Genomic DNA, 144,179 nt, shown 5'->3' on the forward strand with positions numbered 1-144,179 from the left:
GACCAAGGTTTCATTTTGGGGCCATAGGGTCAAGTTTTCATAATGCATCCATAGTTTTGCATTTCTCGGCCTTTCTCAAAGCATCTAAGGTATATTTGTCTCTCATCCATGCCCTCCAGGACAAAAGAGCAAATAATTCGTGTCTTTCTGTATAACTAATAAAACAGGTCTACTGGATTTACAGCCACATATACAAATGAGAAACATTAGGATCAATACGGGGGTATTAAAATCGTCTGGATAATATGTTGTCTGAATGTTCAAATTATGGTCAAAAAGTACAACTATGAATTGAAGTATATGGACTAAATGGCTCCGATAATCTCACTTTGAACTGTATATTTTATCCATAATTAGGTAAATATTAACGTTTCTTTACATTTATTCCATTCATGCCTATGCTTGTTGGTGATTAACTTGTATCACCCGCAAAGTTAACATTAACAGTTGATGACAGATAATTTCGTCAGCTGGGACCACAGGGTCGTTGTCATCAAATCCTATGAGCTTTAACAGGATGCTCCATTATCTTGAGAGAACTCTATGCCAGTGCATTATATCATTATTTTGATTGCTTATACTTTTTTAACATTCGGAATTTAACATTTTGAACAAACCTTGTTGGCACGATTGAGCGAAAAACACTAAAGGCAGAGAAATTACATTAGATGGTATGAATGTTTGGCTGCATATATGGATTACATATTTAATTCTTATAGCATTAATATAATATCGGAAACTAAAACTTTATTTTTAAGTTTTGTTTATGAGAAAAAAATTGGGTATTTTTAACATTAATCTTACCATAATATTTTTTCCAGAGTTATTTTATCAAGGTTGTATGCTATTCATCCAGACATATTTTAACTTGGTTATTCTATACAAGAAAAAATAATGTTTAACTATTAAGATATATAGTTAGAATTGTTTTCACATTAGTTTAATTTTTCTTGCTCAGATTCAATTTAAGGCACAAGTGCCTTTTATCTCCCTACAAGAAAACTACACAACTTAACTTGAGATGATTTTTCTAACAACATGAAATTCATCCTTTGTAGACAGTTAAGTGTCAGCAAATCGAAATATATTATCGGATTTGCGTTGTTTGCACCTTTATAAAATTCATCGAATTCATTGTCTTAGAATTTTATAACTATATGACGATTCACTAAAGAAACTCCAATTTCAGACCTATAACAAAGATATATTTTCGAAAATGCCTTTTTCGTGTTCGCGTCAATTAACTGGAAGAAAAAATATTAAAATAAAATCTTATTAGTATTTGTCTATGGGAAGACATTAGCCTTTATTGGGACCAAAATCTTGTCACAATTGTGATTTCAATTATCGTTATCGGACCACAAATTAATTTATAGCAAGGTAAATGTTCTATTGGTGCAGGTATGATACAAATAGGGTACTAAATATTTTGAGATACAAACTTTGGTTTGTAAATGGATTTAATCTGTGTGTCCATTATTATTTTCATTAACTTCAATCAATATATAATAGTTCAAAACAACGCAATTGCTATTATTTTCATATACAGTATGCATTTTCCCAGTGGTACAAGGTCATGCCGATAAGTGTAAGCAAGGAGGTCAACCTGTTTAGCAGAAGGAGGAAAACAAAAATGTCCGAATAAATGGGTTTCAAAATCGAAGGAATGAAATGTACAGCAATCCAATGCACATATTACTTTTATTTGTTTAAAATATGAGCTTTAAGTTACATGGGTAATTAATCAGTAGTTCGAGCCCTATATTTTTGCAAATTAAGCAACCATGTTTTTAATACAGCAATAAGGTCAACCTGACTACTAAGAAGAAAGGGAACAAATAAATAATTGTTTCGCATATTGAAATACGTTTTCTTGCCAAGATTTTATTTCCGACATTACTCCAACATTATTACTAATAAAAAGAAATGCGTCTTTTCTTAGTCAGAACAAGCTTTCGACGGATATCTTGATATGAGATTATAATTGCTCTGGTTTGATAAATAAGTTCTCAACGCAATAGACATTTAATTATAAAGTTACTTAAAATAGTTAAGTATCAACATTAACAACTAACTTATCAGAAGTCTTTAGCATGAAACTCTCTGCTTAATCAAATAATTGATCTGTATAAAAAAAAAAAATTCCTAACTAATAGTAACATTATAACTCCATAAATAAGCACCCAGGAATATTATTTATATTATAAGATTATTTTCTTGATTTAAATTGTTGTGGTGGGTGAGTTAGTCTTAGTTTAATAAACTGTTTTCTTCCAAGTCAGTAAGAGCTTGAAGGCAAAGAACATCTTAATCATCGGTGAACCCTGTTTGCTTTAATTCCTTGACTACACAATAATTAGTATACAATCAGGCCACAGCCGGTTAGTAGCATGGGCTTAAGTCATGGCAATTGTATTAACACATATAAACTGGACGCGTTGTTTGCAAACTGCTTTTGTGTTAAATAGACTTCCTTCTTGTAGGTACCTCGTATCTAACTGGCATACCTACGCATGGATCGTTTACGTGTAAACAATATATACGGTTTGCTTGTATGAAGACGTTTGCCACATTTGTGAAGGACTCTGAACACCATGTATCAAACCATTATCTCGCTATCCGGCAAACGTTTGTAGGAATGTAATGTACCCGTACGTGTGTATGAGTACAGGTATGAATGCAAGTTGATAGCTAAATAGGTAAGTGGATAGTTATGTATGTGTACATGACTGCATGTCCTCTTCGACCACAAATGCATGAAACATTGTCGTGTGTAACTAGGTACGTGCATAGTTATATATATATATATATATATATATATATATATATATATATATATATATATATATATATATATATATGTGTGTGTGTGTGTGTGTGTGTGTGTCTGTGTCTGTGTCTGTGTGTCTCTCTGTGTGTCAAGTGTCCGATTTCCAATCCAAATTTAAATCTAATGTTTCATTTTAGAAACAACCTAAGTCAGTATCAAAGTATGCATGCATGTATATATGGTGTAAGATGTATGTGGATAGGAGACTAAAATAAGAGGTAGGGATCTCTTACCAAATTCAACAATTTACCAGTTTCAAAAATATATTGTAACGGCCGAGCTAGGTCCTGATAATACAATCTTGGAGTATCGCACCAGGGATGAGTATGCTTCTTATCAGCTGACTAAGGAGGGGAGAATGGAGTAAACTCGAACTCTTGATTTCTTTTCAACCATAACACAAGATTATTCATTTATTAAGAAACAGCGAATAAAGTCAGTTCATAACCATGCTAGTCTTGTTGTTTTTGTACTAAGCCAAAATACTGTCATTGTTTGAAGGTACAGTATGGTATATGATAATTTTCATGCGAGGTCAGGGTACACATTACCACTATACTATTAGTTCATTATACTATTTCTTCTGATGAATGAAAATTATATTAGAGTTACCATATGTGGATTTGGTTGCAATACAATTTACTACAGAAGACAACTATGACTTGATTGTAATACGTGAATATAAAATCTGCAAGGAAAATACTTGCTTGACTTTACACTTCAACTATAGCGTAATACTTATTTGAAGTGAATTGGTATAGATGGAAGTAAATTGGCTGTCAAGTCGGTGAGGAAAACAGTCACAATGACTTAGACAACTAATACATTATAAAATAGAAACATAACTTACATGTTTTAGATTGCTAGAATAATCAAGTATTGTTGAAATAAATTTAGAATGTCAAGTCGGTGAGGAAAGCACTCACAATGACTTAGACATCTAGTAAATTATAAAATAGACACATAACTTGTTTTATTGATTGCTAGAATAATCAAGTATTGTTGAGTTGAATTTAGAATGTCAAGTCGGTGAGGACATTCACAATGACTAAGACATTTTATTTCCTAAGAACTTTGTTGGACTTATACTTTAAGAAAAGAAGCTATATATTTGTAATGTATAGAAACTTCTCTGTATGTCATTAGCTTCATAAAACTAATTAAATAAATAAAATAAATAAAGAAATGAATAAAAGTATTAGTCTGTGAGGACAACACTCACTTCACCATATAAATGAATTTCAAAAATCAAATGATAAAACAATATCTAGTTTGCTTATTAGAATAAATTAGAAATGACTAGAATGTATATAATTTGGAAGAGAGAAAGGGATTAAAAATAAAAAAATAAAAAAATTACATAAATAAAAATTGATTTGTACTTAAATAAACTTCACAAAAATGTACTGTCCAAAATATTGCCTAAAGTTACATAACTCTATAATAAACCAAACAAAACAAAATAAAAATTAAAAAATAAAACTCACAATGACTGTGATGTACCTAGTTTGATGGCTGCTAGCTGACTGAACTCTCTCAAACAGCAAACAAAGCCTTATATACTCCTCACAAAACCCACAAAACCCACAACCAACAAAGACCACAAAACCCACAAAACCCACAACGCCCACAAAACCCACAACGCACACAAAACCCACAGTTCTAGCAAAACCCACAAAAGCCACAATTTTTGTTGGAATATTCAAACCAGCATGTCCTAGTATTGCATATGTATATTTAGTTAATTTTCACAATGATTATTTATAGAAATTACCAGCTGGATATTTTACATACTGCTACATTTCGATTAAATTGTCCTAAGATGAAAAAAGAGAAGAAAAAAAACAGTTTTGTATTTCGCGGCACATACCGTGTTGGTCTGTCACTCATAGCAATGGTTCTAAAACCGTATTATGCACTCTTACAATATTACCGAGGCAGACCGCATGACAGGGTAGTAAACATGTATATTTACCAAAGAAATAAAGAAGAGGAAAAACAAACTTAAATGCGATGACGTATACAAATGAAACATCAGGGACTATAAACACATTGAGTATGTACTGTAAAGTCTTAAGTGGTTAACTATAAATAGTCATTAATCGAATTATCAAGGATGCCAACCTCCGGCATGATACTCCCTAGTTTCGCTGTCACAAAAACATGTAGACTATACCAGCTAACTATTAATCAACAAGTAAACAAACAAAGGATCCTAGAAAATAGTTTTGTCAACTCATTTCAGCAATTCGCTACTAATGCACTGATTTATAATTTTGTTTTAAATCTAGACCGAATTGGGCGGCTTGTATGAATAGTGTTTACCGTATGCACGCATGCATACCTCACTCCCTAAATGCAGGTTATTACAATATTATTGAATCAACTTCTTGACTATAACGCGCGTAATGTACATACTAGACGAGACTGCATTATGTAGACGGTTTACATAGGATAGGACAGTGAAACAAATACTATACTTAACAGCAAGATAAACATTTTTATTTCCTAGTTGGGTGAGTAGAGGGATCTGGTGCATGCGTATAGCTGTTGTCGCTATCGATGCAAGATTGATTTAAACGCCTAAACGGAAAGGGTGAATCTACATAGACAAGTATATCGTGAACCAGAATGACTACAATCCTTCTATTTCACATCGTAATGTTTGCCTTTATTTATCAAGGACAAGGTAAGTTTACATATACATTTTAAGTCATAAATGACTCGATTCCATGTGCCTTCTATCATAATGCAGTACTGTGCTTAACCGCATCTAAGTCTTTACTGTATATAAACATTGTAATGGTATAATGGACGATAAGATCTGAACTGTAATATAGTCAAATGATGAAATTGAATTGGTTGATATTCCTTCATCGAATATTGTTACATGTTCAACTTTAAACAGAAATTAAGCCTCCGTTTGTTGGGAGCTGACTGCAGGTGATGAATATTTCTGTCATGCTGGTCAAGTGTGTGTGTGTGTGTGTGTGTGTGTGCGGGTGTGTGAGAGAGAGTGAGAGAAAAAATATTCAGACATATCACAACGATGTCTGCAGTGTGGCAGTTGATAGTGATGTCTAGCACTGGGGCGTTACGTCGCAGACATGTAGCATGATGTCCCACCCAGTCATATTTTACCCTGATACCGGGCCGACCAGTCCTAACTCTTAACGTCTTAATGATGAGAGCTTAGCGATGCAGCCGCTATTACCGTTTTTATAAGTCTTTAATATAGCTCAGTCGGGATTCGACCCCGTGATGTCCCGCATCTGGGAGGACTCTGTAACCTCTTGGGCCACAGGAGCGGCCGTCGTGCTCGCGTATCTGATTATATTACTTGCTGATGGTTGAATATCCTATTGTTCAATTCGTATTGATTTAACAATTATGTACATTCATTCATATTAGCAGGTACATCTTATGTCCATCTCCTTTAAATACATTCACACACTCGACAGCGGTAACTACGTTTGTCAGGCTGATCACACAAAAGCAGCTGACGTTATGACCATTGTAGGTAAAAGATACAGATTTACGAATGGACCAAACCAACAATGTTTAGCTTCAATAGATAATCTAGTGTGTATGAGTGGGGTATCCAGGACAGCTTTACTTTAAAAATCGAATTATTTGGGTAAATTTCACGGTTTCTGTTAATTGGAATTATCGATGACTCACATGTCAAACTTTGCTATTTTCATGTTTTAATGCCATCAAGTAATTCAAAACTCATGCTGCGTTATTGATTGTATAAATTTTCTCTTTTCGATTCTTACATTTCCATGTGCCTATTCCCTACTTCAACCCAGCCTTACTTTACACACAGGCAAATTTACAGAGTAAATCATAAATAATTGATTAATAAATGCTTGAACACAAAGATATATTTGTCAGTTTTTTGAAGTAGGTATTAAGCATAATTCTTTTAAGTTTTACGTGAATTCACACACTTTGTAATATCAGCTCATCCATCCATGTAAGAAGTGCAGACAAAGAGAAGTAAACTGATAATGCAACTAAGTCACTTACAAGATGCAGCCTCTTCTCTCAACAACATATACATATACGGGCATCGTCATACAGTGATGAACCGGAATATCCCTGTATTGGTATCACCAACAGTTACGTGTTGTAATATATTAGATCACAGGAAGTTGTATGCAATATACAGGAACAATTGCATGAATAAACACAAACTGTTAAAGAGTATTAAAGAAGGAAATGTTTCATTTTTATTTGTTTATTTATATTTTTGTAAGAATGAAAGAATTTGGAAAGAACCTAGTATGTCGAAAAATCCGAACTGCATGACATTTTTCATATTTGTCTGTATAATTCAGTTGAAGCCCAAAATGCAAGTATTGAAACAAATTATACAAACCTCAAAATCCGAATATTTACCAGCGCAATGACCGCTGTTATAGATCATAACTATACATACAATATGTCTAGTCTTCAAAATGATTAGAGTGTACGAAGAGTCGCCATTCTTCCTGCACAAAACTTAGACCACTTCACAGTATTACATGGGTTGTCTCAGTAGTTGCGAGACTAATAGTTAAGTAAATGTCATAGTTACATGTTTAGCTATCAGAATGCCCCATGCTGTCTAACAGGAATGTCATGTGTCATCATTGTCATGTTGCTGCGTATAAAATCAACGTGGTGCAGTCCTATAAAACCAAGCTGTTGCTAATTATTAATTTTCAAATATATTAAACAGCTGATAGTGTTTAGGTAAATTGTGTGTATTACTGTATTAATAGCTTATATGCATAACTATTGCGAATTAATGCCGGTAAAAGCTAATATTGAGCGTGATGTAGAATGTATGTGTTTGTATGATTAGGACTTTTAAGGTAGCTTTAACAATTTTTCAGTCATATCGCTACGATGTCTGCAGTGTGGCAGTTTATAATGATGTCTAACACTGGGGCATCATGCCGCAGAAATGTAGCATGATGTCCTACCCAGTCATATTATGCTGACACCAGGCCGAACAGTGCTAACAGTAACCTCTTAATGCTGAGCGCCTAGCGATATTGCTGTTAGCAACATTTTTGTAAGTCTTTGGTATGACTTGACCGGGGTTCGAACACACGACCTCCCACTTCCGAGGCGGACGCTCTAACCACTAGGCCACCGGAGCGGTCGTGGTGTAGAATGAGAGAATGGAGGTAAACGTGACTTCACCTCCAGATTACGTTCTCGACAAATGGCAAGGTTATCGACGAATCTATTATTTCGCAGATGCACGCACGATATTTCAGATTCGATGTCAGGTACGTGGGATATGAGGGGCAGTTCACGATTTTCTCGACTGACATATCTTTTATAACTATTTTGGTACATTTTGTCACAACAAACGCTGAAAGAAGACAAAATCTCAAATGAAACAAATAAGGCTCAAGGAGAAATTTTAGTTGTATAGCATACAGGTAAACGAAACACTAGCAAGGGCTAGTTGGGAGCGATATACACACATACTAAAGGATATAATAACTTTATGCTAAGGCAATAAATGCTTTGACCGAAATACTTTGGGGTAAAAGTGGATACAAATGTTCCTCTAGAGTAAATATACCTACCAACCTTTACAAAATAAAAAGCCTATATTCAGCACATTGATAAACTTGGTGTCAGAATCAAGGTCATCATAAAGGAATTTGCGATAGCATCCACATACCAATGTTTGTACCGTATCGCGGCTCTCATTGCTAAAGTATACAAATTAATGGCGGTGTGTGGTTTGAACCCCTACATCGGTACATAGTGGGATCGATCCCGTCAATACATGTACCGCCGTATATTGCCAGTGAACCAGATATTATATCATTGAGGCAATATACAGCTTAAACATGTAATCAACAGTCATTACTCCATGGGATCCATCTTCCAAAATATACCAACGACCCCAGGAGTTTCCATCATCAAACAGTCCTACTCTCATTAACCTCTTCCGATAATGCATTAAAAGTAAAGTTTTGGTCATGTAAGTGTAGAAGAATATGCATAGAATTTAATGAATAATTTTCATATATTTCAGTTAGAGTTGAATGCGTGTATCACATTTTGATATTTTAAAATTATTTCGAAAGAGAAGTTATTTCAGGGTTTGTGTCTTAATATCTGACAAAAGTGGCCCGTATGCTGTCTAGGTTCAGACGATCATGGGCCGACTGAATTGTTATTCATGGACACACCCCGATTCGACTTATCTAGTTTTGTTTAAAAGTTTTGAAAACATTTGTTCCATATTTTAATAATTCTTACAAAATCACTAAGGAGAAATTACCAACATATATTTACGTGGATTAAACATCGCAAGGGCAAGATGTGATCCACTGCAGCCCGAAATGTACAGGTCAAGACGTGCATGGAATTGTAGTGCTGACCTTCGGCTTAGAAAGTACATGCTTGTTTTGATTATACTGGTTAATCTCATCCATGTGTATGGATTTTAATTCAGTTTTACAAAATCTGCATTAATCTTAAACTTTTTTTATTTACACACAAACATACTCAACCGTATCCAGCTGTTATGAATCTTAGAAGTATTCACTTTTTGATTACTTTCATCTCTTTGTACCTACCGTATTTGTAAATGAACAAAATATACACTTAATGGATGTATTCAGAGTAAGTTATTACTTTGGTTATTACATCGTCAGTGGTATATGGCTTCCTAATTGCAGAAACTATATATTTGTCATGCTTAAAGTTACAGTTGCAGGTCAACCTTATCTTCAAAGCTTTGAATTAAAGTTTATTCAAGTTGCATTAAACATAATAAAAACAATGAAAACATTACACCGGTGAAACTAATTTTGCTAATATTCAATTAAAACAGTCTCAGAAAAAGTGTATGCTAGTCTCTGTGCCCAACTCAATTTTGATTTTGTCAGTATTTTGCAATCTGAAATTGATAATGCTCTTTGGCGTCCGGGACAAGGATGTGTAGAGGAAAAGGGTATATATTTGGGTAGTAATGATATAAATAGGTTTTATAACAGCCTTGATAATAAACTTGTGTACGGTTTGGAATAGGTTTATATTTGTATGGTTGAGTATTGCGACATGTTTCACGTGGGTATGTATTGTGAAACGTGTCCCCAGGAAAGAATTGCGTCAAAAAGTGGTACTATCGTCTAGAGATGTATACGAGTAGAGAAGTTAACAATTATTTATATTCATATCTTTATTACGTTTAGTATTTTATTTTCAGTCTATACAAGTATTTAATATTATGTTCAGATTTACTTTGAGATTAATTTTGTATTTAAGTTATGTATTGGAATTCTGAAGGGATCATATGATTGTTTGGACTAAATACTATTTTGGGGTTATTGTGAGTGAATTCTAAGACTGTTTGGAACAATGCCATTCGGATACATTAGAATGTTGGTATTTTAGCCCGTGTGAACTTAATTTTGTCAGCCAGGAGAGGAAATATATCCCTTATCCACTCGTAGAAAGCAAATTTTCTTTGCATTTTATGCTCTTAACATCTTGGCTACCAAGGTTTGCTGGATAATAGACAGAATTTGTAGATTGTTTATAAGATACCGCGCCATGCGGTGGTTTACCGTTTATGTTCCGTTTTATTTTGTGATTATTCACACATAACAAATAAACTGTTACATAATTCTGATTCCCGATTCAAATAAAATAACACATTGATAACACATTAATGCACGCCTTGTTGGATTTTAACTCAGCCACGTAAGCAGTGAAGATTAACTTCTAATTTTATTATTATCTTGGCATCGACCCAGCCGTTACATTATTTACTGTACTTCTCTCCAGAGAATTATCAAAACAGTGTTACTTGGAAAATCAAGTAATTAAATCCATGCATAGAAACTAAAATTATTTTTACCCGTAAGATAGACGCGTTGGCCCATTTTTTTAAAATCGATTTTATTATAGATTATAACAAATAAAATATATATACTATGTTTTACTATTTACTTAACAATCAGAACTAAGATCCACATTTTGAATAATTGTAATCAATAGTTCTGTTTAAATCTAATTTTGTGTGAAGAGACTTATTCATCTTGTGGTCCAATCTTCGTGTCCTTTTTATTACGTTTTCCCAAATACATTTCAGTCAGAATGGGCTGATCTTAATGTATGACTGTATTCAAAAAGAAAACCATGTACAACCTCAAGCGTGGTGCCGGCGACTTGGTGCTTAACCATTCTGACTAACAACGAAACGACCCGGAGCGTATACTCTTTGTATCCTTAATTTTTCTATAATCCATTTTAATTTGCAATAAATACAATGTCTACAAATTAAAGGTTCTGGCAGAGAAGATAGAATATTTACTAGGGGTTTTATAAGCGCTGTACATATTTTTTCATCATGGGTAAATATATATCAATGTCACCAACAAAATATTGAAGAGACTAAAAAGCAAGGATAAATTATCATCGCGTCGCGTAGCAAGACCAACCCTTCACAACCGAAGCAATGAGGTGCTCTTTACATCCCCGAATTTTTTTTATTTCAAATTTTTTAAATATTGTTTAGTACAATTTAGTCATAGGATTAGAAAGCACCAATACTCATACTTTATACAGAATAAGTTCTTAAGTTATGCAACACTGTTCTGTCTTTAGAAACAGTGACCGATAGAGTTGTCACCCTTAATGCCATATAATTGCTCACACAACCCACTAAATATCTCCTAAATGTAGGCTTTACAGCTAGAATTGATATTTTCAACTTGTATCGATATAAATTATAATTCAGTACATCCACGTAGTAATGAGTTTCAGATACAATTGTATCTGAGAAAGCTTTTAAGTACTTTATTCAGACAATAGTTAACACATGTGCCGCAAGTCACCTTGGCCTTTCGTTATTTATCAGGCCCGTTTCTAATAAATAAAACGTCTGGGTTTGATTGGATGTTTGTGATGGCAGCAGAACATTATACTTTGTATGGCATTTGCTTTCATCAAAATAGACTTCAAATGCCAACAGGACCTCTACATGATAGAATTAAAACTACTTAACAGGCTAATACTAATCTAAGTTGTTATGTAAACAGTAAATGAAACAGAAAAGGTGAATCAGGAAGATACTGGTCCCAATAATTTATTTCCTAAAGAGATGCTTGAAACTAACAAAAGAAAACTCGTAACTAAGGGCAAATTACTATCCAGTGCGAAGGAAGATCTGCAAATGAAATGCAACCTCTTCTTCGAGAGTTTAGTCGTTTATTTTCTTTATTATTCCCTAGAAGGTAGGCTTTATTTATTAAGTAGGGCATTTCGAAAACTTTCGTTTGAATATAACATACTGTTTTCAAACTAGCGTTTTATGTTATTGATGTTGTCATATTAGAATTGTTGTTGCATACTACGGCTGTAAAGAGTACCAAAAAGGTCATAAAACGTCTGTGATTAATAACATGCATTAACTAGGTACAGTTTGTAAGGGGTCTACACTACGATCGTACAAGTCCAGTTCCTTTCACAAACATTACTCAGTTGTGAAGAGATCTTAAATCCACCCTTGACCGACTGCCGGGGATGGAGCAATGTCTGCTAATTATGTAGACCATGGGTGAATCGACATCCACTCGGAACTGAGCAAGGCGTGGAGACCATTCGAATCGCAAGTTTAAATCTAGTGTCTTGAAACTAAACGTCAGTATTCGCTAAACCATCTTACGGGAATTACATAAGGAAGTTATAAGCTACTCTGACGTCATTCGAAATTGGCGGGAAACATTGTTATTCTGGGAATTACAAAGGAGCTTCGGAAAGGTCAGTGACTTTTTTACTCCATTGTAACAATCTATTGCGGCAAGTTAATTGTACTTTAATTATGTGCAGTATTAATACTTCATTACTAGAATCGTTAGTACGTAGATTTACCATTTGTAGGGTTTGATTCATTTGTAGTGTTTGATCTACATGCATATTTTGAGATATGAGCAATGTTGATGTAAAGAATGAATATTGTAATCGCTATTTGGTTAATTCGTAGTAACCTCGTGCATTTGTTCATGTGATATTTTAGATTTGCAAAATGTTGAATTGAATTATAACTTTGTATAATGTTTGCAGTGTGCAACATTAGTTAAAGGGGTGTTTGACTATTTGTGTATACTTTGTAGGAGTATAATATGTAAGGATATATCAGCGCATGGCTATGTTGATATCTATGCACTTTGTAGACGTGTAATGTACAGAAATGCGTCTGATTATGTGATATTGATCTATATAATAAGACTGAGAATCTAAATATACAGATGTGATGAAATATATTGATAAATGCATGATAAACAGTTGATACCGTGTATACCATATCAGAAAGTATGGGTATTTCGATGTGCACGAATGCGCGACCAAAGAAGGTAATGGCTTATATGATGATATATTGTGGTTTAGTGTGAGACTAGATAGCTAGAGGAATATACTACTGTCCTTGTGTGTGTTCGGACAGGAAGCTTTTAGGGACCGGAGGAGCTGTATGAGACAGAAAAGGGAAATAGCCTGGTGCAGTTGGTCCCGAGTCTATGGGAGATAATACAAGTAGAGAACGGAAGTAGATGAAGTGGTTGTTGGACTGAAGGTGTATTGGACACCAGTCATGAAATACTACAGATGAGTAGAAACACAGGGCAGGAGGAAAATCTATCACACTACGTCAGATGATGAAATATGCCGTCACTTGGTCGAGTGAACGACGAGTGATAGGGTTTTGAATATTGCATTTCGTTTGAGGAAGGATTATCTGTAATTGAATGGCATTACATTTGTTGTTTATTTGAATTTCACCTTTTGTGTATTCAGTAATTTAACTGTCGGCATCGCTGACTGGGGCCTCGGAGCTTTGCATCTCTTTCACTACTTCAATTTCTAACAAAAACGAGCCAGGGTGGGTCTTCTGTAATAATTAAAGATAATACTGGGAGCACCCCACCCCAACCTAAGGTAGTCTACGAGACCTTTACATACACGCTTAGAAAATACCAGATTGTTCAAAACGAATTCCATGCCCTCGAATGTGATGATGTGCCAACAGTCTTAATGTGTCGCAATAACAATATTTAGAACTCCTCTGAGTACATTCACAATAGTCGCAGAATAATAGTTTATTCCAAAACAGTTATATCAGCACTATGTAAATCCAGACAGTAATCCAAAGGAACATTTAGTATCACATATTTAAATGCAACATTACACATATTGCAGACTGATATTAAGACAAAAACACAGGAAATAATACATATAGCAATGATTTAATTGTCCATGTTATCGCCTTATATGTATATAGTCAACACTTCAATATTTGTATACTCCATACATGACCTATTTCAAATTAGTCTACCTTGTAACATAACCCACATAAATGGACCATCGAAACAAAAATCTACAGTCATGCACCAAGTTAAAAGTCACACTAATTATATCCATAACAGCTAGTTTGATAAAGAAACAGAAAGCCTTACGCAATAAAGCTTGCTTTGAAGTACTAGTCAAACATGCATGTGAGAATATAATAACATAATTATTGGAAGATGTCCTATGAATGACACAAACATATACAACATAAAGCAACAAATTGCTTACAGGTGAAAGCGCATCAGCAATCAGGACTTCTTTTCCCTCGAAGTGTCAAATTTTAATGTTATGCTACTGCAGCATCAAAGTACATTTCAACATCATCTGATTTTTCTTTTGAATTTTGTTAATGTAAGTAAGCGGGTTGTGATCACTGAATACAATGATATGAGAAGGAACTGACTTAACATACACTCTAAAGTGTGAAAAACCAATATCAAAGTCAAGAACTCCTCAATAGTGGACTAATTTCTCTCGAGCCTATTTAATGTTTTGAAGAAATAGCGCATTATATGCACCACACCATTTTTATATACTTGAATTAATAAGACATCAACCCTACGTCACTTGCATCAACATACATTTTAAATGACTGGCTGAAATCTTGAGCTGAAAGAATTGGTACACTTTTAGGCATGACCATTAATATATCCTAAGCATTTGTCAGACCAAAACAACGCGGTTCTCTTGCTCGACATTTTGTTCAGGAGTTCAGCAATTTAGGAGACAGTCAGGCAACATTTTCAATAATATCCAGCCATATACCAACATCACATCAGGTGCTTGTTACTGATAGACACTGGGAATTAAAAGATAGCCTTTACCTTAACTTCGACAGGTTTAACCTGTTAATGTCCCACAATATGTCCTAAAAGCGGAATACGAGCACGGCAAAACTCGCTTTTAATTAAATTATTGTCAAATTTGTGTGACTCCGTAGAACAAAATATTTCCGAATGGTTTCAAGGTAATTTTCACAGTGTGGCTGTATATAATAACATCATCGACGTACACTTCACTTCCATATATACCAGATGTTATCAAGTTCGGTAAATGCTGGAAATTTGATGCAGAATGTTTAATATCACCTGGTAACATTTTATATTAATTTAGTCCATTTTGAATTACAAATTCCGAGTTTTGTTCTCCTTTTCCATGCATGGAAGCTGCCAAAAGCCTTTCAAAAGGCCGAATATTTAGTGACATATCTTCTCTGTTTTGAATGTAGTCAATGCACTCATCATTTCATGATATTGGAAATGAATTTGTTTGGGTCACGCTGTTTACTTTTCTGTAGGTACGTACGGAAAGTATCATCATGTTTCGAAACAATAATACACAGTGAACATCAATTAATGTTACTTGGTTCAATAAGATCATTCTCCAAGAAATACTAAATTTCTTTTTTCAAATATTCCTGACTGAGAGAAATCATACAGTGCGACTGTTTTCTCACAGGAGTAGAGTCTACACATCATCATAATGCTTATTTCTTCCGGTCGGAATACCTGGAAAAAGGATTATATTCACATAACAGTTTTTCAATTCACTCTGCTCTTCTTTATGTAGACTTGAAGGTATCTGGTCGAGATGCTCTAATATTTCCGATTTCCTAAAACTGAGTAATCCACAATCGCCACAATCCGATTGGACGCCATCGTTGAAATCCTCATGGTGTGGAACAGGTACAACTAAATTGATTCAGAGGTTAACGGTGTTATCTCTATGAACATGTTTCTTTGTAATATTTTTCTAGCAGAGTTGTTCCTGTTTCCGCAACCCAGGAGTGTTCATATAACTTTAGTCACTTTCTTTCTTTGCTAAATTGCATATAAACCATAATACTTATACGAAAGAGGTCTTCATTTTCGACTGAGTAGATTGAAGATTTGTTCATGCTGCTACACAATCATTTGACATTTCGTCGAAATTAAGACATAATCAAGAAGATTAATCAAAATGATTTTTGTCTTAATAACAAGACTTTTGAATACTCCTCTGGAGACAAATGTCAAAGTACTAGTTATGTCACTCAGGAAAACGAAGCACTCCAGAATGTCCACTACATCGAAAGAAAATAACATCTGAGACAAAACTAAAGATATAGAAATATTACGAAAACTGATATTAATGTAAAAAAGACAATGGTCCTTAGAGTGTCCCAAGAGAAAGGAGAACCAGTAGAATTATCGTTGGGAAGCACAAACATAACAACAGGAACCCGCTCCAGCAAATAAATTAAAAGCAAAACATAAAAAGAAACTCAAGAAAAGCCCATGCGAGTGAAGACAGTAAAAGGGCTGAGTAACAAAGAAGAAGAAGCATGGACTTTTATGATTTGTTCTGAAATTTAATTGTGTTTGACATTCGCGAGAAAATATCAAAAAGAAGATGTATTTGTCTATTTTTCTCGATTAACGTTTAGTGTGGATAATGTATTCAAACGAACTGGCTGGCACACACACACAAACACACACACACATTATCATGAACTGCATTTTTTGTTTGATTTGGCAATCAGAAATAGTAATCTTTTCTTGAAAGGTCTTGAAATGGATAAAATGGACAATATTGGGGTTGGAATGAAAGCAACGGATGGACATGACGTCTTCCTCATGCTTTTTAGTGGTTTGAGTGATTTACGCTAATATATGCATCTCAATGATTGTGCATGTCGACTTTGTCACATAATGATTTTAAATCTTGGATTGTGAAGGTCTCTTTTTCTTAGGTTTTGCAATAGTCATTATTGTCAAGTGTAATAACTTTGCCAGAATTTCTTGCAATTGACTGATCATCTTGTATTTACTCTCTTTCATTTTTCCAGTATTCAAGAGTTTCATCTTCTCGTCTTGTTCTTTACGTTTTCCTCTTGTTGTATTTGAATAAATGTGTGTTTCTATTCTTTATGGAGTTGCAAAACGACCTGTAACTCCTCGTTTCGATTTTGTTCTGAAGTCATACTAGAATGGCAACGATGAAGAAGTAGGTGAATGTGCTACGACCTGAAAAATTTATTGAAAAGAAGACAAGGATCGAACAAAGCCAAATTGTAATCATCATCTTTTTGGAGAATAATCACACCAGCACCAGTTATCTTACTGTCTATCAGTCCTGGTATAAAAAGTATTCACTGCATGCGCACACCAATAAATCACCTCATTTCAGCCCTGTGTATTCGACTTGAGTACTTTAGCAATGGTATGCCACACGTCTACCGTACTCGGATAGGACGATAGAACGTAAACCTTGCCGGAATTATGTTAAAGAAGCGCTTTAGCCTATTGCCTCATATGTTGTCATGGCAAATATGTAGACTATCATCACGTGCAACTTGCTGCTTAGTCCAGAGTATTTCGTGTACGTGAAGTCAGCCTGAACCACTACCACGAGTACAGACATAGCTATCTCAAAGAGAAGAGTATGTAGTGAAAGGCAAGCGTGATTGGAGAGGGTCATAGTCTATGGATTGGGAGTAACATAAAACTTGCAGAGAGCATGGAAGTGGTGCCACATGAGCTAATCCTCTTTGATCAACTATTCCAAAGACCCTTTTCAGGGGTATTTCTCAATCACTGGCAATACATGTATTTTATATGTGTGTATGTCTATGTTTATGCCCAGAAACTGAAGCATAAGCCCTTTACCCCTCTTGTCTGATGGCGTGTTTGTAGGTATAGTGCAAATATGAACATTCCTACTCCGTTATGTGATTATGTGCGGCTAAGTACAATTCCTTTATATCCTATCCTTAGTTAGTGTGGCGTATTGGTCACAACAATATCGTGTTTAAAATTAAGTGCCGCGTGCTGGAGAATAGTTGTCTGAAACTTGGTCACTATACACGGCGTGTTTGATAGTAAATCTAGGGTATTGGATAGCAGATACGTGGATATTGTAAAGTAGATGCATATATTTTGGGTAGTATAGAAATGGATTTAAGTCGTAAGCCGATATAAAAATCGTTCGGACAATCGGTTATCTGATGATCGAATCTCGGTCAAAAAGTAAAATTGTGAATGGAAGTATATTGACTAAATGGATCTGATAATCTCCCTTTTTACTGTATATTTTATCAGCAATTAAGTAAATATCAACGTTTGATAATATTGATTCCACTCACGCCTATGCTGGTTGGTGATTAACTTTTATCACCCGTTAAGTTAACATTGACAGTTGGATGATTGATAATCTTGTCTACTTGGACCACAGAATGTCTGTCATCTGACCGTTATGCTATTGATTATCGTAAGAGTACTGTAAACTAAGATAGTATCAGACTAGCACTCACCTAGTCACGAAACGTTGTAAGAAACTCTCTCTCTCTCTCTCTCTCTCTCTCTCTCTCTCTGTGGGGATATATATATGCTAATGATATCGATTCTTACTTGAAGAAAACTAATTGCTCATAATGCCATCAAAATTTTAACTCAACGACATTATATTAGATTGGTTTTTTATTTTCATTACTCCAACTCTGTTTCACATTGCATAGTGATCGGCAAATTAATTTAATACATGTATAATGCAATAAGTAAAGCAATTGTGAGAAAACGAAATTTTCCTTTGTGAGACAAAGTAACAGATGTTATGTGACAAAATCCATGAAGAAGTATCATATCAGTGTTTCCCAGAGTCAGAGATGTGAGGGAGGAAAGGTACCGTTTTGTTAAAAGAACTTTAATCTTAAATAATATGTAAAAAGACTCTTGCTTCATGATAGATGAGTTGCTGCAATGATATTTGGAGCCCCGCAACAGCTTTCCGTATGCACATTCCTCGCACACGCAAGCTACATTCGGTACATGGAAGACAAAACTGTATTTTTACACTCACAAACTCAGTGTAAGTTGGTATCAATTTAATTAGAGACAATTGCCAAATTAGGCAATCTTAGCATGTGGTTGGGGATATATTATATCAAGATGTATCATACGTTTCTTCTTTGCAAGACATATCAAAGCAATTTGATTGGTATAATTGTGTTTTTATGTAGTCATCATCACACTAGCTGAAAACCATAACATCATTCGTTTACTTTGTTTACATTAGGAATTGAACATTTTGAACAAACCTTGTTGGTACAATTAAGCGAAACACTCAATGCTGAGAAACATAATTAGTTGGCATGCATGTCTGGCTGCATATATGGGCCTCTTATTTAATTCTTGCAGCATCAGTTTAGTATCTGCAACTAAAAGTTTCCTTGTATGTTTTGTTTATGAGAAAATATTAGGGTCATTGTTAAAATAGAATCTTACCATGATTGTAGATTTTTCTAACAATTCGAGATTCACCCTTTCTTGATAAGAAGACAATAAAGCTGCAATAACAGTCATAGGTCAGCAGTCAATGACAGTATTGGGGAAAATATTATCGAAATTTTGTTGTGTGCACCTTTGTAATATCCATTAAATTCATTGCCCAAAAGTGTATCAATTATATGGTGACGCATCAAAGAATACGTACACTCTAATTTCAAAACAAATAAGAAAGGCAGATATATTTTTGAAAATTCGTTTAGTACATTCTCCTCAATTAACCGGAATAAAAGAATAGATTTAAAATCGTATTAGATTTTGTTTATGAGAAGACATTAGTTTTTATTGGGAACAAAGTCTTGTCACGATTTTGATTCCAAATATCGGCATCGGACCACATAAGAAATGCATCTCCCTACACCTTGGATGGTAGCATCAACTTCAGTTGGGTAGCTAGATTTGTATATTTGGGTGTCATCAGCGTACAATTGGTGAGACAGTGCATGATGATCTATGACAGTTGAGAGCGGCTAAGCGTATCGATTGAAGAGAACATGTCCAAGAACAGACCTCTGTGGAACACCACAACATAGATTAACTGGGTTGGAGTGTTATTTCCATTTGCAGACAATTTGTGTCCTGTTGACCAAGTAGGACTTGAACCACATGAATGCCAAATACATGCTAGAGACGGTGAAGCAATATATCATTGTCTATTTGTCAAATGCTGCAAACAAATCAATGAGGGTGAGGACTGTAATTGTTTCGCTATCAAAAGCAGAGATAAACTCTTAGAAGGGTACTTTCAGTAATGTGGCAATGGAGATATGCAGATTGTACATTGCTAAAAAGAATATTTGAATTCAGATGAGATAAAGGCTGAGATAAAACAACCTTTTCTACGATTTTTGATATGAATGGGCGATTAGAAGCCAGGCGGTAGTTCTTTAAATCGTTATGGTCTAGTGTTGGTTTCTTCAGCATAGCCTTTACAATGCCAGTTTTTAAAAATGATGGGAATCACTGATGATCCCGTTGTGTTTGTTCCTTGACACACAAAAATCTTTCAATAATCAGGCCACCACTGGTTAATAGGAAGGGATTACGTCAAGGCAGTTGTACCAAAGCATAGAAATTAGACGTGTTGTTTGAGAACAGTTTTGCGTTAATAAAAACTCCTAGTAGTTATTGTTGTTTCTTATGAGGAGATAAAGCATAGACCTCTATATAAAATGCTATCATATATAGAACTACAATTCAGTAAAATGATATAAATATCCAAGCAAACACTTAAAGGTGAAATTCAGCATGTGAGGCACATATTTGTCTACATTATGTGCAATTAAAATTATGACATTAGCTATTTGATACACTAAAACCCCATCACACACACACTCCGCATTTGTTTGCATAGATACATGTATGCATGCAGTATGCAGATATCGTGGTAGCGAGTAGGAAGGTTAGGTATGTATATTGTTAAATGGTTGTGGCAATATTGCATATATGTATGCCTATCTGCATGAATTCTGAGAGCACTAAACAACCTATGGTTAAGTTAAAGATCTTTTATGATATATATATATATATATATATATATATATATATATATATATATATATATATATATATATATATATATATATATATATGCACATATACATATATACACATCTATATATATGTTCACTACACACACACACAGATATATATATATATATATATATATATATATATATATATATATATATATATATATATATATATATATATATATATATGTTCACTACAAATATTAATCAAGTTATTGATAATAGAACCAATCCAAGTCAGTATCGACGTAATCAAGCATTAAATATGATATAATATGTATGTGGATATGAGACATTAAGACATTAGCTATTTGATGCACTAAAATACCACTAAACTACACACACACACACACACACACACACATACATATTTATATAATCATACTAATTTGTATAGCACTATATTGTGTACGTTTGTTTTCATGCATAAATGTACGCGTAGATAGATCTATATATGCCGTATGGAAACAGAGTTGTAGGTAACAGGAAGAATTGAAGTTAGGTATGTATCTTAACACATTTCTGTGGCAATAATGAATATTCGCCTGCCTGTTTGCATTAATTCTGAGGCCGCCAAACATTCCATGGTTAAGTTAAAGATCTTATATGAATATATATATATATATATATATATATATATATATATATATATATATATATATATATATATATATATATATATATATATATATATATATATATATATATATATACACAGATGCGTGTGTATCAAGTGTCTGGTTTTCACTACAAATATTTAATCAAGTTATTCATAATATAAACAATCCAAGTCAATATCGACGTAAGCACGCATGCATGCATGATGTAAGATGTATGCGGATATGAAAATAATACGAGGTAAGGTTCGGTTACCAAATTCAGCTATTTTCCCGTTTGAAAAAGATAGTAGTAATTAAATGTCCTCATTCTACTCGACGAGTCTGCTTTGAAGCCTACAGACTGGTTGCAAAGGATAGAACAGTAAACCAAATAGTACACTTAATTCAAAGACAAATATTTGTTTTACTAGTTAGTAGCGGAGAGTGATCTAGTTCAGCTGTAATCGCTAAAGATAAAATGCATGAAAGGAAGGGGTGAAACTACATACATGACAAAGAATGACCCCAAAACTTTTATTTTATGTCGTAATTCCTGCCTTTATTGATCACGGAAAATGTAAGTGTACATATACTTCGTTAAGTCATAAACGCTCGATGGTATACACATTCTATTAGATGCAGTACTGTGCACGGGGTATTCCTAACATCGTGGCGTAGTCGAGGTAAGAAGCTACAGTACATAAACAAATATATTGTTTTATATTTTAAGATCAGATCTAAACTGTAATATAATCATATGAATGAAATGAATTTGTTAATTGTCCTTAATCATATATTGTTAAAGTTTCCAATCCAAACGGAAATTTCACTGGCGTTTTTCAGAAGTTCAGTGGAGGTGAGGACTAATTTTTCATGCTCGTCAAGTGTGTTTACAGTGTGGCGGTTTACAGCGATTGTCTGGCACAGCGCCATCATACCGCATACATGTACATCTCCCACCATTTATACTATCCTGACACTAGGCCGACCAGTCTTATCATTAACCTCTAAATGCTGCTCGCCTAACGAGGCAACTGACGGCATCGTTTTTATGTATTTCGTATGGCTCGGCCGGGGTTCGAAACAGCTACAGCTCACTTCCGAGGCAGACGTTCTAACCTCTTATGCCACTGGAGCGGTCATCATGCTCGACAAACTGATTACATTACTCGCTGATTTTTTAATATCTTTTTTGTTCAATGTGCATTAATTTTAAAATTTATGCATAGTTATTCATGTCAACACCATATAAATCGTATTGCTTACCATTTAATATATTCAAAATTGGGTAGCGGTAACTATGTTTGTCAGACTGACCAGCCTGGGATGATCACAAAAGAGACTGACGTAATGTCATTATAGACCAATGCACTAATATCCATTTGTTTTATTCATATTGAAATATTTTATGTACAAAGTTCAGATTTTCCGATAGATCAAGCACACAGCACATTGTATCATCAGCTTCAATAACAAATTTGGTGTGAAAGATTGGTGTATCCAGGAAAGCTTCATTTTAAAAATCGAATTATGTGTTTAAATTTCGCTAATTCTGTTCGTTTGCATTCTTGTGTAAACAAATATTATTCTCTGCTATTTTCATGTTTTAATGCCAACATTTAACTCAAAACCCATGTTACGTTCTTGATTGTTTAAAATTCCTCTTTTTGATTCTTCCAATAGGATGTTTATACCTATTCCCTACTTCAAACCAACCCCACCTTGTACACAGGCAAGTTCACAGAGGAAATTATAGATAAAAAATTACTAAATGCTTGAAATGAAAGATATAATTGTTTATTTTTTGGAGCTTGGCGTTAAACATTATTATTTTAAAGTCTACGTGAATCCACAATCTTTGTATCATCAGATCATTCATCCCTGTAATAAATGCAAACAAGGAGAATTATATTGATAAAGCAACATACAAGGTGTAGCCTACTCTCTCTCTCTCTCCCTCTCACTATTTATATATATATATATATATATATATATATATATATATATATATATATATATATATATATATATATATATATATATATATAACTGCCATCTCACCTCCTCTTCTGTGTGTTTGAGTCTCGGGATCTGTCATTGTCGGTACGTGGGAAAGCTTGACGGTAGCTTCCCGAGGTTCGATGTTTCTTCCCGGAATATTTCGGGGTTCTTCATCAACCACTTATACTGGCCATTGTGTATAGTCTATATATCGTGTGCTGAAAAATGTCATTAAACCCCATAATAACCATAACAAAAACAACAACATAAACCTATATGTGCATAGTCCTGCAATGATGACCAGGACTTGGAATGCGATATACAATGACAATTTGAATAAAGTAACAACTACTATACTAGAGTAAAGAGAGAAGTCAAAATGTTATGTTAAGTTATTTATTTATTTGAGTTTTTGTAAGAATGCAATAATTGGAAAAGAACCTAAGAATCCCTTGAATCCGAGTTCCATGTGATCGGTTGTTTTTCGATCTACATCCTCTATTTTATGCTTTTCAGTTTTGTCTTTTACATTCGGTTGAATATCATAATTACACCATTTAAACAAATTGTACAACCCTCAAATGTGTATATTTGGCAGCGTAATGACTTCTGTGAGAGATCATACATATACTTACAATATGTCTACTCTTCAAAATTATTAGAGTTTATGAAGACTCGTCATGGTTTCTGCTCAAACATTTAGGCCAGTTCAGAGTAATGCATGAGTTATCTCAGTATGTAGCGAGACTAAGAACACGCCATAATTATATATTTTGCAATCAGAATACCCCATGCGGTCTAACATGAATGCCACATGTCACCATTTTTATTTTGCTGACAACAAAAACGACTAGGTGTGGTCCTATAAAGTCTAGTTGTCTCTAATCATGAATTTGCAAATATATTAAAAAGCTGATTTGATTCATGTAAATTGTGTTTATTACTAAATAAATAGCTCTTGTTCATAATAATTGCAAATAAATACCGGTGATAGCTAATCTTGATGTACAATGAGATCATCGGCAAACGTGGTTGTAAAATTCTTCGTCTCATTTACGAACTTCACCTCCAGATTACGTTATCGACAAATGGTTAGGTTTATAACGAATCTAGAATTTCGCAGCATTACGGTATTTCAGGTCCCACATCGGTTAGGAGGCCATATCACATTAAGTTCAACCATTTCCTCGACTGGCACAGCTTTTATAAGTACGTTGGTTCTTTGTCCCACAATAGACATTAAACGAACCAAAAGTTCAAACGAAACAACGAATGCTCAAGGAGAAATTCTAGTTAGAAAGCATTTATATAAATAGAACCCATATCCTGGTCATTGGCAATATGCTGGTGTTCACGTATTTACTGGATCAATACCGCTATGTATGAATATATTGGATAACCATACACCGCTATTAATTTGTATACTCTCGGAAAGAGAACCGCTCCACGGTACAAGGAATAGTATCTGAACGCCATCGCAGATTTATTTATGGTGATCTTGATTCTGACATACGTTATGTACCACTTTTATCAAAGTACATTTACTGGCAAAGGATTTTTATTTTCTAACGGTATGTGGGTATGTTTGCTCAAGAGGAACATTTAGATCCAGTTTTATCCATAAGTATTTTGGTCACAAACATTGAGCATCTTACCATAACGTTTTTAAAACCTGGATTAGCTGTGTAAGTCGCTCCCAACCAGCCATATTTATATTATCATGCAATGGATTGAAGACATACTGTTCAATAATATAATCAGGTAATCATTACTGCATGGGATCATTTTTATAACATATACCAACGCCTCGAGAGTTTCAACCATCAAAGAGTAATATATGCATTCACCTGTTTCAACGATGTAGATTGAGCTAATATGGTTGCAAATAAGTGTACATTTTACGTCATGTAAGCGTTAAAGAATATGCATATAATCTAAGGAATAATTTTCGCATGTTTCAGTTAAAGTTTAATACGTGTATCACACTTTGATATTTGAAAATTATTCTGAAGGAGTATTTCTTTCAGGGATTTTGTCTATTAAGATCTAACAAAATGTGGCCCGTATCCTTTAATGTACAGACGATCACGGGTCTATTCAATTGTAATTCACGGACATACTCCGGTTCGACTTATCCAGCATTGTTTAAAGGTTTTGAAACTATAATTATTATGTATTTTAATAATTCATACATAATCACATTGGACGAATTACCAACATATATTTACGTACATTAAATATTACAAGGGCAAGATGTGATCCACTGCAGCCCGAAATGTACAGGTATAGACATGCATGGAATTGTAGTGTTGACCTTCGGAATAGAACGTACAAGTTTTGTCTTGAATAGACTGGCTAATCTAATCCATGTTTATGGCTCTTAATTCAGTTCCAAAGATCTGCATTAATCTTAAACTTTCTCGATCTTCACACAAACACACACTCGAATTTATCCAGCTGTTATGAATCTTGGACGGCTTGACGTTCTGATTGCTTTTATAACTTTGTATCGGATTGTATTTGTTGATTTGCAAAATATGCACTTAATGGATGTATTCAGTGTAAGTTATTGCTTTGGTTATCATATCGTCAATGGTATCCAGCTTCCTAATTGCATAATATTTACCTATTTCATGTTTAAAGTCACCGTTGCAGGTCAACCTTACCTTCAAAGCTTTGAATGAAAGTTTCTCAAAGTTGCATTAAACGTACTAAAAATAATAGGAAACATTACTCCAGTAAACCTAAGATAATATTCGATTAAACTTAATCTTGTCGGCATTTTGCAACCTAACATTGATAATGCTAGTTGGCGCCCCGGACAATCATGTGCAGAGGAAATATATACATACATATATATATATATATATATATATATATATATATATATATATATATATATATATATATATATATATATATATATATATATATATATATATATATATATATACATGTGTGTGTGTGTGCGTGTGTGTGTATGTGTGTGTGTGATGTGTTTAGATTTTACTCATAACTGTAGCAGCAGAGAGGGCGACCAGACTCTAATTGACTCACTCGCGAATCGCAGAAGCAAGCCTTCTTTAAAATCGCAAAGACTCTAATTGACTCACTCTCGATCGCAAAAATAAGTCTTCCTGAAAATCGCAAACTAATAGCAAAAAACAGATGGCGGCGGTGGCTGTGTTACCCAAGACAACGCCCTCGTTGCTGCTATAATTAAATAAAATTATATCAAATAATGTCACCAGCGTTGGAGTCTCATACAGATAGATTACCTCGAGAACTACTAGAGGCAGTTAAGAAATGTCTTCCTCTTTGTGATTCTGTTAGACAAAAACTACAAGAACGTCAAGAATCTCAAGTTGAATTCGCAGAATGTGCAGAACAGTTGTTTATACCTGTTACAAACGTTGCTGAAGGAGTCACGAGTCCATTATTGAGGATCTTCTTTCAGTATCAAAACAAGCCGCAGAACAAACTGCAAAAATAACAGAAAGAACTAAAAAAACAAAAAAAAAGATTTTACGAAAACTTCAAAATGATATAGCTGCAGCTCAGCCTCCTTATGTAGGTGAAGAAATACTTGAGAAAAACTTACAATGAAACCGAAACCAATAAAATAAAATATTGAACTGATTGCAAAATTTAACGAAGGTATTATTAAGCAATTAAAATAAATTGAAGAAAAACATTTACGTGCTATGACATTGGAAGGTATAGCTCAAAAAGACAAAATTTTAAAACCAAAGTATGCTACGTTAACCGATGATACTTTCATCAGGTGGATATATCGTGTATATTTCAACAAAATCAAGCCTGAAATACTGATCCAAAATTTGTAGGATTTGTTGAAGAAATACGAAGAATTTATGATAAAGAAGCAAAACAATATAAATCACAACGTCAAGAGTCACCACCTCCCTATTCAACACCGTCACAACCCACTGAGCAAGAACCTTCCTATCAACTTCATCCGCCGCAGCAATAGGTAAAACGACAATAACAAATAAAAAACCATAGCAACACATCGAAGGGAACCGACCTAGAGGTATGTTTATTGATAATGCTCTTGATGAATTTAAAAATCAGGATGATTTAATCAATGTTCCTGCAATTGGATACAAAATACGTCAAAATTATTTAAAAGGCAATCGCAGCATAGCACCTGGTAATTGGATTCCTGTGGTATATTTTGCTGCTAAAGATTTACCAATTAACCTACAAGATCCATGGTACATTGAATTTTAACAGCAAGTAGAAAACAGAAGAACAGAACTAAAACAACAACCTTCTCGACCACAATCTCCAGAAATATATCACGATGCACCTACAGGAAGTGATTTTTCTACTCAAGGATGCAGTCTTATTCCACGTCATAACAATATTCTTTCTGACGTGCAACGGCAAGACGTTCTCATAGGAAGAAAACGAGCTGGTAATAATTCTGCGGAAATAATAACTGAAGCAGCTGATATTTGTCGACAATTATTTCAAGGCGGTATCATGTATATTAATGTTACTGATCAAACATTATTTAATTGTAGCAGCAAAGAGGGCGAACAGACTCTAATTGACTCACTCGCGAATCGCAAAAACAAGCCTTCTTCAAAATCGCAAAGACTCTGCGCCGAGATACATATTTGTCGCTTTTCAGAATTATAATCGAGTAAACTCACAAACTCTCAGCCATATGATATTTGACCGACTTGGAGTTACTGAAGTTTCTTTGCAAATAAACGGACAACAAGAGCCAGAAGAAAACATATTACTGAATTATGACCAAAATCAAATAGCACGTGCATATTACCGGTTAATGACGTTTATGAGGCGTGACCAAAATGTGGACACTGGTCTGAAGATTTCCCAGTTTGATTTAAAAACCTATATCCGATTTATTACATTTTGCTGGAGCATCTTGATTTATCTAGGCAATCTGTTGTTGATGTCCACTTTAGGACCAGATGAGCAGGGGGTGTTGATTACAGAGCAATCGCAGTTATACTTAGCGACAAAGCAATGTTGCTCGAAGGTGCTGGTGGCGAATGAGACTTGTTGATGCACCAGTGGAAAATATGTAATCGCACGGTGATTTAAAAATACGAGCATTATCTTAACTGTTATCATATCATCATGTTGGTGTCAGTCTGATTCCTGGTCCGATTAAAAAGCTAGAATCCGCATCAGCTTTAGAACGCTAAAGCATAGTCAAATTACAGGCGGTGAAAATAATCTGTCGTTGGCAGAACACCTGCGCAAACATCTTCATAAAGCTAAACAATTCAGGACTGGAATATGACCTGAACTTTCCGCCGTTGCCATCAAAGATACTGTTAACACAGGAGGGGTATTTCCATTTCTCTCGGCAGTATCAGCACTGATAGCTGCTGCATCTCCAGCCGAGCAAAAGCAGCCGCGTTAGGTGCTGTTGGAACAGCTGCTGTAATGGCATTCAGAAAAGCATCGGGAAAGGGCTTAAGGCTTCCGGGAACTCATCCTCGGGGAAAGGATTTAAGAAGTCCAGGAACAATTCGTTAACACCTATGTCAAATTGTGATTTATTTGATGCTGACAAACATTTAAAAATCAAAAACTTCAGATGTGCTTTTTGCACGATCAGTTACCTCAGCGACCGAACAACACCGAGAAGGGTATTATTAATCTCGATAATAGTACCGGTGCATGAACTCATTGGGTAGCATACGCGATTGATCCCCATGGAATTATTTATTTCGATGCGCATGGGTTGGCTCCATCGCAGGAATTCATCAGCTATGTCACGCCGTACAAAAACCCCTGTTTGGTATTCAACGCTACCAACACCAACACTAATCTGATCCACCAATATGCTTCCGTGAAGCATTTGCTGTACTTGACGCTATTTCAAAGACGCCATCGTTACCACCTCACAAAGTTGTGCACAAATATACAAGTGCTTCGTTTGTGAAGAATGGTAGATATTTATGAAAGATCCCGCGGTGATACTACTCAGAGTTAAAAAAAGTTCGACGAAATAGATTTGTCAAATTACGCGACTAAAGACTAACTCGCTTATATCATGAACCTCTCTGGAGTTGACCGAGATGAAGTTATTATTTTTCAGGATAAATACGGAGTTTTGAAAACGAGCAATATAAAATGGAATGATATAATTCGTAGAGTACTCAATGCTACCACAAATAACATCCCTGTGTTTACTGACGGCGGCAGAATCAGAGATTCAAATATATCGTTTATAACCATCAGAGATGAAATTGCAAGAAGCCCTTCTAATCGTTTGAAGAATACCGGCGACACAATGACAGGTGAACTCATGAACGGAAATCAGATAGTTGTGCTATGAGATCCAACATCCGACGAAGATGTCGCAACAAAAATTATATGTAGACGTTAACTACAGCACCTTAGATGATAAATCATCCACTTTGCGGGCCGAGTATGACGTTCGCGTAAGTGCTTTTACTAATCCCCGTAGAAACTTCGGAGATATGGACATAATTAAGTTTAGAAATTTATGAAAATGATTAAAGCTTGCTTGATAAGTCCTATCGACAAGTAAATGGTTTGCAATGGAAGCTTCAAGGACTACATGAAGATCATCCTGTCGTGAAGACTCAGAAACAACAATTTGATAACTCACCGACTACTAATGATCTGTTAGTTTGACTTAAGTTTTGTTAATAATCCTCTTAAACTAATACGGGATCTCGGGACGTTTTTCCTGTTTGACAACACCTGGTTGTCATTTGCAATCCTTGTTAAAATTGATAGAATGAGTAATAAAAGGGGGATCACTGTACTCAATGCCTTTTGTCTGATTACTACCGCTAGCGAAATTTACCTAACGAAAAGAATGACCAATAAATGTGACAATTAAACGAATACTTTTCTGATCAACATCATTTTGAAGAGATCATTTTATCATAAACTACTAAGTGCACAAGCAGGGTACAGATCAGGGATTCCAATCACAATAAGATAACCATTTCAAGTGACTTCACCACAACCTTATATACAGATATGTGATTCTGCAGCAATAAACGAATATCCCCAATGGGCAAAGAAACCAACGCTGCACAAGTCACGGAACCTGACACTAAGACCGATGACAAATAGATACAGTGGCGAGGAACACTAACAAAGCCGCACTATACTGTCTGAACAAGAACCATTTCACTAAAAGAAGACTGTTCATGTCATGTTAAAATACCTGACAATAAAAGACTCTGAGAAGCTTATGTGTTTACTAATATTTCATTATGGATAAATTAGGCATAATCACCAATAGTTAACATAGAACCTATCGCCAGGAATGGTTCATACTTCTCTATAATAAAATTGACTTGCATTTCTGTCACGTGTTGCTTTTAATACACGCCCGTCACTCTGACCCCTTAGAAATAAGAGCACTTGGAATAGCTCTGTCTTTATTCTGCTGCTTATTCTTTAATGTAGCAAACAGAAATGACACATTCTTTCTTCTTGCTTAAAGTGCACATAGTAAAAGATAAGTATTTCCGATCAGTCTTATCAGAAGTGTGATCCATATAAGTTGTGTCACATGTATGTACTGGTACAAGACTGTGATGGTTTATTACTAAAATCCTGCTGAGCGGAAAATATTCTGACAAACGAAACTTTGTAAGTCAATTAATAATCGACAGCTGAACGAGCAGCTTCTTCTAATATTTTTCCATCAAGATAGATCTTGACATCACTATGCACACAATTCTTGAATTATTCGACTAATATGAGTTGTCTATGGTTGTCGTAATCATTACAACTTTTTATAGATGCACACCACCTATGAAATAGTTCTTTTCCCAGCAACCTCTACGTGACAAGTTTCTTTTTCACAATTTCATTACCTCATTCGATATGTAAAGATTGTGTAAATATAATGAAACCGTGTTGGTCTACTCTCAAGTAAAAGGATAATTTTGAGATGGCGGTAAATGATGTAATCAGTATTCGATGGCCCATATAATTGATCAAATGAGCGAAATGTTAGTAATTACACTTCGCATCGTCGTGCGTAGAAGAAACGTGAATCGCCAATATTAAGATAATCAATGTTTGTAATTATTATTTATCCATGCAATTATATATCAAAATAGTATGTGTAAATCGTGTACCTGAAAACACGTTATCGCGAGTCACGTTTGATAAGCCCCAGCTATTGAGTCATATACAAGCTATAATCTACCTGACTTCGGAATATTATCGCGGCCTTGTGTTTGATCTCCAAAGATTGTTGCGGGGTTAGTGTTGAACTCTCATGCAAGATAACCATGACCAGGTCGATCGGTCGCGTGACTTAGCAAAGGCTTGCCGTTGTCACACATAAATGTTCAAGGTTTGTTCAATGATCTAAAGGAAAGTCCACAGGGTGTACGGGACGTGTTCTTATCCCTCGCCACGTTCACAAACAGCGAGAGAGCCATTGTCTGCTATGTTTAATTGAATCGGTCCACAGCGATGTCCAATCAAAAACTGAGATGGAGGGCGTGATTACAGTTATGACCCAAATGATACCTTCTTAAATCGTAAAGAGTAATTTAGTATTGTCCTGGAAGGATTGCAGATCAATATGGTTTACTCCGGGAAAGAAGCCAATTGTAATCTTGCAGCAGAACTTAGAGTCAATTCTAGGGAAAGACAATGCTTTGAAAAGGTCAGTAAGTTAATTGCTCGATTTTGCAGAATATTACGGCATCATAATTGTAATCATTTGTAGCATGTGCACTAAATAACTAGGATCGTTTAGTATGTAGAATTACCTTTGTAGTGTTTGATTTACATGCGCATTTGAGAATTGGGATTGAGCCGTACGTATAACATAGATAATTATGTAGATTGTTAGCTTGTTGTCAGAATTAATTTTGTATTCGCGGTTTGGCTAATTCGTCGTAAAACAGTGATTCATTAATGCGTTGTGTTAGAATCTGTATATGCTTGAATTGTGAATTTGGAAAATGGTTGAAGTATGTAAGATTAGTTACTATGGACGAATGAATTTATCAGAGTATGGATATTTAAATATATGCTTACTTTGTATGAGCTGTACGGTAAAGAAATGCTCTGATTATTGTAATATTATTTAGTATAACGGGGTTAGGAGTATGTACTGATGTGATGAAATTTATTTATGTATGTATCAGAAGTAATGTATACCGTGACGTTTGTTTTACCATACAAGAACGTATGGGCATCACGATGTGAACGAATGCGTGACCGATAAATTTAATAGCCTTTATCTGATGGTGGGCTTTGTGTAGTGTGAGATGAGAAACTAAGGAAAAAGATTGTACCATCCTTTAGTTTTCACAGAAAGCTTTTTAGGGAACAGATAACTTCCGGTTCCATTGGGTCCCAAGTCTTCAGAAGTTGGAGACTGTATTGAGATTGTAGCCGAGATTGTCGAGGTCGACTGGAGTGCAGTCGTGGGATAGAAAGTGGAGGAGGAGGAGAAGGAATCTAGATAAAATTCGGGGAGGAAGAGGAGAAGGAATTGGGAGAAATGAGATAGAGAAAGGATACAACAGCTGAGTAGAAATATAAGGACATGTGGCAATCAATTTCAAACAGCTAATCAAGTGATGCAATAGGATTATTAAACGGTCAAGCGAAAGGAGTGTAATTTTTGAATTGTTATTAAATTGTTATTCATTTCATTTCTACCTTTTTACTATACCTACAGAGCATACGCAAGGGATGCAATCATTGAAGTGACAAAAAAAGAATCGATTGCCCATGGAAGAGCCCAAGCGCGCTAGGAGCTGATGAAATCTCTCGCTGGAAATGCATCCCATATTGTATGTGTTCCTAATGTTTGTAGTATGAACCTGATGAGAACAATACAAATATGACAATTAAAACAACTGATTCGCTACTATTTCCGAAATATTTAAGTTTCTAGATTTTATGTCTATGTACATTGTGTAGATAATAGAGTAGGAATAAATTGTTAACCCAAGTCTTTCCATGTGTTTATGGTTGCTCTACATGATAATATTTCACCTGTCCTGTTTATGTAACACTTTTAAAAAGAACAAAAGGGTTAAATAAATAACATGTATTACAAATCAAAAGGCAAACAAATATTATATATACGTACATGGTGCAATATTTATTCAGTGTCTACTCGGCGCTTGTTTGCTTGTCTCTTTTATTCATTAATTGGAACATCTCTTGGCACTTTCCAGCAGTAGTCTGTAAGCACTGATGGGCCCAATTTGCCCTGAAATCGTTTCACCATTGTTGCAATGTTCTTGTGAATTCGCGTGCTGTGCTCATCACTCACAGCTCTGCACTTCGGTAGATAAAATCTTGATGAGAGTGCAAAATTTTTTCTATAGTGACACGTTGCAACCAAGCCTTGAATGTCTTAACGAGGTTTTCCACTAACTCTCTGTAGTTGTCTGCCTAGCTGTTTCCGAGAAAATTTGTTGCCACTAACTAGAAGGCTTTCCATGCCGTCTTGTCGTTAGCACGCAATTCACGGTTAAATGCATCATCTCGAAGAAGTTCACAAATATGAGGACGAACAAAAACACTTTCCTTTATCTTAGCGTCACTTAACCTTGGGCATTTTCCATGGTGGTACTTGAAAGCTTTTTGTGCTTTGTAAATGTCCTTGAGAACGTTTTTCAACAGACCCAGCTTGATGTGCAAGTGTGGTAACAAAATCTTTCTTGATTGAACAAGTTGTTGATACTAAACACTTTTCCTCCCCTGCTCCAATAATAGTCGGAGTGGCCGATCTCTCTTGATGTTGTGGGAATCTTTCGCACGACTATCCCATTCGCTGAGAAAACAGCAGTACTTTCTGTATCCAGTCTGCAGACAAAGCAAGAGAGTATGAACCTTCAAATTGCTACAGATACCACTGATGTTGGTCATAGTTTATGCATCTCAAAAGTTTCTTCATGTTTGCATAAGTTTCCTTCATATGGACTGCATGACCAACTGGAATTGATATTATGCAGCAAAACATATTTAAGACTCGTCATCGATGAATACGTGAACAGTCTCCACTAATTTGGATCATGAACGATGTTGATGGCTGCCACCACACAATCGATGTTCTTGCAGGCTACATGATCGACGTCCTTGAAGAGAAACCATAACATCACCTGCCAGGACATTCCACTGCTATAGTCTGGAGCCCAACAGCTCTGATGCACTCTTGGATAGTCCCAAAGTCCTGAAAAGGACATTTAGTTCACTGTATTATGAGGTGTGATTCAGAAAAGGAGGATGGGAGAAAATCTGGATCATGCAACATTGATGTTTCAGGACTAGAAGTTTCATCCTCTTCCTTTTCCTCGTCTCGGGTACTGGGTATATAGCTAATAGAATGTTTGGATAATATACAGTCCACGTTTTATTCTTTGACACACCTTTCCAAACTGTTGGCTCTTTCCAAATCACTGGCACTACAAAAGGTATATAGTTCCTTTTCCTAGTCAACCACTGGCGAAGATTTGTTGACAAGTGTTGCAGCCTATGTGTGGGGCCCACCTCTTGTCCTGATCTCCAGTTCTGCAGCCAACCTAAATGTGATAGGCGTCCTTAACCATAGTAGTTATACTGCACGTTTGTCATGCAAACTTCACTTCACCACAAGCATACCGGACATTATCTGCATTGTTCACACAAGTACGAGGCATATCTACTAACTCTGGCCAAATGAAAATGCATCCCTTTGCAAAATCAAACACTGACAAATACGAGAGCACGACACATTATGATTTATGGATCTGATATAGGGCAATTTGTCCAACAGAGTAATGTAAGTTTAGTTATGAATGCATCATCCATGATTTCTAGAAATAACATGACACAATTCATATCATGTATGACGCAATAGCAGCTTCAGATTCATCATTCATTGTTTTGCCTAAAAAGCAGCTACTGCCCAAACCCAGTCATAGATTTTTCATTGATCCAGTCGTAGATGTATTGGAGTCATTTCCGGTTTAAATTGAGATTACTTCCGTTTATAATTCACTGATCATCCACCATTCCCTAAAAAATGGTCGTATATACTGACCCAGTATCATATCTCTAAAACTAGAGCTAATCAACAATTGTAAGCATAATTTCCGTTCTCAGTAACCCAGAATTAGTAACGTTTGACTACATTTATTTCGGAAGCAGTTTGACTGTACAACAGTGGAATCAAAGCGTAGCTTCCACAATCGGTGCTTGCAGTCAATACGACATGTTGATACCATGTGCGTCAGAATAATATAGTTAGCATTCTTTTGTCATTGGTGGCACTATTTGTTATCCATACGCCTTTTTACATCCTAGTCTCCGACTGCTTTTTATATGTATTTGATAATATTCCTTTGCTTAAAGATTTGGACTTTACCACTTTGGCATTAGTGACTAATGCCACATCTGCGGCAAAGTTAAACACAGTTACTAAATATTGCATTTAATTGTTCAATATTTCATTACTTCTGCTATTCTGAGGTAATTGGTATATTAAAAAATGAGTAACCGACGGAATTGTAGACATGTTTGTGACAATAATTTATGTTTGTCTTACAAAAATGACTTCATATCAGGAATAAGTGCAATAAGGTACGTAATATACATTATTATTTGTGCCCTTTACATAAAAACCAGGAGTTCCTATCGGAAAGCACAAGTAAAACCTAGCAGCGAAAACGTTTTATTCTCTCATTCATTCAATTACCAAGTGTCAGGATAATCATTCCCACTGACCTGTTTTGTTGCGTAAATTAGAATCCCAACCACCAGCATGGCTTCCACACCCAAAGGCACAAAGTCATCAACAAGAAAATATCCAGTGCACATTTTAATCACAAAGTTTCTTTTCTATAAATTAAATAGGGAAAGTAGCCGAAAAGAAATATAAATGAAGATTTCACGCTGCACGTTTATTCAGCACTATTATGTAGATTACTTACTATTAAAGCTCATGATGACCTTGAGTTACTCAAAATGAATGGTTGATACTTACGATGAGTATAATCAAACCTATGCCGGCTGATGAGGTACGATCTTGCAATTTTAAACCAAAAGCAAACTAAGGTATATTCATTTATAAAAATGAATATGCGCGTGATCGTAATCAAACAAAACTACGGTTACTTAATTATAAATAATGAATACACGCGTGTTGAACGCAGCGCCGTACTAAATCGAAGACCAAGTGGTAGGTGTAGCTTTCCCTACAGGTGCCAAGCATACATCAAAGTGTTCTTTTTGAAACATATCTTCCTGAAATTTATATTTAGAGGGCAATCTGATTAAAATCAAATCTCCACATTCCTATTTGTAGATCTAACCGACATCAATAAATGGTCGTATTCTGCTGGTCATGTGGTTTATCAAATAAATCACAACTAGTGACGCACGTTAAACATAATTATTAACGATAAATCTCCCCAACACGAACTTTCAATCGATTTAAATATAAGTGGACTGGAGACTCCAGTGGTCACCAAAACATGAAGTGTTATCGGTATCTGTCGCAACTTCGCGTAGGACTGTCAGACTGATTTTGAGGGTACAAACAAGTTGGCTGCTTGTACCAAATGTCAAGGACGCCACCTCAACGGACAGGGGAGCAATATTCAATTTTGCTATTTAAAGTGGAGCGTCTTGGTCCATGTTAAACTTTGACTGTAATTTGAAGGAAGACAACCTGACTATTCGCACGCTTTTGTCGTCTTTGTAAGATATAAATGTTGTTTCACTGATATTTGACTACAATGTCTAGCCTTATTTAAGAATTTATAATGTTCTGAAAGGAAACATGTGACCAACATCCTGGTCATGCTATTGTATCTTAGGTTTACTTATAAGGTTGTGGTGAATAAAATTATTATTTCCTATCTTATGACAAGTTTGGAGAGTCATTATAAGTTATGTTAAGATGTAATTTGACAGTAATTATTTTCTTTTAATTTGGTCATTTGAATTACAAAGTCCCCATTGGTATTATTGGACAAAATTACTACTACTAGGGATTAGTGTGACTTCATTCAGAGACATTTTTGATTATATAATTGTGATCAATCACAAAAGTCAGTACGACAACCTATTCAAGACTATTGTCACGTTAGCATATTCAATATTGAAATTCATTTTATCATGTTGAACCTGTGATAATACATTTAAGTTTATTTGGGGGTTTAACTTACAATACTATAAGTTCCTCATAAATTGTGATTTTGTAACCTTTTAACATAGAAATTTAAATGTATTTGTTGCTTTTACTAATTGTGAAAGTTTCTTTCATTTCTGCTACTTAATTTAAGACCATACTGTCGTAACATTGCAAAATAATAAATGTTTAGTTTGTAACATTTTTAAACCTATATTCTCAGAATACCTACATATTGGTCAAAGGATGCAGCTGCAAAATATATGAGACAGAACAGTGAATATTGTTATCACCAAGCTGGGCAAAACCATTTTAGAATTATAGTGCAGAAAATGTAGACATTGTAGTGAATATTGGTGCGTATGGATTGATAGATGGACGGACAGGATTTCAAATAAAGCAAACATTACTCAAAATCATTTTAAAAATAAATAAAGGAAATACTTTTTTCTTCTTCTAAGGCACGGTGAATTTTGCTCTACATAAGTCAGCTGTCCAGTCAACAACATTGAATTATAGCAATTTCCTCTGGACTGCTGATAAGGCTGTGGATGGGAAAATAGATGACGGCGATCCGGTAAAGACAATGTCATGTAGCGCAAGTAAACAAGTAAACAAGGCTAACCATACCTGGGAAGTTGAAATTGGCTTGAACATTACTGTAAAGACCATCACGGTTTACGGAAGAACAGATTATAATCAAGGTATAGTTGCATCTCAAACTTTGATCGTTTAAATATAAATGTGTTAACCTCATCAAGAGAGGCTTATGAGCTTTAAATGGTCTTTTCTTAACATGTTAACAATCTTATAAGCCAGTTTGTAGATGTGTATTATTATTATTATTATTATTATTATTATTATTATTATTATTGCACATAAAGTGAAAAAAAAGAAAAAAGAAATTACATCCGTAAATAGTGTTTCAGAGATTTGCGTACAAGTCATAAACGGGCGTTTGACTAAAATATTGCCACATCGGGAAGCTACTCATCTTCAAGGAGCTAGAAAGTGAGAGTAAATGGAACAGTTGCTCTAGAACAAGTAACAATATTTATTGAATGTCCATTGAGTTGTGGTGATCGGCAGTTTGACATTTATTTTATTGCGAATGTGACTTTAGATTATTCACTCGTTTTCTGCAGTCAACGTTTTCGTAAATATATTACTTGATACAGATTTCGCTCGACATCCTAACTTTTGTTGGATAGTAAAGGTAACTCATGTAGTCGAACCATAGGTACGTCTTGAAATATGCTTTTCCAACGTTCGGAATAATCTGTTTCCAATGATTAACATTTAAAGCGGGGCACCTTGGTGTTCTAATTGTTTTACTCTCCATGGGTGCGGCGTACATCAACTAACACATGGCGTTCGTCGTGAGATTTTGTGTACCAGACACTCTTCCAGGGATTGTTAAGAGTGAGACACGTGTACTTCAGGACACACTGTACTAATTATACGGAAGAATTGTGAACCAGTCTAGAAATGGGTGAAGAAATAATACAGTATTTACAGGTTTGGTTGTCAATAATTGAAAAATAATGAAAAAATTAGGAAAAATATCTTTTGAGAGCTTATCCTATATGTAATGTAAAAAGAATATTTACAAATTTCTACTGATGCAATTTTAGCATTTTTAAAGGCTTGACTCAGGAGTACTCAATACTGAAAGTAGAACCTGATTCATTTGGTGCAGAATCAATAACACGTGTTTCATGCATATGTATGTAAACAAAGTGCCGCGGATCATATGGTGTTCTCCACACATAAGCTTGCACCAAGGTTAGATGTGCATGATGAATTATAGGTGTCATTATCAACACCCAGAAGTTTTAAGTTATTGAATTTTGAATATGATGGTGTTTCCATATGTCACCACTGGAGTTGAATTAGTACCGTGAGTCCTTCAGGGCGCGTAAAAAATGGCTTCTTAGCCCTCCCACTTGAAATTAATTAAAAATATATAATTCTAATAAGAGTAATTGGATGAAACAAGTGTAAGTGGCTCCACATGGGGAAGAAAACATTTTCTGATCAACAATGTGTCGGCAAGTACTGATGGATAAACGCTGGCATAACTAGAAAGGGTTGAGGCCCTATTCCGTGTGTGATATATCACGTTGGCTCTCACGGACTAATACCTTTATGGTGAGCAAAAAACGAAGGGCCCATTCATATGAACTTTCCAAGTTGAATGTGAAAAATACAATAGAGGAAATGTTACATTAGAAATATCAAACAATATCTATATAAAGCACTACCAATGATCAATTAACGACAACTCAAAATGCATCTGCGCAGCATGCGATAACATTAGTAAAAAGAAAAGAACTCGAAAATGATCACGTATGGACAAAGTTGCATAATATCGTTACTGACGATTTGGATAATGTTTTTTTTTTTCAACATACGATAACGTTTTATCTCCTTGATTGTTCTATATCATTTATTCATCAAGGTCACATGTAGATATAGGTGCTGATGTGAAATGCAGACAATCCCGTCGTGGTTTTATGACCCAGCGATAACTAAAATTTTACTTCATGGTTATAAAAACTCGCCAGATCTCGACGATATCCGCAAAAAGATAAACACACATTTCAGTCTTAGGGCAATATATATTATAGATTATATGGTAGCTGACGGACAATGACTGCAGAGGAGGAATGGAATATGCTGACACTTCTTTTGCCGAGAAAACCTTTCTGCCCAAATAATTATTCACTCATAATTTTGTACACGATATGACTTTCCTATTAGAGATGTCAATGACTTTGTATATACATTATGACAATATCAGGTCGGCACTTAAGAGCCCACTGGGCACTAAATAGGTATTTTAGACATACTGGAACAAACATTAGATGATCACCTTCAAATTCACAACTCAGTGACCTTCACTCAGCGCGTGATACCATTCTCAGTGACCAGGAAGTTGTAACATGTTATCTTGATCGTTTGTGTACGTCACGATGTCATACCATCCAAGGAATCTTCAGAACTGCATCAGTATTTTCTTGATGCAAAGGAAGAATTCATCGTTGACAATGACGCATATGTCTATTCCACATGATGTTTTGAAATACAGAAAGAGCGACGAGTTTACAATGGCTGATTGAACAACACATGTCCTGTATCTATTTTATCTCTTCTTCCTCCAGATAATATATACTTTGTCCGAATACAATTGATCGCCAAGAGAAAAATGAAGATTGGGTTATGAGTTACAAATTATATCCTATACGGGTGCAACGAAGTCACGGTACGTCTGTTGTCACGATAACACCTCAGATTCCCCTTGGAGTTCTGAACGGCTTTGACAGTATCAACTACAATAATGCATTGCCAGTTACCGCTGCGCTGTGATATATAGAAGTTATCTCGTGGAAAACCCCAACCAGAATGTAATGCCTTATGAAGGCCGGTGAAATTAAAACTGTTCTGCAGCACATGTGACCGAGAATTTTACTAATTGTGGACGTAAATATCGTGTTACTGAGCACAGATGTGCGGGAATATCTCAGTGAGAATACAATGTGATCGGCTAATTTGCAATTTCCTTGCAAGCGTGTTGTAAAATTTTCCTCCGGTGATGTTTAGGATAGCCAACCTGCTCTGCAAAATATCAGGAACAACATTATTATTTTTCGGATAAATCATTTTTCACGGATTCAAAATCTCATTTGGTAAATGATCCAGTTGCAAGTCACAAACTTATGTATCTAAATGAGGCATCGTATTCTGGTAAAACAGAGCTCAAGATCAACTTGTTTACAATTTTGGTTGATGACTCAAACCTCGTCGAGTAAACCCTACATGGAAACTTGCGTTCGACATGAGGCAACGTCAAGTTACCTCACAAACTTATCATAGTGTTCTTTCCATGTGGTAAAGAGAATCCGGATTGGATCCTATACGTATGGATAACAAGTATATACATCGCATTGTAATATGGGACGAAATATGTACAGTACACGTTTACACGATAAAAATGATTTTATCATCGTTGAGTACCAATCCTTGTTGCGTTATCATGTGTGGAAGTCAATGTCATTCTCCCCCTGTTTGTTGCAAATGTCCCCATCACAGGCTGGGGTCCAAAGCGAATCATTATGATAAAGATCTAGACGATCACTGTACCACGGATAATAAACTGCGTGAGTTAAAGTTACTAATGCGACTAAAATTTGACCTGAAAAGATATCACAAAATGCGTGAGTCATTCGTGAAAAATTCATGTGATGACTTTCTTGCCACGTGTTCCCCAGCGATATCAGCGTTCGTCACAGGTAAACAATTACGTGACACTCTTCAGTGTGAATTGGTAAGGCTTCATAAAGACAAATACCCAAACGAATATGCCCCACTCGTATACAGACTGTGAATACTCTGAGAAAACATATCAACGTACCAATACCAGGATTGGAAACAACCCTCAAGCTGGAACTTAATTGCACAATCGATATGCCATTGTGTTAGTTTGAGCATGCGACGAGCGTTGATTCGACTCCATGGTGTCCTGGATACGCAACCTCAGTTCATTCATTAAGTCGTCTAACAATATAGGGCTCACGGCTTTTCTAATGCATTGATGATCGCGGAGAATGGTCAAATCTTGCATAAATTGCTGTGTCACGGTTAAAGTATCTATCGCACACGTTGAACTTGATAGCATTTTCAACAGCGCGTTGTTCAGCATCAAAATTAATTTTTCTCAACTGCATCATGATAGCAAACAAAATGGATCTTACCGAAGTTATGACACCCAGCGAAGTTTTCCTGACTTTAGTGATCTCACCTGGATTACACAATGGGCTTGGCACAACAACAAAATAATTATTGTCTCGTGTTAATAATCAACGAGGTCATCTACGTGGTAACGTCATCCTCATATGCCTTGGGTGTAACTGGCGACACGGCGATATGAGCCTTGTGTGCTGACACTCTGAGATAGCGCTTTGTTGATGCATGACCTGCCGTGGTCATACTGTGTATCCGCCGGCATCACTAACAATTCTTATCTCACACATCCACTTAATGATTGCCGCAACAGGTCACGTTTGAAATTTTCTGTGTTGTTAAACTCCAAATAGCATCAGTAATTATTCTTGTTCCACCTTCTATATCTCAAGATGCGTATCGATATCACACTACAGAACCGCTCTGGTGGCGTAGTGGTTCGAGCGTCTGCCTTGGATTCGGAAGGTCGTGCGTTCGATCCCAGGCCGAAGCATACCAAAGACTTACAAAAATGGTACTAACAGCTGCCTCGCTTGGCGCTCAGCATTAAGAGGTTAGTGTTATCACTGGTTGTCCTCGTGTCGGGATAATCTGACTGGGTGGGGCATCATGGTACATGTCTGCAGCTTGATTCCCCAGTGCTAGACATCACTTTAAACTGCCACATTGCAGATATAGTAGCGATATGACTGAAAAATTTGTTAAAGCTAAGTTAGAAATCACAATCAAACACACACACACATACACATATCACACTAGAGCGAGGCTGGAGCCTGCCAATATTAGTTCAATATAGGCTACTGTGACTGCACTGGTGTTTTGTTTGCCACGGCGGTTTCGTCGCTGTCGTGAACGTAATTTAATTGTTCGATGCGGCTACGATCACAGGAAGTCTTTCTGCCATCCTATAATCTTACCGCAATTGTACGGATAAATTGTTCGAAAATGACTTGATCGTTTTAAACACCATCATGTCCCTTGCGATAATTTAATCATGTTACGTTTCATAAACGCGTTTACGTCTCTGAGAAATGTTCAGCCTTGATCAACCTGCGTCAGACTTGGTCAACTTAATGGTCCACGCGCCAATATGCGGTTGAATATGCCTGCGACCTCGGTGGCCGTTTTCAATGTCAACGGTGTGACCTTCTTGTGACAGAACCAAACTATCCGCCTGGTGAACTTCGTTGGGTGTTTTGATGTCAAAACGATTCCCATGGATTTTCTTCTTGATGACGGTAAAAAATATCTGACATAAATGCTTGTCGCACCAACCAAATAGCGGTAATATATTTTTCTTAAACTCAAGAGGCATTTGCTAATTTGCTAACACTACAGTGTCTTTCCAATAACCACTGCTCTGTAATAAATCGATACCGTCATATGAGTGTTAACACTCCAATATTTTTTTAAAACCCTAGTTAATTGCCTCCAACAGCTAACATTGCCCGTATTGCGGTTGTTATTAACCATTTTGCAAGATGTTGTGCACATATGTGAACTAATGTTATTTCACCGGCCATTTTTTCACGATAATCCATGTTTGGCTGAATTAAATTACAGTTGCTGAATGCAAGATCGCGTCGGTAACATACGCGATCTGTCTCAGTGGTTGTGTTGTCACAATCGAGAGGACGTCCATCTAGTAGAATATACAGTCGAGCCCCATTCCCATAGTAATTATACCCCGATAAATGTTTCCCGTCTGCTTAATGGGGGCTATAGTCACCTCCCTCAAAGAAGATGCACTGTAGCCAACCAACTTGTTTGCCGTCGACAAAAAATTATATATTTTCACGATACATCGCGCACACATTATTGTGGTTGGTTTCCGTTTATTTATCGCAATGATTATATGTCCGTCTACTGCGTCCATGCAACGCTTGCATCGCAGACAATATAAACGTATGGGCATTTCATATCACTATGGCAGTCAATAATCTAACCACATACAATTCATTGACCAATTACACTAAATTGTCTGAAGTACGCGATGAGTTTGACATAGTTGACAATTTATCATCAAAATAAAATCCCCCCGGTAAAAATCCATTAGGCATACCCCCAACAGTGTGAGTGAGATAATCATATGACCATTGGTTTGCGGTACGACTCGTTTGTTACTTAACCTCGTTATGAGAATGCTACCGTGTGACGGGTTATATCTTGCTGCGCCAACCGCAGATGATCAGACATATTATATCGTTCTGCAAGATTACAACGAGGCCACCAAGAACATGGAAGTCAGAGACATTGTTGGATTCTTCAGCAACATGAAAGACGAAAATGCCATAGAAGACAAAGAGATCGCCATGGCAAGAGAAGCAACCGCAAAGATTCTGATGATGCAATAGCTTTTTCCGGGGATATTTAAGAGATCAGAGGTGCTACCGCATTTATTCCTAAGCAAATCAGAAAAGCCATTGTGGAATCAGAAAGCACAGAAATCGCAGAGCAATCGCCACGAAAAAGGCAAGGGAATACATTGGTGATTTCGCTTGCATGTCTGCGCGTGAAATATCGCCACATTATTAATCAGGACTGCCAACGGTAATACAATTTATAAACATTTAAGAAAAGCGCCACGTTAGCCGCGAGTGAGTATCACCACTGAGATAAATATTTATTGCAGCTCAAATAAATCCTAAACCAAATGGGAACTGTTTACGATGGGTTTATCGAGAGATTTGCCTTCTCACTAGGGTAAATGAAAATGAGCCCAGACGAGTCAGAGTTTTAAAGCAGGTAGGGGTTAAATTATCTGAATAATTTGTGTTGAAAAATCAAATTAACATCCAGCTGAAACATCGATTAAAACATAGACTATACAAACTGATTGAAACTCATAGTGAGACCTCTCCTGTTTAAACAAGTATATAACCCCAATCGGAGTGAAGCAATCGCGACACCGTACTTTCTCGACAATGTTAACGTAGACATTCATCCATTAGAAACCCTGGTGCGGAGTTTACTTGCCGGAAATGATTCGCACCATGCCATCAAAGAAGCATCAGCAGCCTGTCAGCGATTGAACGCGAGTCGAATCATAGACCCACATATCGTCCTCGTGCTGATCAACGGGAAGATTGACTACCACGTTTACATCAGTGACTAAAGTCCTTCCCGCAATTACATCTTTTTTTGTCATCACAATTACAGAGGTGACTTACTAATATCAGTAATGGGATTCACGTTGAATCGGAATATATTAATTTCACCACTTGAAAGAATAACTGTAAATGCCACAACGACTACCAACACGATGGTGTCAATGTCGAAAATGATGCCAGAATCAGGTGTTATATTTCTCATCGCGATTATGGCGCCCCGTAGCACGATTGAGATAGCATTGGATCAGCTTCATGTGTGTTACAGCTTGCTCAACATTAGATCGGTGCCGTTTGGTGGGAAACCAGCCAACAATACACTATTTTTTTCATGATAAACGCAACGAGAATCAACGAACCCTATATGTACCACAGTAAAAATTCCCGGTTGCCTTTACGAGAGACGATCAATGCTGAATTTCAATGGCGTATGTGCACAGCAACAGGACAATATTATCGTTCACGAGCCGACACTGGAATCGGACATCGAGATAAAACTTTTCGGGTACCGCATTGACATTAGTGCATCGTCATTCAAAACGGTGCTCGAATGCGACTGGGGAACAAACCGTGGAACAATGTCCTGATTGCGATAGACGTCATATAGCACCCGACATCGTGACCATCATATAGACGATCGCGATACATCTCAGGTGCGACGACATCAATGGAAGTTTTTCATCGGGGGAGGGCAGGGTGTATCGCGAAAGGAACATATTTTGTACAGTTTTTTATCGAATAGATCTCTGTGGGACTTAATAATGGTCATAACAATATTTGTATCCCCGTGAGATTCACACTGACATATTGAGATATGCATTTGCTTCATTTCTTAAAGAAAAACTTTCCGTTAGTTTGTATATAATTTGCACGACGGCGTAATGGTCAGTTACAATTAATCCCTGATGTTAATGGAATAAACAATGACGATCATACACAACCGAGTCAGAGTAGTAAATTTACGCTTGCCTGACTATTGAGTTTATTACAGAGATTGGTTTGGCGATGTTGCTCATGGGTTATTTGCCAGAATTTTACCAATGCCCACGACATCTGTGAGAAGGCCATTGGGTTTGTTAAGATTAAGGTAATTGACGCAGTGTGGTTTGCCGCCTGGCGTGGGATTTCTGAGATATAAGATAGATTATCTAGATTAGTTTCCGTAGTTGGAGACAAGAATAAATTGCCAGTCGCAGCGCTGAACAAATCTACATGGACCATTAATTGTCGTAACACTAACGGTCTCCACTACCAAATAACAAAACAAAAGTGCACGCCAAGGACAGTAAAATTATCAGTGTCGCATCAGCAGCACGACTAACTAGTTTGGTGAGAATCAATGCCTAAGGCTATTTATTTCCTGAATGTCAACAGTCCAGGAACATAACGGCTAATTTTATCGCAGGGAGCGGGCAACCACGGAGAGAACTGAGATGACAAATCTCCACAGCAATTAAATTGCTGGAATAATATAAAATGTCATCAAACGTGTATCAGTTGCAGCATTTGAAATGGAAGAACCAGTTTATAAAGATGAGTCTAAGCGCTATTATTGACATTATTATAGTTATGTTTGTGTGCCAAACGATTATAGTCGAATAGAATTACAGGTTTAGTACATAAGCAGGTATTGTTTACCCGCTAAAGCCGTTATTGAGGTCGAAGGAACTCTTGAGAGACAAGATGTCAATCCGTACGTGGCGGAGGAAACATTGTGGTTCTGTTAACAAAGACATGATGGAGCTACTTAACAGATCAAAATACATCATAGCCGGCAATGAAATCGAAACATGCATAGACAACAGTGACGTGAGAACAATACCTGGATCTGCGTGGTACTTCGATGATTATTCCGGTAGCAATATTCCCTCAATGATGTTATCCAAGGACACCACAAGTAATGATGATGTCAGTTCATTTGGATAATCCGTAAGACTCCTTTGTCGCATCAGCCGCCGCTAATGATGCTAAGGTAGAGGGAACGATGGACAAAGCAGCCTTACCATTTGCTGTTTCATCGCCGTCAAATAAAAAATTTCAACCTGGAATATGCAGTACGACGAGCACAAATTAATGGCGAGGTCAATTTAGTTGCGTAATTCCATCACAACATATCTTTGGGCTTTGTAGAAATGTTAGGTTATTTTTGGGGTCAAACGCATAGCTGTGCTGACACTACGCAGTGATGACAACGAGGTTATTTGCAGTGACACTGCAGCAGGAGTTGGAAAGGTTAGATTGTCAAAATTGTCTTAGTGGATGCCAAGTACTTAGTTTTGTGTCGGGAAGTGGTCACGCTACGTTACGGTAGCTGTCGATGGCTTCGTATACTGTTCAAATTGCTTTTAGTGTGTTTTTCATGTGGTAGATCACAGAAAAGCTATAGATTTCTCATCCGCGATGTGTATTCATAGCGTCTGACAACAGTGAAAAGTTAAATGCTCAAGAAGAACCCATGAGATTTGATTGACTTCAGTCAGTGAAGGTTCTTTACTGTTAAATGGTCATCAAGAACCATCAGAAGAAATCCATCTGAATTTTTAAAATCAAAATCATGTCGCACGATCATACCATAGACTAACTGATTTTACGGGAGGAGACCAAAACGTTGATATATGAATCCAAATATTTCAGAAAGAATTCACCGCGTCGTATCGCATCTACTATTTTTTGTTGGAGCGTCTCGATTTATTCAGATAGAGCGTCGTTATCATGCATTTCGGAGCATGTATGGATACGACAGGTACAAGTATTGTTGCCTATAGATGAATCTCTGTGATATTGTCGGACTTATAGTTAAGGGAGTGTGTAGAAGAATGAAGTTCCTTAACTCCCCTGTTTTGAACTTAGAGCAATTGATTATATGCGCGTTAGCAGCAAAGGCATGTCCAACAACACATGCAATCACGTTGATGTTACACTGTGTCTAAATCAAATAAAAAATCAAATAAAAAAACTACCATCCGAAGCCAAAGATAACTGTGGAGAAAGACCGAATATCAATCACACAGCTGGCGTTGGGGTGGTAGTGGTAAACTAGCGTAAACCGAGGGATAGATGATAATTTCATTGAGGTACCCAAAGCAAATCGTGGAATGAAAATATCACTATTCACTTCGGAAATCACGCATACGTCCAATTCTGGCGGAATATCCCCCCTTTCGGCAACAATACTGTGATGGCCGCAATACCAAGTGCATAGCAACGGGTTAAGACTGTCTCTGTGAGGCCACCGCCGTCAAATTTTGATTTACTTCAAATGGTACAAACAAATCGAGTAAAGTATTGGAAAGGTGTCTTTTATGCCCGATAAATTACCTATGCCCAACAGTCCCATGAAACATGAATAAATAATCTTGACTAGAATGATGGTCCCAGTACTCACTTTGTTTCATATTACATCAATCCATGCAATATCATATATTTTATTGTTATTGTCTGCCGCTACCTCGAGAATGTATCAAGTACATCGCCGCGAGTAGAAGCGTTCAACCGCTCTGGGTATCAACGCCGTCAACACAAACCGAGGTAGATTCTGTTCTGTGTTGGGCTGAAGCTATAGCGGCACTTACTGTCGTGAAAACTTCAGCCAATCCGGTGACCGCGTCGCACAATTATAAGGAAACGGCGAATTGTATAACCATCATCTCGGGCCATCAAACATTGCTGTTATTGAAATAAAAATATTACCATAGATATTTATGGGTGATCAAACAAAAGATAGACGGCAAAAGAACTGCCTTCATGAAAGCATCAAAAGTTTGAACACATAAGACGATTTAATCACGTTAGTGGACTACACTGGAGTAAATAAGGAAAGACCTGTCCTATTTCAAATTCAATTTTGGCCAGATAAAAAGTAGAAACATTAGAGTGACTGATTTTAGTACTAGAATGCCTGCGTCGGTCACCGGCAATTTCGCCAAAATCAACGAGGTAGGCAAACGTTAGAAATGCTGAGATATCCCGTGCGTTTATCACAGATAAAATATGAAGTCTTGTTTCTATCGCCAGCGATACAATGCAGGAGAACTCAACATGAACAAAGTAACGTTTCTGCTGTGCGCAATACAGAACGAGACCAGGAAGCGGTGAGAGAAAATAGGTAGACATCTGCAGAAATGTGATCAATATGAACATGTAGAGGCATTTGCCCGCTTACGTGATAATGTGCAGGATGACTTTAAAACCGTCGATAATTTTTTGGGGAAAACCCAACGCTTTTAACATATACCTCTACAAAACCAACCACACTGGAATCAACAGTGATTAATGTTAAATATTTACAATGTGAACTAGAATTTACCAAGACCGGTATAAACAGACTCAAAATCCAGTTGGTGTCGCCGATATAGCAATTAGTGATTTCCATAGTGACATTAAAACCATTGAATCATTTTATAGAAATCTCTCTATGGTTGCGTGAATGCCAGCCAAAATGGATATTATATTTATAAATCTGGTATTCGGAGTTATGTTAATCCAAGGACGCATGAAATAACTGTTCTGGAGACACGGCTTGATTCATCTATATAAAGGTTGAATGACGTAGAAGGCAGTGTACAACCGAAAATTGAAATACTTCATGAGCTAAAATAAACTTTGAACAAACACTTCTACACGTGGTTGCATCTGGAGCAGGATACATCGATTGGAATAAGACTAGAGGAGTATTTCACCTCTTTACCTGAACATAATATAGACTGGTGATGTGAGACAAAATTCATCGTTAGTGTCCAATGCATCCTCGGACCATATAAACCACCTTTGAGTCCAGAAGAGGGTTTAAAAAACCTGGAATAGACCTCTGAATAATATAGGAAGGGAAAAGTACTTTGGTTAAATGCTCTTTTTAAATTAGCCTCAGATGACCAAATCTATCTAAAACAGACTATGTTTACTGCATTGAACTTTTAAATATAGCTGCGAAATGGAAGTATGGTTTGGGTGGGTTTTGCAGCTTACTGTGATTCTCCTTAGATAATAAATAGACCGTCAGTAATATCGACGTACACATTCAACGACGCACTTGTAAGCGTAAATTGATAAACGGTAAATGATACGAAAGGAAAATAAATGTAATCCCCAGCCAGTTCAATTAAGAAGGACGCGGTATAATCAATACTGCTTCTGAATCATTAATGATCAATAACACTGCAAGCGAGATGTCTTGTAATGGCTAAACATCACATTTTTGTACACGCGGTGACATACACTTGTCAGCGTCCCCGACTCCCATCAACATCTGGCTGCGTATCCATCCACCTCGTCCAATGTGAGTTTAAAGAATAGAAGGCCAAGGCGTCCTTTCTCTTCTGTTCAATGTTTCCGAATTATATGTTGTAAGTCTGGTAGATAGAGATGGTAAGGAACCGCGAAAGAGATGCATGTTTTGTCTTTCTCGACTTTTATATTTCAGAGAGGAATTCCGATCGTGATTCTCGTTTTATTGACTGCCTAAGCAATTTTTCCCTACTGAATACTCTACTTCTAAGGCACCCACTTACACATAGTCTCTTGCTAATGCTTATCAGACTGAGATAGATTAGTCAGGCCGTATGGAGTATGATTTATTGCGCTTTCGGGTGGCAGCTGGTAATGAGCAATAGTAGTAGGTCAATTCATTTGCACTACAGGAAGATTATTTATTATGTTCTCCTCCCAGACATCCAAAAAGCTATTTGACCTGAGTCACGTCTAGAACTTAAATGTAACTGTATTATAGAAATCATTGGCGAACTCATCTAATATTTTGTAACGGCCTCTAGATCGATCCAATTTGATTTAATTTCGTTAATGAATTAGCATCACGATCAACAGGTTGCCTCATAGAGAAGCCATTTTTTTATTCTTGAAATGAAACTATTGTTCCACAAAGGCTCCATTTAAGTAATGTCCACATTGCTGTCTGATTAATTTAGAAGTGACGATTGTACAACAGGACATTAATCACAGGGAGACCACGATGAACAAGTTTTACCAAACAATTCCTTCAATGGTATTCATCTAATCGACCATCTTGTTGTCGTTTGATTCTTAGGTTTACTACTAGTATGGGACGTTGGTATATAATGAACATATACACACAGTGATGAGTAGAGTGCAGTTTTTTTAAAGATGGGTTTCCTAAATGTGACAGTGAACAAATTCAGAAAATTTCATTCAGTGCGATGGTCGTTTCTGGTAATGTTCATTTTAGAGGCTAAGTAAACTCCTCCTTCATTAAAGGTAGACAAAACTGTATTATAATATTATTATCCTTTTTAAATGACTAATCGACCAAATTAGTCGTATAATTTTCTATTCGTAAGCCTCTAAAAAGACGCAGATCATATTTAGGTGTTCGAGTTGAAGATGCTTCCTCACAAATTCCAAAATAGTATTGACTTATACATTATCTTGTATGCAGGATTTGAGTGTTAAGATGTGATGCTTTATGAAAGTAAATGTTTATTTTTTTCTTATTTTTCTTTTAGGGGATGATCAACTGTCTGGCTTTAATCTGTATCTTGGTAATATTTCAAGGTCGTGGACGTACAACCATCCATTAGCGGTGATCTCATCAGCTAATAACATACATGTTTGTAAACCTAATAACACCGTTGCTCGTTTCATCTCTTTGGTGAGGTTGAGCAATATATTGACCATATGCGAAGTTATTGTTGATGGTGGTAAGTTGTTTATTATATTTTATTTTTGCACTTTAAGTGGTTAAAACGAATAACAAATCAGATTTAATAATATTGCAGCGATTCCCATAACGATTGAAACAACATCAATGGTAGAATAAGTAGTAAATAACTCATAGCCAGTTGAGTTTTGGAACAATAGTTTTAGTGGCGCATCAACTATTATATTTAGTTCTCTTCCTCAGTGAGAGATTCGTGGGTTCCGTTGTCCAAACTTCCGCTCGTTTCGCTTGAAGAACTTGATTAATATTGCGTATGAACTATCCCTCACAATATTCATAAGCTCAATTAATAACTAAGCAATAATGTTCATTTAAGTTTGTTGAAAGTTGAACAAACATACAAATATATGTCCTTAAGTTGTGTTGAGAGCTCTAAATAACCATTTTGAAATAACGTCCAGATGCTTTGATAATATATAAACAATTATATATAAACCTAATTACAGTTAAAATATCCAATGACTCGTTACATTTTAAGCAAGGGTAAATTGATTAAAAGAGAAGAAAAGCGAAATTGGTGGTTTGTTTTGCTGAGTACTAACTATGCAGGATATTAAAGAGTTGCATTTCATATGCAAAACATATTTCTCACATACAAACCATTTTAATTTCATGTGTGACACTCTTGTTATGCCAGGTGAGTGAATAATATTATGATATCCAATCCGACTTAGATACAGGTTCCAGAAAGTACTATTTATCTTGTGTAAAGCCCCTTGAACACGTGTTTTTGTCTTAATAATAATTGATGCATATTTCTTGCTCATCCTCTTAAATAGATTTCATCTCTTGTTTTGTTATAACTTCATATCCACATTATTCTGGCCAAGCAATATTAGCATTCGTAAATCTGGTGAAGATAAACGCTGAATTTATTTAATTTCATCATATTTTAATTTTTGCTAAATATTATTGTTTAAAAATGTAATATTGTATATTTGATAAACCTCCAGAGTGTATCGACGGCGTGTTTTCCGAGTTTGCTAAGTTTTGTAACAATACATGTGGAAAATGTGCCTATGGCCAGCCATGTAACAAAACGGATGGAACGTGTCCTAACGGGTGTGATCCAGGATGGAAAGGAAGTCATTGCAATGAAGGCAAGTGTACTGGTTTAAATAAATTAGATTGATATTCTTAAAGAGTGCATCTTATTTCTGCTATAAAAGGCAACAGCAACCTATATGCATTAAATTATGTTCTCTAAAAAACTTGTACAATTCTTCAACCATTTTTAGCTTTAAAGATGCCAAATGTCAACATGTGATTCCTTTCCTTGTTGTTGTATTTTGTTTGAAAATGAAAGACTATAAATAATCTGTTAAATTATAAATGCATTGATATCTTAAATTTCGTGATGTTGCGTAAAATTGACTACAATCGAAGTAAAATCAAAATACTAACCTGAAGTATCTTATAGCAGCTTCGAAGGAATGTTAGTATATGATTCATGTCGCTTTCAGATGGTGGAATATGTCATTGTGATGTTATATATAGAGATTCAAAAGTGTCAGTGCTATGTTTAGATGCACAATTCAAATCGAGGAAAAAATGCCATGATAACCTTTATTACGTAATGACAATCAACGACAACATAGCCATGAGTTTGCTTAGGAAATTGGCAGAGTAACCTATACTAATATATACAATTAATAAAACAATATTGCGTTACGAATCTATGCTCTTCAAACAATTAATAGAAGTGATCGAAAGCCACCAAGTTTCATAACATACGGCAAATAATGTATCTCCCTAGAAAACAACGTGACAGTTCATAAAAAAATGTTCAGTACCTTGAATTAAAACCCAGATATTCTTAAAGATTATATTACTCTTACCCAATTTATGATGTTCCAAATGAAATCCAGTGTTGTTACAAACAAAGTACAATATTGAATGTGCTGATGTGCATGTAGTGCTTATGTGCCAATGACCTAAAATGTGGCGAGTATTCACATTGTTTAGATTGATCACAATAATATAATTCAAAACGTCCTTCACAGAATTAACTATAATTCCAAATTAATGATTTAGTCGAAGTATTAATGGGCACCTTGAACTTCAAGTGAATAATTGAAATAAAAATCCAGACAAATTAAAATTGGAACACAACAATAAAGCTTGATTCTAATTCGGATTTAAGTAGAGATGAGAAAGTTTTAAAATAAAAATGTTAAATACCCTCCACTTGACCTAGTTCGTACGTAATGCTATTTTCAGGAAACACTGATCCTAATGGAGAAGTTCATTTCTGCAACCCTATATGTCAGAATCAAGACTATATTTATACAAGAAAAACTGTGTAAAATATGTTTACAGGTACTATTCAATCTATAATCATAGAGAAATACTAGCTCTTCTCGTTGTTGTTTACAAAATAATTGTTTTCAGTCAAATAGGACCTATCCTGATTTTGGACAAAGGTCAATTACAAACTAAAGATAACCACAGCATATACTCATTGGAAAAAATCTCTATAAACGATACTAATTAACTATAAAGAACACATACCCTCATAAAAACAAACAAGAAATACATCCAGTAAAGAATTTTATTAAATATCAGACAAATATGCCTGTGATTAAAATGACATCATATGATATCCTTTGACACCATATATACACGAAGCAATGGAATGCTTCCATACACGTGAAAGCGCATCGGCAATTATATAATCTATTCCCTTAATGTGCCTGATGTCAATCTTGCGACATCAAACTCCATCATAATAATCTCTGATTTAATTTTACATTGCTAATGAAGGTTAGGGGATTGTGGTCACTAAATACTAAAATCAGAAAAGGAACGGTACTCAGTATACACTTCAACGTGTTGCAAAGCCAATATCAAAACCAAACATTCTTTCTCGATTGTGTAACTTACCTGGCTCTTGTTTAATTTGTTATAGAAATAGCACACTGTTGATCTACACCATTTTCGTCTTCATAAATCAATATTCCATCAGTCCCAACATTTGCGCCAACATAGATTTTAAATGATTCATTGAGATTTGGAGTTAAAAGAACTGGTGCACGCTTCAAGATGCCTCTAAACTTACCAAAAGCCTCATGGCATGTTTTCAGACTAATGGAATTTGGTTTTCTTACTCAACAAATTGGTTTCAGGTTCAGCTATTATGACAAATTTGGAGCAACATTTCCGATATAATCGCTCCAAACCCAAATTCGCATCAAATGCTTTCCTGATATGTACATGGAATTCAGAGATAGTCCTGACAACAACATATGTAGGTTGAACTGGACAGTATCCCAAAAAATGTCCTAAAAAAGTTTTAAAAAAGTACCGCAAAGCTCACATTTACTTAAATTAATTGTAAAGGTTACATCATTGAGTTTGTCAAAGAATTTTCGAATGGTTTTCAGGTGTCGATGTAAATGATGATATCATCGATGTAAGCGTCACAGTTATCTAGAACAGATGTGATCATGTTCATTAAATGTTGACAAGTACAAGGCGAACTTTTTGCCCCAAACCACATTACTTTATACTCAATTACAACTGGTGTTACGAATGACGAAATTTCATTTGCCCATTCTGTTTGTGGAGTTTACCAGTACCCTTTCAAGAATTGTAACTTCGTGACATGTTGACTTTTACAATTTTATCAATGTAACCACAATATTCACCTTATTTTAATCGGTACACATGCAGAGACTATTGTCTCGTTTTGACACAAAAATATCTGGCGAATTCCAGTCAGGTTGGCGTGGAGCATTGAAATCATTCTCCAGCAGATACTGAATACCTTTTCAAACGTTTGTGCTTTAGAGGGTTCATTTTAGATGAAAGCTGTTTCTTTGATGCAAAAGCGACAGCTTCAACGTCGTGGTAGATTTAATTTGTTCCAGTTGAAAAATCCGGCAAAATTTCATCTTATTCCACTAATATATGTTTTAGTTCACCTTTCTTTCAGTTGTAGATATCAAAGTTTGTTGCCCAGTCTGTTTAATATTTCTGAATTATGACGATTAGTTACACCAGCGTCACTGCACTCCTATTTCCTTTTATGGCTTAAATCCGCACTGTTTGGGTCCGATACAACTCAGTTGACTGTATGATTTTCATGACTATCCATATCAAAATAATCCGTTAACATATTAACATACATAGAGTCCTAATCATGTAATTTAAGTCACTTATTTTCATCCTAACGTTATAAGGACCATAACAATCAGCCAGAAGAGGACTTTAATGCATGGACAAGAGAGTGAAAGCTTTATCACTTGGATAAAAGCCTCTCTCTCTCTTGTATTTCTGCCATAACTTAATTTCAGTTTTCACCTGGGCTCGGATAAATGACCGACACAGTCTACCATCATTCTGCTAATGGTTCGTCAAATGCAAGCATAATTTCCAGATGACCCTTAGGTAACTTTTGATCGGGTTTTCCTACCATTTTACAAGTGTGAATAGATCGACAATGTTTACAAACACTACTTTTAATTCTTGACCAGTAAAACGATTCAAGATGTCGTGATACATCTTAAAGGCTCTTAAATGCCCATCCGAAAGAATTTCATGAGATATGCTAGGCTACACTTAGGAACAACACTTTGATATCTCAATTGACCTCTCATTACCAGTTGGTACCTCAGGTGGTTTCCATTTTCTCATTTCTCATAAGGACCCCATTTGTAACAAATAAAAAGAAACAGGTAATCTTCAGTTTAGCTAATAGCCTTCTGAAAGAAACAGGACATCTCAGCATCTTTCTCCTGCTTAGTAAAGGTTGATTGTCGCTTTTCACCCTGAGTAGAATAAAGAGAATGAAGAGTAAAAAGAGGATGACTGTGATGAATACTTCTTGAATGATCAATACGAGACGCAAACGTGACCTCATCAAGAGCCTGACCAATAAATGCGTCAGCTAAAGGAATAAATTTCTGATTAACATCATTATCATGAGCTCTTTGTGCAATAACTCTAGTAACTGAAAATTTCGACAAAAGTCAGTTACAAAATGCATACATACATAAGTTTAATGTACGTTGAGGAAAGGTAAGCACACAATATAAATCAAATATACATAACAATTGACAAATAATGAAAATATAATAGATTTAACTCGAACAGTGCATACGTTGAGTTGAAACTATAATATATAGATATAAAAATTTGCAAATCTAAAACCGTGTATATGACAAAATAATAAAGATATTAATTTTGGATGTGCATCAATTCCTAATTCAGACACATAAGATTACCCGATAATATCATTTTCAAGTTCAGTACAAAAATAAGGAGTTGTCCGAAATGAGATAAAATGCTGCTGCACTTGATAATCACTTTGTGGCAATTGTTTTCCAAACAAGGACAGCTGCTTCAAAACAGACGGACACTGCAATGGTGAATATATGGCTGGATGGCAGGGTACTGTTTGCAAAAATGGGTATGACATATTTTCGGATAAAATATAATTGTCCCCAACAGCTAGGTGTGATTGACACGTTTGTTTCTTTCTTCGGGGACAGGAATATATGGCAACGCGTGCAGTGAAACATGTGGCAATTGTTTTCGCGGCAATGACAGTTGCTCCAAAGAAAACGGAAGCTGCACTGGTGGATGTAATGCTGGATGGCAAGGTGATGATTGAAAAAAGATATGACATTTTCAGATCAACAACAATTGCCACCAAACACTATATGCGATTTTTCGTTCCCATTCATTGACGCGTTTGTTTCTTTCTTCAGAGTGTGACAGAGGAAAATATGGCCATGGCTGCAATGAAACATGTGGCAATTGCTTAGTCGGCAATGAAAATTGTTCCATTGTAGACGGAAACTGCACTGGTGGATGTAAAACTGGATATCAGGGTGATGGTTGCAAAAAAGGTATGAACTATTTTCAGTAACAGTATTTACTGCGCCTAGATGTTACTTTAAAGTCACACGTAATATGGTAAGCACCACGACAGATCAAAGTTTTTGTATTAGTAACTGTATAAAGCCAGTGGATAAAATAATTTATTTCCAGCAGGTCTGGTCATGAACGTTCTGAAATATATGCGACCATTAATTTCTGTTTTTTTTATTTCTTAACATACACTCTGTCAAATTTGTGTTTTGCAATGTTATTCGGCAATGATCTTTATACTAACCATTGATATAAACCGAGTTTCTGGCTTCAAAAGGTGCATTTAACAAAATTATATTCACGGAATGAAGGAATCATCTGGACCGATTATATTTCTAAATAACTTCAAACATGCCAGTGGATAAAATAATCAGCACCTGCAAGTCTGGTGAAACAAGATATCAAATACACGTAAAGATTTAATTATTGTTGCCTTTCTTCGTTAATTGGCGTGTCCTCTGTCAGATTTTTCTGTTCCAATTTTTAATAAAAAATAATGATATCATTCTAGGTTGAGACTGTGCCTTGCATAATGTCTCTTTGAGCTTTGTGCACATTTGACTGTCATATACAAGTGAAATGAACTCATTTAATTCACCTATTACATTATCCAGAGGATTTGGTGACGGAATGAACACACAATTAAGCTTTTGAATAATTAAGGTTTCCAGAAATGTCATTTTAAAACTTGTTGTTATGGAGCGCAATTTCTAATGTTTACACAATTTATAATCATTTATATTTTGATTTCAACATTAATCTCTATACATTTATCCAAATCCATCCAAACCTGATGCCCAGTGATGTACATTCAATCATGGACTGTAATTGTAACCTGTTATAAAATGCTTATACACGATCAGCAGCTAGATCTGATATGTATAATTTGCATTATTAAACATATTGTCCATATACAAAGCTGTACATTCTCGGAATGAAGGAATCATGAGGACCGATTATAAATCTGAATGACTTCAAACATGCCAGTGTCTACAATAATCAACACCAGCAAGTCTGGTGAAATAAGTTATCAAATACACGTGACTATTACATTCTTTTGGACTTATTGTTCATTTCTTGGTGTGCTCTCTGTCAGATTTTTCTGTTTCTATTTTTAATACCAAATAATCATTTAATTCATGGTTGAGACTGCAAAAATGGCATAATTAACATTTGTTTCTTTCATCAGTCTGTGACACAGGAAAATACAGTTATAACTGCAACGAAACATGTGGTAATTGTTTATATGGCAATAGCAGTTGCTCTACATTGGATGGACACTGTGTCTATGGATGCCAGACTGGATGGCAGGGTGACAATTGCAAAAGAGGTACGTAATATTTTCAGTGCAAACGTAAGTGCCACCAAAAGCTATATATGATACTGGTACTTTGATAAACAAGCGCGTGACATCAATAAGTAACTTAGACTAATATACGTAAGAAGGATGTGCTAGTGTTGGACCTGTTAAACACTTGTAAAGAAACATTTAAAATCTTGTATATCTAAGACCATTTCTGGACCACTACTATTTAAGAAAATCCCAAGGTCAAAATACCATATATAAAATTATAATCTGGACCATAGCGACATGTTTCAGTACTGGAACACATAAAAGCAAACGTTTAAGTCTCATTTCTATTTGCGATGATATTCCGAAAGTACAAGTCTTTGTTCAATGCAGCAACGAGACCATTTCTGGATCCCTCTTATCTAAATAAAATAAACCTACACCATATACATCTTTTTAATCTGGACGATAATGATAATTCAGAACTTAACTAGTGATAAACATTTTTTTTACAGTAGCTTATCTCAACATGTTGATGTTCTGAAGGAAAAACCTTTTCTTTTACAGAAAGAATTAGATCAATTTTAGCCTAATCATATTTTATATACAATTAAGAAGTACTCAAGTTCTTGAAAAGAATACTAATTGTTTCGTTTAGTGAATGTGGGTGAACATAGAATAGTATATGTATAGTTCAAAATATCAAGAAAACCTCGGCCAACACCACGCAATTCTGTTTGCGAACGAGGTCATGTGGACTTCAGCAGAAAATCAACAGGTAATGCAATTGTAAAGCTTGCATATCCCTGCGAAACGACAAAGCTAGCTAACTTTCAGTCAAAAATGTAATTTCTTATTAAATCAAACAATTACACAGCAACCGAGAAATAATTTTTTGTTTCATCATGTTGTACACCGAATCCCCCTCCCTTATATTAAAAAAGCCTCGACATATCCATTTTTAGTAGAGTTAAACCTTGAGATGTGCATTTGCATTGGCTATCAAATACTATAGTGTAATCGTTTATACTTTCGAATCAAGACATATCAAATGTTACCAAAGCAACACTATTATTATGTCCTCAGTCTTTTATCTTGTTTGAAATTTGTAAATCCTAAAGCGTCATCTGTTTTAAATGTCTGTCAGTTTAACATATTTCCTCATCTTGATCTTATAACTCAAATATGTTATAGATATATGATAAGTTGGTGTTCACAATTTAAGCAAGACTTTCATTTACAGTCTATTCATTCTTGATAGGATGTACACATGGGCGAGGTCTGATGGGTATGTTGCATTGGAGTAAGTCAATGAAATCTGGCTAGTGTATAGATTTTGTATTCGATTATGGAACTTCCTGTAGTCATTTTAAGCATAAGAGTAAGGGTGGAATTGTGATAAGTTATTCTTACCCAAAGGTTTATCCGTGTAGCCGTGGTTTGAATCTTTTTAAGTTTCTGTAGTAGATACTAAGACGAACCAGATAAAATTGAATTACAATAGTGCAGCCTTGAAAGTGCTAAGAAACACACGGGCGTTTTAGTGGCATCAATCGAAAGAAAATTGCGATCGGAGCTGATACTTCTGAGTTCCACGTTTGTAGTGTTGCAAATGTTATTTTAATGAGTGAGTAGCGTCGAGAGTGACACCTAAGTTTCGTATTTTCTATGTGAATATTAGTCTGGTATTGCCAATACTTATTGTTTGAGATAAAGAATGTGAATAAGAAAATCCATCGTGCCGATCAGGATAGTTTCAGTCACATGATCATTTATCAGAAGTTTGTTACGTGTCATCCATGACCGCATATCGGAAATGCAGCTCTCTACTCATTGGATGGTAGCGTCAACATATGTTGGGTATGTAGATTTTGATATTTGAGAGCTATCAGCGTACTATAGGTGAGAGAAAACAGATTTTGATTTAATACACCTGAGAGCGGCTTAATGTATAGAATGAATCAAATGGGGTCGAGACGAGAGACATGTGTAACAATAGTGAAATTCTTTACACTACTATATGGTGACTACGAATAAATTGAGATCATTCCATCAAGCCTTTTGTAATCAATTGAACTTTGTAACGGAATAAACTCGCAAGGAGGTCTGGAACATCACAGCGATGAAGGGTCGGAAAAATTGATGTATATATATTCCATAACATTAGCTTGTTCTTATCCAAGTAGAGATCTCTGCATCTGAAACATTCGGTGAATTTAGTACTAAAGTGGACTAAATTTGCGGCATGAACTATGTTTGTGACATTCTTCTTAACTGTTTCAAAGATCTGCTTATGAATAGTGAGCCTCGTTAGAAAGCGATGTTCTTTCTGCCTTACGACATTCCCAACATCTCTATATCTAGATGAGAAAGATGGTGTATAATCTTATTATCAGACGTGACAGTACACATGTTTAGCCATATAATCAGATTTTATATCCGATAATTACATTAAATATTTAAAACATTTCATTTTTTCAAAATATTTGACATTATACGCCATGAAAGTAAAATACTGAGTCACCATTTAGGATATGTTTATATAATTGGAGGAGAAACGAGATAATCACTATATGAAAAAGAATTGTACAGAACACACAATTCATCGTATTCTACTGCAGAATTACAAAGGCATAATATTCAAGAGACTGCAGTAGTCTAAAGTAAAGTCACCCTTTTGTAATGTTTAAAGGTTACAAATACGATGAATGTTGGAAGAACATTATTGTATTATATGTCTCTCAATGTTCTACCCCATGAAAATGCCAGAATTGTACAGCTATTTCCTACAAGTACGCAAACAATAATATCCCTTTCTGATTCTTATTCATATAACACAATTTAATATGCAAACGAAAACTAAACCCATCTGAGCGTATTCATTAGATGCACGTTTTTCTGTATTGTAAGATCTATCCATCACATTGACGGATTTGTGATCTATTTTATGATCTTTTAAGAGGTAGTATGCATGGTCTGTTAATCTCTGTTTATCTAATGACAGTACACAGGACAATTTTTGAACATTTATGTGCTCATCTTACATATTCGTAAAGTTCAATGTTATAATATAAATGTTATTTGACATATTTGTTGATATCGATCTAATGAAATGGATAACTAACTAGTTGAAACTCTGCTTTGTTTCAAGCATATTTGACAAAGTAATTCAATTATTTCTACACCATAGCTTTTTAGACCTCAGTAAATAATTTCTGAAAAACATACAGTTAGTGATTTCGTTAATAATTTTGATTTGCAATTTTATATGTTTGTGACGGATATTGGATGGATGGCTTCTTACTTTGGCTATGGTAGTAATAATGGACGGACCAAGAAATCTTAGCGTAGTACATAATATGATCATTATTATAACAAGAGAAAAACAGAATACTTTCGATTTTAGAGATTCATGTAACAAAAGTTCAAATATTGAGCAAGATTCGAATAGAAATGAGAACATAGGTTTCAAAGGGAAATTAAGAAAAGGGCATATATTGTTTTATGTGTCTTGGCTTTGGAGGGTTGGATTCTTTAATGTTTCGAAAGCGAAAGTCAAATTGAACAGAAATTTAAACAAAGTGTAATAGTGTGGATTCACAAACAATTTGCTTTCTTCAAAGTGCACAATTTAGTAGACCTGCATTTCATAATCTCGTTAGACTAACAAATTCAACTGTTCTAAATGGTTCACAAATATACTTGTCATATCACATATTTGTTGTTGTTGATTGCTGAGGATAATTTCTCAACTAGCTAACACTATATTGTTAGTTATGAAAACGCTTAAGTTTATTTTCTGCTTAGCATAATGCAAGTTTACAGTCATCAGTTTTAGAGGGAGGTTAATACAATATTGCAGTAAAAGACCAACTATGTATGCGGTGGCTCAGAAGACTAATATCATGAAGAAACTGTGAAACAAATATAATGTCATTATTTCCACATAACTTCTAAACTGGTGAATTGTAATATTAATTATATGAACACAGGAACAGGTGTAAAGGACAAAACAAGTGTTGTTATATAAATTTTTCATCCAGGAGACAGCACGAACTCTTAAATAGGCCATTTTTCTATAGTTCGCAGTTTTGAGCAATAAATCAGGTGAGTCCAGTAGGTGCACAATTTTCATTTCCTCCACTTACCAAAAGGTTAGGTAATGGCAACAACTAAATTTCTCAGGGTGGAACATTGCTCGTACATACATTGTAATTAGCTGCTATGGAGCTGATGTCGTTATCAGTTAGGAGCCCAGGTGCATATATTGATTGGTCTGTTTGTCCCTCATGTTTCAGTTATTATATCTTTATCGGGCCATGCAGCTGTTGCCTCTATGTTCTTTCTCTTTTTCTTAGACCCTCTTTCTTTTTTTTTTCTTTTTTTTGCATGTGTAGCAGATTGGAATTGTCTGCCTTGTTTAACGGATTTACTGTCATATAAAACGGTAGAACGCATCATTTGCTTTGACTTTTTGAACTATGAACTACTTTTATATTTGTTAGGCTTCGAACCTATCAATGGAACTTCCGTTACCAACAACTTGAAAAGACTGAGAATTTTTGTTTCGGTTCGGGCTGGTAGCAAGCGCGATCTTTTACATCGGGTGGATTTATCACCTACATCTGAGTAAAGACGTCATACCAGTTAGAGTGATGAGACAATCTGAGACTATTTCGTCTTTCTAACCAAAGTGGGTTATAAATGGTGCTATCAGCTATGCAGAAATGAACTAGCAATTGATCAGGTGGATAAACGATATACGGAATGCTAATCAAATATATTTAAGATAAAGTGCCTAAAAATTCGATTTTGCTGTCATTTATACGACGTCGTATCTTGTTATGGTTACACCTGGATTTGTATCGATACGAAAGTATTCATTGTAGTAATGGCACTTAAAGTGGCGAGAAATGCCAACAATTTAGGCTAGTTGGTATGACTTGTGTGCAGAGGAGGCAAGCAAATAATTGCATTCGTCTTTCTATTCCAGTGTGTTAGTGTCAGTGACAAATGAGATTTACGCTCATCAAACAGTATTTACGTCCGAGGCTTATCTTTGCTTTCAGTGATGGACTCATGTTAAGAAAGACGATCCATACTGTAGCTCTCAAAGATAATAGAGTCTGAAGAACCTGGTTGTATCATCTTACCGGCGTATTCAGCAGGATCCTTAAACGTACTCGATCTCGTATCATGAAACAATATGAAACGAAATTAGGTGATATCCCATAAAATTTTGATATATTATTGCATGTTGGACTTGACCTTGTCAAGTTCACTGTTTACCTGACTAGGGACATTTAGGTCGTTCTTACTTTACAAACAAAAAATGCCTAGTTAATATATATCTAAAGTTGCGGGATAAATATTCGAGTCATTATCAATAAATGTAAACTTGTCTGTTTGGGTCTGGTTCTAGTATATTAAGATTCCTATAGGAAAGAACCTGTTTTACCTGATGATTCCCATGTCCTTTATTGTATTTTCTTACAACATTGAATTTTTTAGAAATGAGTTTTGGACTCAACGTTTGCGAATTAGATTTTTTACATAATCTTGTATTTAACATCTGAGGTAGAATTAGTCTTGTTGGGTTCAGTATTTCATTTGGACGGAACTATTAGTTAAAATATTATTCACTGACAATACAAAGTGTAACATTAATTGGGAATGTATTGTTTTCAGACAAGAACAATTTTGAATACATTTAAACACTTAGCACATAATCACAATTCAGGCCATTAGTACATTACCACGTTCGGGATTACGGACACATCAATCGCGTTCAATAATTGAATTTATTTGGAATACAGTTGAATATTTATACATTTGGATTAGAGATACATCATAGTTATTTTTAAATTTTATTTTGTATCCCAGGAAAACATATTTGGTGAATCTTACAAAACTTGCTGGTTTTTATTATTTTCTGTTACTTAGTTTAAGACAATAGAATCATACTACAATCGAAATAATGGTATTATTTGCCGACCGGGAAGATGGCATGGCCTTTTGTCTGTTGTCATTTACACGTGGAAAATTAAGTGTTGTATGGTACGAATTAAGGCAGGTTTCGTCGAAGTTTGATATTCTAAATTGGGTGCCTTTGAGCCCACTTTCTCTCACAACCTAGTCCTGTTCACTTAATACTTACCAGTTCCATCTTTGATTGCAGTTTCGCTCAAAAGATGGTTATCTTCTGGGCATTTTTCGTTGTCAGATCAGGAAATCACTTTAAATATCCATAGAAGATATTGCTCTTAAAATCATCTTAACCAATGTAAGCAATATGCTTGATATAACTAAGCAAAGTTTGTCAGGACTATTTGTCCCATCTAATGATATTCTGTGTTAGTGGTTAGACCGTCCGCCTCGGAAGTGGGAGGTCGTGGGTTAGAACCCCGGCCGAGTCATACCAAACACTTACGGAAATGGTACTAACAACTACCTCGTTTGGCGCTCAGCTTTAAGATGTTAGTGTCAGGACTGGTTGGCCTGGTGTCAGGATAATATGACTGAGTGGGACATCATGCTACGTGTCTGTGGCATGATGCCCCAGTGCTAGACATCACTATAAACTGCCACACTGCAGAGATAGTAGCAATTTGACTGATATTTTTTTAAAGCTACTTTAAAAATCCAAATCACAAACACGCTTTCTCTAAGTGTTGACTCCGGGACTCTCTGAATGCAAGAAGCTCGATAGACCGATAGCCTGACATTTGAGATAGTGTAGCCCCAAATGATCTTTTGAGTTTGTCTTCGCCATAAGTTGTCTGAATTCAGTCTTTACAGTCCGACAGTAATGAAATAATTCTAACTAGATTAAATACACGAAGAAATCCATATATTATTGGTTGGAGACATTTCATATAGCATTATTACTTTATTGTTTCATTTTGAAAATAAATTTTCATCCTTTAGTAAAAATATACACAATTAAGCTTTAAACTTAATAAATATGCAAGTGTTAAATTTATTAACATTTACAATTATCTCAATAATAAAGTTGTGGTATCTTTATTTTTAAAAACATGGCAACCAGGAATGAAAATGCAGTGCTTTAAATACACGTTCTGTTTTCAAACTGAGTCATGATCCTCTTTTCTGCTATATTTTGTTTCGCAAAACCTAGCGATGAGATGGCTGTCTTTGTGACTCGGATAAACCAGCGGCATCAAATGTCCAGTAGGCGACTAGTTCACGTCACCGGAGGAAATTATTTGCTTTTTTTAGTTTGGTAGGAATACAGTGGTAAAGGATTGGTTCATTTGTATTGATTGATTCAGTTTTGATTGTATTTCTTTCCATTCGTTTTTTATTTGCATTTATGTCCTACAACAACAATTATTTCTTTTGATATTTTTTGTTCAATTTCCTTGATAACTTGTTTACTTCTTGTTGTACTTCTACTGTGGCAAATATCCGGTAGGCTTGGGACCATTCTAGTATGGAAGTAAATAAGCTTGATCTCAAGATTATGACAGTCACCGTTATTGGGTAAAGGTTATTTGTATGCTATTTGTCTGTATATGATCTGTCGAACCAGTTATATTTTTGTCTGCCTTTTCTCGTGTTCTCATCGTTACGATGTATTCCTTCATACTTTCAAGATGTGCGCAAACCATTTCTTGCATTTACGTTAAGATACCAATGAAACAAAATAAGTTTATTTATCTGTTTGTAAAAAAGCACATTGTTCAAGACAGTCACATGTTTTATTTCTTTATTTCCTATTTTACTTTAAAATATAAAGTTTAGATTGAATTAAGGAACTTCATCCCACAAAATATACCACTACAATTAAGTTTTTTACGTCCCATAATCATCAGATCCAACACGCCAATAACCAAGGCCATCATCCGTCACCATCGTCAAAGCATGACCACCTTCATCATCAATAATCATCACCATGACCACCACAGCCATCATCAGCGCCATCATCATTACCAACAACCATCGTCCTCTTCTTCAACTACATCATCAATGAATTTCAATAAAGAGTGAAGCATGGATAATAGATAAATACGCAAATAATATAAAAAAACAAACTGAAACTCCATATTGTTTAAGCAGTGGTGTGAGTGTGACGACTTAAAGGAGACCAGAAATCAATGAAATACAGAATAATAATAAAAAATATAGGAGAAAACCTGATTCTGAAGTATCATCTGCGACCGTAATGTCAATATTTAAATATTGGCATATCATCTAGGAGCTGAATTTCCGTAACCTCGTATGCAAAATTTCCGCGCCTATTCGGTTACTTTCGGTGTTTGACGTCATAGTAGCGAATCCAGCATCCGAACTGGGAGTTGCCAGAGTAAAAGACAAAGCCGTTTCGCGTTTCTTTCTTAGCACATTAAGAAAAGCTCGTGGACAACATTTTGTATTCTTTTCCAAAGATAAAGGCATAAAGAAAGTATGGATACATTATTACAAGCGAGTCGATTTCAAAGCAACAACATACAGCACTCTGTGATCATTAAATTTCTAAAGGAATGTTACGAGAACGATCCTGAAAAAATGTCAGCTCTAGGATATGCAAATGCTAGGCCTAGACTAAAGGTTGTCACTGTTCCATTCATACTATTGGTTATTTTAAATCCTGGGAAAAGTGTTAAACGTGTCAGTTACGAACACTCGTCAGAAGGCCTAGTAAGTGACCACAAAATGCAACAGTCAATAAACAAACTGTGTATCTACACCAGCAGTGCTACAAATCTGAAAGCCCTACATCCGGGGCCCCTCTGATTTTGGTTCGGACCCATCCTCTATTCAAAGTTAGGTGCCCGTCGGGTTTGTCGGAATAAAACTGTTTGCATGAGGAAACTTGGATCGCGCTGATGAATTGAGTAAATGTATTTTCAAGATGTTGACATACATACCTTAACATGGCACAATCGAAATCAAATCACCTCTGTCCTATGTGAAATTGAGATCTGATTTTAATCAACTGAAAGCTTTGCTAAAAATAAAATTCTAAACCACTGACACGGTTATGTTTCAAGAAAACACAATTTTCAGTAATCTTAAACAAAAATTAAAAATTAACAAGAAAATGTCAGTCTATGCCTGTTACACGTAGTGTGTATAAACGGCAATCTGTAATGATTGGAACTGATATAAAACTATCCCTTGGGATGGTTAAATAGTAGCGACTAAAATAAAAGAGGTCAGTTATAAAATCAAACTTTCAATTTAACTGGCTGACAATAGAATTTGGGGGGAGGCTACTATTGACTCCACCCCTAGCCCCGATGTGCGAGCGCCTATGGGACGCCCCATTGCTCCCTCTGATAAGGCCTTATTATCCCCCAGAACAAGACCCTTGTATCTTAGTCTGGTCAGCTGTGGCTAAACTGTATAATAGCTAAAGGTTAGACTTGAGTACACAAGCATAAGGGTAGTGTGACTAATTACCAGTTAATCATTATCAATTTATTTATCTTGTGAAAAGGGCTGCCCTTCTGACATACCTCAAATGAACCATGTTCTACAATATGTATATGTAAACATCAGCATTGATTGGCATGCCCTATTTTATTATAACTTACGATGCCTAGGATTTCATTTTAACAGTTAAAATCTGCTTTTCCCACATTTAAATCCAACCTTATTTCTTTAGGTTTAAATCTTAAGGCGTGTAACACTGTTTACTGAATAAAATATTTATTCTGAATCAGTTTTTTGGGGTCACATATATTGCGTGGCACATTTTCTTGTATTCCTTCTTTTAATTTAATCATGGTAATTAAACTTTACATATACGGCAGAGGAATGTCAGGCGTTAACTGGCCGAGTTTCTTTGGTGGAAATGGAGATTGATTTTGGTTGCAGAAAAATGTTGTCAACATTCACAGTGATCATTCATGGGATTTAAGCTAATTGGTGACATTTTTTTAATGTTTTTATTACTACAATTATGTTGTAGTGTTTTACAAAATCTGAAATTTACCTGAATAATGTTTAATCTTAACATTCTATTTACTGAAGAAAAAAACTCGTTTGATATTTATTATTTCGTTACTACAATATTCGCAAGTGATAAAATAGAACATGGCATCTGTGGATTGTATACGTTTTATCTATTTATGTATGTTTGTTTCTTCTTCTGAGAAATGAAAATTGGCAGACATAATAGGGAGTTCTCTGCGAAAACTCGGGAGATAGTACGAGATCTGGAGGTAGGTGTGGAAATATCCCCAAAATAGGGAGGTTTTTCTCCCGGCTTGAGAGTTGACAGGTATGAACTGTCCGGGCTTGTATAATTTCAGTCAGGGCTAGTGAGTTTATTTAAGTCACCAGCGCTGGGCCTGGTTCTAAATAATTTCTTTAAGCACTGACTGCAGATTTATTTGTGGGTTTTGTGTGTGTGTGAAAAACTAATGCTTAGGTTTCGACCGATGACAACCGTTCTCAATGCCTTTAACACCTGCAAGGTAATGGATTTGTTTCACACACAAGTCTGTCCCCGTTTCAGCCTTTTCGCCCATAATTCAGTATTATCTCTCAGCGTTTCAGTGTTGGGTGTATATTTTCAAGATACCATACCTTCGGTGGTGTGTGTGTGTGTGTGTGTGTGTGTGTGTGTGCGTGTTGGAGGTAGGTAATGAATATTCCATTTACATATATTACGATTGAACCTCATCCTTCTTAAATGAATTTATTGCATTGTGGTAAATTTGCAATTTTTATATTGGGCACCATCACTTAATCCTTATCACATTTTTGCACAGCACATGATGTAAAGGTATTTACTTAAAAATTACATTGCATTTTTTAAATTCCAAAACATGAAATATGAGCACCTTCTTACTGTTGTACTGTTCTGCTCTCAGGTCTTGAACACATTATAAACACACAACTCAGCTAATATAGTTATGAGCATAACTCGGAAGCATATGCAACTTTTGAATGAGAAACCCAAATCTGGTCTCATCCTACCTGTCTCGCTCGCCATTTATATGTTTGTATTTGAGGACTGGCTAGTATTGCGTCATGGGACCACGTGATCTGTCGTCTCATCAAAGTTCGGGAAAAACTTGGCAATTTACAGAATCCTGGTATCTTCCGCGAATATAATCACTACCCCGCCTACGATATTTCATTTATAAACATCACAATCCAATTAAAATTTGTAGATAATTACATACATAAAAGGAAATTTTTTGTTTCTAGTCTCTTTTAATATACCATTTTAGCATCGATCGCAACGTAAAAAGATTTTCAATATACAAGGCGTAGTTTGTCGTCTCGGACAACAATATTACTCCATAAGCTCAAAGACGTATAGATTACACAGATATTCAGAGGAAACAGTAAAACTATTTTAAGAACATGCACAGACGTTATGGAATTTGTAAACGCGAAATGAATGTTTTCATATGTATATCTGTAATTTAAAAAAATGTTGTTCATGACTATCAATCGTAATGATTATGCATAAAGAAGATATTATATTGTAAAGTAGTTTTAGTAACAGGCATGAATTATATATTAATGCCTGTTGATAGCATATGATCGATAAATAGGCGTTTAAGTAGCTGTCTACTATCTTCAGTAATAATATTAATGATAAAATTTGTTTGCAAGAAAAAAAAATTCCCATGGTCTTTTAATTTACATAGAACAACCAACAAGCGTTCACAATGTAGTCAGGGATTGAGAATTTCGTTTTCCTGAAATAATTGGAGTGTTTAAGTAAAAAGGAGTTCTTGGAGCTTGCAAGTCGCTTTCATTTTTGGACATAAAACTGTCCCTGTTAACGAAGGAAATTAGAACCATTTTGGTCCAGTATTTGGTGACGAAACTAATTTTTGAAGCAAATACTTTGAGTTTAATTCGTAAATTTTAATATGAATAAAATGTAATTGCAATTTAAATAAAAGATACAAAAAGATCTAAGAAAGAGGGGAACAAAATGAAAATGCAAATACTTGTCCAGAAAAGAAAAAAGGAAAAGGAGGATGAGGGAAATGTAAATACAGATACAAAAGAAAGAGAGATGTGAACACAGAGAGACACAGAAAAGGTAGACATGGAAATGCAATTTAGATTAAAAGAATCATAACGGGTGAGTAAAATACACTTCCCTCACGAATGTTGTGGTTTTGATGTTACCTAAAAATAATAGATGAGGATTCGCATTAAAAATAATTAGATCAATATTTTCCTGAAGTTATTAAATGGCTGATTATTTGAAATGGCCAAGACAGCAGTTGTCTTTGTTACTGCAAAGTGTACGTATTGGCAAAACTCGTAACGTTTATGTGGTTTGTAATGAGATTTTGATTTTTAACGAAGCTTAAACAGTTTTTCAGTCCTATTGCTACGATGTCTCCAATGTGGCAGTTTATAGTGATGTCTAGCACTGGGGCATCATGCCGCATTCATGTAGCATGATGTCCCACCCAGTCACATTATCCTGACACCAGGCTGACCAGTCCTAACACCAGCCTCTTAATGCTGAAGGCCAAGCGAGGCAGCTGTTAGTACCATTTTTGTATGTCTCTTGTATGACTCGGCCGGGGATCGAACCCTGGACCTCCCGCATCCAAGGCGGACTCTCAAACCACTAGGCCACGGGAGAGGTTCCTAAAGTTTATATTTCACTGCCGTTAGAATCATGGGTAGTATAAAAACGGTATACGAGTTGATACCTGCGGCACAAAAATACCAACCCATGACTAGTTTGCTAGGGGAAAAGAACGATGTGCATCTACATCAGCATAATGACATCACTATTTCAAATCCATTAGTTCTAAGAGGTCACGTATTGGAAACAATTGATTTGTTGAATCCAACAAATCCCAGTCTGATTTTATTATGGATTATTACGAACCATTACGTGTCGATATGTTATATAGAACGTATGGCTGATTCCGCCAATCATATCCCTATTAAAAAAGGAAGTGACACATAGAGCTCATCACAGCCTTTTATTCTCAGATACATTGCTTGTATCGGAGAAGTAGGCTTATTCTGACAAAGTTCTTATTCAAGATGGAGAGTGCAGCTTTATTCAAATTCCAATCCATATTATAACTTTGTCATCAAACATAGTCTCATTATCTGTCACCTTCGGAGCAGGTTAATTATTTGCTCATTGAGGGTTTTTATTTATTCCTAGGCAATGGCCTAGCTGGATATATGGTTGCGGTTAAGCCATTTGTAACTAACAAGGCTTTTTTGAATCAGAAGACGATCCTATTGAAAATATAATCTTTGATTTATACCCTGCTTGGCTAATTACTAGAGTTGTGGCAACAAAGCTCTTGAGAATGAAATTAATTAGGAACGTATTCTTTGGTTGACATATATTTGTTGAGTCTTTCGATGAGGTCACCTTTGCTCATAGTACTGATCAATCAAACGATATTGATCACATTAATCCTTTTGTAATACTCGTTCTCTCACATGTAATCTGGGTCATAAAGGGCACTTGTTATCGAACAGGTATACGATCCTACTATTTTCTATTTGTTTCGGAGGCCTTTTTACAAAACTGAAGCCACCAAGGTTTTGTGTTTTTAAAGAAACGGGGTCTTTATGGGAAAATGAGGACATTCTGAGGTACTCGCTGGTGATGAGTGGTCAATGGGCTTTCAACGTTTTTATCCTAAGTTGTACAGAGACGAAATTCTTAATTTAGCCCTTGACATGTTCTTTTCTGGTCATATATGAATCAATAAGACATAAGATTGTGAATCATTTTATTAGCCGTTAATGAAAAGTGATGATTCTAAATACTACACAACGTGTTACTATTGACAATCTCATGTTTTATTCATTTTAAACCACTGTTTGGACATACTGTCTGGAACCATTAAAGTTCTTAAAAGACAAACTTCTTTCGACAGACGATTCAGAGATTAATATTCTTGATTATGTCTTTGACGTCAAATGAAAATGATTAGAGGCTTGTGAAAAAACAAGAAACGATCTTAAATCTACCAAAACAAAAATGAAATTAAAATATAACAAACTAAAAAGACAAGAACTTACATCATAATGATACAGATTAGATTCTATTGCACATACCTCAAAATATTCTTTACAAAGTTAAAAAGAAGATATCATTATTACTCATCGGAGTGATAAACCGGAATAAAATCTTCCGTATCAAACTATTAAAGGAGTATGCTGATAGAGACAGTCCTGTTAATCATTCAGTGACTTTTTTGTACTTGATTTCACAATGAAGCTTAAAATGATGGCGTGCAACAGGGTTGTAGTGACTATTGTTGACCAGTCCTGGAAAGTTGGAAATAATGGAGAATCTCGAACAGAAATTTTCATACCAACAGCCACATGAAAGAATGAATTAAAAAGCTTTTATGTTACTATGAGTACCTTGAAAACGCAAATTGATTATTTGATGTAGAATGATTTGTTGAACCAGGCAACAGTCAAGAGTTCATCGTGTATTCTTATGCTAAAACTAGCAATACCTTCCGTATTTGCACTCACAGAAATGTAATAACCTAATTCAACTCCGTATTAAATTGTCAACCTTTGTGTCAACCATTAGAGATATACCACTGTGTATTGCATTATTCAATGCCCAATCAGTAGGACAACCGGAACAGCGCACATACATTGTTAATTTTATCAACGATCAGAATATCTACGTCTTTTTCCTGACAGAAACATGGCTGAAAACATCAAGCGATGAGTCCATGCGCGCGGATTTAACACCCAACGGTTAATCCATCAAGTCGCCACCCCCCCCCCCCACTCTCGCTTAGGTGGAATTGCTGTCATCACAAAGGACTCCATGTTCAAACGTCTTAACCACACCACAACCTTCAACTTCTACCAATCATCATTTAAGCTAATCCAAACCACAGTCACACTGGAACAAATGTCATCCAATTTTTTGCCCACTACCACCTTCCTCCTAGAAGAAAAAACAAGCTATCCCAATCGCCGTTTTGGAGCAGTTTTCGAATCTCCTGGAATATAGAAGTTCGACAGGTGGCAACCTGATCATTCTTGGAGATTTAAGCTTTCACTTTGACTGTCCTTGAAACCAGTACACATCAAAACTACTAGATTCCATTAATGTTTTGAACCTCAAACAGTCCGTTAACTAACCAACCCATAAACATGGTCACATTTCAGAGTGGATTCTTATTGGACCCGATGATAATATTATTCGGTCATCCCTGGTATCACACGAACTTGCATCAGATCACATCTGCATTATATGCCATCTTCACGTATCAGTAACTAATCCTCCTCGTTTATTTGCTACTAAGAGAAATATTTGTATGACAAATAGAACCAAACTAATGCATGACATCCAAGCGAACCTAACAACTTGCTTACCTCCTACAGCAGAATAACTAGATAACCGCTTGCGTTCCTTGCCCGACAAACAGGACATAGAAGCAATTCAAAAGTGTTCTCCGTGGTTTAGTAGAGTTACGGACCAGAGTTGTACTGCTAAAAGAGACAGCCGTAAAACTGAGAGGCTTAGATCCAATATTGCCTGGTGTTATTAATACCTCTCTCTCATCCGCGAAATTGCCATCATTTGTAAAAACTGCTATTGTAAAGCCTCTGCTGAAGAAACCAACACCCGAACATAACGATTTAAAGAACTACGGCCCAGCTTCTAATCACCCATTCGTATAAATACAATCATAGAAAACGTTGTTCTATCCCAACATGTATATCATCTCAATTCAAGCAGTTTTCTAGCATTGTACAGTCTGCACATTGACCCTTGATTAAGTTATCCTTGCTTTTGATAGCGAAAATATTACAGTTGTCATCCTCCTTGATTTATCTGCAGCATTTGACACAATAGACTATGATATATTACTTCACCGTCTCCATCACGCATTTGGCATTCAGGATACGTTCTTTTGCATAGCAACGCCCTGCAACGTGGAACGAATTGTCCACTGAACTTAAACACAAATACACAGTGATTCCATCCAAGAGTGCTCTTAAAACTCACCTATTTCGACTGCAAGAACAAACGTACAGACCTATTAACGTTTGCTACCTTAAATATTTTCAGCATCCTGTTATATTTTCTAATTTCATGCTGTTTGTATTTTGGAATTATATAATTTATATATATTTGTTTATGTTATTGGTGTTGTCTAATGTTGTAAAGCGCTTGGAGCTTCTAAAGATTAGGCGCTATACAAAGGCCTCATTATTATTTATTATTATTACTGCAAACAAATGAAAAGTGTTACCAAAACAGATTCATTTTAATAACATGAATAGATGACTTCAAAAGGGTTCTAGTATATGCCACATACGGTTAAAGCAAAACAAATTTCGACCTTTCATATCTCCATTTAAATCTATCATTATACAAAGACGCCATTTGCTATGAAAACATCTACCTCGACACTCCAGCGTTTAATGACCATGGTAGCATATTTGATATATGTATGTGATGCTTGCAGTGATGACCTCATGATATGCAACGAGACCTGGAAGGATCACCTGAAAAGTATCCAGAATTTCGTTGCATGACCGAGTGGGGCAAATTTGACAATTATTTTACATAAAAGTGAATTTAGCCTTGCTTGTGTTACATTTTAAGACATCTTTCTATGCATGGTTAAGTTCAACCACTAGAAGCTCTTGTTAAAGATATTAATAAAGTATCAATGCCTATCGATACAAGGCAAGTGGTGCAATTTACTGGCATGCAGCACATTACCGGAAACTTTGCTCAAAATGTTTTCATAATTGCTGATGCTTTGATGAATTTGTTATGTATGAAAATCAAGCTTTATTGGTAAAAGAAATTAGGAGGCTCTCGATAATTTAAAAATTGGACAGGTTCTTTCAGCTCTAGATATCAATCAATAATTGAATATATATGTTAATACAAGTATTTCTTTAAAAAATATAAAATATGAACCAGGAAAAGAACTCCACTATTGAGCATGATTGCTCGTCTTGAAATTTGGCATTACAGTGATTTGAAGTGTATATTAATTTATCTCATTTTCTGATTCTTGCATTCAGGGACTCAAATCCCCTCAATTTTACGAGAAGTTAGTCCCATGTCCCTTGTTTGTTTGCCTGCAAGGACTTATTTTATGTTCTTTTTGTTAATAAGTGTTTACTTGCTTTTTTTATGTGTAGAGATAAGTGTTTGTTCATAGATAACTATAAATTAACATTGCACATCTCCAATTCCTCTGTTGCATTTATACGTGCATATGTGAAGTTGGATAGTAAACATGGATGCTGTATTATACTTGTATATATTAGTGACAATAATATACATCTTTGCGTCTGTCTTTAAGCATATTGTGGGTCTGTAAGAATATGTGCTAGCTTCACAACTCTGCACATACTTTAAACTCACGTATATATCAAACGTACCGCTAAATTTCTTTACAAAATAGTAAGATATGCAATTTATTATTTTTATGTGCTTTATTATTTAATTTAAATATGTCATATCTTTATCCTTTTACGATATTTTAAATTGTTCAGACTGTTTTAACATTGGTTAAGTTCCTTATTAATTTAGTACTTTTATAATTATTATTTTCTGTCATTTTCAGTCTACACAAACTATATGTCAGCTCTGAATTTTAGTATTAAGTTTAGTTTGGACCAAAGTTGTACATATATAATATTTTGGAGTCTCGGGGGATGTCATTTAAAGTCCGCTTAAGTAACGGGATTTTAGTGTAAATTTTAGTCGCGGTCATTTTACTCAAATAAGCATGTTATTTTATTGTCTGTAATTCTTTACAGCTTTGCAATTTTGGTAATACTCTAGTCAGACCATATTTTAAATATAGCATCCCAGAATGTTTAAGTCTCTTTAAATTTCTCTTTCATTTTCGGAATTTCGCTGTTTATTTTATTCAATGATTTCAACGAAATATTTCAGTTACTGATAGACTCTGTTAAATGTGTGGCCAATCTTTAAGGGTTTGTATTATTTTTATTCTAGGTCATACATTTAACATAAGATTCTGGCTTTCTGTAATAATTTGTGTCGAATGCTTTTAGTCACAGCTTGAATTTTGGCTTTTATAATGGTCTGTAAGACTTATCGCTGTTTAGCATATTTGATGCTTGTCAGTAGATTTGGGTGTTAGTAGGTACGGGTAATTGTCGTTAAGAATATTATAGTAAAATTACCCTCAGCTATCATTGTTTTTGGCTGGTCGGTATGTACGGGTGATTGTCTGTATGTGCGGGTAATAGACGGCACAACTAGGCATTGGTCATTAAGGGTGGAACTATCTCAGCAACGCCACGCGACATCCTCCATTTTAAAACGCGAATGGACATTAGAATGGTCTTAAGTTAGATTTCCATACGGCCTGAAAGTGTCTCCTAATTATAAGTCCCCAATTATAAATTCAAAACGTCTGAAAGTGTCTCGGAATGTTCAGTTCGTGTCTTTTCTCATACAGTCCCTTTGTGCCCATATTATAGAGACCCAGACCCACACTAGTGAATTATAATTTTCCCCACGCCGACCCAAAATAATAATTCTATGCACATTTTTAAGATTATTTTCTTGTTTCCATGATGTCATATTTTAGACATGGCCGCGTAATGTTCAGTGCCATATTATCAGCGTGTCCCCATAAATAACATATAGCAAATTATAAACGAGTTTTACTTTTGCAATTATATATCATTTGTTAAATTATATTTTATGTCTGCTCTGACAGTACTTTACTCCTTTATATCATGAGTGCACAATATAATACATCATACTCTACATTCTACACTGAGTTATGATTACTTGTGCATACAATAAGATCATATTGTTTAACGTCTTTCTCTCAATTTTCTATTAGTCTATTTCAATTCAACAAATATGACCACGGTCTTTCCTACTGACTGTTACACTTAGTGTGCCATATATTTGTTTTCAAACATCGATTACACTGGAATATTTACCTCAAAATATGTTTATTGTGTATTTATTCTATACTAATAAGTATATATACGACTGATATCTCTAGAACTATAAACATTTGTAGGACGTTGTACTTTGATGGTTATCTTTTGCACACCTGTTAGGTACCGTCTATTTATGTTGTTTCAGATATTTGTTTATCTTTGCAACGTTTGTATACAGGTTTCATGGCATATTTGCAGTGATATTTCATTTAATTATTCCTCGCTGAAGCTATGCAATTAATAATACATGTAACACACGTGTTCGTACGTTTCATTAATGGTTTCCTCGCTCATTAGTACTATGTTAAGTGATTTTTAATTGATGGAGAGGGCCTTATCTAAGTTGTACAGCTTCTTGCACAACCACATTTGCTTGTTTGAAATAGCTATAAGATATGCCTTACCTAACTCGCTTGGTGCATTAACTAGGTGACCTTAAAATGGTTAAAGTGCCTTAACATAAAATAATAGAAATACAACAACTTCATATCATCCACTTATAATCTACCACTGAAAATTTTTATGCAAATAAGTCGGGGAACAAAGTTATTTGGTTTTGGAAATGTCTCAAGATAGCACATACTATGGATAAAAATAATATATTTTCCAAAAGTATGACTTGGATCATGGAGAGTTGTTGTTGTTGTTGTGGGGTTTAACGCCATATTTCAGCACACGATAGGCTATACATGGCGGCCAGTATTAATGGTGGAGGAAGAACCCAGCAAAACCCGGGGAAGAACCATCGACCCACGAGAAGCTACTGGCAAGCTTTCTCACATACCCAGAACAAAACTATAGTACGTACAAACACAATAAGAAGTGGCATTCATTTTATGTTTTCTTTAAACAACTTTGCAAGAAAAATCATGTGATTTATCAAAATCGCATTTGTGTTTGATCTATGTTTCAGTTACTTAACAATAGACAAGTAAATAATATTATCGAATGACTCAAGGCAAACTTACAGAATAGTACCTGCATTCTTGAGAATTTAAAATTCGCTGTATGTACCTAACAATACCACATATAAAAAATGTTTATAGAAGATTCGTTTAATTTTGAAATAATATCATCATGCATTCTTCTTTACAATATCTGAAATGAACATATGAATTACACAGTATAGATAACCCATTTGTGTTATTTGTATGTTCTTCTTTCAGCTGTAAATATTTATAATCATACCATTCAGATCAAGATTAAATGTTACCTCTCTTAGGATGCATGATATGTTAAAAGCAAACGATCATATGCATATTAATAAATCTCATTATAGTACATGCTCGAAAAGGAAACGTTCTCCTGATATTTGCTTTATTTCAATAATTTTTAAACATCATTAAAATGATTCCTACGGAGACTTTGCTTCAAGCCCCAATGTGACCTCCCAAGGTACATTCGTGCGTCGAATCAAGACCCCAAAACCTGCTCTTTTATGTACAGTCTGAAAAACTTAAGTTTATTGATGATTCGAATCAGGCACGAAGGCAATTTATATATGTAATACAGACCAGCTTTAAAACCAAAACTAATGACGTATTAGATTAACTACATTTATAGATGTAAAGTTATATCTTAACTTTGTATGTGATAATCATACAAGCAATGAGTAAATGTTTATATAATTATAGTAGTTATGTTGGTGTGTATTATGAAACTTGCGTAGATATATGTTTTATAGTGAATATTTTGATTTTTTTCAGGTTCGGAAAAGTTAGAACAAACAGGTATCGATGTTGGTCTTGTTGGAGGATCTGCCGGTTCTGCCATTGCCGTAGTTGCTTTAATTGTGGTTGTAATTATTGTTGTCAGACGGTGAGATTTGATGGTTTAACTGCAAATACATAAATCTTTAATCAACAGTATTATCTCTTTTTAAAGCAATTAGTGGAAAGTGAAAGGAATTTTGCAAATATTTGTTTTTCTTATATAAGGGGATTGGTGTAATGGTAAAATACTAGAAAATATTTTTTTTATTTCATTGTATAACAAGAATATTAATTTAGAAACTGACTTTATATCAATTATTCATAATTTTAATCAAATTGTATATATATATGTGTGTGTGTGTGTGTATGTGTGTGTATGTATGTATGTATGTATGTATGTATGTATGTATATATGTGTGAGTTTGTACTGTTCGAACCTAATGCTTATCTATGTCAATATTGTCAGACATTTTGCAATACCATTTTAATTTTGGTTATGCAATAATAGGTTGAAATAATTGATTACCTTACGCTTGAAATCCAAGGCCTGACTCATCAGCATTCATTGATTATAATGCGTTTTCAAATACACTTTACTATTTAATCACGTCGTGTGATGTACTTGTTGACATGTGCGTATTGAATGATACTGTTCCGTTTTATTTCGCAGGAGGCGCAAAACTCCACTATCTTATCAATCAACGGGGAATGAATTGTCTAAAAAGAAGGATGATGTCGTTGTTTATGAGAATCCATCGATCTTCAATATAGGTCAGTGCTTGTTTTCTAAAATATCGATATAAATGTTATCTTTAGGAAAGCAATCTTTGATGTTAAATTAATTTATTATTAAACAAAGTTTTCATCATTTTCAGCAACACGTTTCCGTATTGCTTTCAAGCTTATAGATTATTTTCCATATAAAAAAAAACTTTCTTTGATGTGTCTGATTTGTAGTTCTGTTTTTGGTTCTATGTTGTTATGCATTGAATTTCGCACAAATGGGCAAAGAGGTTACTATGTTATATGTATATCCGTTTGAATTTAGATATGTGAGGTCGTCGTTTTTATTAATATATTTTTAATTAATTCACACACACACACACACACACACACACACACACATATATATATATATATATATATATATATATATATATATATATATATATATATATAATTTGAAAGTAAACAAGCGCGAATAATAATGAAGGCGTTCATCTCTGGTTTTGTTTTTCTCTTTCTGTGTACGTTAAGACACTGCTATGGTGACAGTCGCAGAAGAAGGAACTGAAACTAAAGCAACTACGAGCGCGACCACACAAAAAGACGTGGAAATAGATATCAAGCTAAATAATGAAGATAGTGACACATACTATAACTTAGGACATGAGTTGCAGAAAGGGTCTATACCATTGTCAAGGCTGTGGGATTATGTCCAGGAGAATTTTCTGGATGACACATATTTTTCGGAGGAGTTTGAGGTATGATTAACCTATACGTGATCTAAATAACTCGACATCTTGAAACATTTGAATGCTGGTATCATATTCTTATAAACGAACGCGTGACTGAGTTGTTCTAAAATGTATCTCATGTAAAGTGTGCGCAGAGAATGTCACTGTTGTTGGTCGGATACAACTCAGTTTTGCATCTGATAGAACTGTGGATTAGCACAAGAATTCTTTAACCTATAGTGAGAATTCTAGCATCGCACCTTAATGCGTTACATATTTAAATGGACATGAAAGCATAAACACGTTTGCAAGTAACGTTGAAGAACGGAAACATGTTTAATTTTGTTTGATATTAAATTGCCATCGCCTCTAAAGTCTGCATATATTTGACCTGTATATAATGATCCAAAGGTTAAACACTCTTTTGATCATCCCTTTTCTTGAACTATATAATTGCTAAAAAAATCATACTAATGTTATTATTGTATCTTTCCTTTAACCATTCCACAATTTATAATTTGTGTAGTTTTCACGTTAAATAATCTGCTAAAGTAACGTATAATATATGTTTGTATCTAGAAATTGCCATCCGGCCCACAGCTTCCAATGACTGTTGCTCTTCAATCTCAAAACAGGAATAAAAACAGATACAAACAGCTGTATCCATGTAAGTATTGGTTGGCAGTATAATTTCCAAAGTAATTTTGGTAATCCATCCGTCAAACTATAACAGAATAAATTTCCTGTAATCGTTATCAAGTAAATTATTATCTAAACTCTAGGACTTACATAAAAAATAGAACAGGTAAAAAAGAACCACGGATTGTAAATTCAACAAATAATTTATATCGCTAGGATACAAAGTGAGAATGTAAAAATAACTTTTGGAAATGATGTGTCAACAGTCTTTTGCTGAAACACAGTTATATAATCCACGTTCACTGAGCAATTCAATCCACGTTGCTGCTCCCTGGTACGCAAAAGAATGCTGTCCATATGACTTTGTTTTCATAGTGAAAATAATGAGTATACGATTGTCAGATGAGGAGCGTAAGTATCTTGCTGTTGTATACACATGGGTGAGATCGGATAGGTATGTTGGACTGGAGTCCGACAGTGAAACATATCACAGAGAACAAATTTTGTGTTTGATTCTGGATCGCATGGATAGCCAGTGTAGGGTACAGAGCAGCGGGGAGGTGTGCTCTGATCGTGGTACTCTAAGTATGATCCAAACAGCTGTGTTTTGAACTTTTTGAAGTTTCTGGAGTAGATATTGAGTTGAACCAGACATAACTGAGTTACAATATTCCAGTCTTGAAAGTACTAATGAACACACAATTATTTTAGTGGCATCAACTGAAAGATATTTGCGAACTGAGCTGATGCGTCTCAGCTCAAGATATGCAGCCTTGCATATGTTCATGACATGTTGGTTTCAGTGTGAGAGTACTGTCCAGAGTAACACCTATGTTTCGTACTGATTGTGTGAATTTAATATTGGCACTGCTGATATTTATTGTTTGACGTAACGGATGTGAATGAGAAAATCTTTGTGTTGTGATCAGAATGGCCTCAGCCTTATCATCATTCATCTGCAGCTTGTTACATGTCATCCATGATTTCACATCAGAAAGGCACCTCTCTACACCTTGGATGGTATCATCAACTTCAGTTGGGTGGCTAGATTTGTATATTTGGGTGTCATCAGCGTACAATTGGTGAGAGACTGCATGATGATCTATGACATTTAAGAGCAAATGAGTGTACAGAATTAAGAGAAAAGGTCCAAGAAAAGACCCCTGTAGAACGCCACAACATAGATCAACTGGGCGGGAGTGTATTCCATTTGCAGATACAATTTGTGTCCTGTTGACTAAGTAGGACTTGAACCACACTAAGGCTGTATCATGAATGCCAAATACATGCTGGAGACGGTGAAGTAATATATCATAGTTTATTGAGTCAAATGCTGCAGACAAATCAAGGAGAGTGAGGACTGTAATCTTTCTGCCATCCAAAGCAGAGAGAATGTCATTAACTACTTTTAGAAGGGTAGTTTCAGTACTGTGGCAAGGGCGATATGCAGATTGTACATTTGGAAAAAAGACTGTTTGAATTTAGATGAGATACAAGCTGGGATAGAACAACCTTTTCTAAGATTTTTTATATGAATGGGAGACTAGAAACTGGGCGGTAGTTCTTTAAATCGTTATGGTCTAGTGTTGGTTTCTTCAGCAGAGGCTTTACAATGGCAGTTTTGACAAAATGATGGAAATTCCCCGGATAAGAGAGAGGTATTAATAACATCAGTTGGTGAAGGCAATACTGGATCTAAGCACTCAAGCAGCAGTGATGTTGGAATTGGATCAAGTTCACATGACTTTGGAGCACTCTTCATCATGATTGTACGTACGAAATCCATAGAGACAGGCTCAAATTCTGCTAATGGTTGCCGCTCAAATTCTGTATCCCAACTGTATGGGGATGACGAGTCAATTGAAATTGTGGTGTCAAGTTATCTCTAATGGTTTGTACTTTGTCACGGAAGAAATTTGCAAACATGACAGGAACGTCGACTGGAGAGAAGGTAGTTGGAAGTGGTGTTGATTTCTTCCTTGACATTAGCTTGTTAGTAATCTCGAAGAGCTTTTTGCAGCTGGAACATTCCATGATCTTTGTAGTGTAGTGGGCTGATTTCGCTGCATGGACTATATTTGTGACATTCTTCTTAGTGACTTCATAGATTTGCTTCTGAATAGTGAGTCTGGTGGAAAGCCAGAGCCTCTCAGCTTTACGGCGGTCTATTTTAGCAGTGTGAAGCTAGTCCCTAACACTGCTATACCATGGAGAACACTTTTTAATTGATACTCTGCACTTGGTTGCTGGGGCGTGTTTGTCAAGCAATGAACGCAGACAGTTATCGAGTTGTTCTGCGGTAGAAGGTAAGCAAGTTGTTAGGTTAGCTTGGATGTCGTGAATTAGTTTGGTTCTATTTATCATACGGAGGTTTTTCTCAGTAGCATATAAAGGTGGAGGGTTAGGGACTGATACGTCAAGATGGCATGTAATGCAGAGGTGATCTGACGCAAGGTCATGGGACACCAGGGAGGATCGTAGAATGTTATCATAAGGTCTATGAAGAATCCAATTCTAAAATGTGACCATGTTTATTTGTGGGTTGATCAACTGACTGTTTGAGGTTGAAAACGTTAATGGAATCTATGAGTATTGATGTATTTGGGTTTCCGGGACAGTCAAAGTGAAAATTGAAATCTTCGAGAATAATCAGGTTGCCACCTATCGAATTTCCATGGTCCAGGAGATTAGGAGACTGCTTCAAAAAGAGAGTCAGCCAGCTTGTTTTTTCTACTAGGAGGAGGGCGGTATAGGCAGAAACAATGGAATGACCTTTGCTCCAGTGTGAGTGTGGCTTGGACTAGTTCAAACGATGTGTGGTCGACATTGAATGTTGTGGTGTAGTTAAGACGTTTTATCACGGAGTTCTTTGTGATGACAGCAATTCCACCTCCGCGAGAATTACGGGGGAACGACTTGATGGAGTAACCAGTGGGTGTTACATCCGCACACTTGGGTTCATCGCCTGATGTTTTTAGCCATGTTTCTGTCGCGAAAAATATGTCAACATATTGGTCATTGATAAAATTAACTATTTCTGTGTCCTACTAACTGGGCATTGAATAATGCAATGCGCAGAGGTATCTCTTGGATACTTGACACAAAGGTTGACGAATTAATAGGGATTTGAATTAGGTTATCTAAATTAACGGTATAATTTTTTAAATGGTTGTGACGAAAAAAGGGAGATAACTGGGATTTTTCTTCCTGTTCTACGCCGGCCAGCTTTGAGAAGCGGAAGGAACAAAAACTATACATTGTCACCAGTAGAGTATGTTCATAATTTTGCCATCTGAAAAGTAAATATGCTCGATAAACTATAAATAAACGTAAACGAAAGGTTGGTATCTAGTAACAACTGCACTTTAATAATCACTTAGGATGATTATGAATAAAAGGATATGTAGTAAAACAATTGGAGCATTAACACCTAGCTGGTATGCCAAGTAAAGAAATCTATGGAAATGTTTCGGACGAATACATTTTGTAATTGTAATGCAATTTACAAATACGTAACAAATACATAAAGTTATCGAAACAACTATAATTTGAAATCATCTGTCACTGTTGATTGAAGTCATTTTCAGGAAACACACCGGAACACACAATTGATGATATCGTGCAGAAATATTAGTTATTAATTTGCATGAATCTGCATCAGTCAATGATGATGCTATCTTTTTCTACAGAAAAAGGGCTATAACTCAGAATGTTATCAATATCAAATTCAATTCTCAAAAACATCCTGACATAATTATAAAGGAATGAAAAATAAATTACATTAAATCAAACACAAATTATTCTGCGATAAACTTGCTATTATTCAATGATGTATAACATTTGAACCCATCTCGTAGTTATTGATAATATTAATAATTTTTAACAGCCTCGAAATAACTTAGATGTAACCTTATTTTAAAAAGAAAGCCAATCAGTAAATTTTACTGATTAAATAAATTATTGGTTTTGCATTCTGAATCATAACGAGGCATGTAAAACACGAATTATTGTAATTTGACACTCTATGATTTTATTCCCGTGCTAATTATATTAATCTGAGAAATTATAATATATATAATTTTAAAAAAAAAACTGAGGTCTAAATAATTCCAAACTCATATTTGTTCTATTTCTGGCTTCAGATGACGTAAACCGTGTTCTACTGAATCCAATGAGTAATGAGGACAATGACTACATCAATGCATCTTTTGTTGACGTGAGTGTTTTACATCATCGCAACAAAAACCTTTAGATAACTAATGTTGACATATTGTTATATTACATTACTTTTGCAATTATCTACTGATCCCAAAACGAAACTGACGTAGTTCTGAATATTTATAAATATAGTGCTACTGGTATATGAACAAAATTGATGGAATATATGTAAACTCATATTATCAAATTATTTTTATTCTTTGTAAGCATTCTCGATAATATCATTATTAGCAAAACTATTGTGTAATTGTTTTTTTTATATATTTTGATTGTAATCTTTCGTGGCAAAATACTTTAATTAAATAATCTAGATTAATATCTACGGTTTGTGTGAGACGGAACGCGTACGTACACATGTACTATACTATTATGAAATGTCTTACCCATTTTTCTTCATCTTTGCTTTCACTTCTATATTTTAGTACTACACCTACTACTACTACTACTATTACTAGTATAACTATTTCTAGTACCATGCCCCTAACTTTGCCTCCAAAAAATATTTCTTTTTTGTTGTTGTAGCTATTATTATTATTATTATTGTAGGGCTATTCCGGTCCAAAGATGTATATCGCTTCTCAAGGTATACAAACTCACATCTAACTTCTATGTATTCTTTAAACTTTACAATTTCAAAGGACACAATGTCATAATCATTGTAAGATATAAATGCATTTCTTAGTTACATGATTTTCAATTATTGTTTTATATGTTTATGGATTAAATTTTGTTGATATAACTTGCATTAGTATGTTATAGAGATATACTTTATTGCAAGTGGTTTTGCTAAGGCCTTCAAGATACAGTGGCTAGTTTTCGTGTGCGAAAGCCAGTATAGATTAGCAACGATATTTCGCCTCGGTGATTGAGATTATGGTCAATATATTTTAAACGTAATTCTTCAATTATGCTTTATTGTTTAGTATTGTAGAGTTACTGTACTGGTACAGGTACCTCTGGCATATTTTATTGAAGGTACAACCAAAGATAACATCGATGATTTTTGGCGGATGCTGTGGCAATATGACGTGGAAAAGATAATTATGCTCACGGGACTTGTGGAAGGTGGAAATGTACGTACACTGAAATGCATGCAAATTTATATAACATTATTGGATTGAAATGGACACGTGTAAGCTATTAGACAACATAATAGTCCTCTCTCATTTTAATCAGCTACCTTCACCATGATTTTTTCTTTCATAGACCTTTTACTGGATGTACCTTTCTAATTAGTTTTCACTTGACCGGTATCGTTTTTCAAATATTTATTGTCTGCATTTTAATAATATCATAACATTTTGTTTCTTTACCTTAAAATATTATGATTTTATTAAGCCAGTGATTGTTTTTGATTATAACAATCTGCATTTCTGCAGAGCTTGATCTCCTGGTGGTCGGTGTTTATGGTATTACGAGAGTTAGAGAAAAGAATTCTAATCACAATAATAATTTGGCTCGTTCTGTACACTTTTTATAGCAAAAGTGTGAATTATATTGGCCGGTGGAGGTGGGGCAAAGTAGTGCATTTGGCAGCGTTGCTGTGAGACTTATTGATACGGATTTCTTTGCTGACTACGACATGCGTACCTTGGAAATGACTGTTGTAAGTACAATTATAATTGCAGATATCAATATATAATTCAGATTACAAGCTCCTCGTGCAACGAGGTCAAAGACGACATATGTATTTTTTATTCGTACTCATGATGATATCAACATTGTTTTAGTCAATTTATAAGATACAGTGTTTCAAATATATGCTCTGATCCATTTCTCCTAGAAATGTTTTAACGTTTGGCTATGAAAGATACAAGAGTTTGTTCATTTCATATTCTCAATTTCTTGATATTGACTGAAATATGGTTGGTAGGTCCTGTGTTATATTTATGCACTAGGTTAATTGCTGGTCCTAAAACGAGAATAAAAAATAAACACAAATACAATAGAAAACAAATTCGGATAAGCGAGTATAAAAGAAAAACTGAAGATAAAAATGCAAAAAGACATACAACAAATTTGGTTGGTGCTGCGAGTTTCGAACACGGAACATTTTGTATGGCAAGCGGGACACAGACAGAAAAAAAGATAGATATGATTGTTTATATATTAGATGTGTGTGATTTTGCGATGTAGCTAATTTAATAATTTTCAGGGCAACCTGTCAAAACGCTTGACTCAATTCCACTACACAGCGTGGCCAGACAAAGGTGTACCGAAGGCTGCTTCTTCTATTGTTCAGTTCTGGAGAAGTGTTAACAGAGTACCTACAACAAGACCAATCGTTGTCCACTGCAGGTTCAATACCTTATTGTGTGCTTGTATGCGTCTGTGTTTACTTGTTTCTTGGAGCATTTTACGGCCAATAGTTTTCCTTAACAATAGTGTCTCAATTGTTGACCCCAAAACTGAATTAATTTTAAAATTATTCTGTTCACTGAAGCAGCCACGTACTTCGAAAAATGGATTTTGTGTAAATTATATATATAAAATGTTTGGATTATGGTTTGTTCCTAATTATTTTCGGCATTAATTCTCAATAATTTTCGGTGTTAATTAATACCCCATTCTTCCTTAATATGATGATGTCATATTTGTGCATTTTCATACATATGTTTCAGTCTCATAACGTACGTCTTGATTAATTACCCTGTCAGAATATTTCCTACCTTTTTAAAGTGTACATTGGTTGTTAGGAATAATTTGTTTGAAGTCATGTGGAAACGATTTCCTCATTAACCAGCTTATTGTCTCGTTCTCGTCTGTCTTGCAAATATTTTTATATAAATTCAGAAGCTCAGTTACTGCGATACAAGATGACAGAATAGCTCACTGAAGCAGAAACAGCGTTCTTACGTTAATTTTATCATGACCAATGTAGTTTAGTTCATCTTTCATTTAGTGCAGGAATCGGCCGGACTGGAACATATATAGCACTGGACTACCTGGCAAACCAAGCGAAGGTGGAAGGACTTGTAAATGTGTTAGCATGTGTATCGAACCTGCGACGTCAAAGAGTGAATTTAGTGCAAACAAAGGTCATAATACCAATATTTGTATCCATACTCTTAAGGCAATATAAAAGTATGATCACAAAGAATAATACGAATCTCTATAAAAGGTATAAATAAACATGAGACACGTTTGTCAGCCATGTAAATTATACATATTTGTTCATTTAGTTTAAAGACCACCTAGAAAGTATTTTGGGAAATGGGATAAACAGTTCCTAACAAACACCACTTGCGATTGTTAATCAAGCAGGTTTGCAGATTTCTAATTTCCACTTGGGGGTAGAGATGTCATGAAATATGCTTTTGTTAAAACTATGTGTCGATTTGATTGTTGCATACATTAAACTGACAAGTGTATTTCGTGTAATATTTTTTGTGATTGTAGGAACAGTATATTTTCCTTCATGAGACACTAGTGGAAGCCTTAATGTTGTCAGGAACGGCGACGTCGTCGGATAACTTTCCGAAAGTGTACAATGAGTTAATGGAAGTTAATAGTGAAAGTGGAAAGATCAAACTAGAGCTGGAATATGAGGTTGAGTACTTTTGTCACTTTTATCCACGCATTATTTATTTTCAATGTATTTGACTTATTTTTATTATGTCCATATTTTCATGAATATTTAATCTCCCACCTACTACTAAAAGCAGATAGGGGAAGTGTTCATATTTGATACAGTTATGTCTTTTTAATGACGCTTTTCTGCTTCAGTCTAATTATTGATAATGAAAGTTGTTATTGAACAAATTGTGCTTAACATGCTTCTTTAAAGATCAACCGTTAAAATCAATCATCTATCTTTCATAATTTGTTTCTCGGCCACTTACTCAAACGCATTCTGGAAACAACCATATTTCAGGAAGCCATTTTTCATCAGATGCCTCTGACAAACTTCAGGCTTCACTTTATACAACTAGTAAGTTTTAAAATCACACGAAGGACCACTACATTAAAGTTTGTATATCATTTAGTTGATCATACTAATATTTTTCCAGAGGTTGCAAAATGAAGTTTTCAGCCACGAAAATGTGTACGCTACCATTAAAATGGAGGATAATGATGGAGAGGAATGCGATTCGAAACAAGATGAGTTCAGTGCTGCTAAAAAGTCTGAAAACATAGCTAAAAACAGACATAAAAATATATTGCCAGGTAAATATTATATATCACCTAAATTAGATGATATTATCTAAACTTACTATAACATTTGTGGAATACCCCACATGACAATGTAATCCGATATGTGGCAATATGGTTAGAGCGTCCGCCTCGAATGCGGGAGATCGCGAGTTGGAACCCTGCCGAGTCATACTAAAAACCTACAAAAATGGTACTAACAGCCACCTCGCTAGACGCTCAGCATTATGGGGTTAGTGTTCGCGCTCAGCATTATGGGGTTAGTGTTAAGACTGGTCGGCCTGGTGTCAGGATAATGTGACTGGGTGGGACATGATGCTATATATCTGCTGCATAATGCCCCATTGCTAGACTTCACTATAAACTGGCACACTGAAGACATCGTGCGATATAACTGAAATAATATTAAAGCTACGTTTAAAACCCGAATCACACACACACACATGTCAGTGTTAATGTAACCTGGAATTAAAATAAGAAAACTCCGAATGCTTTTCTAAGTTACATAAAGAAAACGAGTAAATGAAACCTAAAGAAAACTTTAAGGTATATTTATAACATACCTCACCCACAATTGTAACTCTCGAGTGAAAATATAATTCAAATGATTCGAACGCATGAAAACATACAAACATTGTCGTATGACATAGTGGATGTAGACAATTAGAAAAGAATATAATAGAAAAGAAAATTATATTCCATAATATTGATGATGGTCTAGCTATTTATGACTGAGTTTGGTTCTTCTTAACATTAATTTACAAATTCCTTTCTAAATCTTTTATAAAGGTCCATCATGTAGCAAGCATCAAAGAACTGGAATTAAATTAAGACTCTTCTATATTTTCTATCACAACAGTCTAACACACGTTTAATATTTTTTGCAGCTGACAGACACAGGGTGTATCTCAGTACACTAGTTTCGGGCAGAAATGACTACATCAATGCTGTTATAGTACCAGTGAGTATATGTTTGTGTCTTGTGCATAACACATTTACCAAACTCTGATATACAAACGTTAGGTCAAACTCTCAATATTCAACATATTTTATTCATCCATTTAGAATTATTAGTTTGCTATATCTCAAAGTAACTAGTTAACATTAAAGGTATTTTGTTTACTTTAAGATATTTTTCTTCTACTCTGATATAATGAAACTTACGCATATAATGCATTTTAAAACGCTAAATCATAAACAAGTGTGGTATAGTGTCAGAATAGTCTCTGTTTTGACTTAGTATGCATCTATCAACATTTCAGAGTCACCGACAGAAAATGGGATTTATTTTGACGCAGATGCCTCTAACAGACACCGTCATCGACTTCTGGAGGATGATCAATGATCTCGAAATCAGAACAATCATCATGCTTAACTCGGAGAGCTCGAAAACACGTGACGTATGTTGACCTAATTACCTAATCGACTCGCAAAATAAGCACAAAGACAAATACTTTAGGAAATTACTAAAGAAACAAGACTTTATGCATTTGTTTTGTTCTTAGCAACTCATTGTTTGGGATTTCAATGTGCCGAATCGACTGTACTTTTAAGTAAATGGTAGATTTGCTACACTATCAAAATGGCTTTAATTTACAGAAAAAGGTTCTAATATTGATATTTCAAGAAAAGTGCGTGATAATAGGGACTTCAAACTCAATGGCATTATACATACATATATTTTATCATTTTTCAGGTTTTCAGCCAATTAAACATTTTGGCAAAGTCGTCAGCTCCTTTGCTCGATTATCTACGAGTTATCTTATCGCGACTTACTTTCGGCAAACAACAAAAGCATCTCGCTACTTTTATGCATCCTGAAACAGGCAAAAATGTTTACACGAAACTAACTTCAGTTACAAAGATCTCAATAGTATGCCCATCCCCCATACTTTGATAAATCACTTCCGTAGAATGTGATCATATAGAAATGATTATAAATAACAAGGTTCTAAGTCAATACATTTTAAATTATTTAGTTTCTTTGATATATTTTTTAAATAATTTTCTCATATTAATTTCAACAGTTGTTTAATTTATACTAACATATGTGGAACACGTTTTACGTGAATAAATCCCATTGCAATATAACATATCATGCTTGGTACTTTATATTTCGAACTCTCCGTAAAGGCAATCTTCCTAGGAAAGCTGAACCGGCCAAATGGTCATCCACGATATATCTTAAAACCTTTGAAAATTCTGAAACCCTCCAAGTTATATTATTTTTAATCTTTATAAATTATTCAGCAAATAGTTAAATCAGATATGTCACTTCTGAAGTCCATAGACCATTACGTTGTGTTATCGTACTAACCAGTTCGTTAAGCTCACCCTCCCTTTTTTGTCTTCTTTGTGCGTTGTGGGGACGGGGGTGGGGGACATTTTATATTTTCATTTTGTTTGTGGATGACAATGTACAGATTATTCAATACTTTTTCTAAGCACCGTTATAGTTCTCAGTATTTGACCCAGTTTAACTCTTTATGGTGGTAGAACTTATCCTATAATCGCAGGGCGTGGCTTTGAATTTAATTTCATATCACCCAATATCACGCTGGGAATAACTATTAATCATGGCAGTCTTTCTGAACCTCAGTCGTTTGTTTCTAATGTGCTTTTCGCTTTCTCGTTTGACATATTATTTTACTCTTGAGGATTCGTGTGTAGTGAATTCAGATTGAGACAATACCTTTTTTACAGATTGGAATCTACTGGCCTAAAGACAGAGAAGTGCGGTTAGGAATGTTCTCAATAAGACTTGCGAAGCAAGAAAGACACAAAAATTATCTGGAACGTACACTATCCTTCTCATTTATTGGGGTAAGTTTAATTTAATAATTTGTATGAGCTAGTTGTTAACTGATTATAAAACAATGAAGTTTTTAAAAAAAATTCCAGATGATTGTTCAGTTGATATGTGAATGTTTAAGTGCAAGCATTCCTTTCACCATCTTTGTGTCTCCCTGTATTTCTCATACCAATTCTCTGTGTGTGCGTGTATATATATATATATATATATATATATATATATATATATATATATATATATATATATATATAACACTGTGTGTACTGCCTCTTGTAATTGCCTTGCGATTTGTATCAATGACGTCGCTTTTGACAATTATTTTGCAATTTCTGGCTAGATTATATTGTTAACCTAGTCTTCTATGACTATCATCCTGATAAAGCTAGGACACCCTAAGGCACAATGATTATTGAAAAGTGTCGAAAATTGAAAACCGAACTAAAATGTTTATTTGTGTTTTTGAGGATGAGGCTACAAGATCCATAAAACAGTTTCAATTTACGAAGTGGACTGAAACAGCAGATACACCCGAAAACACTGAATCATTTCTGCAACTTGTTGATGCTGTTGACAAATGGCAAAAAGAAAGGGAAGCAAAACCTGTCGTTGTCCACTGCATGTATGTTCTCGGTGTATCCTTCTCAAAAATTTTATAAATATAAGTATCTCATCCATTTAAAAATTATGAAAATGGGTAATCTCTCTGTGTCTCTATATATCTACATTTCAATTATTGAATATTTGATGCAGGATAATGACTCACTGTATCGTTATTTCTAGCGCATAAATACGTTTCTTTTTACTACATTTTCTGGCCATATTCTAAATGCTCTTAAAGGTTTATAAAATTTTCCAAAGAACATATTGTTGTTTGCTGGGCGTTAAATTATGATATATTCGTTAGTTCAAAAATTGTAATTAGGTTCCTAATTAATTAACAATAGACAATACTGACATTTTAAAAGTACATATAACAGTTAACAATTCAGTAATTGAAAATAGGAGTTTGAGGTTTCATTAAATGTCATGTTCTCGCTCAAGCAATGGTGCTGAGAGGAGCGGATTATACTGCGTTATTTCCACGGTGATTGACAGACTGAACGTGGAACGAGACGTGGCGATTACCCCGACGATTAAACGAATACGAGCAATTCGTCAGCAGATCATACCAAATTATGTAAGTGTCTATATTTGCATATCTGTATCTATATATATGTGGTTCTATCTACTTTGTACTATAGTATAGGTACTCTTACTATTTGATTGTACAGTTCAGGCAATGTAGGATGACTAATAACAGTACATTATTGTACATTCTTAATGAAACAAAGGATTTTCTCGTTTATATCGGGTTAGATTAGAATAAAATAGTTTTTTTCATGAAAATGAATAGTTTCGCTTTCATGAATTGACATTTGAATCACAAAAGCATATAAAATGGTCTGCTTGCAAATAGAAAGTAAAAATTCGGTCCATTGCAGATACGTTGGTAAAGTTTATATATCTACGTATGTATGTATGTATGTATGTATGTATGTATGTATGTATGTATGTATGTATGTATGAAGGTAGGTAGGTAGGTATACGAGTAGATAATACTGGTATGAAATGCACACAAGGCATTATCTATCTTGTTTCGATTGATTATAACTAAATGTGTGCATCATAATGATCATCTGTCAACAATAATATATAATAATGCATTCCGAATTGCGTAATTTCTCTTTTCTTCAATGATGTATTTACTACTAAGATTGTTTGTGTTTTGTTTTGCTTTTAGGAACAATTCCAGTTTTGCCACGAATGCATATTGCAGTACATTAAGAAGTTTGAAACGTACTCCAACTTCTAAAATCATAATTATCTCCCTGTCCGACTTTCTCGTTCTTATTGTCCATAAAAATTAATACCTTCATTGCATTATAACTGTTACTGAATCATGAAGTGTATACAACGTATATCTTAATTTGTGCAAACTGTATTTTTGCCTATAAACATAACCCAGCCAGTCAAGTTATATCTTCAATACTGCAAATTTTCAGATTTCCTTTCCGAACATTTGTGCTTGGAATATACATACTTTAATTGTTCAATCTTATTTTTTTTTAATTTAAATTCTTCTAATAAGGGTTTGGAAATCAATATCGGATAAATCCTGTTTTATTAGTTTTATACATTTTAAATTTGTCGAAAACAACGAGGTTTCTAAAACAAAATTGTTGTAGGTTTTCAGCGAGGGTCATGTAGAAACATATCGTTCCTCTACTTTATTCCGTTGTTTCAGCTTTCTTCTTTTAGTATATCATGCATAGTTTAATAGATAAGTTGTTTCTGTTTTTCTCATTAGCTCTGCATTAGCCATATCCATCGAATCGGTAAATAGAGATACCCATGGTCGTCAGTCTAATGACGATACGTACCTTCGTGTCTCATTCCCTCGTGAATTTTGTTCCCCATCCGAACCTTATGAGGCTTTATGTTTAGAAGACCTATGCAAGGTTCAACTTGCAGTGTTTTCAACAAAATCTAACAGTCATGATACCTGTTTAACAAAGGTATCAGAACATCACTTCCTTCCATGATGCCGATCAGCCATCAAACATGGACCACGTTACTAAGAATAGAACATTCAAATTCTCAAATAGTACTCAACAGAAATTTACCATATTTGACTGAGAGCAATCCAGTGCATTTTCAAATGAAATATTAGTGAAAATAGGAATATTCTGCAACAAGTTATTTTGCTTTCAAGATTAACCAACCCAATCAGACTAAATATGACAAAAAGAATACGGGTTTTAAAGCCTTTCAGATTTATATAAAATGATGAATACTAGAGATCATATGAAGCCTGCGTTATTAAGTATAGAAGAGAATGTTTGTAAACAACTATATATCAAAGACTGCTTGAAAGAATTTGACGGAAATCACCTTGGAATTGATATCTTCCAATATTAGGCAAAATATGTTGGTGTGCCATATATATGGAAGAAGAAAACCAAAAACCAGAGATATTCAATCAAACCACTAGTAAACATTTCTACAGAACGTATTCCGCTAATCCCGATTAATTAGTCAACTTCTCAGCTTTGGATGCTACGCAGATGTCATCCAGTTGAACGATCTCTTGTTATGCTGTCTTTATTTCCAGTCTGCAATTGTCTCCCTTTTTATTTCTCTCCCGATTTAAATTTAGTTCAGTTGTACGTTTAATTATTTGGACGTATCGTTTTATATTTGAAAGAATAAAAATAAATGAAATTTGAAGATTATGGATTGCATTTATATGCATATAAATGGGCAACTGTATTTTATATTCACACAACTTATTTCATGATATTATTCGATATTCTTATCATGTAACAGCAAACAAATGACATGAAATAGTGTCATTAAAATACAAACTGATCAATTTAAGAATTGACACAATATTATATTGCACAATTTATAATGTTCATTTCGAACAACTTAGTACATGTATCATTTATCAAGCTGGCATTGGTGTACAAAACCATATTTTACAAGTTGCTGTTTATCAAAAAATTTCATTTAGCATGCACACTAAAGATCTACGTTTCACTCAAAACTGGACATAAGGTCAAAATTGATATTATTAACGATAAATAAATATTCATTTCACTTGTTTACAATCTCTAGAAAGGTAATTCCAGTTATTGCACACCCAGGAGTCACAGTGATCAAACCACATAATGCGAATGCAAATTATCTGTACGTGTATAGTCACCAAATGACTTGGAGAAGATTATTTGCAAATTGATAATCCTATAAAGCTTCGATCCATTATAATCTGTTTTCATTCATATATGAAATGTTGCAGTGTATAAAATCACTTTGCTATGGTTTTGATGCACACTGAATTTATTTAAATTTGAAATCTTAGCTGTCTAGTGAACTTTTTTATGCAAATGATGTGACCATGTAGCTGTATAATGTGTACATGAATATGATATGTACATATACTGCAGCGTTCAGTAGTTTGTGTTTCTTAAATCTGATGGCAGAGATTAAATAACGATAAAATTTAGACTTGAAATGCTCGCGTGTATTCCATCAGTGAATATTAGGAACACATTGTGCAACACCGAGTCACTAATATAAAGACTTCATATGGATGCATATTTCATCACTGTAGGGTATGAGTATAGGTTGAAAATTCCAAACGAAAAACAACTCTTAAAATAAATAAAACTGATAAGTTATATGTGCTAAGCATCTTCACGAAAGGGTAGTGGCAATGTTTCTTCAACTTATATTTCACTTTAGCTAGCACGATTTTCTCGTGCTTGAATTTGAAAGAAAAAACAAAATTATGAATCAAGTTTAGAGATATGTATCGCACAACAGTCGACATTATTACATACTGCTTTCGTGTGTGAAAACGAATTATAAATTTATAATTAAACCTACATACCATGTGTCTTATGATAAAATGAATTGTTCATCATTTTTGTCACAGTGTCTATAGCAATCAAACATCGTGATGCATGACCAGTAATGGTAAAATCGAGTTATCTACCTCATATCAGGTTGGCCAGATATATAAAGTACTGACTGTACAGTTAAGAACATGTCACTTTGAAGTACAGTATTTATTATTTTTAAATTAAGATCGATATCCATATTAACAATGCCAATTTCTACTCCATGTATAGCCAGGAATGTTTTCAGCGAATTTCCTGAACTCTTTATATCATGTACTTTATATCAGGTTGAAGTTTGGTGGGAAGCTATTTATTCTACGTCGATTTTTCTACAAATTAATTCCACATATTTTGCCACGCATAAAGAACATACTGAGTTAGATCGTCTTTTAAGTCAGTATATAGAACCTTCCATTTAGTAATGGGTGACTACAGGTCCGCCAAACAAGACTGAGAGACACTGGGATTAATTAAGAATTATCAACGTTACGGGTGCAAGGACGGGTTATATATAGTTTGTTTTTATATATGCATGCATCTTTATATTATATTTTGACGATATTTGCTTCATCAAAATCAGGAATTCATATTTTCCTTAAGTCTACATATCATAATTAAAATACAATATTGGAAAGCATGTAATCAACGTATTATACAAAAATCGGCTCAACTTTTTAGGTTTACAAATTGTATGACTTTTTCACGTATCAAACAAATTGAAGAAAAGTTCGTTTGACTTAATGTGTTATATGTATTACATAAATACAGCTTGTATTATTTGAGAGACTCTTTTTATCATTTAGCCCAAGAATTTTAATAGATACTCTCTTTATGTGTATGGTTGGACAAGTGGATTCATGTTGATTGTTTCACCTCTTTTACCAACTACCAATTGAACTTCCTACTTACTAATTAACCTAGCTAGTATTCTGGCCGAAGAATTTTAAAAATTACTCTCTTTATGTGTATGGTTGGATTATTGGATAATTGGATTTATGTTTAATTTTGTACTTACCTACTTACCTACCTACGTCCAGGAATATATATATATATATATATATATATATATATATATATATATATATATATATATATATATATATATATATATATATATATATATATATATATATTCGCATCCGAGCATATGTTGTCGCGCAAAAATAGACGTTTCCTATTTACGTATAATATATGGATGCTGCTATACAATACATTACAAAATGACCAGGAAAACTTTAAAGGTTCGAATACCTATTCTTTAAAACTTACCAAATCATCATGGGATCGTTTAACTAAAAGTGGCGTTACTTACAAACAATGTCAGAAGTTACGTCCGCCGTAACTTATGCAAAGTGAGCCTTTCTCAGAAGTGTGCATAAATCAGATAAATCATCGCATCTTAAGTATCTGCCGCAAGGTTTATTCCTATGACTCTTCAGCGACTGGAGACAAGAAAGGTGTCTCTAGTGATGTTAACTTCCTGTACGAATGACGGCCTCATAGAGGACAATATCACAATCACTAACAACCATAATGTCAGAGGTAAACTCACGGTCTAATAAATCGTCGGGGACGAGCGGGGTAGCCCCACTACTGCAATTACAGCTAAAATTACAGACCAAATGCACCCAAGTAGAACGATGTTCATAAAAACTAACAATGGATATAGAAATACAGAAGTTTACTTAAAAACTGTGTAAAAGTGGGTGAAGTGAGCAATGGATAAATAACAGCAAATGGAAGACAATGTATTATATATGCAGTATGAAATATATTTTTTGTTGTTTATGTATCAACATCCATTTTATAAGCATCATAGTTATTATCATTGATGTCATTGTAAAACATATACATAATATTTGTGCCTTAATGTCCCCGATTAATATAATCAAGAAATCATATAGTATTATTAGTTTTCTTTGGAAATTATTCATCTTCAATATTTACTACACAAATCACTGTTAAATTATTTAGCTCCATGTGTAGATACCCAGACAAGATGTAATACCATAGCAGACATACAATAACAGACTAATGGAGACTTAAAAAGATAAACGTTCTTACAAAGAAGAACATTAGAAGAATGTTGGAAATTCATGAAAAAAATGTTTCAATTGAAAAAAGAAAGTATGATGACACAAGATCATGATTCTCTGTGTCACCCAAAATATTTTGTGTAAGATGGAATTACTGAAATGAAATTCAGTGTTTTTGTTCTGTAAATAAAGAATGTACAACTAAAATTCCAATATTTTGTGTAAGATGGAATTACTGAAATGAAATTCAGTGTTTTTGTTCTGTAAATAAAGAATGTATAACAAAAATTCCAATGACCATTATTGACCTTGTGATATGCATATCTTTTGAACATCTTAAAACACATCACAATTAACCAGACATTATCTAACTGTTTATTACGTTCATTTTGTATGATGTATCTGTATGCATCATTGTAGCAAAATGTTGTGTTTGGAAATGCAGGGAAAACGTGTATGTGGTCCTTTCTTGTACGTTATAACCAATGCATCGAAAAAATGATAGGATGGGGAGACAATACTTACCGAGTATCAAGACGCACAGATGTGAGAGTTAATGTATCGAACGGAAAACGACAAGCTAATTGAAAAGAAATTTGGCACGTTTCAAATTACTAATTTTGTCGTTTAAATGGTTTTGTTTTAAGTTCTTGTTCTTATTTCACACACACACACACACACGTGCGCGCAAGTAGATTCTCAACGGGCATGTACATATTTCAGAGTGTCATATTTAAATATGAACTGATGAGGCAAATACAAACCTGAATATGTACGGGTAGTGGTTGAGATCACAACGTTGGTCTCCCACCGAATAAATCAGCTGAGAATAATAATTCCTGGAAAGCGATATGGTGACATTACAAATAGGTCATCCAAAGTATCGAGGACCTGTGTTCTGTACCGGAACGCACATTGGTTTCTCAAATTTTGTACGACATTTTGACTTTGAGTAAGTCCGAAGATGATAAAAACGGCCGTTTGTCCTTGCACAAAACTTACGCAAGCAAGCTGTCTGCCTTAACATTAAGCGAGGGTTTACGTTAATGCACAGTATACGGAAGGTTAGCGAAAGGGGAAAATTCTGCTTGCGCAAGGTAGTTTGCTTAACTTACGCCAGACATATGTCATGCTAAGCTTACTCACTTTAGTGAAACGGACCACATGTCTTTTACCCACTCATAACTGAATACATTAACATCATAGATGAAGTTCACGTGCATTCATTGTCAAAACATTATTAAGCACACGCATTAGGTGCGTCGGAAAGGATACTCTCAATAATTTAGGGTGAGTGAAGTAAAGTTGAATATGCGAACGCTCAACTAGACTGGAAAACTGCCACAAGCAGTGAGCGTGTTGAATCACTACAACTTGACCCTCATGGGTGTAACAGAAGCACGATGACTGGTGCGGCAAGCAGAAGGTGAACTCCGGAGAAGTCGTCATCTGGTCCGGAAGGAAGGACAATGACCACCGGGAGGGGGTCGTCATCTTTATCAGCAAGAACAAGACCAATACCGTTCTACAGTGGAAGCCAGTGAACGAGCGCCTGCTGTACGTCAAGATGAACTCCAAGTACGCCAAGCTGTCTGTTGTCGTGGCCTATGCACCAATAGACGACGCGGAAGAAGAGGACAAAGACACCTTCTGCGACGCTCTTCAAGACGTTTTAGAGGACGTCCCTCGACATGAGGTGCTGTTGCTACTTGGCGACTTCAACGCTAGGGTCGGCTGCGACAATAAAGACAGAGAGAGGACCTTGGGGCACCATGGAGTAGGTGTGATGACCGACAACGGGGAAAGACTGGTCAAATTTTGTTAAGAGAATGAATTGGTCATAGTAGTGATCCTGTTCGAGCACAAGGACATCCAGAAGCTCACATGGACGTCACCAGACGGGAGAACTCAGAACTGGATCGACCACATCATCATCAACGGCCGATGGAAACACTCCCTGCAGGACGTGCGAGTCATGCAGCACGCTGACATCGGCAGCGACCATGATCTTCTAGTGGCCAAGGTGACTTTGAAGCTTAGGAAAGTTAGGATAGTGGTCTCCAGGAATCAGCGCTTCGATGTGGTCAAGCTGAAAGATCCAAAAGTGAAGAAAGAGTTTAGGATGGCCCTAAGGAATAGGTTTAGTGTTCTAGAAGATGAGACAGCGCTGACCATCGACAATTTCAACGGAGCAATGAAGGAAGCAGGAGAAGCAGTTTTAGGTTATAGGAATAGTAAGAAGACAAAGTGGATATCAGGAGAGACGTGGACTCGCATAGACGAGAGAAGACAGATTAAGAAGAGACTTTTGGACTCCAAGTCACCGAGACTGAAAGAGAGAGTTTCAAAGGAGTATAGAGGAAAAGACAAGAAGGTGAAGAAATCAGCAAGGAGAGACAGGAGAGAATACACAGAGAGACTGGCAAAGGAGGCGGAGGCAGCAGCAGAGCAGAAATACATGAAGACGGTGTACCAGAACAACAAGAAGCTAAAGAGCGACTACGGCCAGCACCACCACCTTCCAGTGAGAGATGAAGATGAAACTCTTGTCACAGTGGACGAGGAGAAGCTGAAGAGATGGAAGCAACACTTTGAGTCCATACTGAATCGTCCAGATCCACCAGTATTCGCTGACATTCCTGAAGCAGAGGAGGACCTTGACATCAACTGTGACGACATCACTGTTGAGGAGGTCAAGCAGGCCATCCACAAGCTGAAGAATTGGAAGGCACCTGGCGATGATGGAGTATGTCCCGAGATGCTGAAGGCAGAAGACACAAAGACACGGCAGCTTCTTTTTGCCAGTGTCTCCAAAAGATCTGGGATAGTGGAAAAGCACCGAATGACTGGAAAACAGAAATCATCGTCAAACTTCCCAAGAAAGGAGATCTGGGGAACTGCAACAACTGGCGAGGATTCACCTTACTATCCATCTCCAGTAAGATTTTCAGTCGCATCATTCTTCAACGCATCACAACAGCTGTGGACGGCATCCTACGCCAGGAACAGGCAGGCTTTAGGAAGGGCAAATCCTGCATCGACGACATCTTCGTTTTGTGACAGATCCTTGAGCAGTCCCATGAGTGGAATGGATCCCTTTATGTAGTCTTTGTGGACCTTGAGAAGGCATTCGACAGCCTGCACCGATCCTCTCTGTGGAAGATCCTAAGACACTATGGCATCCCCCAGAAACCTGTCAACGTCATCAGGCCCATGAACGAGAACTTTGAGTGCAGAGTCATCCACAACAACCTACTCACTGAACCATTCAAGGTGGAAACCGGAGTGAAGCAAGGATGCATTCTCTCGCCTATCCTCTTCTCACTGGCCATTGACTGAATCATGAGCCGCACCACAGAGGGCAGAAGGCAAAGAATACGGTGGACGCTGACCTCAATGCTGGATGACCTGGATTATGCCGACGATATCGAGCTGCTGGCAAGCAGACACCAGGATATCCAACAGAAGACACAACAGTTGGTACAGACAGCAAGCACCATAGGTCTTCAATTCAACATAGGGAAGACACAAGTCTTTAAGAAGAACACTAGAGTGGGCGACCCAATCACCATCAACGACCAGCCTCTGCAAGAAGTAGACGAATTCATGTACCTGGGCAGCAAGGTCGCCACGGATGAAGATTACACAAGGGAAGTTACCACAAGAATCAGCAAGGCCAACCAGGCCGTCGCAGTGCTGAAGCCCGTCTGGAGGACAACAAACCTTAGCGCCCACACGAAGATCCGTATCTTCAAGAGCAACGTGCTGAGCGTCCTTTTGTACGGGTCAGAGTGTTGGAAGACCACTGCTAACATAGAACGCAAGCTCGAAGTATTCCAGGCGAAGTGTCTGCTACGGATCATGATGATCTTCTGGACAAACATGATCTCGAACGAGGAACTCTGGCACAGAGCGAGCGCAATCACCATCACTGACACCATTGCAACTCGTCGATGGAGATGGCTCGGCCACGTCTGCAGAATGCCCCCTGACTCACTACCAAGGGTGGCACTGAAATGCACTCCACAGGGGAAAAGGAACCGCGGCAGACCCAAAGAGACCTGGCGCCGAACCGTGGATCGAGAACTCAAGACCAAAGGCCTCACCCTGCAGACCGCCCCCATAACAGCAGCCGACAGACCAAAATGGTGCTCCCTTCCTGTCGCCTCAAGCACCAGACGGTGCAGACAGGATTGATTGATTTGACTGATTGAAGTAAAGTTAACAGAAGGCTTGCAAAAATGTGAATGAACAACATCATGGTGCAAAAAACAAGTTGCAATACTATATAGAGCTACCACAGAGTAATTTACATATTGTTTGATCTTTAACATATATATATATATATATATATATATATATATATATATATATATATATATATATATATTTGATTTAGTGTTGGCAGTTAGCAAAGAGAACATACCCATTGGTTGAAAATAAAACATTGAATATTTAACTTAAAAGCACAAATACGTTACTATTGAATTATACCTGGCGGCGATAACACAGGCAAAAGAATCGTAATTGTAACATTTGTTTTCCTTCAAAAGAATCGGACCAAAAAGAGATGAAAAAGCAGTGAACTTCTTTTCGGAAAATATCGTGAATTTATGTTAAAGTATTGTCACATCAACATTATAGCCTTTAATAATACACGATATCTACAAAAAATGTCTTAAAAAACGTACTGATATTATTATTGTGAGGTTTGTTTTTATATAAAATCTAAATTCAGTATATTTTCTCCGAATACCAAAAAATTGACAAGATTCTACCAACGAATGCCAAAAATTTGACAAAATTCTACCAATATTGAAATATTTTTGCAAATTCTTTCATACATGCCGTTATTGGAATTAAACTTCATTACGAACATGTTTCGTCGTAACTATCTGAGTGGTTAGAGCCTTCCGCTTCGCACGCGGGAGGTCGTGGGTGCGATCCCCGACCGAGTCATACCAAAGATTTACAAAAATAGTACTAACAGCTGCCTCGCTTTGGAGTTCAGCATTACGAGGTTAAAATTAGGACTGGTCGGCCTGGTGTCAGGATAATGTGACTAGGTGGGATATCATGTCACATGTCTGCGAATGGATGCCCCAGTGCCTATGCATCACTGTATACTGCCGCACTGCAGACATCGTAGCGATATGATACGTCAGACGTCCAAATCACAAACACACGTCGTTTTTACTTAACTATTATTGACGGTTCATTAATAACCATTTCTGTGACACTTCATTTTTCTCCCTTACGGGTTCAATGACCAATTAATTGATATAAATCCATAGGTATATGCATGAATTGATCCATGAATAGCTATATACATACATACGTTCGTATGAGATACATACATACATACATACATACATACATGCATACATACATACATGCATGCATACACACACACACACACACACACACACATACATACATACATACATACATAATACATTGGTGCATCCAAAATTGCGTACACAGAAAGCTACAACAGAGCGGGAGATAATACTAATAGTATTTAATAAGGCGGGTATAGCCACACAGAGAGATTTCCTCCTGATCATCAATCAGAAAAAAATTAAGGGTCGCATTGCCATCTTCGACTGCATTATCGTTATTCATGTCAAGTAGGGGTCGTCAAAGTGTGGTCAGTACCAGTCTTATTATTTACTACTGGACAATGGTTCTTATATCGCAATAATACATAAAAACACGAAGGATTATTAACTAGACAAAGGATCATTGTATAATATATGGGCTATTAAGAACACTGTATCTGAGGATTGCCATAGGGTCATGCCTGAGCAGTAAATGAATGTCCGTACTGTTCTGGTTCAATATCAGAAGCATGCAGGAAGCTGGTGACAAGGATGAGATTCTAGAATGTTGCAATGGTAATATGCATTCAGCGATATCTTCACGTGACACGGTCGCCTGAAAAGTTTGGCTAGATATTGAAATGAACCACAAAAACGAAAATGGATATTGTTATGATGATACCAGTAATCGCTTACTGTCTAGAAAAAGAAACTTTTAGACCCGAGTACAGATGTTTAAAATCAGCAAATTGTTATGCAGGTGTGTCAGCTGCAATAATCACGTTGATTTGTAAAAGCATGGAAAAGCAATCCAAGCATAAAAGCGTTGGACGTTTTATTATCCCGTAAACCTTTCTGGAAAGTTCTGCTTTTATGGTGATTTTATATGTTATTAATTGATTACGTAAAGTCATATCGTCCTGTCATAGCTCATTACATCCCGACCAACCACCTAGAAGCGCTGAACTCAATAACCTTTAGCGGGTCATTTGTTCCTGGTGAGTGAAAGAAAAGATTATTAAAATATGCGACGCGTGACATATTGAAATAAAGATCGGCTATGTATCGTAAAATATTAGGATAATGTTGATAATGCTGATATAATTTTAATAGCGTCGTCTCGCATACTATCAATTCAGCCAGTAAATACGTTACTTTCCGACAACAGCATCTGCGTGTTCATGAGCTAGTGTGGATATTTCGTCATCGCGGACGTAGCGTATACCGTTATAACAACTTAGCACGATTTAGTTGATCACACAATAATACATTCTGTTAGGACTCTATGGGCATAAACTAAGTAACAGAAAGAAGTAAAACCAACAAGTTTTGTAAAACGTAACAAATAATGTAAATATCACAGGTATAAATCAAACTGTCAGAGGAACTTAGTATTATGACATGGATTCAAAAAAATCCTTTAAAAGCTCTCGTAGAGTCCAAAAGAATCAAACGGTTCATATACATTTCATATCTGGAAATATACTGTTCCGCTAAGAATCGTGACGTTGTGAAATTGGCATTGTCCAGAACTCCGCTAGATAATTCACATTAGTTCCAAAATAATATTATTTTCCATAGAGAAAGTTTTATTCCCACTGAGCAGTCCAAACAAATGATTTTCTCTCAGACAATATCAGTTACAACATACAACACACCTGCAGACTTGACATTACAACATGAACACAAGATATAACAATGACAGCAAAATATAAATTAATCTGATTGCTCATTTTTCCCATTACATACACAATCAAGAGTCTATTACGACAATAAGTCGCAATATACCCCATGTGACAGACCTTATTGCCCAATCTAATATTTCAAAATAGTATTCATGCAGCCAAAAAAACATCAAATGTAAATTCGCTCAATTCTTCTAAGCTATTTCCTGTCGTAAACATACTCAATACTAATTATATTATTAGTAATTGTTAAGATATATGGAAGAATTTAGTTATGGATATGATGCAATGTTACGTTCTTTAATATCCAACAATAGACCCGACGCACTTACTCAAACTTCAGCTATTGCCTGTAATTTATATTCATGAATAAGAATTAAAAACAATTAGGCAAAATCATGTACCAAGAGTTGCAAAACAAACAGAGTTACATAATACCTCCCCCTTGAAGAAACAAAAATTATGCAATTCATCTTTCGTTCACCAAATTAAGCACACACACAACTGATGATAACAATGAAATTATACAGAAAGATGTATAATGATATACAAATATGTGTAAAAAAAATAAAAACAATACAGAACTGCATCTGCGTTTAAATGTTCTATTCCCCTTAATGTGCAGAATTCATCATTCAACATTCAAGTCTATCAGAATGTTCTCTTTTTTCATTTTGTTGATGAAAATAAGGAACTTGTGATCACTGAATACAATAATCGGAAAAGGACGAGAATTAATATACACTTCAAAGTGTTGTAAAGCCATAATTATAAGCCAGACACTCATTCTAGATAGTTACAATAATGTATTTAGTGCTTGTTTAAATAGCGAAATAACACACTCCATGATCCACACCATTTTCATCTTTATGAATGATTACGCCACCATCTTAACATCATTTACATGAACAGCTATTTTAAACGATTGGTTGAAATCTGGCGCTGAAAGAACTGGCCGACTTTTAAGCATGCCCTCTACTTTCTCGACCGCAGCTTGACATGTCAGATCATAAGTGTGGTCTTTTTACTCACTAAATTTGTCAGGTGCTCAACAATTATGAAACAATTTGAGCAAAATGTCCGATAATGTCCACCTATATCGAAAAATATTTATCAGTTTCTTTTACTGACAGGCAAAGAAAATTCAAAGATAGCTTTAACGTTACATTCTACAAGCTTGGTACACTTGACCAGCTCTCACAATATGTCGTACAAATGTGACATAAGCTAAACAAAATTCATTTTTAATTATATTAATTGTCAAATTTGAATAACCCAATCGCACGAAAAATTTCGTGATCGTTCTAGAAGATCTTATCAGGAATCGCTCTTTGTAACAATGTTGTCGATATGAGCATCTCAGCCATCGTTACCAAGGGTTATCATGTTTATTTGGCGCTGGAATGTTGAAGGATACTTTTTCATACGAAATAGCATCACTTTGTATTGGTAAAGTCCGTCTGCAGTTTCAAAGCCGAAATTGCTCTATCCATATGTAGAATCTTCGAGAATTGTTTCAACATGTCAATCTTGGTGACATATTTTGCATTTCTAATTGTGTTAATACAGTCATCAACTCTAGGCATGGGAAATGAATCTGTCTTGGTGATACTATTTACTTTTCTGTAGTCATTTGGCATACGGAAAGTTTTATCTGGTTTCGGCACAAGACTGCACAGCGGACTTCAGTTAACTTTTCTTGGTTCAATAAAGAAAACAAATATTGTATTTCTGTTTCAATTATAAAGGGTGCGATATCAAAAGTTTAGATTTTGATTCTGTAACATTTCAGAATTTTAAAGACTGTTTGAACCAAAGTCACCACAATCCGGTTGTACGTCACCAGTTAGATCGTCATTGCGCGGGACATGAAAAATTAAATGTATTGAATGATTTACAGAACGATTTAGATTAACATGCTTTATATATTTATGATTTATAAGACTTAACTATTTATATTTCCGCCCTCATAAAGTGTCGATTAAGTCGCTTACCATAATAAATAATCTGAAGATGATTTGGAGGTATGGATGAAAGACTAAGAATTGAATCACCCAAGCTGATATGCTTGCTCATTCTTTTTAAGTCTTGTCCTACCTTACTTTCATTCTTGATTGTGTAGAATGGATATTATTTCTTGACATGTCACAGGCTATTGCCAGTTTGCATTTAAAATCAGAGACATAATCAAGTTGTTGTTGTTGTGGGGTTTAACGCAATTTTTCAGCACACGATAGGCTATGTATGGCGGCCACTATTAATGGTGGAGAAAGAACCCGAGAAAACCCCGAGAAGAACCACCGACCCACGGGAAGCTACTGGCAAGCTTTCTGACATACTCACATTGGCCGAATCCTAGACTCGAACCAACGCAGACAGAGGTGAGATGGCATTGATCCGTAACGGATAGCAATTTAGACTAATCGGCCACTCGGGGCCCCACATAATCAAGTAAATGAATCTGTGATTTATCTGTTAAAAGAAACTTCTTTTTCAGAAATTTGATTGTCCACGAACAGTCTGTCAGAAAATACATTTAAAAGGTAAACATCAAGGACTCTTAAACTGACTTCCTAACAGCAAAACAACAATGAATGAATACCTTCGCTACAATTGTTTATGGTGCCAAAGCAATAGGACCTTATCAAATTATTTAAAGTCTGATGAAATCTTTCCAAAGCCCCTTCGCTTTCAGGATGATAAGCAGATGCCTAAACTGTTGGATACCTAATTTATACATAACTTGTAGGAAAACCTCTGACCTGAAATTAGAACCTTGTTCAGATTTGACGGATTTGGGATAGCGAAATGGGTAGAAATCTTTATTAAGGCTTTGACTATGGTTTTAGTCTTAATATTCCGTAAAGAAAGTACCCCTGGAAACCATGTTTACGCACACATTATGGTCAATAAGTATTGGTTAGTTGATCTGGTCTTATGTAAGATAACTACACAGTCTAACATTATTTTCCTCAACGACTCGTCAAGTGTAGGAACAGGTTGTAAATAAGCTTTAGGTATCATTTGACTGGACTTTCCTACCATTTCACAATTGTGTCAAAATCTGCAATAATTAGAAACACCACTCTTAGTTAACGGCCAATAAAAACTAACGTAAGATCTTGTCATAGGTTTTATAGACTCTTAAATGACCAGCCAAAGGGTTTTAATGAGCTAAACTACGAATTGCCTTTCTCTACGACTTAAGAACAACAATCGATCTTATTTGTTTAAAAATCTAGAAAGTTGATATCACTGCTGGATCAGCTTTGTTAATAGTCCTCTGAGACAAGGAGGAGATCTTGGGGTCTTTTTCCTTTTATACGACATTTTATTTTCCTTCGTCACCCTTATTAGAAGTAATATAATGATAGGTTACAAATGATCAATATCTTTCTTTGATTAGTAACAGTGACAGGAGTGACCTCATCAAAAGACTGATCAAAACATGTGCCAGCCAAAGGAATTACTTTTTGATCAACTTTATTCTCAAGAGCTTTTTTGCCATAGCTCTAGTAACTGCACAAACAAGGTATACATCAGGGGTTTTATTTTCAAAGGAACAACTGTTTGATCCCAACAAGGCTAGTCAGTGACAAGTAGACTAACCACAACCAAAATCTCCGCAATACATGAACAGCATAAATGGGCAAAATATTCATAGAACGCCGATAGTCACTGGTCCTGAAACTCTGTCTGATGTTAAATTAAAAACGCACATTCTATTCCCTGAACAAGAACATTTTGAGAAAAAGAAGACTTTTCATATAACGGCAAAGTACTTGATAATAAGACTCTGAGAAGCTTCTGTGTCCCTTTCTATTTTAGCTGGAATAATATTAGCCGAATCACTAATAAGGGACATAGAACCCTTCGACACGAATGGTTATTAATTCTCTACACTGAAATCGGACTGGGTTTTGTTTGATCGAACAAATTTATTGTTTTCAATACATGACCATGATCTTGACCTATGAGAAATAAGAACATTTGTTTTTAATTATGTCTCTCTTTTAACTTAAAGCAATCAATAATAACGTGCCCAAGTTTCATGAAATAGGTATACTTCGGAAGAGATATGAATTTCTAAAGAGACTCATGAGACTTTTGATTCTTATAGGTTGTACCAGATTGAAACGTGCAAGTACCTGCTTGACAGTGAGGTGGTTTCTTACTAAACATCTGCTCAGAGGATCATGGATTGCCAAAAGAAACCTAACTTCACTATGGACGCAGTTCTTGAATTTTTCAATTAATATTAGTTGTCTAAGTTTGGAATATTCTTCATCATTTTAAACGTACACCACCTGTCAAACTTTTTTTTCCCTACCAAACTCGAAATGCGTTTAGATAATTTCTTTATCGCAATTCCTAAACCTGCGTACATATGCCTCAGGCTCCAATATATAACCCTTCAAGATACATTACTTGCCCAACTCATATTCAGCATTTGCCTCGAGACACAAAAATAAAGTATAAATTTCATGTGTATTGCCAATAACTACACTCTGTAGTAATAGTCCAATGCTCTCTTGGCCACTTAAATTGTAGGCTTTTTTCAAAATGTGCAAAATATTGATCTACATGTTTTTCGTTACAAGAATGTGCTAATATAAATATTTTGCTAGCATCATAACTTAACTTTGTCGAGATTAATGCTTTTTGATTGCCAGTTTCGATTCTTTAAATTTCACTTGCAGTTTCATCTCTTTCTTTTTTTTTTTTTTGTTTGTAATTTCATTTGCTTCTCTCTTTCTTCATTTTGTATCTGAACTGCCCGATCTTCTATTTTCTCTTTCTCTTCCTTTCTTATACATTGGTAATTTTGTATGTATATTTCTTTCTTCTCTCGAAACTTGTTTCTCTATTTCTTCATTCTAAATGTGCATATTCGTTTTCGTTTTCTTTTCTTCTTTTTGAAGCTAGTGTTTCCCTAATTATATTTAGGTCTGGTTTTTCAATTTCAATCCTTTCATTTTATTACAAAGCTAAACAGGTACTAACTAATAATTCCTAAAGCATTTCCATCGAAAATGTAATTATCCCCTAATTTGACAAAATACTTTAATTTCTTCTTTCAACAAAGACTATTTCATATTTAAAGAGAATAGCGGTTTGGCAAACTCTAACAACACATCCTGCTTAATCACTCACACCCTTCCTAGGTCAGATTGGATACAAAAATTTCCACCAAAGACAACATTATGACACCTTGTTGGTTTCACTGTGAAAAATCAGAACCAGGGATCAAGAAATTACCAAACTAAAATTAAATTAAATTTCAAAACAATTTTAATTTCTTTGACATATTTCTGAGATTCGTATCCCGGATGATCCCTCAATTTCTGTTACGATTCCATGGTCATAACACTATGTAACAAAAAGAAGCAACATCAAGGTTTCTAAAACTTTAAAAAAAATGAATTATCAAAGTTATAAATGAAAATATTAAAGGAACTTACTGTATTATGAGGTGAATACAAAATAATCCTGGAAAAGGTCTATTAAAATCCAAACTACTGTAAACATTTATTGCAAATTTCAGATTTGGCAATGAATAGTGACTTTCTCAAAATGGCGTTGTCTAACACTCCTTTTTGAATAATTTACAATAGTTCCAGAGTAATGGTATAGTCCAATGAGGACATTCAATTGAAATATACAGACTAATGTTTTTCATCTCACTAATATGTAAGTACAACATAAAACACATCAGTAGACTTGATATTACAACATGAACACAAGAAACAAAGAATGACCCAAAAAAGACTGAATCTTATTGCTCATTTGACACTTTATATGCATATTTTTTTGCCTATTGCGACTATATTTCGCATTATACCCCACGTCATTGATTTTAAAACTCGATCTAACATTTCGAAATACCTATTCATGTGACCGAACCCAACCAATGGAGATTAACTTAGTTTTTCCAAATATCGAAAGACCTAGCTGTCTACAGCAAATGCTCGTTTCTGACCCTTTTTAGGCATATCCGGCAGCATCTTTTTCGTGCAGTCAAGTTTATGGTCATCAGGTTTCCTGAGGTCGCCGGATACATCCAAAGATTTTTTTTATCTAACAGTGGTGAACATGGTCCTTAGTCTGTCCATTGTACATCAATTCTACCTTAGTTGTGCTTTTGACGGTGTGTGGTTTGATAATTATACGGGATAAACAATGCTAACACTATCATCAACACCAAATAAATTAATGGAAACGTTATTGAGCTGCTTAAAGCACGTGTATATTGTCCAACTGTAGTGGAAACTCGATCCGATTATATTGAATCTCTCGACGACGACAGACTTACCTTGATCCTGTGTCTACTATTTTTGTACTCCTCGAGAGGAAAATTATTCCTCTACTGTTGCGTTGTAAATGTATACACACATAATTTATTCGGTTGAATCGCTATTGACTCAAACTGGTCTCTAATAGTACCATATCTAGCAGCAGTAAAGACCAGATCAACGTTTAGTAATATGACCTCAGTTGCTTTTATTTCGCTGGTTTCACCTGTGCCAGTAGCTCGGTCCTTGACCCACAACATTTGGGTGGCGATGCTACGACTAAATTCCTCCACGACCTGATTATCCGGTTTACAAGTCGCAGATTTAAAGTAACTTTAATTGCCATTAAACAATGATATTCATTGTTGGCGCAAAAAGCTCTTACTGCCGCAAACGTTAGAAAGGTTTAATGGATTGTGACAAAACTCTTATGAGGCAAGACATAAATAGTTTAGTAGCAGGTTTCAAACATCCTAAGACCTTGTGTGTTTATCTCATGGAAACTCCGGTCAGTGTACTAAATGTACTCGTATTTCCTCAATGACTCATCGATGAGATACTAGTGGAACAGTTTAATAATAATCAGGAGTGTACTGTACTAATATTATACAAGGTGGTTACATAAAACTCACATGTGTTAACATTTCAATGGATACATCGTTAACATTTTAGCGCGAGCGACCTAATCCTGTCCCCGTCGTGATTGACGTTTTTCTGCGTAGTCATTATACGCTTGAGATGGACTCAGTAGGGCTCTATCAGCAATTGCGGATATAAGTTGCTGCTGTTTTGTAAACTAGCTATCGATAAATTAACTACGGGCTGACCCGATACCGTACTACCTTTCCAGCCAACGACACGCAGCGGTCGCTGCTAATTTTAACGCTTCAAACGTTTCTGGCTAGGCATAGCAGCGTTGAGGTGATTTTGAAAAACACGTCAATAAAACCCCTCCTTTGATTTTTTACGTTTAATTTTCCTGGGTCTTATCTTTATACACTGCATAACACGTTTTTTCTACAGTTGTCTGGATACGTGTGTACTTGTCTGAACGGTTTTATACTTTCTGGATAGAAATAAAACGTGCCACTTTTTTTTTAAAAAAGCACATATTTTCCGGACTGATTCGTAATCGACATGGTCATAGAGAAAATACTGTGGGGATTAATGACCGCATAATAAATCAGTGGAACAAGTTGTATGGTCATTAAAGAGACAATTGCCTATATTTGACACAAGTTATACATCATTAATCTTGAATCTCCGCGGGTATGATAAGACCATGTGTTGATCAAGCAGTTAATAAGTAATTTTTCATGTTGCTGATGTTCACTGTAGCATCTCCCTTTTTGTCAGCATTTGAAACCAGCCGACGACGTGTAAACCCAAGATTCGACTCGAATGTATTGTCGACTTTACAGTCCACAAGGTAACACCCTGCGAGCATGATTTTGGTCTATACTGTGCTTTAATTAGACTGAATTGTAATTTTAGTCACGGTGTGGTTGTCTGCGGTAAAAAGTTGACTTATTTCGTTGGCGATTTCGTGAGCGTCGCGAATGAGTTTGCGTTGATGCCGCAGCGGAAATATAAATATGTGTTCTCAAGTTGGGAAAGTTATGATCAACGCGATTTCGTACTAAGCTTCGTAATCAATGATAATGATAGACGATAATATGGAATATACTCGGTACTAAATAAATACATATCGATACAAACATATATAGTGTCGGGTAAGGTTCATTTTAATCCGTTGTGGATCGCTGCTGCTTACTATTATCTTTACAGGTACAACCAAAGGGGGCCCCATGGTCGTTACGTCGTACAAATACTTGGAGGAGATGGATCTCAAGGTAATCCTTACATCTTGGTCACTCTGGTTCAGATTAATCAATTATTTGAATGTGCTAGTATGACTGATTTTGTAGATGTATAGCTCTAGTTACAAAGTCAGACTCATCTTTCAGAATGTGATTAATTAATGTCTGTCATGAAAGGATAGTTAATTAAGATTACTTGATTGGGTTTCGAAACCGATACCTCTGGTACATTATCCAATCACTCGAAGCATACTGCCAATTAGGAAATGGAACTGGCCTTAGTAAAGTCAATGCATCATCTGTAATACATTGCATGTTAGAAAACGAGTTTAAATTGAATCATTTCAAATAGCTTCATAAATGGTTTCGACAAATACCTTCAGTAAGCAATAACCTCGACAGAACATATGAAACATCCCGCTCGTTTATCTGAAAGTAATTTAAGGTAAAAGGAATGACCGATAATGTCGGTGCCGATGACTATTCAGTAAGCTGTTTCAACATATGCAAACGCCATGAAGCTAATTTCACCAAACATTATATATGTCTTTATATACCTCAACGCTGCTTCCTATTTGATGTAAGTGACATTTCTTGCAGTTAGCATTCCATATGGGTTAGTTAACGAAAAAAGAATAAATTATTTCGTTGGGGGTTATTACAAAATGATTCATTAACAGCTGATTGCCTCAATTAGTGTAGTGATATAGTGATATCTGTCACTTTTCGGTGTTTGTGTGTTTGTTTGTAGAAAGGGTTCTCCAAATTATGTGCATGGACTTGTACCCGTGAAAGTCGGAGACGAATACTCTATTGGTAGCATTAATCTCCCGTTTACTTGTACCAGTACACGAGCCACTCATGCGATTGCTATTGAATGAAGCCAGAAAATATATTGCACTCATCGATATAATGATGCTAAATGAATCCTATCGCAGATAGACAAGATGGCCGCTATCGCTTAACCGGCTTGAAGCAGCTGTTGAGTTTTTTGTGCCGTTTGCATGATATTTTTGCTTGTTGCCTGTCTTCGTCTACGTTATTATGTTAATTTGGCTGTTCAGTTCGTATGTGTTTCTTCATCTCATTGTTTTGGAAACGAGAATAATTAGACCTTTTCTCAGCTGTCTTGCTCCACTGCTACAATTTTTGAACAAGCCGCCATCAGGTGATACTCGCCAGTCAACGCGTTTATGCTATGTTTGACCCTAATTAACTGCTTTAAATGACCACTCCTTTGCTCTCCACACTACATTGTGCTCTAGACTAAACGAACTGGGACTACACTCATCATTACCTAAATGTAAACAGACGAGAAAAAAGAAACGTTGTTTCAAAGCTGGCAGGCGTAGAACAGGAAGAATAATTCCAGTTATCTCCCTTAGGCCTTTGCCGGCTCAACAATTTAAAATTTCGACAAGTCAGTTAGATAACCCAATTCAAATCCCTATTAAGTTGTCAACCCTTGTGTCAACTATCCAAGAGATACCTCTGCGTATTGCATTAGTCAATGCACAATCAGTAGAACCACCGGAATAGCGCACATAAATAGGTAATCTTATTAACGATCAGAATAAACATTGCTCAAATATCAGGCGATGATCCCAAGTGTGCGGATCTAACACCCACTAGTTACTCCATCAAGTCGTTCCACAACCACTCTCGCGCAGGTGGAATTGCTGTCATAACAAAGAACTCCATGATCAAACGTCTTAACCACACCACAACATTCAATTTCGACCACGCATTGTTTAAACTAGTCCAAACCACACTCATACTGGAGCAAAGGTCAGTACATTCTTTTTGCCTATATCGCCCTCCTCCTATTAGAAATAACAAGCTGACTGAATCTCTCTTTTTGGAGTAGTTTCTGAATCTACTGGAGTATGGAAATTCGATAGGGGGCAACCTGATTATTCTTGGAGACTTCAACTTTCACTTTGACTGTCTCGGAAACACAAACACATAAAAACTCCTAGATTCCATTAATGTTTTCAACCGCAAACAGTCTTTTAACCAATTCACCCATAACCATGATTACATTTTAGACTGGATTCTTCGTAGACATGATGATACCATTCTATGGTCCTCCCTGCTATCCCATGAACTGGCATCATATCACCCCTGCATTATATGCCATCTTGACATATCAGTCCCTAACCCACCACCTTTATCTGCTACTAAGAAAACCTAATGCATGACATACAAGCAAACCTAACAACTTGCTTACCTCCTACAGCAGAACAACTCGATAAATGTCTGCGTTCATTGCTCGAAAAAGATGCCATAGCTACCAAGTGCAGAGTATCAATTCAAAAGTGTCGTCCATGCTATTGCAGTGTTAAGGACCAGCTTCACACTGCTAAAAGAGACCGCCGTAAAGCTGAGAGGCTTTGGCTTTCCACCAGGATTACTATTCATAAGCAAATCTAAGAAGCCGCTAAGAAGGATGTCACACATATAGTCCATGCAGCGAAAGCAGCCCACTACACTACCGACATCATGGAAAGTTCCACCTGCAAAGAGCTGTTCGATATTGCTAACAAGATCATATCAAGAAACAAATCTACACTACTACCAACTACCTTCTCTCCAGCCGACCTTCCGGACATGTTTGCAAATTTCTTCCGTGACAAAGTACAAACCATTAGAGATTCGCTCTAAATTCATGTGAACTTGATCCAATTCCAACATCACTGCTGCTTGAGTACTTAGATCCAGTATTGCCTTCACTAACTGATGTTATTAATACCTCTCTCTCATCAGGGGAATTCATTTTTCAAAACTGCCATTGTAAAGCCTCTGCTGAAGAAACCAACACTAGACCATAACAATTTAAAGAACTACCGCCCAGTTTCTCATCTCCCGTTCATATAAAAAAATCATAGAACAGATTGTTTTATCGCAGCTTGTATTTCATCTGAATTCAAACCGTCTTTTAGCAATGTATAATCTGCATATCGCCCTTGCCACAGTACTGAAACTACTGTTCTAAACGTAGTTAATGACATTCACTCTGATCTGGATAGCGGAAATATTACAGTCCTCACCTTCCTTTATTTATATGCAGCATTGGACACAATAGACTATGATATATTACTAAACCGTCTCTAGCATGTATTTGGCATTCAATATACAGCCTTACCGTGGTTCAAGTCCTGCATGGTCAACAGGACACACATTGAGTCTGCAAATGGAATACAATCCAGCCCAGTTGATCTATGTTGTGGTGTTCCACAGGGGTGTGTTCTTGGACCTGTTCTCTTCATTCTATACACCCACAACATAAAGACTTTGTCATTCATATCCTTTACCTCAAACAATAAATATCCGCAACACCAACATTAAATTCACACAATCAAGACGAAACCTAGGTGTTACTCGGGACAGTACTCTCACACTGCACCAACATATCATGAACATAGGCAAGGCTGCATATCTTAAGCTGAGACGCATCAGCTCAATTCGCAAGTGTCTTTCAGTTGATGTCTCTAAAACACTTGTGTGTTCATTAGTACTTGAAGACTGGACTATTGTAACTCACTTATGTCTGATTCATCTCAACATCTACTCAACAAACTTCAAAAAGTTCAAAACACAGCTCCTCGGATCATTCATGGAGTACCACGATCTGAGCACACCTACCCGCTGCTCTGTACCCTATATTGGCTATCCATTCGACCCAGAATCAAACACACAATTTATTCTCTGTGCTACGTTTCACTGACGGACTCTAGTCCAACATACCTATCCGACCCCACTCATATGTACACACCAGCAAGATACTTACGCTCCTCTTCTGACCATCGTATATTCATTATTCCCACTATGAAAACAAAATCATATGGACAGCGTTCTTTTGCATACCAGGGCCTAGCAACGTGCAATGAATTGCCCACTGAACTTAAACACGAAGATACAGTGATACCATTCAAGACTGCTCTCAGAATTCACTTATTTCGACTGCAAGAAAAAAACTTAAAAACCTAATAATCTTTCCTACCTTAAATATTCTCAGCATGTTTTTTATGTTTTCTAATTTCATGGTGTTTGTTTTTGTAATCATATCATTATATATGTTTTTTATCTAACTGGTATTGTCTAATGTTGTAAAGCGCTTAGAGCTTCTAAAGATTAGGCGCTATACAAAGTCCTCATTATTATTATTATTATTATTATTATTATTATTATAATTTAGCTTTGAAATTTTCCCGAAATCCCGGTATAAAAAAAAAACTACATACAACACCGTGATAAAAAGACGAACAATTCATTTTATCATTAAAATATGGTACGGTGATTTAATAATAAATTCATACGTCATTTTCATACATGAAGATATCATGCACTAATGCATATTTGACAGCTCTATCGGATAGAACATTGTTTGTGTGTATTTTCACCCTAGGACTTGTTTTAATTGCTTCTTTGCTCGATTCCAATCACTGTTATTCTTAAATTGTAAAAAGTGAGCAAACTCTCATAAGAATATGAACACCCGTTGTTGATTATCACGCTGAAGGTTATAAACTAGTGCACATGAGCAAGAGAAATAAAGAGAGAGAGAGAGAGAGAGAGAGAGAGAGAGGGTAGAGAGAATAATTTTGCCTTGGTATCTTAGCTATAATCCAGGTGGACGAGAATTTATATTTTTCTAACATGTTTCACAATGATAATGAGTTACCTCGTAAAGAAGGATGAAAAAGATTTAAGTTTATAATTTATAGTAAATTTAATATATTTTTTAATAAGAATCTGATTCATTTTCATAGTCACCGACATTTTCTTTCTTCGATTATGTCCGGGTTGAAATGTTATCTAACAAAGTTATTCATTCGTATTTCTCAATTTCACAGTCAACGACTTTCTTTAATGCATAATCTTCCGTGAGTCTCTCCTGGTTGAAACATTGTTTGAAAATATATATTGATGTATATTTCTTCATTTCACAGTAAATGAGGCTCGTACATGCACTTGTATCTATGATTATGTACAGTATGAACAATAATCTAGCAATGGTATTCATGCCTATTTTCCAATGCTGCAGTCAATGACTTTCTGAAATGCTTTTTTTCATTGATTTTGTCCTGCTTTAAAGGTTGCGAGCAAAGTTATGAAAATATTTCACTGGTAGGACATGTTTTCATTTCAGAAATTAAATTTCTCGATTCGACAAAGTTTAAATTATTATATATTCCGTATGTATATATAAGTAAATACCACCACAAAGAGGATATACTACTAGTATATTAAGAAGGCAGCTTCTCTGAGTTTTTTGCGATATGGAATATTCATATTTACATTCGTTTTAAATTAGTCATATTGAAGGTAAATATCATAGGTGAGTACGTAAGAAAAATAGGGGGAGTACTATAACTTGGGACTTGTCTTCATAACTACATTCCTGGTGGTCCATAAGTATAGCTCTCTAATAAGTTACACAATGCCAATGAATATTTTCCTAACAGGCAGCCACCAATGACCAAGGAGAGCAGCGGTTATCAGTGAACTCCATTGCTTGTCATTTGACCATGACCTTTAACTAGAGCCCGTGTAACACGTCGAAGAGACATGCGGTCACTTCTGAAGACTGGCTTCATAGCACTGCCATAAACCAAAATGCTTTATTCCTCAATGGGTATTGGATTGCAGGAAGTTCTGTCCAATTACATTGTTTTTACTTTTAATGGGAGGTTTTATTTGTGCATTTGTAACTTTTGATCGGGTTGAGGGTCTGTTGTTTTATGGTATAATACGTGTTTTATAGATAAAGCTTCAAATAAAATGACCTGGAAATAAGGAAACAAAGATAGTCCGCACAGTTTATCTATGTGTAACAAAATTCCAGATATGTGCCACGTGACCGTTTACATCCAATCAAATTATAGTAAACGCCGTCAATTCATAAAAATTTGAATTATTGTCAAATATTTATGATTCTGTATGATAATAATGGAGAACGAGGCATGACGAAACGGTAAGGAAATAAATATAAGAAGCATAAACATGTGCCTTAATTACAGATAATAATTTAATTGAAAGAAAATATCTGATTGGAAAGAAAAGTTGCATATATTCTCACACCCTTACTACGATTGTTTTGTAAGATAAAGTGTGTTGCTTGAGGGTATAATCATGTACAAGGAAAGTAAATGTAATAATGACAATAGCTACGGTATGAGACTTACAAGTTACGATCACATATTTTTTTAAAACATCAAATCGCAAATCCTGTCGTGCTTAAAGCGGTGGTACATTTACCGACTAAGTCAAAATGAACGAAAACAACATTTTACACCAAAATAGCGAGTAGATTTTCACTAGCCAGAGTCGTCTATCCATTTTATTGCATATCAACCTGTTTGCTTCATTTGTGCATCAATGATATTGAATTCTATTATTAATAACTGTAAAGACTTAACTATGTATCTATTTATAGAGCTTTTGCAAATTTACGTCCATTAATGTCTTACAATCGACCATATGCATGAACGCCAATTCCACGTATTACTACAATTTATAGTCATGAATAAAACTTACAAAACGTAGACGAAAAAAATTAACAATAGAAACCAAAAACATATCTATACATAACAGTCCTTATATTGTATTGACAGTTTATTCTCTCCGTGTAAACATGGTATCGTTGCTCATTATGTTCACACTCTCTGTTTTTGTCAATAGTTATTAGAATCCTATGTCAGCAAGAATCGTAAATTCAATTTGTATAAAACTTTCCTCGTCGTTCCATAGTCCACAGTGTTCATGATTGTCTTAAATTATTATTGTCTTGGCTTAAAGTAAAAAAAAAAAAAAAAAACATCAGTGTAGGAACATGCGTTAAAGCTTAGGCCAGATGTAACACACAAACAATAGATAGGGTAGAGGGGGTCAAAACGCCTCTATATGGAAAAACACCCCCAAGCCATCCTGACGCCCCTGCTCTTGAAAATGGACTGGTCTTTATACCGTTAGATTGACCAGGTTACAAAGGCCTTGTGAATGGTGGCCTTTATTGGGAGCAAGAATATTACTTTCTTGGCAACTTCCTGTAAAAGTGTTCATTCCATTTGTTTGAAGTATTCTTGACTGGAACTACCTAAAGAAAAGCCAGTAAACATCATTGCATCTAAAGGTGTTAGATCAGTTGGTAAAGTTACAAGCGGTGAATGTGGTCAAACTATTACTGTAATATGTACAATGAATGCGGCTGATACTTTTGTACCGCCTGCATTTATCTACCCACGTAAACGAATGGTTCCATCACTGAAGATTGGCGAACCAGCCGGAGGACTGGTCTTGTGTAGCCCACGTGGGTGGACAGACATTTATATTTTCTTGCAAAGGCTTGAACATTTCACTTCTTTTGTGAAATGTACGAAGGACTCTCCACACATTATTCTTCTTGATGGGCTCCATAGCCATAAAACGTTGGAAGATGTTATCTGTGCACGCGAGAAAGGGATTGTGTTGATAACCTTTCCTCCCCAATGCGCACATCGGCTCCAGCCTCTTGATATCACATTTTTCAAGGCACTAAAATGTGCATCAATTTGAAGTCTGGCAACTGGATGACAAGCAATCCAAGAAGTCTAATAAGTGCATTTGAAGTTGCTACAATGTTTACTTCAGCAAACAACCCATCTGCCAGTTTACAGAAAGCTGTCACTGAATTTGAATCCTGCGGACTTTGGCCTTTTAATCCACATAAGTTCACATATGACGATTTCACTCCTTATGCTGTGACTGATGAACCTCAGCCAGTATTAGATAGGACTAATGGGTGTCAACAAGCACTACATATGTCATTACAACTGATTCAATCAAATACAACAGCTGATCACCTGTCGGTTACTAGTTGCATAGACATGCCGGAAGGGTGCAGAAACATCTGTTCAACAATACAGCTGACAAACAATCAGTTGGTATTCCTATATTTCTTTCAGGTGGGGCAGACAATACAGAATCATCGAATGAAGGAAATAGGTCCGTTGATGATCAATCGCTTAATAACGTTATGATCACTTCTGACAATGCAGAAACATTGACTGAACCAAGTAAAATGGTTTAATTTCTAATAACTGGTAGTTATGCAGCCACTGTAGATGGGTCGAGTAGTCCAGAGACAGACAAATAATTTAACTCATTCATCTGATAATCAAGAAGCACATCAATCTACCATCATCGTCGAGGAGACAGGCAATCGGAAATTGTTTGACGAAATGCAAATCTTGGTGGAAGAACGTAAGTTGCTACCTTTAGAGTATCTCCTAACGAACGCAAAACGGCAGACGATTCAGCAGCTATGAACATATTGCTTAAACTGTCTCGAAAGCCTAGAATATCCAGTCAGCGCACAAGAAAGCGAAATGCTGAATCGGCCATAAACTTAACATCATCACCGTATAAAAGACGCTTATTGAAAAGCAAAGAAAGACGATTAAAAATACAAAATGCAAATGTGATAGGACTCTACAGGCAATTGGGAGCAAACGGAATGAAAACAAAGTTTCAATACAGAACGAAAGGCAGAAGAAAAAGAAGCAGACATGTAGAGAGGACAAAACGATGGGCAGAAAACCATCTAAGATTATGAAGACAACTTATATAGAGGAACATGAAAAGGGAAAAAAGTATTCGGGTCCTAAGTCAGTTGCCAAACATGATCTTGCCTTGTCAGTAGAAACAACACATAATAAAGGCAACATTTACGGAAATTGCGAATTTGAATATAGAGGAAGTGATGATCCCTTAATATAAGATTCCTGGTAGCAAAGCAAGTAATATTCAAGGTGGTGAATATTGTGGCAGCACCCCCAATATGCAGTTTTGCTGTGCTAAGTGTGAGGAATACGAACTTTACCAGGAACATTCATGACTTTTGCTCTTTGTATTTTTCTGATTTAACTATGGAAATTAGGGACTATCTAGACTTATCCGCATTGTTTTGCTATTTGAATGATGCGACCTAATGAAGTTTTAGCATCTTTGCGATATATAAAATGTCCATATAGGAAAAATACATGATTTTACAGTTCAATAGTATCCCTGTAATTGTTCAGACTTTTACAGATGTCGAATGCATTGTGGGACAAAATGCCAAGGAGGGTGCGTTTTGCCACACCATAGGGGCAAAATGCTCCTTTATAATGTTTTATCATTTTTCATTTTTCTCGTGAACAGTTTCTTCGTTGTAACCATTATGTTAGAAAAAACGCATACTTTAAATAAATGGACCAATTTGGAACACAATCGTGTAAATCATCCCATAAATTTAAAAAAATTGTTAAATGAGGCGTTATATATATATATATATATATATATATATATATATATATACATATATATATATATATATATATATGTATGTATATATATGTATGTATATATATATATATATATATATATATATATATATATATATATATATATATATATCATTCCAATTTTTATAAATGAAACGGGTTTTCTGCAATACCATTGGCTCTAAACGGTCACGTGATATTAATCTGGAATTTTTCAATTCTGGAACTACTTTCGGATTTTGTACTGTTTGCACTATAAATAAACATTGCAAACACATCATTGTGAAACGACTGTTTCGTCTTTTTGATTCTTTAATCAGCAAATAAGTATAGATTATACCCTTTTTTATACTTTTTCAAAAATTCTTTGATTGAAATACATAGTTTACAATTTGGCATTTGTCTGCTACATAGTCGCGCAAAATGGCCGATTACGAGATTCGTACATTCTTTCACACAGCACCCCATGACCTCAGTCACGTTAGCCATACACAACAACAACAATGATAGTGTGGGAACTGGGCCAGTACATTTTGAGGCCACTGAGGGATACAAAACCAAGGTTCGAGGAATTATATGAGGAGGACTTAGCTAGCTATTAAAATAAGCCAATACTCCGAGGCTCCTAAACGAAACACAAAATGGGGTATTGGCGTTTTCAATGGCAATTTTTTTATATATTAAATTTGTTTGCTTATTTTAAAAAAAATGGGTGAATGTTTGTGGTTTGCTAAATATTACCACTTACGAAAAAATAAAAACAAATATTTCAAAGAATGAATAAAATTTTTAAATGGTAAAACTGCCATCTCCACCACTGTGATTTAACGACATTGAAAATATATATAATAATCCATAACGGTACTTGCTTTGCTAATCTAAATTATTTTGGATATGTAGTTATTAATTCCTTCCTCCACTCCAGCACTCAACTATACAACCAAACAAAACATATTGCAGTTTTGCAAGTAATTATACATTTAACAAATGCACATTTAATTTCACATTAGATCAATCAAAGGGTCTTGTTAAATATTAACGATGATGAAAAAGATATAAAATGTTATTATTGTATAGGACATTTTAAAATTGAAAAACAATTATTATTGTATAGGACATTTTAAAATTGAAAAACAATGTCCTTTTATGAAAAGAAATGTGCTGAAACCACGAGAGGCTATTTCCTAAGATGTAAAGTATGAAGTTGCCGAACAAACGTGATTGACAGTAGTTACATCTCATTTGAGGTTAGATCACTGAACGGGTCTTCATAAGTATTAACGCTGTTGAGAATGATATAAAATGTTATTCCTGTGCACAATTTATTTAATTATTACCTTTATGTAAGCAAGGGAAAGCATCATCTTGTTCATATTTCTATGTTATTCATTGATAAAATCCATTATGACTTAAGGTTTGATTGGAAATTTAATATAGCACACTTGTTCTTTCCGTATCAGCTGTTATTATGTAAGGTCATGGTCATCTGACGTAGCAGATTGGGCTGACTAAAATCGAACAAAAATGTAGTAAATAAATTAAATGTGTTGAAATCACCGGTAGTCATTGCCTAATATGTAAAGAATGAAGTTTCTGAATAAACGTAAATGTGACCGTACGTGTGATTCTGTACAGGTTATGTATTATGGGGCGATGTAAATCGGCGAATGAAAGGAAAGTACGCGCTACTTAAATTGGAATGCATTGTTGATGTAATAAGTGGATTTGACGAAAGAAAGAACAAAATTGGAATTATAAGGAATTAAACACTATTATGAAACAATTAATACAAATAATAAACAATAATAGCAACGAAAAATAAAAGCTTCAGATTTCACATAGGATATAATGGTTTCAGTTTTTGTTGAGTAGGTAAATTATTGTTGATATTATCAATTTACGCACAGTTGCAATATCATTATGCACATTTTGGTACATGAGCTTGTTTACAACCTCAGCCATTTTCCTTCGTCTGAACACTTTCATGAATTGTATTGTCTCAACCAGATATCCACATTGCTGCCTGAAGTAACAATCATGAACTAACGACTGATGCATTACCTAGAGAAGAGATAATCATAGTGCGATTCTGGAAATGTTTATGGATATGTCTAAGATGAGCAAAGATGCATATAGATAAGTACATATGTTAACAAGTACATTTGGCATTAGATACACACCTCGGTCAGTGTATGCAATCAGAATCTCTGCCAATATTTGTAAAATTATTTTAGTATACAACGCTCACAATCTTCAGCCTAAATATAGCAATAAGACATTCTTGAATGGGTATTAGTTTTTGTTTAACATGGGAGAGCTTTGTAAGGTATACCTGTTACAGATGTGAGTAGAGAAGTTTATTTATGACAGTTCTTGTATTTTTATATTTATTTATGCGTCTTATTTTTTGTGTCCTATCCTGTCTGCTTCGTTAATGACTGAATGTTAGTCTGTCACCTTAAATATGACCTGTAGTTTTATCATTCCATTCCATTATTTTTCTAAATAACGAAGAGCTAGTTAATTTCATAATATGACTGGCTATAATGTTATGACCCAGCACAGAAAGAAAACGACCCTTGCTATGCTGTCGCTTAATACAAAAATGAGTCATGATTATATACAATGGTATAATTAAAAGGAGCTAATTAGATTGTTGATAATGTCTAGAATTTATTGTTCTTGACGCCATATATCAGTCCACGTATGTAAGAGACTTTGACCCTTTTAAGAGATTGCATTTCTAGTGTATTCAAAGTAAAGAATATTTTAATCAAGTCAAAGAGTTCCTCTATTGCGTTTCCGGTACATGCACTCTAATAATTCTGTAATCAAACAGAACCATTATCGTACTGTTCATCCTTGAAACAATTCAAAACGAGTATGAACTTTCTTTTTACGATGTATTGTTCCTGTAAAATGTAAAGAACACACATCATAAATGATTCACATTTATGGGAAACATCCAATTATTTTTGGTGAAATCCCAGATTTCATATACGTTATTTGCTTTAAATGTAATTGTTGGAACGGTTTTTCCTTTTTTTTGCTTCTTCTGAAATGTCCTAATTTTTCTCTTCTGGTTCATTTTATTGTGGTGCATGGTACTCCATAGACCAGTTTATATTTCTCTGGACAATTATAATAGTCATCTTTAAGTTTGTTTCTCTTGTCACCTTTTCTAGAACATCTACGTAAATGTGAACTGATTGAGCAATGACCGGTAGAGAGAGAGAGAGACAGACAGAGACAGAGAGACACAGAGAGAGAGAGAGAGATAGAGACAGAGAGAGAGAGATATGTTCTGTAACTCCTAGCGATTATTTCAAGTTTTTTCATTTATCAATATCGTATGATATTTTAGTAGTTAGATATAAACACTCGCATGTCGTAGATTTCTTTTGTGTTGTTAGTCGGTAACCGACAATTTTAGACTAGCTACTTGAAAAAACTCAAAAGATGGCATCACTCTTTTGTAACAAGCAGATGTATTTCTTTATATTTACCAATTCATTCATGATAAGAAACAAAGACGATAACACCGTTGTTTACATAACAGTGCATTGGGGATTCTTATATAGGCAAAATGCCTCCTATCAGAAAATATAAATCATCATTATGTTTGTTTCTTCTTATCAAAAGATTCAGTTGTAAAAGTATGCCAAAATAATTTTTGTCAGGAATTTTTGTACCTTTTAAATGCGTATACTAAATTATTGACTAGGATAAAATGATAAACTTACAGGTAAAACTTTCTGGTAGCTATGTCTTAATTATATGCCTATATTTTGCCTATTTTCAAAACAGAGGAAGCAAGATATTTTTATAATCTTTTTAGTAATCAAATCATTGACATCATATCATTTGACAAAAATATTAAGAAGAATGGATAGACAAAAAAATATTCCATAGGAATTGATATGGAATATTCCTAATTCAGTGCAGTAGGTGATTATTAGAATTCGGAAAAGTTAGATAAATTAAATTGAGTTTCTTCTCTCAGCCTATTTACTTTGCTGTCCTCCATCATCAGTCTAATAAACTTATTTGTGTTCCATCACAAATATGTTTGCCTGGACCACTAGGTTTAATAGTCAACATATTAAAACTAAGGCGAAGATACATAACCGTCCAACTTTGACGATCGTTAATCAATTTGATAACGGTACAATAGTTTCGTATGTGTGTGTAAGTGTGTGTGTGTGTGTTTGGAACTTAAAAATTCAAAGTTAACTTAATCTTGTATGCAATAGTCATAAACATAATAGAGAAATATGAATTAATGTATCTTCCATGGAGTGTTTTATACTTGAATAATTCCAATTTTTATAAACTGACTACGTTTTCTGCGCTTTGATTGGATGTAAACAGTCACGTGATAATGATCTGGAATTTTTAACACATCGATAAATTCTGTGGACTACTTTTGGTTCCCTGTTACCAGATCATTTGATGTGAAGTTTTATCTATATCAACGCCTTGCACCCTAATAATAATAACAAGTTCCCACCCACCCAATCCTGCCAGCACGGAAAAAATATCCTCCTCGCCTTGGTTGAGCTTCCTCAGGTGAAACTGATCGTCTCTTGTTCATCCGTTTTGCCACTGGTGAAGGTCCTGTCAACATCTTCAGTGCCTACTCCCCCACCCTCACGTCTTCTGAAGACCAAATGGACCAACAAAAACGGTTGAAGACTACTGGATCTGTGCTGATGACGCGCTCTTGTGGCCCACACCAAGGATGCCCTCCAAAGACTGTGGGGCCGTTTCTCTGATGCCTGCAAGCTATTTGGGCTCACCCTCACCTGGCGAACGACGGTCCACAAGGGCACAGCAGTCGCTGGTATGAGGAAAGGCCAGCTGGCTGCAGAGAAACGTGACTTCCTAGTACGTCTGCACCAACTGCAATAGTGACTGTCACTCACGCATAAACATCCACAGCCACAGCAGACGATGCCGAAATCCCAGAAAAGACGAAACTCCAATGGCGCTACTCTCATGATCTCCCAATATTGAATATTCATGCTAATATAATTATGCACACGGGCTGTTGAAAATAATTTGCTTACTTTATATATGGGCTCGGTGTTAATCTTGCTGCCCTTGGCAGAGCTTGGTCTGGCTTGCTTGGCCTAGCCCTTTCGTTTCTTTCGTTTTTGGATGAGTATTGTTTATCGTACAAGTAACTCTATCATTTTGTATCTTTGTCGTTATATGAGTTTGATTTTATCTTGGCTTATATCCTATCATCAAATACTTTTACCTGATCGTAATCATTATGAAGTTGTTCACTCGGAATGATCTCGTCTGGTTCTTTTATCATAAACACATCCTGTTTTTTTCTGCCGCAGCGAATATGCCCACTGTAGATTTAAGTGTTTCGTTAAAATATGTTTACTTTTCTTTGCAAGATTTGGTTATAAACCTTTTACTTGATGTATCAGTAGACACGATAATATGGAATATACGCGGTAATAAATAAATACATAACGATACAAACATATTTAGATTTGGATAAGGTTAATTTTAACCCGTTGTAGATCGCTGCGGCTTACTATTGTCATAACAGGTACAATCCAATGGGATCCATGGTCGACCCGGCGTACGAATACTTGGACGAGATGAATCCGAAGGCATCCCCTTACGTCTTGGGTGTTCTGGTTCAGATTATTCAACTATTTGAGTATGTTACTTTGACATCTTATAGATGTATAGCTCCAGTTACAACGTCAGACTCAACTGTCAATATGTGATTAGTTAATGTGCATCATGAAAGGATAGAAAATTAAGATTACTTGAATGGGTGTTGAAACCGATACCTCTCATACATTGCCAATCAGAACAAAAATATTGGCCTTAGTAACGTCGATGCGTCACCTTAGATGTATTGCTAGCTAGAGAATGCATTTTAAAATGTATCATTTCAAACATTTTCATCTTTGGCATCGACGAGTACATCCGAAATTAGTGACTAAAAAGATAATGATTTATTCGGAAATAGTCTGAAGTAAACATTATGATGGTATTCCAACTTGCACTATGATAAATACTATTTCAGAAACAATATAATCTGACAGAATTGTAAAAGAATAAGCAGCATGACAAAATTAAAACTTTATGGTTGAAACAATTTGTCCTGCAATCTCTCCATAATTGGAACATATTAACGATTTGGAACTTTTTGATATCAAACATATATCTCTCGAAACGTTTTCTTTTTCCGACATAAACCATTTGAGTTCAATGTGATGTGATGTGATTTGGATTTTTAACGTAGCTTTAACAATTGTTCAGTCATATCGCTACGATGTCTGCAACGTGGCAGTTTATAGTGATGTCTAGCGCTGGGGCATCATGCCGCAGACATGTTTCATGATGTCCCACCCAGTCACATTATCCTGACACCGGGCCGACCAGTCCTAACACTAACCTCTTAATGCTGAGCGCCAAGCGAGGCAGCTGTTAGTACCGTTTTTGTAAGTCTTTGGTATGACTCGGCCGGGGATCGAACCCACGACCTCCCGCTTCCGAGGCGTTTTGAGTTCAAAAAAACCTTCTAATGTACTATTACCAGCTAGGTTTGACCTTTCTTTGTCCTGTATATAATTTGTTTTATTAAATGATATTTGTAGACAATTGAGCCGTTCCTTAAGATGAGCACATGGAGTGTCTTTTATCTCATTAATATATCAAATGACATAAAAATGTACCTAATATATATATATATATATATATATAGAGAGAGAGAGAGAGAGAGAGACAGACAGAGAGACAGACAGACAGAGAGACAGACAGACAGACAGACAGAGTCAACAAGAAACTGTTGGATGTTTGTTATCATGTGTAAATTACATGCAGATTTTATTAATCTTACTAACTTAAGTGTTTTAGCCATGTGTTATGTTTTAACATTTTTTATCAAATACATACTCTGTCAGTCCATTGATATTGCTGTACGAGTCAAAACTGTAATTAATAACTTTATAATTACTCAGACACTGAATAGGAGATAAAACAATGGAAATAAAACTATAATCTAAACCTACACGTGCGACGAAAATAAGCACATGAAACCGAACTATTAGTTCGGATAAACAAAATTATATATGCGTAAACATTTTCATCTTTACTGTATTACACGGCGAATGCATACAGATATATTAATGAAATATTTGTTCAGGGACATTTTATGTACTTGTGTATGATAAAGAAATTATAGAATTATTATCACATTACTATCCTACCGACAGCTTTATTATCACATTACTATCCTACCGACAGCTTTATTATCACATTACTATACTACCGACAGCCTTAATATCACATTACTATACTAACGACTGCTTTATTATTGCATTACTATACTACCGACAGCTTTATTATCACATTACTATACTAACAGATATCCTTTAATATTTTGATTATTATTTATGACTTTATGTCATTATAAATGAAGAAGCCCACACACTAGGACTATTATTTTGTTTCATTAAGCAATAATATCTACATAACATATGAAACATTCCTCTGTATTATCTGAAAGTAATTTCATGTAAAAAGAATAACCGATAATTTCAACGCCGGTGACTTTTCAGTAAGCTATTTCAACATATGCAAAAGCCATGAAGCTAAATTTACCCAACGTTATATTTTACTGTTTATACCTCAACGCTGCTTTCTGTTTGATGCAAGTGACATTCCTTGCAGTTAGCATACCGTAGTGGTTAGTCAACACAAAGTGCATACATTAGTTCAGTGGGTGTTATTACAGAATGAGTCAATAACAGTTATTGCCTCAGTGTACTGATATATGTCACTTTTCGGTGTGTGTGCATTTGTTTGTATAAGGTGTTCTCCCAATTAAGTGGATGAACTTGTACCTGTGATTGTCGAAGCCGAATATTATATTGGTAGCATTGATTACTGCTTACTTGTAGTAACACACGAGCCACTCGTGCGATTCCTATTGAACGAAGCTAGACAGTATGTTGCATTTACATAATTAATGATGCAAGAGAACCCTATCGCATATATTTGGCTTTAACATTCTGCTGAAATTCAGGTATAAACGAAATACATACAACACCGTGATAAACTGACGAACAATTCATGTTATCATCACAATATGGTATGTTGGTTTAATCATTAATTCACACTTATTTTAATAAATGAAGGTATTATACAATAATGCATATTAGATAGTTATATCGAATATAATATTATATGTGTATTTTCACCATAGGTCTTGTTTTAATTGTATATTTGGTCGATTACAAACCCTGTTATTATTAAATTGTAAACTGTGAGCAAACTGTCATAAGAATAGGAACACCCGTTGTTGATTCATGATGATAAAGGTTATAAACTCGTACACAGGAGAGAGAGAGAGAGAGACAGAGAGAAAGAGAGTGATAGAGAGAATGAGATGAGGAGTAGATATAGGTTGGGGTACAGGGAATACTTTGCTTGGTATCTTTGCTATAATCCAGGTGGGAGAGAATTTATATGTTTCTAACATGTCTTACACTGATAATGAATTACCTTCTAAAAGAAGGATGAAAAACTTTTAAGTTTATAAATTATATTAAAGTGTACTACATTCTTGAATAAGAATTTGAGGCAATTTCATAGTCACCGACTTTCTTGAATGCAAGTTTTATTCGATTATGTTCCGATTGAAATGTTATCTAACAAAATTATCATTTTGTATTTCTCAATTTCACAGTCAACGACTTTCTTTTAGACAGTATCGTCACTGAGTCTCCTCTTGTTGAAAACTAATTTAAAATTGCATTAATGAGTATTTATCAATTTCACAGTGAACGAGTTTCTTAAATGCATTTTCATATATGATTATATACCATTCGAAAAATAATCTACCAAAGGTATTAATGTGTCTTTTCAAATATGAACAGTCTGACATTTTCTTAAGTGAATTTTAATTCGTGATTTTATAGTAGCAAGGTGGGATACATTAGCGTCAATGGGAATTAGCATTACAGAGACCCCTGGGACAGATTAGCGTCAAGGGAAATTTAACATGGAGAAAAATTGTGGGAACGTTTAGCGTCAAGGGAAATTTAACATGGAGAAAAATCGTGGGACGGTTTAGCGTCAAGGGAATTTAAACAGGGTGGGACTTTATAGCGTCAAGGAGAATTGAACATGGGATTTTTTTTTTTTTAATTTTTTTAAAAAAGGGGTAGGCAATTGAAAGGCTATCTCTTTTCGAGAAATATGGCTGGCCCTGAAAAGGGCCTTTGGGTTTATGTTAATGTATTCATTAACATAAAGGGCACCGCATTGGTCTTCTTCTTGTCCTTAGGCTACGTCTCACTGTTGGTCCGTAAATCAGCACTCTTTTCAGGCATCCTTGTCTTTCAACGTAGATCCTACGTATCCACAGGCTGGTGTTTGTCCTGTGGACAACGGTCCACTTGGATCGGACATACATGAGCATGTCCGTCCTAAACATCATGGAAGACACAAGGGTGGATGACTCAACTGTGGTCCACATCTTGAAGCGACGAGAACAGGTGAATCAATGCAGTGATATGCGCTTATTTATAGGTACAGGTAGGATTGAAACGGATTGAGTTCATTCACCAATCCGAACACGCGTTACAAAATTCAGTCAGCTCGCATCCAATCCGAAGAGAACAGTCTTTGACGTCACGTGGTCTATATAGATTCGTTAGCGCTTGTGTGCAGTCAATCTATGCGACAGTGATTCAACATGACGGAAACTCAGAAAACGATCCATTGGGGTGCACCAACAGGGGAGACTGTCCAAGGGAACCCGGACTTACTTTCAGAAGAGGTGAATTGGGATTTTGTGGATTTTCTGTCCTTGCAAGAATTTGTTCCGGAACCTGCGTTACCTTCTTCATTACCGCAAGTGGAGAATTTTGGACAGAGACAGAAAGAAGAATTGGAGAAATTTTTACAACGACAAAAGGAAGCGGAACAAGCTTTTCTCCTACAGCAACAGCAGCAAGAAGAAGAGGTAAGAAAAAAAACAACAGCAACAACAGCAAGAAGAAGTAGCAGCAAAGAAACAAGAGGGTGAAAATCAAACGGTCACGGTACTGTTGGACATTTTAGCGGAGTTAAGAAGTTTGAAACAAATGTATCAGACTTCTTTATTACGACCGAAGAGAACACGACCTTCCCGAGCTAAACACGTCAACCCTGTGACTAAGCCTACCGTACCACCCTTAGAGATTTCAACTCAATCATCATCATCATCATCAACGTTACGCAGTCCAGAAGTAGGCCTTGGCCGTGGCAAAGGCATAAGGCAGTTAAAGTTGATTACTTAAACTCACCCCTACACCGAAATAAAAAGGCCCTTTTCAGGGCCACCCACATTTCTCGAAAAGAGATAGCCCTTCAATTTTGCCAATAACTCAAAAAGAAAAAAATAATCCACGCATTTTACCCTTATAGTACGTGTCTTTTTTGTATGAGTGAGTGAGTGTAGCTTCTTATTTTAAAATCAAAACTCAAAGACACTTACCTTATATCATTAATTTATTCTTTTCTCCATTGTTACAATCCAATTCACAATTCACAACAAAACACTTTAATTAAAAGTTCATTAACGTCTTCTGATTCCTTGTTTAGTCTCTCTGTGTTTTGAATTTTTTCACCGTCACACTCTTTTCCTCTTCTTCCTCCTCGCTTTCTTCCCTTCTTCTTTTTTTCTCCTGTTTCTTTTTCTTTACCTGTCTTCTTTCTTCCTCTTCTTCCTCTGAAGAATCCCTCTCTTCCTCTGAAGAATCCCTCTCTTCTTCTGAAGAATCCTTCTTTTCTTCTGACTCCTCTTGTTTCTTTTTTGGGCAATCTGGAGACCAATGTCCTTTTTCTTTACAATAATAACAGGTATCTTGACTTTTGTCTTTTTTAGCCCCTGTTTTTTTTCTTTTTTGACGGTCTGGACACTCTGAAGACCAATGCCCTTTCTTCTGACAGATATAGCAAGTATCTTGACTTTTATCTCGAAAGGAAGGAGAGTAGTCCGTCGGCTGGTCTGAAGAGAATTTTCTAATGACCCCTCGCAAAGCTCTGACGAAACGTTCGATTTGGTTAGTTGTGCTCGGTTTGAGAGTGAAATGAATAGTGAAAGGACAAGACTCACACCCTTTTATATACGCTGGTTTGCCATGACTATAAATTAGTCTATGCTGTTTACACTTGAGTCATTTGACGTTTTGCACTCAAGATGAAACGATCCCATTCATTCGAGAAGAAAGAAGAAGAAAGTAAGAGGCAGAAACGTGATCTATCGCCTCGTACCAGGGCTGAAATCTTGGCACAAATTCATGCCAGTGATTTTGAAGAGGACATGAGTGAACCAGAATCCGAACCCTCTAAACCAAGTTCGTCACCCTTAGTCAACCCTGAAAAATACTATTCCATTCGAGAGACAGAAAAGCGCTCCTCTAGAAAATTTAGAACCACGGCTTACACCTACACGGTGAAGTTTAAAGATTTCAAGGCCGACGTACCCTTAGAGAAAGCAGAAGGGTTTATCACCGAGATGTGGGATTCTTTGCTCACCGCACTCAAGCGACAATGTCAACCCAAAGAAGACGATCGCTTGACACTATCCATAGATCACGACGGTTTGAAATCCCCTGTTTGGATCGAGTTTAGCAGACCCGCAGAACTAACCCCTTCCAAAATCATGGACAAGATTCAACACGTACAACAATCTAATGACCAGTTTGACATCACCGATGGTAAAGCCACACTGAAAATGGCTCACGTCTCTCTTCCTCAAGGGACTGGAGGCAAAAAGGTTTTATTGGTGGACGACCTTCGCAACACCAAAAAGAGTCTCGTCCGAATTCACAACCCTCAAGACCAGATGTGCTTAGCCCGTGCCATCGTGGTGGGACGAACCTATGCCAACAAGAACGACACGGTAGAATGGAAAAGAACCTGGAAAACTATTCAACAATCCGACCGAGCCAAACAACGAAATGAAGCAGAACTCCTGTTACAACAAGCCGGACTGTCCAAAGACACACCCTGTGGCATTCCTGAGATGCAAAAATTGCAAGATGCCCTAGCTCCACGCTGCACCTTGAAAGTGCACCCTCAAGAAATGCGCGGGCCTCTGTTGTTTCGAGGCCAACATTTTAAGGACGGAAAATACATTCATGTTTATTATCACGATGACCATTTCGATACCATTACCAGTATCACCGGATTCCTGGGATATGGTTATTATTGTGAGAAATGTGATTATGGTTATAACAATCGAGAGCAACACAAGCATTGTGGATGGAAATGCCCAGGATGTTTGGCCTCTCCACCTTGTCTGAGTGAAGAACCAGTGCCTTGTTCGACTTGTCTGCGCACGTTTGTCAGCCCTACCTGTTACCAAGAACATTTGAAAACACAAGGTTCACAGAAGAAATGTGCTTGTCAACTCCTGAAATTGTGCCCTACCTGTGGACAAGGCATACTTACCAATAATGCCAAGGCACACGTATGTCGAGGAAAGAAAAAATGTCAGATTTGTCACCACATCGTGGACTTGGAACACGAATGCTACGTGCAAAAATACCAACCCCCACCAGAGAAAGAGGACGGTCACAAGAAGAAAGGCAATTTCATCTTTCTCGATTTCGAATGCATCCAAGAGACCGGCATTCACATTTCTAATTTCTGCGTGGCTCATCGAGCGTGCGAGAAGTGCATTCAAGAACCTATTTTCAGTCATTGCCCTCACTGCAGCAAGATTCCCGGAGGGCGTGAAAAAATCTTTCGGGGACCGAACACGTTAGCCGATTTTGCCCAATGGGTCTTAGACCCCATCGACAAGACGTGGAGCCAAGAGGACATCGAACGTTACGGAGATTGTCATCGTCATGCCACGGTGATGGCTCACAATTTTTCCGGATACGATGGACAGTTTCTTTTGAGGTACTATACGGAACAAGGCACCGAACGTCCTAAAGTCACTTTGAACGGAGCCAAAATCATTTTCATGCAAGTGGGACAAGTACAGTTTAAAGATTCGATGAGTTACTTGGCCATGCCTTTGAGTCGAATGCCTAAAACGTTTGGAATGACAGAAATGGCTAAAGGGTACTTTCCACACTTTTTCAATACGGAAGCCAATCAACAGGCCGTTCTACCCCATTTACCTGAGGCTCACTATTACGACCCCGACAACATACGTACCGAACAACGAGAAGCTTTCTACGCTTGGTACCAGGCTCACGCCTCTGACCCCTTCGACTTTCAGGAAGAAATGCTAAAGTATTGTCGTTCCGACGTGGACATTTTACGGCGTTGCTGTGGAAAATTTCGAGAACTGTTCATGGAACACGGAGGGGTCGATCCTTTGAAAGAAGCTTGCACCATTGCCAAAGCGTGTTCCTTGGTGTATCGACAACGATTCATGCCTGAAAACACCGTGGCTGTCATCAGTCCTCAAACGACCAACTATGTCAAGCGTCAATACTCGGTCAAAGCCCTACGCTGGTTACATTACTTGTGCGACAAGGAAGATAAATGGATTCAGCATGCCCGCAACGGAGGAGGCGAAAAGACCATCGGAACGTATTCGGTCGATGGCTGGGACTTAGAAAACCCCAAGATCGTGTACGAGTTTAACGGTTGCTTATTTCACGGATGTCCCGTCTGCTACCCTGACCGTGACACTAAAAATCAGTTTTTACAACGGACCATGGAAGACCTGTACCAGGACACTTGTCAGCGACGCTTGAAGTTAGAACAGCAAGGATACCAAGTGGTGGAAACGTGGGAACACGAGTACGATCACCGTATGAAAACCGATCCCGAGTTTAAACGCCTTGTGGACAGTTACCAGTTCATGGACCCGCTGAACCCGAGGGATAGTTTGTACGGAGGAAGGACCAATGCCACCTGTTTGCTGTACCAAGCCGACGAAGAGAAAGGAGAAGAAATCAAATACTTGGACGTGTGTTCGCTGTATCCCTACGTGTGCAAATATTCTCGCTTTCCCGTAGGGCACCCGCAATTGCTGACGGAACACATCGACCTGAAAAACATTCGACAATACGAAGGCTTGATCAAGTGTAAAGTTTTGCCTCCCACGAACCTATACCATCCCGTCTTACCTCACCATTGTCAAGGCAAACTGATGTTTCCCTTGTGCCGTACTTGTGCCGAAACGTGCAACCAAGACCAACCTTGTCAGCACAGCCAGGAAGAACGGGCCTTGACGGGAACCTGGGTCAGCGTAGAATTGTTCAAAGCTCTGGACATGGGATACCAACTGTTAGAAGTGTACGAAATTTGCCACTTTCCCAAGACACAACAATACCACAAGGGTGATCCCAGTCAGAAAGGCATTTTCGCCGACTACGTGTTTGCCTTTTTGAAACTGAAACAAGAAGTCAGCGGCTATCCTTCCTGGTGTCACACTCCCGAAGACCAAATACAATTCAAAGAGAAATACTACGAACAAGAAGGCATCTCTTTAGACCACATCGAAAAAAACGAAGGCAGGCGATCGTTTGCCAAAGTGATGTTAAATTGCTTGTGGCGTAAAATGGCACAACGACCGTGTTTACCCAAGACGGAATATTTGACAGAACCTTCCCGCTACTTCCAGATGATTCACGACAAAACCAAATACATGAAACACGTGGACGTCGTTCGAGAGGATTTGATCTTGGTCAATTACGAAGAAGATCTGGACTTTGTACAAGACGACCCTTTTGGAAATGTCATCATTGCGGCTTACGTGACAGCCCATGCTCGCTTAAAATTGTACGAAGCTTTAGAACTGTTAGAAGAACGCGTCCTGTACTTTGACACGGACAGTTGCATTTACATCCATCACCCGATTCAACAGCACCCTGACATCGAAGGAGACCGTTTAGGAGCCTGGACAGACGAGCATCCCGACGACAAGATTCTAAGTTTCGTCAGTGGCGGCCCCAAAAATTACGGCTACGAATACCGGGACAAACAAGGAGAAGTGCACACGACGTGCAAAGTGAAAGGATTGACTCTGAATCATCGTACCAGTCGAGTGGTCAACTTTGGGGTATTGAAAGAAGCCTTGCAATCGGGAGAGGATGGAAACTTTAAAGTGACCACCTATCAACCGAACAAGATCGTACGTTTACCCACTCACCACATCGTCAGTCGACCCTTGGAAAAAGTCTATCAAATCGTGTACCAGAAGCGAGTGAGACTTCCGAATCACTTTACGTTGCCGTACGGTCACGTCGGTATTGGTCTGTATATAAAAAGGAACCCTAAGCAAGATCGATAGTTCATTGGGACTACCAAGACCGAGCGAACAAGATGAATACTTTGAAAGAGACATCGTTCCAGTTTGGGGATTGTAAAAAAGTTGTATCTTTCTCTAGTGTGACTAATACTGGATGGATAAGACCAAGGCATTGCGACGGAAAATGTCCGGAAGGAAACTGCGATTGTCCATGTGGTTACCATTGTAATTGCGTAACGGAGTTTGCAGACGAGTGCGATTGTGAGCCTTGCGATGGGTACGATGCTGTACCTTGTGACCTGAGCGATGCCGTAAAGCATCATGGGAACTTTAGTGTCCCTACCCCTATCATGGAAAGTGATGCTGTGCGTGTCAAACCTGAGGGATGCGAAAGTGATGCCGCTCGTCCTCTTGGACATTTTACTGGGTTTCGTTTTAAAGGGGAATGTTCACCTTCACGTCTACCCCCCTACGGATGTCATCCAGCCCTGAGCAAACTCCTGCCCATGTCACCCAACCCTCATCGAAACGAACCTGTGAAAGACGAATATTCGTTCCCTGTGCGTTTGTCGGAATACTGCGGCTTTGAAAATCGTCTTCAATCGTTCAAAAGAAAATGGCCTAAGTATCTGGGAGGACCAACCCCCGAAGAATTAGCCAGAGCCGGACTTTTCTACTTGGGCGAAGGAGATAAAGTCAAGTGCTTCAGTTGCGGTGTGTCACTTCACCACTGGGAACCACAAGATTCGGCCTACGTAGAACATGCTCGATGGTCACCGAATTGTCATTACTTACCCTTAGTGGGACCGAGACATTGAAGTAACTTCTTACCATAATAATCTGTTCATGGATACTTTACAAGAGAACATTCGTGCTTTGCCTGTGGAGTTGAGAGAACGCATTTACCGAGAGCTGGTCAAAATACAAGTGAAACGTAAAGAACAATTGCATCCGTTACGTCACCGGTGTTTGAACCACTGGTACCTGAAGGTTATACAAGGATTGATTCAATTGAAAGTGTTCCATCGGACAGACATTGATCAACGATCCTCTAGTTTTAAAAAGGATTGGTTTGGTATGGACGATTCTACCTACATCATTGTAAACGTACTGCATCGAATTCCAGAGGAAGAGTTAACGAATTACCAACATCTTGAACACAATGTCAACTTGGTGAAAGAGGAAACTTCTGAACGAATTGTAATGTGTAGATTAGTGACTGAACGATTTAAATTCGACACTGAAGTAAAACCATGTTTGTGCAAACAGTACATTTCTTGTGTCAGACCAAAGAGGATTTAGTATGACCTATTCATGGATACTTTGCTAGAGAACATTCGTGCTTTGCCTGTGGAGTTGAGAGAACGCATTTACCGAGAACTGATCAAAATACAAGTGAAACGCAAACTCAAAGTGATTCGTCCGTTTTTAAATTATGCTATGTTCCAAAGTGCAAGAAGACTGATTACGAGTGGATATTACATTAGGCACAAAGTTAAACGAGGCTATTGGACACCACCCAGCGATTCCAAAAACAGTGTATATACTTATGGATACTTTACAAGAGAACATTTTGGGCTTGCCTGAGGAGCTGAGAGAAAGGATTTACCGAGAGCTGGTGAAAATACAAGTGAAACGTAAAGAACAATTGCATCCGTTACGTCACCAGATCTTTAACCACTGGTACCTGAATGGTATAAGAGAACTGATTCGTCAGAAATTGTTTCAATGGTCAGACATTGTTCAAAACTTTGAGGTTGCTAATGATCGACATGTTCATAATTATGGTTACTTCGAGATTCACCTAGTGCAACGCATTGAGGAAGACAAGTTAAAGGATTACCAACATTTGTTACGTGGAATCTGCTTAGCGGAAGAGGAAACTTCTAAACGAACTCTGACGTTTCGGTTACAGTATGCAAGATTTAGATTCCCTACTGGAGAACGAAGATCTCTGGCTAGAAAGTACGTGTATTGCATCCGAAAAAAAGAGAATATAAAAACAGGCTGCCATGCCACGGCTTATGTCACATGTAATCCAACAGATTCCGTGGAAGGAACTCAATGACCATATTCAAACCGTGGATCATTACCATCAATTATTACAAGAACTGTATCCATTCAATTTGGGACGACAAGTGGTGTGTGTCTTAGTGACTTGTTTTCTGGGATTTCGTTTACCAGCCGATTCTTTGTGGACTCTTTACGATCGGTACTTACCACCTCAATGGCCTTAAATGGTCACGAAAAACTCCTTTTGCTCAAAGCCTTGCGTTTTCATCTGGATACTTCTCGACCTCAACAGGAAAAAAAGATTCGTCAACTTTTAGCTACCCAAGACGTGTATGACGATGTGTGTGTAGCTTGTGACTTACATCCCCATTGGACAGATGTCCGTGCCTGGAAAGAATGGGGTTTTGAGGCTTGGACCCAAGAAGTGGCCCAGTATGCACGAGAGTTGTTCAAGGAAAAAAGTTACTTTTCAACCCGTGTTAGTGACGGTGCCAGAAGAACCCGTCACCCAGGACAGGACTGTCGTGGACAGACCTGAAAGACCCTTTCGGGAGGACACTTGTGTGACCTTACCCCCTACTATAGAACTGGTTAGAACATTACCCAAAACATGTTGTACAGACACTTGTTTTTATTCCACGTTCATGGTTATCATGTGCCTTTTATCCTTGTACTTAAGCCTTTGGCTTTTATGTATTTTTGTCTTTCGTATTCATGTTTGAAAAAAAACATTCAATAAACGTGTTCTTTAAAAAGTATATAAACTCTTGTCTTGTTTGTTTTCGTGTCACAAGTGACATTTCTCACACCATGGCTACCTCTGCTGTCTCTGCTCCCTCTTCCTCTACTGTCAAAGTCATCGACGAACACTTAGATCATGCCAGTTGGGAGGCTTTGTATCTTCGCCATCCCTTTAACATGCTCATTGATGGACCTAGCGGTTCAGGCAAAACCGAATTCGTCAAACGTCTGATCGAACATAAACATCATTTGATCGATCGGCCACCTCAATGGATCGTGTGGTGTTACAAAGAGTGGCAATCGGCGTACAACCTCTTGCGAGAAAGTCAAGGCGATTCCATCGTGTTTGTGGAAGGCATTCCTAAAGAAGACGACGGTATCGTCTCTGACTCCCGTCAAACCCATTTGGTCATTTTTGACGACATGTTAGGAGAAGACGAAGAAGAAATTAAATTGTGGTTCACGCGCAAAGGGCATCACCGTAATGCCAGTGTCGTTTACATCACCCAAAATTTGTTTCAACAAAGTAAAGCCCATCGCACCATCAGTCTCAATGCGCATTACGTGGTCTTGTTTAAAAGCCCTCGAGATAAATCGCAAGTGCAAGTCTTAGCCAAACAGTTAGGAACGCCTTGGCTGACTCAGGCGTACGACGATGCCACTCAAACGCCACACGCCTATTTACTCGTCGATTTGAAACCTACGACCCCCGAGGATTTGCGATTTCGTACCCACTTGTTTCACCACTGGTGCCAAGACGGAGGGCCTGTCCTGTACACGTCTCCGTCCTCGACTTCATTTCACTCCCCATTAAAAAAATCTATAAAAACCTCAGACCCTTTTTCGTCTGTCTCACACAGTGTGAACATGACGTCCCTTCAGTCGCATCTTCCCGTCAAATTGATTCGTGCCTTGTATGGCATCAGTCGAGAAAAAAATCCACAAACACGAGCTCGTGTCTTAGAAGCTAGTCTCAAAGAAGTCTTACGATGGTTCACGGTGACGGCACGTCAAATACTCCAAGGAATCATTCAGATTCCTCATCAAACCAAACGCTTTTTCGATCGAAACAATGTCGCTTTGCTCCAACTGGCCGATCCCCGCATCGACACTCAAACCAAAAAACAAATCATTTTGAAACCTGGAGGGAGCGGTACTCTAGGAGGGGTCATCATTCGCTCACTCTTAAGATGGGATCCTAATGCCCCCAAAGTTATACCCAAGACAAAAGTCCAACGAAGCCCAAAGAAGAAAAAGAAAAAGACCAGGTCCCCACGAAGAACTTCTCCAGTGGCGGGACCGTCCTCTTACCAGACACCACCCCGGAAAAAGAAAAGAAGCCCCCAGAAAAAGAAACAGAGAAAAAGTCCCCAGAAAAAGAAAAGTCCACAGAAGAAAACTAGTCGCAAGAGAGGCACTTCGGCCAGGAGGCAACCTTACACTCGCAAACCACGATCTGCCACCACGGCAGTGACTGCGTCTCCGGCATCCTCACGTTTGTCCACTTCTCCGTTGATGACACCAGGAACTGAAGAGTACTTGGAGACGTTGATCACACCAAGAACTTCTCCGTTGATGACCCCCAAAAGAACTTCCCCAGTGGCAGGACCCTCCCATTTAGTGGCAGTGGCTGCAGCTCACAAAGTACCTTCTCCCAAAATCAAAGTCCATGAAAGATCGGGCATGTTACAAAGTTTACTGGATTTGTCCAAGCAAGAACTGGCTCGATTTAGTCCGTTGCGTACCCCTGCACGACGTGTCATGCCTGTCCTCAAACTGATACGACGTAAAGACAATCAGTGGCGACGCGTTCCAGTATAAAAAAGACCTGTGACCAAGTAGGGCATCAGTGTTTTTTTGGTG

General features: G+C 36.1%; 1 protein-coding gene across 2 annotated transcripts; it reads left to right on the forward strand.

Moving 5' to 3' along the window:
* The first annotated feature begins 5,344 nt into the window (after window positions 1-5,344).
* LOC149798412 (receptor-type tyrosine-protein phosphatase alpha-like) lies at window positions 5,345-98,644 on the forward strand. 2 transcript variants are annotated; one of them, XM_089963611.1, is made up of 24 exons: window positions 5,345-5,519; window positions 38,261-38,503; window positions 52,126-52,320; window positions 53,294-53,440; window positions 58,052-58,192; window positions 59,404-59,544; window positions 80,133-80,244; window positions 80,809-80,909; window positions 81,396-81,622; window positions 82,175-82,262; window positions 86,377-86,450; window positions 86,999-87,035; window positions 87,428-87,525; window positions 87,933-88,058; window positions 88,608-88,750; window positions 89,355-89,490; window positions 89,852-90,001; window positions 90,463-90,619; window positions 91,492-91,565; window positions 91,867-92,004; window positions 93,308-93,427; window positions 93,881-94,035; window positions 94,458-94,593; window positions 95,197-98,644. In XM_089963611.1, the coding sequence occupies exons 1-24, from the start codon at window positions 5,462-5,464 to the stop codon at window positions 95,266-95,268; spliced, it is 3,069 nt and encodes a 1,022-aa protein (XP_089819737.1). In that variant the 5' UTR covers window positions 5,345-5,461; the 3' UTR covers window positions 95,269-98,644. The 2 variants fall into 2 exon arrangements, with proteins under 2 accessions (XP_089819737.1, XP_089819738.1); XM_089963612.1 differs by lacking the exon at window positions 5,345-5,519 and adding an exon at window positions 31,991-32,327.
* The last annotated feature ends 45,535 nt before the right edge of the window (window positions 98,645-144,179 follow it).

This window comes from Sinohyriopsis cumingii, chromosome 6 (genome assembly GCF_028554795.1).
Source record: "Sinohyriopsis cumingii isolate HCF-2022 chromosome 6, ASM2855479v2, whole genome shotgun sequence".
In the NCBI taxonomy this organism is placed as follows: domain Eukaryota; kingdom Metazoa; phylum Mollusca; class Bivalvia; order Unionida; family Unionidae; genus Sinohyriopsis; species Sinohyriopsis cumingii.

Coding starts and splice junctions, on each gene's coding strand:
- LOC149798412 (XM_089963611.1), top strand. CDS start 5,462: ATGACTACAATCCTTCTATTTCACATCGTAATGTTTGCCTTTATTTAT. Junction 53,441..58,051: donor AGGAAGTCATTGCAATGAAG/GCAAGTGTACTG, acceptor TTCTTTCTTCAG/AGTGTGACAGAGGAAAATAT. Junction 90,620..91,491: donor ACATAAAAATATATTGCCAG/GTAAATATTATA, acceptor TATTTTTTGCAG/CTGACAGACACAGGGTGTAT.